This window comes from Emydura macquarii, unplaced genomic scaffold (genome assembly GCF_026122565.2).
Source record: "Emydura macquarii macquarii isolate MOO-44397 ecotype Brisbane River unplaced genomic scaffold, CSIRO-AGI_Emac_v2 contig_587, whole genome shotgun sequence".
Classification (NCBI taxonomy): domain Eukaryota; kingdom Metazoa; phylum Chordata; order Testudines; family Chelidae; genus Emydura; species Emydura macquarii.
In genome coordinates, this window is record NW_027130724.1 from 6,470,718 (window position 1) to 6,614,896 (window position 144,179).

At 42.7% G+C, this 144,179-nt stretch overlaps 1 protein-coding gene and 1 long non-coding RNA gene across 4 annotated transcripts; both read left to right on the plus strand.

Annotated features, from left to right (window-relative positions):
• The first annotated feature begins 5,074 nt into the window (after window positions 1-5,074).
• Window positions 5,075-19,225, plus strand: MRPL23 (mitochondrial ribosomal protein L23). 3 transcript variants are annotated; one of them, XM_067540597.1, is made up of 5 exons: window positions 5,075-5,149; window positions 6,392-6,514; window positions 9,172-9,254; window positions 11,547-11,620; window positions 18,888-19,225. In XM_067540597.1, the coding sequence occupies exons 1-5, from the start codon at window positions 5,121-5,123 to the stop codon at window positions 19,050-19,052; spliced, it is 474 nt and encodes a 157-aa protein (XP_067396698.1). In that variant the 5' UTR covers window positions 5,075-5,120; the 3' UTR covers window positions 19,053-19,225. The 3 variants fall into 3 exon arrangements, with proteins under 3 accessions (XP_067396698.1, XP_067396699.1, XP_067396697.1); XM_067540598.1 differs by having other exon boundaries at window positions 5,109-5,144; XM_067540596.1 differs by lacking the exon at window positions 5,075-5,149 and adding an exon at window positions 5,581-5,741.
• A 22,974-nt stretch (window positions 19,226-42,199) lies between these two features.
• Window positions 42,200-111,795, plus strand: LOC137147979 (uncharacterized). Its single transcript, XR_010918405.1, has 3 exons — window positions 42,200-42,283; window positions 98,894-98,951; window positions 111,691-111,795. It is a non-coding gene; the product is annotated as an uncharacterized lncRNA (long non-coding RNA).
• The last annotated feature ends 32,384 nt before the right edge of the window (window positions 111,796-144,179 follow it).

Consider the following 144,179-nt stretch of genomic DNA (forward strand, 5'->3'; position numbering starts at 1 on the left):
AGCCTCGTGAAACTCGAAGTGACAAGGATGCTGCATTAATTTGGGGAGCTGATAGTTAGGCATGCAGCTCCTACAGTGGAAAAGCCAGCATAATGGAGAATGAGATGAGTTTAAAGAAGACTGAGCTTACTAAAAGGTGAGGTAGGATATTCTCTGATAGACAATGATCCCTTGTCTCTCATGTAAAAGGTCAATTTTCAGAATAGACTATATTCTATTTTATATTGGTTGAGAGGTAAAATATTCACTGTATGTGTGTGAGTCACTGTGGAAGACTCTCTAATACATAAGGCTACTACTGCTGAACAAACCCACTGTGAATTGGGGCCTATATAACTATGGTAAATATACCATTCTGCTGTTGCCTTTTAACTCCTTCCCTGCTGCCTCGAGGGACATTGTTCCAAATGCAGCTTCTTTGGAAGCATCCATTCCAACCAACACAACGTTCGCTATCCGCTGTCACTGGCCACACAGATGTGCTTGCTCGGCACCTCTGCTATGCCAAAGAGCACCAAAGAGGTTAAACAGCTTGCAAGTGGTTTGATTCAAGAAGTAGCCTTATTAGTATATGTTTGGGATGGAAGGGTTAGGCCTATGCGATGCACAAGGAACCCATTGCTGCCACAATGCAGAGCCTAACCAGACTAACTTTCTCACTTGGAACGCACCTGGAAGCAGGCATGCATCTGTTTCACAGAAGGAAGGTGAGTAGATTGCATGATGGAATGCTATTCTGGATGCAAGAGGGTATTATTTGGTAATCATTTCCCCAGGGTGCTTTACAAGCCTTAGCTTGAGGATTGTATGGTGACTGCATCCACAGATCCCCCCCACTAAGACTGGGTTACTGGTACCCGTGAGAGTCAGAAGTCACAAATCATCTCTTTGCATGTGTTAAGCATTTTATAATTCTTTACACTCACCCTGCATTGTATGGGGGAATTCAGTCCCCTTTACCATGGCAAAGCAATTCTTTTATTCAGCCTTAGTTGTATTTAAATATTGTTCTGATCATTTTGTCTGGGAATAATTTCTAAAATTCTACTATCAGGTGACTAGGGCTTCTGGGCACTGTACTGGCACAGTGCTGTTTGAGGAAGTCCTTTCCCTTTCCAGAGATGCACCTGAACCCAAAATCCAGATGTGAATTTGGGAAATGTTCAGATCTGGAACTGAATCTGCACTCTACAGTTTGGGGTCCATCTCTGCTAGTTTCAGGCCTCCCCCAATCCCTTCACAAATCAATTTCCCCTGCTCCCTGGGCATACAATTCAGTAATGGGCAAAGCCTCTCACCCCTCCATGCCTATACTGCTTTTAAAAATCTGCTCCCCCCATGATGACCTCTTTCTTCAGAATGTGCTACATCTGCTCTGGAGCAGGTGCATCCAATTCACGGGCTATCTGATCACCCTGCTCTGCTGACACAAGGTTTAGAGCTTCTCAGCACAGTAGCAGCTAATTGGAAAGACAAAAGTTCAGAGGACTTTTTTTTTTTTTTGCAGCAGTCATACTGAGGTGTTTTTCTTCTTTCTGTACTACAGCAGCAAGAAAGCAGGAGTCAAGGGCAAAGTTGGAGGGCGCTGGAAGTAAAGAAACAGAAGGTGACTGCAGGCAGGATCATCCCCAGTGGCGTGGCTAAACATCGCTGGCCTCCCCCAATCCCTTCACAAATCAGTTTCACTCCCATGCTTGAGCAAAACACAAATTACAACACCAGCCTGGATTGCTTACTCCTTTTCTGAGGACCCCAGCAGCTTCTTGAACCAAAAGGAAGCAGGTCCCGGTGGAACAGAGATGACTCCCTGCTGGCACCTTTCCTGCTGCGTGTGTCCTTTGTTTTCCTGATACCAGCCCTACGCCCCCCTGTAGATTGCTGTGTATGAATCTCTGGATTTTGTAAATAAAGTGTGACGGATACCTCCTTCAATTATATATCTCATGACTGCTGTTTGGTTCCTTTATTCAATGCCAATAAATTATAATTGTATCCAACTTTGCAAAGGCTTCCAGGGGATGCCCAAAATGTATTGGATCAGATCCTCAGCTGATATCAATTAGCATAGCTCCATAGCTAAGGATCTGGCTCATTATTACTGATCTAGAACCCAAATCAAGCATCTGGGCCCCATTTTGCCAGGCACTATACATATCAATAATAAAAAAGACAGTCTCTTCCTTAGAGAGTTTACAACATACATGTCAGGCAGAATGTCACAGATGGATAAAGCTGACAAAGAGGGTGGGAGAAATTATAAAATCTGGAACGTGAAAAAACCTACAGAAACAATAGTAATCAGTACAGTATTTTTAAAAGGTGTAGTGCAACTAATATGGAGTGCAATTAATTAATATTATATGCAAGAGTCTATTAGGGCAATGAAAACCTAAATTTAAATCTAAAATCTAATATTAAAATCTGACAAGTTTGGGTGATTCAGCAAAGATGCTCTTTGAAGACAGGGAACACAAAAGCATTCAGGATAAAATGCATTTTGTAAAGTAAGGATTCAAAAAGTCAGAATTCTACTGGGTGTTTTATTTTCCCAGTGTTTGGTTCATCTTGATGAGGAATAGGACAACCAGAGATGTTGGCCAAAATTTTTATCCTTATATATTTCTAACTATCATTAACTTTTCAGAGTTTCTGGTGCTCCAAGTTAGATGAAATTTTAGGTACCCAAAAGGGATCAGAAATAGTAATGTTTTTTCACAAGGAGTTTTCAATAACAAATGAGGAAGGCTATTAAATTACACCTTTCTAACAAGAAATAATTCTAATAGATTCTCATCTCCTTTTTATTGTAGTAATAGGCAGAAACTCTATTGACAGCTGAAAGAGCACCTAGAATCATTGAAGAGTAGAGATGGAAAAGCCCTGCTAAATCATCCAATCCATCCCTGGGGTCCAATGCAGGAGTGTTCCCTATAGTACATTATCTAGTGTTTTATCCAGTTAAGTTTTAAATGTCCTAAATGATGGGTTTCCACCACTTCCCTTGGAAAACAATTTCATAAGCTAATCCTGAGCCTACAGTTTTGCTTTCTTAATTGTCTCCCAATACTCCACACCATACTCCTTTTTTCCACACTGTAATTCTTCTCGCATGATGTTTGCACCTTCAATTCTGTGTACAGTTCTGGCTATCCATATTCAAGAATGATGAATTACCAAACTGGCACAGTTGCAGAGAAGGGCAACTAGGATGATTTGAGGAATGAAGAGCCTATATTATGAGAGGAGACTAGAAGAGCTAGATTTGTTTAGCCTAGTAAAACAAAGGCTGAGAGGGGATATGATTGCTCCCTGTAAATACATCAGGGGACATAAAGGTTGTCACAACAACAAAGAAGATTTACAGCAGTCAGAGGAGTGAAGTTCTGGAGCAGCCTTCCAATGGTGGGGGTGCGGGGGGGGAGGGGGAAAACAACCTAACTAGTGCTAAAATGGAGCTTGATACATTTATGATCAGGATTACATGATGGGATTGCCTGCAATAGCAAAGGACCTGGAGTTGATAGCTTAGGAGGTCCCTTCCAGTCCTAAAATATCTGTGGATTTTACCATTTTGTCTTTTAATTGTTTCTTAGCCAAACTACACATGAAAAGACTTCAGTTGGAGCCGTTGCTAAATCTTTCCTCACAAGCCAGTCTCTGCCATTGGACTATTTTCCCCACATACATGTCACATACATTTTTCCAAGGTGAATCTTATTGTGTTATTTTCCTGCCCATGTTTCTGATCTGTCTAGGTCTTCTGTCCTCTAGGTATCTCTCTGTCCTCGCTGGGGTTTGCTTTAGTATCATTGTGAATTTCATTAATGTGCTGTTTACTTCCTTTTCAAGTAAGACATGATAGCTGTAGCGCCATAGAGTGAATGCTTTGTACATCAATGGGGTTTTTTTCCATCGATGGTGTTAATCCAATTCCTCAAGGGGCAGTAGCTTCTGTTGATCTAGCCGCATCTGCACAAGGTGATAGGTTTCAGGGCAAGAAATGTTTCAGTCCTAAGCGACGTAGCTAGGTAAATCTAATTTTTAATTGTAGACTAGTCCTAAAACTGGACCAAGGAACCATAGTTATCGTCCTTTTACTCAGTATTTTAATCACTATCCTTTGTTGAAGGTTTTGATCCTGTTTTTAGTCCTCATAATACTGCTCCTATATGAGACCATTTCTTTAATAAAATCTGAATATATATCATAGCTACTGCATGTACCTCACTCACTAACCAAACACACACAGGAAGCTGGAGGTCTGGAACTTTGGTGCCTTGGAAAACATAGGCAGAGACAGCAGATCCCGGCTAGTTTACATTTAATAGGACAAGATGTGAGTGATGATTCCCTGCACAAGAAACAAACAAGCCCATTTCACCAAGTTAACTCAGACTATGACAGCTCCATTCAAATGCCTGTAAGGCTGGACCTGAAGCGGGGCCACATCAAATGTTTTGACTCTGATTTGACTCCATCCTGAGATCTCAAATGGCTCCACCATTTACACCAGCTTGTCCACCCTCATTATTTGTCCGCGACTCTGGTGACAGTCAGTGTTTTTAATTTAAGCCCCAGCTCCTGGAGTCCCGAGAATCTCAGCTTCCATTTAAAATGAAAGGAGGCGCCTGGTCCTGGCAGTTGCAGAGCAAAGCGTGAAGATACCCCCAAAGTGTAACCTACAGGCTCAGAAAGCGGGCAGCTGCCCAGACAAATTTTGGGGCAATTTGGTGAGGGTGTTTTTTTGGGTGGGGGGCTGACTGCTGATTTTTGAAGGCTGGGGACTGCCTCACAGGAACAGGGACTGAGAAGCCCTGCTTTGGCTGGGGGGAGGAGGAGGCAGGCACCCTGAATCCCACCCCGCCTACGCCCCTGAGGCTGGAAGAGGCCCTAGCGCGCCCCCTACCCCGGCCCACCCTGCGCGTGTGCGCTGGCATGAAGCACTCGGGGTGCAATGAGGCCTCCCAGACGCCAGGGGGAGATAGCGCCGCCTCCGCCTGCAGGGAGTCGCCCGGGGAGACTCTCCTGGGCCGGGGCCGGGTCCCCCTTGCCGCTGCAGCTGGGGGGAGAGGGAGGGGGATGCGCGGCTGCGCAGTACGCATGCGCACGGCGGCGAGGCCATGGCCACCAGCCGGGCCCGGAAGGTTCTGTGAGTGCGCCGCCACCCCCCTCCCCCCCCGTGATTCACCCCCCCCAGCGCGAGCCGCGCTGCCCGAGCCGAGCCGAGCCGCGCCGCGCCGCGCCGCTCCGGCGGGGTGGGCGCCGCAGGGCCCGTGGCTGGCCACCGCCACCGCCGCCCTGGAGGCCGGGTTTCGACAGCCCTGGGAAGGGAAACCCGAGACCGAGTCCTGGCCGGGCTTTGGTCCGCCTCTGTCGGCAGCGCCGCCCGCCCGCCCGCCTGGGCGGCTGGGCCCGTGGCGTAGGCCGGGCTCCCGGCAGGAGTTTCAGCAGCTCCTGGCAGCGCCTCCACTCAGGGCCCGAGCGTCATTTTGTCGGGCTCGGTACAAACTTGTAGCACGGGCCCCCTCCCCCCCACACACACACACACACACACCCCACACACACAATCCCTCCCGACACACACACACACGTACAATCTCATGAGCCATGAAACACTTTTTTTCCCCGCATGGTCACGGGGGGGGGTTGCAGCCTGGGCTGGGCCCCTTTGGGCCTGGTAAAGTGTACCCTTCCCCCTCCTCCCCATGTGGGGGCCCTGCCGTCCCTGCAGTGAGAGCAAGGTCTGCTCGGTTCTCCCTTCAGGGGCACTTGGGTCTTTTTCTCTGCTCTCGATTTCTCCCTGGATCTGCTGTTTCTTTTCCTTCTTTTTGTTTTCTTTCCTCACCTTGCTTTCCCTGTTTTTCACACATGTTTTATACCGGTGCTTCCACCAGCTCTTCCGCCTCTTCTCAATCCGGTGTGCCATCTTTTGCTGCTGTTGCTCCTGTGACATGCCTTCTGCTATCATTGCTAAACCTCTCTAAACCTTCTGGCTCACACATTTGGTCTCTTGCCCTATTGAAAAGACATCTCTGAAACAATTTTGCATGCTGCTTTGAATAGTTGTGAAGAGTTGAGCCCTGATACTAATTTAAAGTAGTATGTCTGGTCTTGTTTGTTCCTTAGAAATATCACATGGTACTGAGTAAGGGTAGCCAAGAACATGATTTATTCTTTATATGTATTGCCTATTTCTTAAACTTAAAATTAAAAAACATGTATGTGGCAAAGGAATAAACCCATTTAAAGGATCATAGTTCTATGTCTGAGGTTTGTGTTCTCTGCCATGTGTACAGTATGTGATTTCACTCAGGGAGCAAAACAATTAAAAATAAGATTTTATAACACTGGTGTTTTATGAGTAACTTTGATTTTTTTTCCCCCCTTGTAGCTACCCCATCTACCAGCTGGGAAACCCCCAGCTGAGGATTTTCCGACCTAACTTCTTCATGACACTGGTGAGGCCTGGTGTGCCACAGCCAGAAGACACTGTACAGTTCCGCATCTCCATGCAGTAAGTGCAAGCAGAGAAACAACAGGCAAAGGGGTCATCTGCTTCTCAGTTTGAAAGCCTTCAGGGATAGCAATAGAAATAATGAGAAAAACTCTATTTTTGGAAATGTAGTCTAACTAGGTTTGAGGTCAGATTTTGTTGTTAGTTACAGAAGCCTTAGGCTGAAATCAGAATTTATTAAATCTCCCATGTTGTGAAACTTCACGCCAGCTGTTTGAGCATATAAGTCCATTGCCTGGATGCCATGTGCAGTCTGGACTATGAAAGTTACACAGGTACTGCTCAAGCATGCTCGTAGAACTATAAATAATATCTGGTATGTTGATAACACCTTTCATTGTGAAATGCATATGGTTTATTGGAATCGCTTCACCAAAATGCAGACACCTCTGGAGTGAAACATAGCAACGTTACGTTACAGTTTCAGATAGAATGTGTAGAATACTATATCTAATGAAACTTCGGGAATTTTAGGTAGGATCCTTAAGCTAACACCCCTGCACTTATTTAAAGCAGTAATTCTCAACCTTTCCAGACTACTGTACCCCTTTCAGGAGTCTGATTTGTCTTGCGTATCCCAAGCTTCACCTCACTTAAAAACTACTTACTTACAAAATCAGACATAAAAATAAAGTGTCACAGCATGCTAGTACTGAAAAATTGCTTACTTTCTCATTTTTACCATATAATTATAAAATAAATCAATAGGAATATAAGTACTGTACTTACATTTCAGTGTACAATATATAGAGCAATATAAACAAGACGTATGAAATTTTAGTTTGTACTGACTTCACTAGTGCTTTTTATGTAGCTTGTTATAAAACTAGGTAAGTATCTAGATGAATTGGTGTATCCCCTGGAAGACATCTACGTACTCCCAGGGGTACAGAGAACTACTGATTTAAAGGACATAATGTCTTTAATTATCACAGGTGTTCAGGAGCTTAGTTTTAAATCTCACCCAAAATACACCATCTTCAACAACGCAACGTCCCCTTACAACGTGTTTGGGAATAGTTCTGTACTGATTTGGAGGCAAGAAGTGATATCTGTTCAGTTATCGACACTGTTTATCTATATGATGGAGGAATCTCGGAGTTCTCTCCTGCAAATATTTAATTCACTTTGACCTTGCTTAGCATATGTGATCCGACAGGATCACAGCCTAAGGTGGCATGGCTGCAGATCCTGAAGCTGTTAACATATAGTGGTTGTGTGGTCCTGCATGTGAATCCACTTCGTGATAGTTCTGTCTTCCAAGCCAAGCTAAGGGTTTTATACTCTATTTTTTTTTATATTCTGAAATTAAGAGAGCAACTTAATTGCTCTCCACAACTGCTTCCCTTCACTCTAGAGAAAAACACACACTTCAAAAGATTCACTGTATACACCACTGCTTTTGGAACTCTGGTAGGCTGCTGAAGAACCTGTCTTGGATGACTATCTGTACTGATAAAGAAGATCCTAAAGAATCTGTTCCTTTGATTTCAAGACATAATCTCATTGGCTGAGACAAGATCATAGGATCTTGTTCAGTGAATTGCTTGCCAGCCAATAGCTTTTCAGTACCAATAGCTATTGAGCAGCAAGGAGGGCAGTACTGTTAAAAATTTGTTACATGACCCTATCTTCACAAAACTGATTGTCTGCCGATTTATATTTTAATATACTTACGTATTCTGTAGGAAGGGAATGTTGATTAGTAATCAGAACAGGAGTCTGGTGTTCAAGGTTCCAGTCCCATCTTTACCACTGACCTTAAAGCTTTCTTTGCCTCACTTTCTACAACTATAACTTGGATTTAGTACTTGCTGTCCATGTAGGGGTGTTGTGAGGCTTAATGTTTTTAAAGTGCTTTAAGATTATTTGAGGAAAGGTGCTATAGAGTAGCACATGTTAAGTATATAGCAATCTTTTACAGTGAGTCTCACTTAAATATAAAAAACATTTTGGTAGCAACAAGACTGTCCATTTCTATAGGTTTCCAGTGCATTCATAGTGACAGGCTTTGGGAGCAGTAACTGTAAAATACTGCCTGAGAACTAGAGAAGCTGAGTTTTATATATAGTAGGCTTTGGGCACAATATCACAGTTGAGGTAACAGGGACATCACTAGGCTGTTGTTTCTTAAACATGAGCTTTCCCTAGCTCTTCTTCCATGTGTTTAGGACACTTTCCATCTGTCCAAGGGAAGGGGCTTGGGAGAATGCATTGGTAGTAATGAGGTCCTAGACACATTTGTTCTGAGTCACTATTTTGTTCATCTGTCTAACTGGACGCAGCAAAGTCAGTAAGTCTGTAGAGGATCCTATAGAGATTAGAGACTTCTACAAAGAAACCAAATGAATTGTCCACTGGGATAGAGAGAGTGAGCCCATCACCCTCTTTGAATACAACTGGCATTTGAGTTATTGACTATTAAAACTACAGAGGATTAAACAACTATTCTTACTGCAGCCTGTGGTTGCTTATAGCACCATTGTGAGCTGTGGTGTTTGTATATTTGGGCCAGTAAAACTACTTTGGCCAAATGGACTTAAGCTGTATTTACTTTCAAGCATTGATAAACCTATAAATATTTGTTCTGTTTTGAATTTAGTTTAAACATTTACACTTTTCTTCCATCCTCTTCAAAATATTTGCTCTTTGCACAGGATGACGAGAGTGGATGTTAAGAATTATCTTGAAAAAATATACAATGTGCCAGTATCTGTTGTGAGGACCAGGATACAGTACGGTGAGTGCAGAGGCTAAGCTTTTCAGGAATCTTTAAAAAGTTGTTGTTTTCAACAAAGGATCTCTTCAGCCTACAACTGTTTTTATTTATTTTTTTTAAAAATCCCTAAGTGTTGATTCTCCAGTAACGTGTTTTGAGAGAATGGTGTGGTGAAACTTCACTCCCTTACCCCCCTGCTGCCCCATAGATCTCATCACAGTGGTGGAGACACCATCTTCTCCCAAGGAGCAACTCTCTCTGTATGCTCATTCAGTCCTGGGCTTTCCTAAACTCCTTTATCTGTGAACTTCAACCAGTCCCAGAAGAGACTGTCCTGTTCTGGGGAAAGCAGAATTTGGTCTTCATATTTGTTCAGTTCAGGACCTTTTCTTTTGTCCCTGAGCCCCAAGACCCTCCATGGTGTGAGGTAAAATCAGTATCTCTGTTTGCTCAGTCCTTGCCTTCTCTCATTGTATTTTACATCACATAACCTTCACACAATTTGGCAAGATCAACAGCCTCTGTTTGGTAGAGGCCTGAGAGTAAAATAGCAGGAGGGATTCTGTAGGTACACTGAGGTTTCGTTGGCAGGATCCTGGTAGAATTCTAGGGGTAGCCCAGGACTGGGAATAGCAGGAACATGCAGGTGAGGATTGAGATGCAATTACAACTATATGATGGGGAAAGCTTGCACAGCACCTGCATACAGTGTTCATATCTCTGGTTGGTACTGTTGGGTCCTCATTTTGCTGAGCATAAAATCCATCCCTTTTGAAGTTAGACACCCACCAACCCAAACCTTCATTCTTGTATAAAACTGATTTTTTTTAAAAAAGAGCCAACCTGCCCTCCCCCATATTTCTTAAAGTATTAAGAAATAGCGAAGGCCGAAAATAGTTGAGTTTAGCTAACAGCAGAAAATATAATTGTCATGGTTATTCTTCTGCCATGGCCCCTACATCCCAAAACCTTCATAGTCTGCTCTGATTAATGCCTGAGTCTGACCTGGTGCCAAACAGCCCTTGGATTAGGGGGCATAAAAGAGCCATAAAGCCGCATTTGCATCTGATGCCTACCTCCCTGGAGCTCTTTCAGTCATAGCTGAGATGCACTGTAGAGTAAGGGGTAGGATTTTTAAATGATCATTAGCTTGATTATCAAGCAGTAAGTAACTCAAATGTAACTTGTCCTGACCACCAGGTAAAATTGTGTTGGGTTGCTGGGTGTTTTTCTTAGCCTGCATCCTACATCTAGAGAGGAAGAACTGGCTGGATGTGTGTGTAAAGGACAGTAGTAGTGAGGAAATTTAAAAAAAAAAGGGTGGGGGGAGGCATTTTAAACAAAACAAGGTTATAGGAGAAATCTGAGGAGGAAGAGACTGGAGGGAAGTTAAAAGTTTCTAGAGAAAACATGAAGAAATATTACTAAAATTCCTTAAAGTTGATGTATGTATTTGTGTGTGTATGTGGAAAAAGAAGAGAACAAATAAAAGGGAGAGCAAATCTAGTATTTTCAATTTTTTATTTTATAAATAACTTTATGCTAACTTTATACACATTTACTTCTAAGCAGCTTCTAAAAATATTCATACCCAGCCTGGCCACCTCTTCCTTCCCTCCCCACCTTTCACTGTAAATCCTAGTCTCGCTGGTGGAGATGGTGGATATATGTGTGTTTGTGTGTTGGGAGGAAATGGAAGATAGAAAACAAAGGAGTGGAAAAGTGTCATTAGTTGGGGAGCATTTATGAAGGGAACATGGGATCCAGCATAGCCACTGTAGTTTGAAAAATTAAAAATTGCCAAACTGTTTGGATTTTGTAATTTCTTTAAAAACAGGACCAGTCAATTGTACTCCTGCACTAACACTACTGAGTGTGTAGTTTAGATGGGTAGTTCTGTGGAGCAGGGACACTGATCCTGTAGTCACATAATAAATGAATATTTTCTTTCTTGGGAATACTGGTTTCCCCAAGCTGTTGAAAGAGAAAGGATAACCTAGTGCTTAGGGCACTAGCCTGGAGCTTGAAAGACCTGGGTTCAAGTTCCTGCTCCACTACAGGCTTCCTTGTGTGACCTTTGGCAAGTGTACCTCAGTTCCCGGTCTCTAAAATGAGATAATAGTACCTACCGAGTGATAAATATGCTTTAATCATTGTGAGGTGCCCAGATTCTACGGTAATAGTATAAGTACTTAAGATAGAGTTCTTCTCCTTCCCTCCCCCAAAAAAATATCAAAACTCAAATCAAACCTTTCAGCTTGGGGAGCTTGTGACTCTTGGAAAGTAAAGGTGAGTCTCTCTTCACTTGAACAGGTGCAAACAACAAAAGGAACCACAAGAACCAGAAAGTGAAAATTCCGGATTACAAGGTTGCATACGTGCAGCTGGTGAGTAAACGTGTGTGTGTCGGGAGTGAGGAAAGGGGCTGTTAATCAACATAATTAGAAATAACGCCCAGTGAATCATACTTATTGTACGATTGGAAAAATACCATGAATGTTTGCACCATCAGGGTCCTTTTGTACTGTATATTTATGCATCTTTAGCCTTCCCTGTACTAATGGCATCTTCCCCTTCCACCCCTTTAGACTTCATGATGAGGTTGTCTGACTGAAAAGAATTTAGTTTAAAAAATACTTAGTTTTTAAATCTTTTTTTGTCTGAGGCCTGAATCTTAAGGTCCAGTCTGGTAGCATTGAGTATCAGTCTGCCAGTGAGTTTCATGCTGAACCTGTACTCTGCAAGTTGAAAGGTTCACCACTTATGTGGCTGATGGCTGAAATGTCTACTCAGTTAAAGAATAAAAAGGTGGAGTATTTTAATAAAACTCTTTGGATGTTGGAGTGGTTGGAAGAGTTTAAGGCACTGTCCTTGAAGGGTTTTCAGCCATGTCTAACAAGTCTGCTTTGTAGCTAAATTGGGTTCTAAAATGTTGGTGTCCCAGTGGAGATGGAGCCCAATATTTTGTATAATTGTGGTAGATTTTTTGTTTTGTTTTTTTAACAACCCAAGTATATTATAGTTCAGATCATTTCTTGGGATAACCTCTCTGATCTAAACCTTGTACTCACAAGAACTGTACAAGGACATTATTTAAATGGCAAAATCAAGCACTGGAAACAGGGAATGCCAGAATTGCTATTGCCTATGCAACCTTAATCCTACTCCATTGTGTATCCATCCTGTGCATTGAACGAAGCAAGTGTTCTGTGGGAAAAATAGCATACTATCATGTAATTAAAGACTGGATCGCAATGCATGCACACAGAGAACTGAATTAAGGTTGCATAGTCAACTGTAAATCTGGCATTTCCTAATGTTCTGGTGCTTGACTTTACAACCTTAAAAGTTGTGTGTTCTGTGTGTTCTGCTTCCCCTCCCCTCTAGGCTTCAGGCTCTTCCTGCCCTCTCCTATCTCTTTTAACCCCATCTTTGTGCATACTGTACCTCCTGGCTCCGAGGACTCTTTACTTTCATGTGTTCTCACTATATTTCTCCTCTTTGTGTCTTTTTTTAAATGACTAGTTTTGATCTGTCTCTTGCTCTGATGCCAGTTTTGCATTAGTGTTGATTGTATGACAGTGGGCTAGAGGCCCACTGTCAATTCTGAAACTAATGGTTTTGCCTTCATGAAGCCTCTTGGAGCCCATAATTAAAATAGAACTCTAATTGTAGTGTAGCAAAGCCCCTGCTAATTACTTCAAAATCCCTTTTTGACTAGAATCATTCTGCACCTGTAATGACTCCAAGCAAAGTCAAAAGTTTTTTGTTTCCCCATCATTTTTACCAGCTGTGTTTTCTCTAATCCAGTTTCAAGTTAAAACAGTGTAAGAGTGGAAGAAAATTGAAGGGGTTGGGAGTGTGTTGTGTTGGCCCTTTTACCAACCACTAGGTGGAAGCATTACTCTTTCTAGTGTGACTTCCTTCATTAGAAGTCTCTGATTTACTTGAATGAAACCTGGTTCATTTTAGAGACTATTCCTACTTGCCTGCTTCAGAGTACATCAGCTTCCACAGTATATGCACATACTAATGTACTGAAAGTGTTTTGAAAATGAAAGGTTATTAAGAATCGCATACAATATATCTGTCCAGTCTCTTACACATTCTTTCTCTTGGGAATTTGAAACTCTTGTCTTTTTCTTCAGGTTCTAACTTGTCAAATATGTTGTCAGTCCAGATATTACTATTCTCCCATTAAAAATTACCCTAAATCATCAAAGCTGGTTTAAAAAATGTCTCAAGTCATTCTAGATCCTTGTTCTTTCTCTTCTCCTCACACCTTCCAGAAGTGGGGGAAAAGGCTTCATGTTGTAGATTCATAGTTCTTAGCTTAAAAGGCAGTAGAACTCCATTCTGTTTTATTTTTCATAAAAACCACGTTATTTATCTTTGCAAAGAAGCTGCTGCAAATGTGGTATAACTTTTCTCTCTGCTTTGATAAAAAAAAGAACTGGCAAATTCTAGCTTTGATGAAAGGGAAGTGTGGATGCCATAAAAAGTCAGTGAGAGACTTGATGGCCAACATTGGGGAAACTTAAAAAAAAAATTCCTACCAGTGCTATCACTAGTTCTGCTAAACAGGTGGGAGCCCAAGTGTACACAAGGCTCTGGAATCCAGACCTGTTTTTACCTTCATTTTAATTAAACCTGCTTACAGAAAATCTACAAAGAACAGAGACAAAATATGTAAGGCAGTATCCTGTGTGCAGGTTTACAAACTGAGTCTCTGAACCAAAATGTATAGGTTATTACTTTATGCTTAGCCAAGCACATTTTGATAATTTCAGGTGCAGTTCTCCCTCTGGTTCCTTGCAGTTAACGTGAAAAAGATCAGTTTTTAACTTATTAAATCTTTGTCTCATTGAATAATGGAGCATTTTTATATAACCCATCAATGCATATCTTCTTAAGTTATATTTGCAAGACAGCACATAGAGCATAGGGATGTGAGAGACGACGATAGTATTGGAACATGGTTTTACCAATTTCCAGACTACATCATAAGAAATTTGACTGTTTTCTTTCTTTTTTTCCATTTAAAATTTCTCTTCCTTAAAAACTATATTTTCAAAAAATAGATTATTCTGCCTCCACTTAAATTTTTCTCAATATTCAGCTGTTCTAAGTTATACCCATGAATATGGGGGAAACTGCTGCCATAAGGGCAGTTAAAGTTGGTTTAAATGACTGACTTTGAAATTGTCACTAGCATAACTAACCTAAATGGCTTATTTACACTTCAGCAGTGCAAATGCAAGTTTTTTATCCTATAAAATAAAAATTGAAAGTTAACTATATTTTCTTCATTGACAGAATTGCACTGAAAACATTTATGGAAGATATATCTTTAAGTCCATTTTATACAAAATATGAAGAACTGATGTTGAAACTGCTGTGGACTGTTGGTTTTATGTGCATAAGCATGATTAGATCAAATTTCATTGACTATAGATGCACAACTGATCATAAAATATGATTAATGTAAATTTAAACTATAGTTTTGCAATTTAAATGTTTATTTTTGGGGTTATAATGTGTAAAAAGGGGAGCAGTCTTGTCTACACAGGGCTAGCACCTGTTCAGCTGTACAAGGGACGGCACCAGTGGCAGAGTTTTTGTAAATATTCCTACTTATACCTTGACTACAGTGCCTTAAAAGCATGTATTAAGTAGTTCATGTCACTTTAAAAACACTCCAGAGTTGACAGCAGTTTGTCAGGTTTCTTGCTATATCTGAGAAATATTGGAGAAAGTAAGATTCCCCATATGCTGCTATGTTTCAGATCGGATTTTAAAGTTGTCTCTTTATTCTGCTTGGCCTTATTCTTTATATTAATACTAGATGATATTACTATAGGACACAAGGAGAGTCATTCAGATATATAAGGGTATTAAACTGAGCTGCATGGCCACTGGCCCAAGTCCCACACTGTAGGAATCCAGCATTTTTTAGATGATATTATAAACATCACTCTACCCTAATTCTGAAGGACAGTAGTAAGTGTCTTAATTATCCAAATAGTCAAAAGAGTTTGCAGCTGTTTGCAAACTCAACATTTGTTGCATCATTCCTATAAAACAGTTTCTGTTCTGACCTTCCATTTCTAAATGGAAAGTCAGAGCAGGTATAACTAGTTTGTGCTGGACAAGCCTATTAAATGGATATTTCTGGCATGGTGCTCAGCAGTGAAATGGTTAACAGTGTTAACACTTAACTTTAAAGGCCTAATTATGATCACTTAACAGCCCATTAAGCTGAGTGGAGACAATTTGTACCTCTTGGTGTTGATATTTTTATCTGAAGACAGCCTTTAGTTCCACCCAGAAAATGATCTTCCTAACCAGAAGAGCTAGAAATTTAAACGAAAAATAGCATTTTCATCTTCAAAGGATTTAATAACATTTGAGGAATTAATCCTCACAATTGCCATTATGTAAATAAATTTTATTTTAGGGTAAACTGAAACAAAAGATTAGATTTGGGGACTTAATGGCTCCCTTTCTTTTTATCTAAACACTGGACCACGCACCTCTCTTGCATATAAATTTTGAATCTGTAGAAAACAATTACATTTGTGGGAAGACCCTGAATCCTTGCAATATGTAGATTTTTAGCACTGACAAGTTTTACTGTCCCAACAGCAGCAAAATACATTTCTAAAGCCCCCTTCATTCCGTGATCTCAAAGCGCTTTTTGAACATTAAATCTCACAGCACTCTTGTGAGTTGGGCATTATCTTCAATATACTAAAGGAGCAATATGGGGCACAGTGTGGTTAAGTGGCAAACAGCAAACTGTTGTGAGTACTAGGAATAGAACCCAAGAAACCTGCCTTCCAGCTGTATGTTCTAACAGTTGGCATTCCATCACATGAGAAACTAGAGGTGACATTCTGGCCCTATTGAAGTCAATGGTGATTTTGCTATTGACTTCTGTGAGGTTCAGGATTTCCCCTATGAATCTTTTTATCATATGGCTGTCAGTGGTTTACTTTATTACTTTAAAAATGGTAAACTTGTACATTTTATTTACAAACAGTAAAGCTCTAATGCCTTAGGTATACTGAATTTTAAATGTCTGAATATACGCTCTGCCCTTTACATAAACTGTCCCCTGGTATATGTTAAGTTTTGAAAAACCCCAGATATATGCTTTTGAGAACTAGCTACCAAGCATGCACAATAGTTATTTTTCATGCAGCTTTCATCACTCCAGAGTCTTACAGTGCAGTATTACAGCATAGTATTGTTACTTAGGATTTATAAACCTTCAGTTCTCAGGGTGTGTAATGTCCTGGCTGTTTCAAATCATGTCTGGCTGCCAGCCAAAATCAGAATTTCTTCACAAAACGAGCTGGGAAGAGCCAACTTGTCTACGCTGATTTTTGTTTATTAAAAGGCTCCAGATACAGACTGACTTAATCTGCTCAATATTTTACTTTCATCAACCTTGAAATGGGAACTCTGAGCACTTTGATAAACAGATAAAAGGTTTGTCTGGTTCCACTGTAGCCTCTCTGTATTCCCTTTTTGCAGTAAAAGCCATTTTGAAATGCTTAGTGAATCACAATGGATGTCACTAGTATGCTGAGGGGACTGTTTTCCTTCATTCTCCAATAATGGATGCATATCAGTATTGGAAACATACCAAAATGGCTATGCTACATCAGGAAAACACTCCTTTCTACACTGTTACCAGTATAACTTGTGCTTGAGTCCTGCCTACATGTTGGCCTGAATTGTTTTCAAATCAGTTAAACTGAAACGGTTTAATCCCCAGTGTGGATGAGGCTTTAGGACTGACCTTGTCTGTGCTACAGGTAACTCTGTGTCAGGATTTCTTTACAACATGATTGTCCCTTGACTTGGTTAAAGCATATTAATAGTGTGCAGTGTAGACAGGATCTTAGCCATAAGTCTGAAGTCTGCTAAAGCCTCGGACAGCCTTAGGCTGCAAGGGTGCTCACAACTGGTCCAGTCTTTGTATTTCCTAAGGGAAAGATGTAGCGGCTTTCGTGGTACTTTAAATGAGGAACTTACAGCAAAGGAGCTTCAGTACTCCATAGTTTCGGCACAATGTAGCGGTACTGATAAGGCCCATTTCTACATCATAGGCATAGAACAGCTGTGCTGTGCCCAGTCCTCTGATTTGTTTTGTAGTGTAATAGCCTCTTAGGACCCCAGGAAATGTATACTACAGAAATATCCTGGGAACCGCACTGCACTAGTTGAACTTGTTCTGGGTTCAAGCATGGATAAGCTCAACTGGGCAAATTGCAGCTTCCTTGCCTAATTTGGAGTTTAGATCATCTCTCACCTGTAAATTGCCATGCAGTGTATATGACTGAATAAAAAAATAATACAAGGACAACTGTTTTAGGTGACCTAGTTACTGTTCTTCTCAGACCCAGTTACATCACATTTCCCATTCTAAAATGAAGTGGAGATGGGAATGCAACAATGTTCTGGAAGCAGAGTTGAGCCTTGTTCTGATGTCAGTCTGAGTTTGGAATGTGATTATGTTCCCATCTGGAGATGTGTTGTAACTGGGCTCTGATGTGGTTACGTTTGTAGTGTAGATGGGTCTTTAACCATGTTTTACATCTGCACTCTAATTTGCAACATCAATTTCAGTTTATAGAGTGACAATAAATACATATAAAAACTCTGAGAAATATGCATTTATTTGTCAAATACTTTTAAAACAGCCCCAGTGTTATTTTTATAACATCTCTCTCTGTCATATTATTGTGCATGTTTAATTATGCAGCATTTCATACTGAAGTGAATGGATAGGGCTTGCATTGTTGATTTAAAGAGGTTGCGATTGGTACAAACAATACTCAGAAATAGAGATAATGTCAATGGGATAGAAGTTGTCACAGAATAATGGTTTCCTGCTGTTAGATAAAAGCTAGAGGCCAAGTGATGTTTATTTTCCATCCAAGCGGGAGACATTGATCCTATGATGGTGATATACTACGACAGCTTGTCTGTTAGGCAGAATGATTGATGTAGGTTTAATCACTTTTATCTCATGAACGTTGATACATTACAGTTTTTTTCCACTATTGTTGTTTTACATTCTATTCTTTGTTCCAGCCGTTGATGGACCCCTGCCATCCACTGTCCTGTGCTATCCCCCATAGTGACTACTGCTGAAATTGAACTGTAGCACTTCTCACTGTGATGGCTACATTTATATTCTAAATTAACCAGCCATAAACACAGACCATTTCCTAAGTGCTAAACAAAATAAATGGTCTTTACATGGTTCACTGAAGTTGGGACTCTGGCAGAACCGCTCCCTGCCAGTGGCCTTGATCTTATCTTAGGAGCTAATACAAACACTTCTTAGTTGATGCACTACCGTATAATATAAGAGATGGATCATCATCTCCTGAGCATTTATGCCTTACAGATAGTTGCCAACACCTGGATTTACACATAGAAGTGAATAGGAAACTGGTGCAGAGTATGAGCTCTTGGTGTGTGTAGGGACTTGTCCTGCTTGGGAGATGGGAAGTAACATTTTCCATTTCCAGCTGAAGCTTCCAGGTGGTCTTCAGTTGTAGCTGTAAGTATGTACATCACAGCTACCTCAGAGTGGAGGCTGGAATGCGTATCTGACCGTTTGTTTTCTTTCTTTAGGGTCAGGGACAAACTTTTCAGTTCCCAAACCTATTTCCAGAGAAAGAAGAAACCCCAGAACCTGGCTCTATTGAAGATATCCAGAAGCAATTTATGGAGAATGAGAAACAGAGGCAGAGGGCTGACCCCAGGCGAGGAGGAGTCACCGACTGGTTTGGACTTTGATGGAATAAGGCAGCTACCTTTCTTTAGGCCTCCCTGAAGGATTTTAATCAGCAGAACCTGTATCTTTCCCGATAATGACATAGGGTTTGTTTTCGAGCAGCCTATCTGGGCATAACTACAACAAAATGGCATAAAAGAGAAATAAAAATAAAAAGACAGCATTCCAGATCTGATGAAGGCTCCAGACCTCTTAAATGAACACTCACTGGCTGTTCTCTTTGGCTGGGAGAGCGTCACCCTCCTCCCTCCCCCACCTGGGTCCCACTTAGAGCCTACAACCCGACTCAGACCTCCTAATGGGACCTAACTACAAGTGTCAGGTTTGAGTTAGATCAGAAAACAACCTGGCCCTCTAGAGGTCAGCTCAGGTTGTCTCCAGTGACCTTCTCCTGCCTATGAGGTTGGTATGGCAACAGCTGCATGCTCCGCTCCTGGTGGCTTTTGCCATCTCACTGTGCTCTGTATGCGCTGCAGAGTGAATGTTCTGATGAGGCGCAGTGTCTCTCACTCCGCCGGAGCACAGCAGGTGGCAGAAGTGGTGCACGCAGCCACTGCCGTGCTGATCCCATGGGCAGGAAACAGTGGCAGTGCTGACTTAGGTTTGGGGTGAAAGGTTCGGGTTTGGGTTGAAAAAGGACTCAGCCCTCTCAGGTTCGGGTTGGGTGGGCTTGGGCCGAGTTCAGGTCCTGGTCAGGCTTAAAAATTAGACTTAAGCAGACCTTTACTCCCACTCCTTACCCACTGCCTCCTTTGGCAGGTCATTTGAGCACCAGTATCAGTAATGTCATTCTCCAGCATTAAGTGCAGTGTGCGTTGAATAGTTTGTATAAAGGATGAGCTGGGTGGATGCTGTACTGATGGGCCAATATAAGATGGACAGGGTGCTCTAGCTAATCAGTGAATTGGTTACATGGCCTTTACAGCATCAGCTCTCATCCTTGTCAAGTGGACTAATGCTTTGATCACAGGATTCTATGCTGTAGTTACTTCCAGTGACCTTTTCTCTTGGGGATGTAGCTGTGATCTAATTTCACTACTCCATTAATATTTAATACGTTGTGGTGTGGGGCTTTTAATGTTGGAGAAGGAGGCTATACAAGGTAGATACACATCTTTATACACGTTTATATAGTCCACAGAGACTTGCAGTGAATATGATTCTCCCTGCTTGCTGATACATGACATAAATAGTTGATTCTTAGGACAAGTGCACACTAGAAACTTCAGCTGGCCATAGCAGTGTTAGATAGGGGGATGCCTTTTTTAAATGAGAGCCCTATTCTGGCACAAGCCCTAGTGAAGATGTGGTTATATTGATATAAAATGCTTTTGCCAGAACTATACCAGCAAAAGCACTTTTTTGCTGCTATAACTGCATAAGAGGGTTTGCCAGCATAGTTACACCAGCAAAGTGTTTCTGGTGTAGACTAGGCCATATGTGCTGCTGTGTTCAGATTCCTCCATTATCATGTGTTCCTGCCTTTTCCCTTTGCTGTGGTGAGGATGTATCCTTTCCTTCTCTCCTGTTCGCCTGGTAATATGCTCTGCTTGTATGTCAAAAAGGGCGCTGCTTTTCAGCAGATAGAGTAAAGCAACTGTACTACTGTGGCCTTTGGAAAGGGAGCTACATCACCCTCACTGCTCTGGTTTCTCTCAGTGGGCCACTAGACATACAAATCTCCTCTCTGGCATGTGAGGGGTCAAATTTTCAGCTCAAGTCTCTCCTGCTATGTAGTTCTGCCACTTGAAGCACTTGGCTGGGCAGTGAATGAATTCTCCCCTTCAACACCCTTCTCCCTCTACCCAGCCACTCATTGAACTGCCTCCATCCAGACAGCTAGCAAGATGTTTACAAGAAGACAGCTGTTCCCCAGAGAGCCCATCCAAATAGGATTTTATGCACTCTGTCCTTCTCATTAGCTGCTTCTTTCCCCCTGTATGACATGCGACTCCTGTAGTTTGTTCTTTACAACTCCAGTGAACGCCCCTCCTCCTCCTCCTCGTACAACATCCAAGAGAGATTGAGAGTGCATCATGATATGCATAAGCCAGCCAGTGCTTAACTAGAGTGATGCTCTTGGGGAGAAGGAAATGGGGAGGGAGATTTTACTGTCACTGAACTGCTAACAGCTACAGTAGTAGATGTGGAAAAATACTGGGTCCCCCTGAATTAGTTTTTACCTCCAGCATATGTGACAAACCTAACCGTGCCAAAGATCTCTAGTGACACCTGAAACCTTGTGTAAGTCAGACGTTGGCCTACAATTTTAGCATAAAGAGGCTAAATTTCCATACCAGATGGTTTAAAGGGGCTATGCTCAGACTAGCACAACCCCAGTCTTAGACTGTAAGCTACTTGTGTCAGGGACTGTCCCTCACTGTGTGTTTGCACAGCTCCCAGTGCAATGTGGACCTGACCCTGATGGGGCTATCCACTTGCTATTGCAGCATGAATGCTAAATAATACATTTGAAAGCCAGCTGGTCTACCACACTAGGTAACTGTCTCCTCCTTCCTGTACCATCTCCCATGCTGCCAGCTGGCTTTGGGGGAAGCCGGCTGGGATTCTTTACTGTCTACTTCCTTGTCACTGCTCACTTGGCCTTTGGAAAAGAGCTGAGCAACTCTTCACTGTGAAGAGTACACTGTCAGGTAGGTCTGGCTAAGCTTTGGTTAACTGGGGTGGTTCTATATATATAATAACTAGACATCACAGCACCAGGCTTAGCCATGGGACTCTCACCATCCTCTCTGCCCTGCCCACTTCCTGGTTCTCTGTGTAGCTTAAGGCAGGATAGGACCCCAACACAAGTTAGAGTAGCTTGATGATGACTCTTGACTTGTACCAGGCCAAGATGAAGGTAGTGTGCTGCAGTCTGGAGCAAACCCTAGGCTGGGGCATTGGCAGGGTGGGGCCTGGAATTGGCTAAGCTAGTCCCTGGCTACCAAGGACTTCCCCTATGTAAGAGGACTCCCCAGCTGGCACAAATGGGAAGTCCCATGCTGAGGTCACAAAACCATGCTTATCCCACTACACCTCAATGTCCCACAGTGTGCTGGGTTGTCAGTAGTGATTCCTGGGAGGTCAGATACAGCCCTGCTGCCAGGAGGTTTACAGCTGTCTCTGATAGGTTAGAAGGATAGTAGTTGTACCTGAGAGGGCCAGTATTGAATGCAGAAGTTAATAATTTCTCCATGGAGTGAACCGATTACATGATAGAAGAGGTGCCTGGAAGAGGCAACATCATAACTTTCTGGAATGACGCACGAAGCCATATCCCATACTTGGCACAGAGAGTTCTGCAGCTGCCGACCTCCCTGACATATAGTGGAGATGCAGAATGGTTCCTTTCCCCTCTTGTCATGTACAGACCCCAGAATGGCGTAACATGTTGGAATGCAGAGTGAGGGAGTGTGTCAATTCCGTTGAGTAAGGGATTCTGTTTAGTGGCTGAGAGAGATGATCAGCTTCTTGTGAAAATACAAACAAAAACAATAGATCGCCGTCCCATTGCCACTTTATTTGAACTTGAATGACAAACAACCACAACCTGTAAAATAACTTCCTTGGTGATACGGCTTTAAAATAGCTTTGTACTACTTTCCTCTTGCTTGCTCAAAAGCTTTCTGTTAAAAGCTAATGATTGGTTGGCCCTACAGTGAGACAGGATTACACGGTTCTCCCCTAAAATAAAAAGCTCAGCCTAGAGTAACCACTTTGGCACGCTTATAACAGAAAGACCATTGAAATATCCCACACAGTTCAGCCTCGGGTTCACATTCCATTGTCTTGCGTTGCCATTTCAATTTATCAAGCTATAGAGTAATGCAGTGGGGGAAAAGACTAAGCAAAATAATGGTGTAAGAAAAAAAGTAAATATCACTTTGCACTGCTGAAATCTGTCCCATCAAAGCATTTTTACAACTATTTAAGCTTTGCCAAACCTCTGTGGCACAGGCGAGTATTATCCCTACTTTACCGATGAGGAAGCCGAGTCATTGAGGGCATGTCTACGCCGCAGCTGGACGCGTGCCTCCCATTCTGGGTAGACACGTGCTAACTGTGCTCAAACTAGTGCACTGAAAATAGCAGCATGCGTGTTGTGGCACAGATGGCAGCTTGGGCTAGCTACCCAAGCTGGGACTTGGGGGTCAGGTGTGCTTGTCCTCGGGTGGCTAGCCCGGGCTGCCACCTGTGCCACAATGTCCACGTTCCTCATTTTAGCTTGCTACTGGAGCAGAGCTAGTGCTCGTCTGTCTGCCTGGCTGGGCGGCTTGCTCCCAGCTGCAGTATAGACATATCTTCAGGGTTTGGTGAATTGCTTATGCATTAGGTGGCATAACTGGGCATGGAACTCATGGCTTCTGGCTCTCAGTCCTGTGACCATTAGACTATACTCCCAGTGGCAGACAGAGACGTGTGTAACTACTGGTCCCTGAGTTCTGAATAACTTGAGTGAATGAAACAGAGGAAAAAGTTTGCTTACATTCATCCAGAATGATTGTTGCTGTTGCAGGAGTTCTGCTATTGTCTGGGAGTTTTTTCCCAGTTGTATCTGAAGATGTAGCTGTTGAGGGAAAGTCATTTTATGGACTGGAGTTTCCACTATTGCGTCTTCAGCTGGAGTAGAGGAAATGACCTCCAGTGGCTAGTAATGGCTGGATACAGCAGGTCTGCTTTGCAGGTGAAACGGCAGCATCTATAGACATACCATAATATTGCTTTTGGGTGTGAGAGCAAAAAAAGTAAGGTCCTGTCCATACTACCTTATCCTGAAACAGTTTTCAAGGACTGACCGTAAACCATTTTAAAATAGTTGTCTGAAAATGGTTTTGTCCCATCTGTATTAGCTGACATTCCCATGTTTATAGAGTTTAAGACCAGAAGGGACTATTATGATTATCTAGCCTGACCTCCTGTGTAACAGGCCATAGTTTTCATCTCATAAGTCCTACACAGTGCCCAAATCTTGTGGTGGAATGTGCCTGAAATAGCTTTCAAGACAGGATCGAGCAAAGCAAACTTCCGTAAATAGGTAGTGCCTTAGCAATTGGATATTAAGTGGAGTTGTTTTGTTGCGTTGCTGACTTCTGAGTTGATCTTAAAGTGGCTGTGGGGTAGAAAATTGAGCATTGATATTTATTATCAAGGGAGGAGGGATAATTTTATAAATATATTTTCTTTCTTTAAATCCAAAGGTTTCTAAACAGTGAGACACTCTAACTGAATCATCCCCTATAGAAAGATTTATGGCTGTTTAGACAGCATACAACTCCTTGTGTATATTATAGCTTATAAAACGTGTGCTGCTACACTGAAGGCTGTTATGAACAGACCCATCTCCGAGAGTTTACAAGCTATCTTATAATAATTCACTGCACTGCCTGAGATTTTGGTGCACTAGGACTTGGCCCAAAATCAATTGTTTTCATTACAAAACATGACTGGTTACCAATCCTTGCTCTTCCTTTTCTGTCTTTAGCTGTTCTCAAATCCTAAGAGTTCAGAACAATTACAAGTTATTTAGGGTAGCATTTTCAAAAGTCACTAAGGCTCACTGAAAGCCAATGAGTTACACAAATGACCCAAAGTCTGGCAAACCTGCCGTTTTACAATGAGACTAAGGCCATGTGTGCACTACAAAATTAAGTCAACCTAGTTTATGTCAGCATACAGCCACCACAGTAATTATATCGCTTGTGTGTGTCTACACTTTCCTCCTTGTGTTGTTGGTGCGCATCCTTACCAGGAGTGCTTGTATTGATTGTGCTGTCAGTGTGGGGCATTGTGGGACGGCTCCTGAAAGCCAGTAGCAGTTGACGTAAGCAAGGCAGTGTCTACACTGACAGTGCATTGACCTAACTACATCAACCTTGACTCTACACTGCTCCTAGAGGTGGAGTTACTAAGCATAGCGGGGCAGTTACATTGGCGGGAGTGAAATTTAAATGGAGACACGTCCATAGTTAGGTTGACGTAAGCTGCCTTGTGTCAACCTTGCTCTGTAGTGTAGACTAGATCTAAAGAAGCTCAATCTATTTAGCTCACCAAAAAGAAAGTTAAGAGGTTTTCTGATCACAGTGTGTATATACCTACATGGGGAGGAGATTTCTGATAGCAGAGGGTTCTTTCATCTAGAAAAGACATAGTAAGATCCAATGGCCAGAAGTTGAAGCTAGACAAATTCAGACTAGAAATGACCTCTGTAGTGTAGGCAAGTATTATTTCTACTTTACAGTGCATAGCCATTAGAGCTGGGAAAGACCTATTTAGTCATATAGTTGATCGCCACATGTTGGGAGGGGTTACTGCTGCCTCTGCTCAGGCACATGTGCACACATGACAAGCCAAGTGAGCGGTGTGTCCCAACAGCTGCAGAAGGCTGGTCATCATACCCATTGACTCGAAACATCCTGTTTATCCTTGCAACAGGGAACAGTTGATTGAAAGATAAATACCAACAAATTCTGCAAGGAACAACATTCCCCCTCACTCCAAACTGGGCAAACAAACCTGAAAACAAATTAAAATAAACATGTTGATGGAGACATACATATTTTCACATAGTGCCCATACATGGCAGGGGGGCGGGGGGACGGACCATGTATATGCATGCATCCATGTGATGGGAAGGGGGCGATGGGAGTATATTCAGGCTGCCAAAAAGCTTTTTGCAAGGTCACCCTTGGGGCATGGCTCCTTTTTATTGAAAAATAAAACAGCCTGAAAAACGTCCTGAGTTGGCAACAAGATTTTTTTTCTTCCCCCTCTGTTTGTTTGTTGTTCATTTGTCGCTACAGGGGAGGTCTGTTTACTTTGTTAGAGAGAGTGAGGGACTCAGGAGACACTGCTTTGCATGCAAAGCTTTTATGGAAGGGGCTAGGAGAAGAGGAAGTTAGCAACTTTCCAATTCTTTTGAAACGGAGCTAAAAGATTCCAGGGGCTCTTTCTTTTGCTTGTTTGCTAAATACATATTGAGCCTGAGCCTGGTCCGTTTACGCAGACGGAACTGCCATTGAGTTCTTGGACTGGGTTGGGCCCACTGTCATGGCTCATGCATGCAACTTTCTATAAAGCTGATGCGAAAAGCTTAAGAATTGTGTAGTCTAGAAGCTGAGTTAAAGATCAGTTGCACCAGATTGCAATCTTTTCTGGCGTGTGCAATCTTCCTGGTTTTCAATGTGCGGGCTAGCAGCCCCCTAACCAACACTTTGAATTTAACTGGCCATGAAATTACAGGTGAGTTCATCTTTTCCTTCACCGATCAGTTCTCCATAAAAAGAAGCTAAATTCAGCATGTTGTTCAAGTGATTAAAGCAAGGGAGTAGGTGGCTGTATTCCTGCCTGCCCCTGTCTTGCTTGGCGACTTTTGGTGAGTCATTTAACCTCCCTGTGTCTCAGTTTTCCCATCTGAGGTCAGTACTACATACCGACCTCACACTGGGGCTGCGTGGCTTGATGTTTGCAAAGCAGGTTGAGATCATCTGACAAAAGGTACTGTGGAGATGCAAAGTAGTAGCGTCACTTTTGGTGAGCTGACATCTTGGAAGTCTCAGGTGGTTGTGTTAAACCATCTTGTTGGACGTTCCTTTCTTCTCTTGTCGTTTGCAGTGTTGTTGTAGCTATGTTGGTCCCATAATATAAGAGAGACAAGGCAGGTGAAGTAATATCTTTTATCCGACCAACTACCATCTCTTTCACCAACAGAAGTCCAATAAAAGATATTACCTCACCCGACTAGTCTTCCTTTCTTCTGGCACCCAAAGAATTAGAATATTAAGGACATAAGAATGGCCATACTGAGTCAAGGCCAAGGGTCCATCTAGCCCAATATCCTGTCTTCCGACAGTGGTCAATGCCTGATGCTTCAAAGGGAATGAACAGAACAGAGAATTATCAAGTGATCCACCCCTCCAGTTCCAGACCCAGTATCTGGCAGTCAAAGGCAGGGATACCCAGAGCACGGGGTTGCATGCCTGACCATCTTGGCTAAAAGCTATTGATGGACCTATCCTCCATGAACTTATCTAATTCTTTTTTGAACTCAGTCGTAGTTTTGGCCTTCACAACATCCCCTGGCAACGAGTTCCACAGGTTGACTTCATTTTGTGAAGAATACTTCCTTTGTTTGTTTTAAACTGTAGCCTATTAATTTCATTGGGTGACCTCTGGTTCTTGTGTTATGTGAAGGGTAAATAACACTTCCTCCACGCTATTTGTGATTTTATAGACCTCGATCATATCCCCTCTTAGTCTCTTTTCCAAGCTGAACAGTCTGAGTGTTTTTAATCTGTCCTCATATGGAAGCAGTTCCATATAGTTAATAATTTTGTTGCCCTTCTCTGTACCTTTTCCATTTCTAGTATGTCTTTTTTTTTTTTTTTTTTTTTTTTTGAGATGGGGCAACCAGAATTGAATTCTGAAGGTGGATTTGGGGAGGAGATAAAATAGGTTGGGTGAGGGATAATTTTCTTATCTTAACAAATGGAAGTATCCTAAGAGGTGAATTCTTCAATTTGGCTGGGTTTTTTTAGGGTCTGAGGTGGCTATATACATAATGCATGTGGCTAACTACAGAAAGACGGACCTCAAGGGATGGCTGACAAGTGGCCAGACAGTGAAGGAGGATGGCTGTATAGGAATAACTGTGCAATTCAGCTGTAATAGGTCCCAGTTCTATGCTTCAAAATGACGAATTGCCCTGCCAGATGCAGTTCCTCCATTTTTCTGTGATTTTATAGCTTTCTACTATGGATGACTGAGAGATGATGGGCAGCCAGATCAGTCACAATCAGTGACTCTCTTCCCCTGAACCTGTAGTTAGGCACAGGTACTTTCTTTGGTACAGTTATCCACAGTGGTCTATGGAAGACAGGGAAGTCTTTGAACTGCAGAGGGAGTTAGCTTCCTTTTCCTCCAGATTCCTTATTTTAACCAATAGGAGAATAATACAGAAATATTATAATGCAATTATATGCATGTCGGATGCACCCATGCCTGGGCTCCTCTGTGCATCTCAAAAAGAAAATAGCAGAATTAGAGGGCATGCAGAGATGTGAATAAGAATGACTATATACACTAAATGTTTCTCATACAAAGACTGGGATGGTTTACCTTAGAAAGGAGATGAATAAGAGGACCACACGATAAAAGTATAGACAATAGTGTATGCTATAGTTGGGGAACTTTTGTTCTCCGTGTTTCTAATACAAGTGTTCTGGGACATTCGATGAAAATAAAAGATGGCAAATTCAAAACTGAGACAAGGAAATTAGTACTCTTTCACACTATGCACCATTAGTCTCTGGAACTCATTGCCACAAGAAAACATTGAGTCCAAGAGCTTATCACGATTCAAAAAGGGATTAGACAGTTGTATGGATTACAAGAATAACCAGTCACAGAATGGTAAATATTAAACGAACAAGACTTCTGGGAGCAATGGAAATCCTCACACTCCATGGCACAAGGCAGTCTCTAGCTATTGGGGTTTAGGAGGGAACTTTCTCTGGGGGCAGGTTATCCCATCACTGCTGAGTGCAGGGTTCCTTGCACCTTCCTTTGAATCAGCTGGAACTGACCACTGTTTAGTGACAGAATACTGGCTAGATGGACCCCTGGTCTGAGCTAATATGGCAATCCTGATGTTCCTAGCAGTGTATTAAAAGAGTGGTCTTTCTAGTAATAATAATATCATTTCTAATAATTTGTTCCCAAACCCTTAAGGCTGGACACTAGCTTTTGCATTCTATGTTGTAAACACCATCACTTCCATTGAAAGAAAGGATGCTTTTGTGGGCTGATATTCAGGAGTTAAATTTCCAGCTCTGCTACAGATTTCCTGTGTGACCTTGGGCAAATCACTTAATTTCTCTCGTTGTCTCAGTTCACCATCTGTAAAATTGGAATTGCAATCCTTTACGCTCCATACTATAGCCTGAACATCTTATCCCTGGCAACATGCAGGTCAGCAGTGGACTTCTCAGTAAAATAGCTAATCACTTTTTCTTTGTATTTTCTACTGCTTTTAATAGCAATAACAAGCTCTGCATGGAGCATTTCTTGGCAGTAAACGACCAGCCGGGTGAAAGGCCCTTGTCTTGATTTCAGGCCTGTGGTGAAGATAGCGCAATAGGTCCCCAACTCCTCCAGCCACTCATTAGCTGCCAGGAAATTCCTGAGACAGCGCTCATTAGTGCATAAGTAATTCAAGGTTAATCAGCACCACTTCTCCAACTGCTTAATGCCATTGTAGTAATAAGGGACTTATACTCCCACGCGCCTTCGGTCATTTGTTTTCTGTTTAGACAAATGCTCTGTTTTTTTTGGCTTGCAAAGGGAAGTTATGAAGAGTCGTGTACTAGGCTCAGACTCCAGGGGTTCTGCAGTCAAAGGAGATGTGATTCTTCTCTGTACACATAGTGGGACTCTATAACACTGATAAATGTATGGCCTGCACCCCGCTCAAGCACATACACCAAAGTCAGCCCTGCCACTGCTGACGAAAAGCAACACAGGTCATGCAAAGGTGGTTTACGGCAACTAAGAAGCCAGATTTGGAATTTTAACAGGACAGTGCATTTGAATGTTTGAGGCAGCTTCAACCCCAAGTCACCTGTGGACTTTGGTCCACCACTAGTGCAATTCAAAAATTGTGAGCCAGGCCCCAGAAATCGTGAGGATTGGCTTAAAAATGAGCTTTAAAAGAAAAGAAAATATAAAAATGGGGTTCTTTTAAATTTGTGTTCTGGTTTTTGAGCTTTTAGGGTTCATATTTTCAAACTTTTCTCTGCGACCAGAAGGCCAAGAAACCTACTTTAAAAAATAAGGAAGCTGAGATACTAACATGCTGGGGCTTTGAGGAAAAACACCAAATATTCTCAGATTCTCAATAGAATCCTGAGTGATAGCAGCACCGGGGCGCTTTTTGATCACACTCCCCTGGAGAAGAGCTTTTCTGCATGGTAGGGAAAGCTGCTGGAAGTGGTGGCAGCTGGTAAGGATGGGTTATGTATGTGGCTTCCCCTCTCTGGTTAATTCTCCCATTTCCTTTCTTTTCTTGAACAGTCAGCCACAACGAAATCCTGTGTGGCAGCAGTTTCCTTTCTTTTCCTCCACCTCTCGGGCAGCACAACAGAGAAAGCAGCAGGGTGCAGGTGGGGAGAAGGGAAGGGTTTCCAGGCCCTTCAATACCGTTGTACCATAGGGTGCACTTGGGGGTGGGTGAGCCTGTTAGCATGAAGAGCAATCTATTGAAAGTATAGAGCAGGAGATTGGAGCATGCTCACTGGCTGCCTTCTCAGGCCTCTTTGTGGTTGAAGAAAATTTGCCCCAGAGTCTGAGCAGCCTCAGTACAGAGCCCTGCATCAAGCTCAAGAGCAGCAGCAGAGGCCCACACTGGGGAAGCTGAGGCAGAGAGAGTGAGGAGCTGGCCGGCCTGAGATTGCAAGGAAGCACTAGGTAGGCTGATCTGTCACAGGTGGAAATGAGTGAGGCAGAGCTTGTGGTCCAGGGAGGAGGGTGGAAGGATGAAACAGGGAGCGGGGGGGCTGTGACCTAGCGAAAGGGTGAGCAGGGAGGCGGGTGAGCGAGGGAGAGACTGACTGTTGAATGAGAGTGGTGCCTCTGCTAGCTCACTTGGGAGAGGAGCAGTGGTGAGAGAGACAGCAGAGGAGATCATGAGGAAGGGTCCCAGAATTCAGTTACTGGGGAGGGAGAATAGCTCCCAATTCCTTGGATGGCTGAGTGATTTTATCTGGGAGATCAAATATGATGATGTGTGTGTGTCAGGGCGTGGGGAGGGGAAGGGAAATGGGGTCAAGTTTGGGGACAGGGGGGTATAGTTAATCACCGTCCCTACTTTTTATTTTGAGCACCACTGGTTGGAAGTCAGGATGCTTGAAGGTCATCCCAGCCCTTACAATGAAACAGAGGGGGATCTTCTAAAGGATCCCAGAAGCACTGGATTCCCATAAACATGGGTGCACCCCAAAGCAGCAGCCATAAAATACAGTGCAATGGCCTGGTTTACATTTGTGTTTCATTCTCCTCCCATATGGGATCATTTCCCCTTTTCTTTATTTTTTTTAATAGTGCTTTTCCTAGTCATAATAATCAGCTTTTTTTTTTTTTTAACACAGCTGGCTTTGATTGGGTTCAGTCCTGCAGATGCTACTTGTGACTAAAGAAAGGAGCAAAAGTTCTCTTTGTTTTTTCTGAGAGAGGCAGGCTGATTTTTGGTTCTTTTTCCAGCGGGGGGAGGCAAAGTGGACCTCACCAGCAAACTCTTCATTAAAGATGCAGATCAGCCTTTTGTATATCTGGGCTCATTGGTCAAATTGTGGCTTGTTGGACAAATTCTCTTCCAAGTAGCACACCTGGAAAATATAATACACCAGTGACTCTGCAGCCCCCCCCCCCCCTTCCTTTAGTTTATAAAAATTGATTTCCAAAAGATCTAAACAAGAGTGACAGTCTGACTACCCATAGGGACCCTGTGTGTCCAGACTGTGGAAGCAGGTGGCAAGAGTGCATCTGTGTTGTGAAATACCAGAGATAATATAAAAGAGTAGAGGATGAATCAAATTTCTGTGTCTGTATTTGTATCACTGGCATTCGTCCTCAAGAAGCAGTAATCCCAGGCTGCCACCTCTCTGCCATCCAACTGCATACTTCACATAATATAGCCACAGGGTGATTGCATAATTAACCTGTGGAACTCACTGCCACGAAATACTGTTCAGGCCAAAATGTGCATATGAATAAAATCATCCACACCTACACTAGCAGGGATTCAAAATATTATAAGGGAAACTAACTGCCATGCTTCAGGGCATAAATCAAACACTGAATGCATGGGGATAGGAAAAAAACTTCCCTTATGGACAGGTTGTTCACTATGGGGTTTCTTGTATGTTCCTCTGAAGCAGCTGGTTCTAGTCACTGTCAGAGCTGGGCTGATCTGCTATGGCTATTCCTACATTCCAAGAATTATCTAGGAACATGAGACACAGTATCGTGCAAGGCTGAAAGAAAGTAAATGTTTACAGGGACAATGCACATTTCAGCTTGTTACATGTTCCTGTGCAATGAAAGACCAGAAATGAAAGTGTAATTAAAACAGGTCCCAAATCTTAATGTCTGTCTTGGTTTCCTCCTTAGTTTTGTTGGAAGGCTGCCTCTCTCAGACCCCAGGCTGAACAAGGGCTGCTGGGTCATTAAAGCCAGGCTCATCTCTTTCCAGTTATTCAAAGTGCATTGTCTTCCTGAGAACTGCAAAACCCTTCCAGCAAACAGGTTTATCGCTTGTGATAGATTCAGGTGCTTAACATTGCCCCTGGCGTGGAGGTCAGAGCCATGAAAATCTCACAGCCTAACCAGGAAAATCTTCACTACATTTCCTAGCGTTTCATTGTTAAGGGAATGGTGGTTCGTTTGATTTGAAGCAGGAAAAGTGATTTTTTTTAAACAAGGTTTCTTCCATGAATGGTATTGATTTTTGTTGTAGCTGCAGTTAGACCCCTTAGCGATAGGCACCTTGCAGATAACTACGGACTATATTGTCACAGCCCTTACTTGGCTGCCTAGGGGTTTAAGAACAAGTAAAGCCTCCTTGCTCTGCTGCTCAGATAGCAACTCTGGAATACCAGGCAGAATAGCTGACGGACTAACATACCCCTCCCCCTGAGCAAGGGGAAGCAGGGAGAGAATTGTGACACACCCCTCCCTCCCCCCCAGGGTGATGTCTGAGGCATGATGGGGATATTTGAGGATACTCCTGGGTCTGTGCAGATTGTGCACCAACCTGGGCTCAGGGCTGTGCTTAAACTTGCAACCTGGCCCTAATAGAGAACAAAACTTGTCATGTCTTGAAGCCGTGCTCTTGGCAAATAAGAGGCATCTTAAGGAATTGCTAACCCACACAGCAAACTGTTTAACGCTTATAGTGAGGAGGCCCTTGGTATGGTATCTAGCCTCCCTGATTTCTAACCAACGTTCCAGGGGCAGTGGCTCAACACTGATTCACAGAAAACAGCATCAGCTGCTGAATCAACAGCACCACTTCTCTAGTGGCCTCCCATTCACGTACTGATGATGTTTGTTTATTTTATTATATATTTTGATTTAAATAATAACTAAAAAGATGTCTATCCAATATCTTCGTGCCCTGACAGAGCATTAAAAATATAATGAAATCCCAGGAGCATTTTAAAATGATCAGTTCGACAGGAGGAGAGCAAGAAAGCCTTTCACTCCATTCCTCACCTTCGTTGCTATGGGAAGCATACCCTCAGCCTTCTCCAAAAACCCTATCAAACAGATTTGATCTGTTGCTTAGCTTAGAATGGTTAACAGGCTCTTGGCACAAAGTTTGTATGGCTTCAGGAGAGAGTGTGATTGTTTGTTTTTAAGGCATGATAACCTCTGCCTCTCATCTTTTATAACTGAGTTGTCTGAAGCATTCACCGTTGTCACAGAGAAGCAGTAGCTTTTTCATAGCTCACATTGCATATTTCTTCGATTTTGAAGTTTCCTGTAACCTTGGCTTGGAAAAATTTGGTTTGGTCTGAGAATTGCTAGTTTTACACTGAAGGCAAGTGACCATGTTTCTGCAAAGTCTGAAGAAAATGGGTCAATGTGTTTTGAGTCACAGGTCATAAAAATTCATGTGACTTGAAAATTTGACATTTGACTCATGTTTCTTTGTGTTCCTTTGGTTCAAAAACAAATTGTTACTACCCCTTCAAACTTTCCACTTAGTTCAATCTTCTTTATTGCTTGTGTGCTGGCTATAGTTGAAGAAAATATGATGCAACTAAGCAAATTATTAACAATTTTTGTTGTGTGTCATGTTGGGGTCCAATCCAGCTCCCACTGAACTACAGTAAATAGTAGTTCTGGGCCTGATCCTGTTCTCATTGAAGTCAATGGGCAGGTTTTTTCTCTAATTTGCTGATAATGTCAGTGGGAGCAGGATAGAGCAATATATGTATGTGAGAGGATATTTTTCTAGCTGAGAGCTGTCAGAGATTTGGCTAGAAAGCGATTGCCCTTTTAATCTTTCTCAGGTAGTAGGGATCTGTGTTTGTGGAGCAGAAAGAGCCAGGGTTCTAGTTCAAGTAGTTCATGCTTTCAAAATTCTTGGAGCTAATTCTCATTGACAATTAGAACATCCCCTGAAAAATGCGGATGTAATGGAGTACGTACTACTAGAGATTAAAAGATGTATTCACTTGTTCCTTTTTGAAACTTTTGCAAGTGTCTAATATTTTATGTCCCTCTAACTGCCAACGAAATCAGATTGTACCACACACAGTTTGCAGCATTAGGCAGATTTGGACACTGACTCACGCAAGAGGCAGTTTTCACTGACAAGAATTGTAAAACTGGTACAGAAATGGTCATTCTTTGAAAACTCAACCTGGTTCAATGAAGCAGATGGACATACTAACAGTTACTTAGACAGCCTGTCTTACAGCTGGGCACAAAGCCTTAATCCTTGAGGAGGTAGGAGACCCATGTCTTGGTCATTAGGACACGGCACCTTTTGTACCTGTTAGTTCAAATCTCTGAATTTAGTTAAGCCAAGTGTAAAAGGGGGATAATAACGTGTAACCACCTTTGTAAAGTTCTTTACATTACAAGTAATTTACATTAGGAGTGAAAGTGTGCTATGTTGAAGATGCTTAAGTTACTAAGCCGTATAGTGAATGTGTGTATCTTGTCTGTTGTGCACTGAATGAGGCTGGGCGCAACTGGAGCAGTTATTAGCTTGGTTAGTGCCACGAACCCTTTACATTTAATATGCTGGGGACCAACATGTTTTGTTCATTTAGAAAAAAAAAAATAAAACCTATGGACGAGATTCTCAGCTGTGTAAATTGGTGTCGCTCCTTTGTCGTCAATGGAAATTTGTTGATTTGCTGAGATTCTGGCTCCATTTTTTTTTTTAAGGGAGCAGGGGATGGGAAGCATTTCGGTATCAATTAAAAAAACCCAAAACCCTACACCTTTTTGCAAGGAAGGAGGAATTCTAGTCTCCCATCATTAGAATATATTACAATGCCTTCCCCTTGATCCAGGCCTCCCCAAGATACCTAGGTATAAAACATAATCCACTAGCATGGATTTATATAGAACATCAACTCCTATACCCCCATCCATGTCTTCCTGTTTAAGTTCCATATACTACATCAGTATTGATTAACCTAGTCTAATCGAGCAACAAAAGAAAAATGTCAAGCCATTGCTACATAACGATTCAGTACTATGGGGTAATTCAGCCCCATTAAATGCAGGCAAACCAATGGTGCCAAAGCAATTGATAGAAAAGATTGACGTTAGTGTTGTCACACCCATCGCACAGGGATACTTTTAAGACATTGTAGCAAAAATTTGGCCTCAGTTTTGGCAGCATCTACAAATTAACTGTAAAAACTGGCAATGCCACACATTTATTAGCCAATCAGTTTGGCCCCAATGCGGTAGCAGCCCTGGAGTCAACTAACTTATTTTATTTTTTAAAATGGACAGCATACCAGACCCACTGCATCAATATATACCTATTGGCATTCCACAGGAAAAAATATGGGGACCCTTCAACATAAATGGAGTCAGGATTCAAGGATCCCAGGGATAGTGGACCAAAAAATGAGCATAATATAGAAAAGGCATTAATTGGGATCTCCTCTTTTAACTAATTCACCAGCAGATTATTTTTCACATGACTTGGACATTTATGTTTCAAGTAAGTATTAAAAAACCGTATAGGTATTGGAGAGCTGGAGGGTTCCTTAGCTCTTTGTCATATGAAATGGAGCTGTTAAAAAAAAAAGTGCACTAATAACAAGGTCTTCTTTTTATACTGCCAAATGGTTTATATCGGTGTGCACCAACCAAAAGCTTACACTTAATGATTCATGGGAACATTAGTTTTGAATGGCCTTGTTGGCAGTGAAATTTTGCATTGTAGAACCTCAGAAATCACCTACATCTCCCAGCTTAAAAACTGGATTTGAGTGAAATGGCAGCTCTGGGAAGAGTACGTGCAAAAGAAGGGAAGAGATCTCTAAATGTAATGACAATTGGGGCCAGATCTTCAGCCGGCAATTAACTTCAATGGAGCTATGCTGATTTACACCAGCTGAGGAGCTGATCTGATGTCTTTATTTTTAGTTGGTTGATTGACCTAACAGAAGTGACAATGTATATAGGAAGCTGTATTGGTGGGCCAGGTGTAACGGTGCTGAAAACAGTTCTAGACTGATGTCATCATTGCAGGTGGACAACTTTCTCGCTCTCATGGTATTTTTTATGTCTGACCTGCTTTATCCACAGTGTCATCTTTCCCTTGTTTCCTGTGGCTTGTTGCATGTTTCTCTGGTTCTTTTTTCTCCAAGTGCTTTTACAACACAAAAGGAATGTTCAAATGTCAAACATTAGTGTAAAATCTGATGAACTTGGTTATCTTTTTTCTTACTTCATTGTAAACTCTATAGTGTTCTTCGTTTTCCTTTGTACAATAAAAATGTTTAATTGAAAAAGAAATCTTATAAAAACCCTGTCAGCCTAAAAACATGCAATTCCTTGATTTGTTGCTCTTATAAAGTTGTGTGCCTTCAGCCAGGACATAAAAGCTGATGTATCTCTTTTGAAGAGGCAGAAAAGATGAAAAATGAAGGAGTCTAGTCTCCCTCTGATGCACGTAGAGAGGGGAGCAGAAGGTTACAAGTGACGTCATTCCTTATCTATGACCTACCATTCCAGCTATTTTCTTTATTTTTAAGTAGACATACCATTTCATAATCTCAATAAAACAAGCTAGAGAGTGTGTTATGGAGTGATTACTTCATCTCTCTGTTGGCTGCAGTTACTGGAGCTTTGGCCATGTGCGTTGTAAGACCATGCACCAGTACAACCAGATTTATAACTATTGTATGCAAAAACAGGTGTAATGACACCCCGAGACTGGTGGGTTGTAGGTACTGAATCTGGGACCACCAGATCCAAAAGCATGAGTCTACAATGCTTGAGCTAAAAGACTAGCTGTGTTAAATTGAAGGCAATACTGGATTTATGAACTTCTTTATTTGGTCGAGCCATTCGGGCGGTAATGTCAGGGCAAAGACACACTTGGCCATTGAGTTATATAATCCCTTTAGCCAGGGAAGCTTGTCCTGAGCATCAGACGTTCACAGCAGTTTGAACCGCCACTTCTAACAACACCTCTTGATGGGTTCCACATGTAGGGATTGAACTACCGACCTCTGAGGCGGAGCACCTGGACCTCTACTGTTGAATGGAAGGGTACATCTTCATTGTTATATGGTTCATCCGCAACAGGGATAGTAAAGGGTGGAGATGACAAAGACACATTCTGGCCAGTGTGTTATTGCACAAGAGTGATCTGTGGTTCCAACATCACATTCCATCCAATCCTATCCATTTTACCATTTTGCTTGTGTTTCAGAAAATACCATCCATTTTAGAGTTACTTCAGAAAACACAGCACAATGGAGATAGGACAATGAGAACATCACCCAACTCTGCTGTTGTGGAAATCTAGCTCTTACCTTTTTGGTCTTTGGAGAAGAATACAGTGCAAAGCATCCCTAGTAACTTCCGAAGGTGGCTAAGAAAATCAAATGACAGTAGCTTGCTGGTGGCTGATGGTGTCTTTCTTTATCAGCATTCCCCACCACTGAGAATATTATCAGAATAAAAGAATCACTGCCCATTTTCAAAGGTTTCTAAAGGCCAGTGCCGTTACCTAGTAGACACCAGGTATCCGATAATGTACTGAAAACATTATGCCTTGTGCTTGTCTTTTAAAGGAAGGAATCGATTGGATCTCATTTCAGTTTGTTATGGAAGTGGAAGAGAAGTGTTTCTGAAGATTCAGAGATTGAGAGAGGCTGTATATTTGCAATAGCATGTGCATCAAATTAATTGAATCTGGATATGTATTACTAACCAGATTACTTGGTACTGAAGTACAGTTTACTGATCTGTGATTCTCAGATTACCCCCTACCATTTTCTTTAAAACAATAGGTACAATCTCTGCTATCCTCTATCCCAGTTGTAAAGTATCTGATTTTAATGATGATGTTTTTTTTTGTTAGCAGCTCAGCCACTTCATTTGTAACTCCTTCAGAGATCACGGTCGTATGCCACCTCGCTCTGTCGCCTTGTTCTTTTTAGTTACCAGTTTGTTTCAGCACCTCTTCTTTTGACACCTTGATCCCTGACAGTACTTCATCCTTATTACCTGAAAAAAAGTAAGGATCTCCCTAACATCTTTGGTGGTGGATAATGCAAAGGAATCATTTAGCTTCTCAGCACTGTTCTTAACTTGGTAGTCTAGCAGGCTTGCCTGATTCTTTTGCAGGTGTCCAGGCTTCTGCTATCCTTGCAGAATTTCTTATTATTTATTTGTATTGCTGCTTGTCCTTCAAAATCCCCCCTAGTCTTCCTACTTTCCTCCTTACATATTTCCTGCCATAGTTGATATTCCTTTGTATTGGCTTCAGTAGGACTGGATTTCCGATCTGAAAGATACCTCTTTGTCTCAAAACAGAAAAAGCCTCCTCAACCTTCCCATTTAGCTATACTGATTTACTTCTTGACTTCCTACCTCCCATTTTGTTTAGGATTAAGCGTACCAAGATGTTCACAAAAAGAATGAAGGCTTCCAACACATACCATAAATCTAAGAATTTATTTATTTTTTGCTTTATGCCCTTTATGACTTGCTTCCTCAATGTTCTGAAATCCTCCTTTCTAAAGATTCATGTCACCATGCTATTTTTTTGGTCTCTTTCCTTCCTTGAGGATGTTGAAGATAATCACGGCAGCACAGATTGCATTAAGGTTGACTGCTGTTTTGCATTTAAAGAAGAGATGCCACCTCTTTGTTATGTATGAAAAAATAGTTTATCTTCCCCAAATTTACAGCGCTTACTCTTTGAGTGTAGAATAAATTTTCAGAAGATTTCCAACTAAATCCGTGAATTTGTTTGAATGAAAATGAATTTAAAACCATAGTTTTTAATAAATATTATTAAATTTAAACTATAGTTATTTACAGTTAGATCTGTGGGGACTAGCCAGGAAGGGAAAAATATGAAAATAGTCTTTAAAAATTACTTTAATACTGGACTGCAAACACTAAAATGCCTTAATCATACAGTTATTGCCTGGAAGCACTGCAAGACAGAGTTAAGATAGTTTGGTCTTAAGTGTACATTTCCATACCTTTTCATATTTGGATTTCTTTGAAGTTTAACCTTAACTCTGATTTTCCTGGGTATATAATGCCAGTGTTTATGATAATCACCATGTAATATTTTCTGACCTTTAAATAACTGATATGCACTCTCAACCTTAATGCTATCTTAACATGGTTTTTACAAATAGTTATAAAATTTCACACTAAACTGCTGGTGAATCTGGCCCTATATTTCCAATTGACTTATAGGTTTAGAGGGTTGTTAGTGTTAGACTGGTGCTATGTCAATGCAGGAGGCAGAGCCCAGTGCTTGAGTCCCAATGTCTCTCTGCTTTAAGGGCTTTCCCAATGCTCCTGCCTGCGTTCCCCCAGCAGTACCGCCGCAATGCACAGTGGAACCAAAGCAGCAGCAGTGGCATGGGGAACCTTTAAAGTACTGATATGAAAACTAGCCTGCAGCAATGGAATCCTTTAAAAATGGGTGTAACAGGGTAGCTGGCTACTTAAATTGGGCCCAATGCTCCTGTTCCAGTCCAGGTGTGCTCTAGTCTTTCCCACATGCTCAGGGTCTGACTGATCATCATATTTAGATTTGGGAAGGAATTTCCCCCCGGGTCAGATTGGCAGAGACTGTGGGTTTTTTCTCCTTCCTCTGCAGAATGGGGCACAGGTCACTTGCAGGTTTAAACTAGTGTAAATGTTGGATTCTCTGTAACTTGAAGTCTTTAAATCATGCTTTGAGGTCTTTAGTAACTCAGTCATAGGTTATAGGTCTATTACACCAGTGGGTGGGTGAGGTTCTGTGGCCTGCACTGTGCAGGAGATCAGACTACATGATCATGATGGTTCCTTCTAACCTTAAAAACTATGTCTATTCGCTCTAAGGCCCCTTTACACCACCGTGGCAGTGTAAAGGGGCTTTGAAGTGGGTAGATTTTGCCAGACTGGTGCCAAGGGGCCTTAATATAAATGAAAATCAGGCTCTTGACTTTTTTAAAATAATTTATTATTATTTATTTGTATTATAGTTGCACGTAGGAGCCTCAGTCATGGATCAGGCCCCCGTTGTGCTAGGTACTGTACAAACAGAGAACAGAAAGAGAGACCCTTGCCCAAATATGTGTAACTATAGGGTTAAATTAGGGTGACCAGATGTCCTGATTTTATAGGGACAGTCCCGATATTCGGGGCTTTTTCCTATATAGGTGCCTTTTATCACCCACCTCCTATCCAGATTTTTCACACTTGCTATCTGTGCACCCTAGGTTAAATTGCAAATCTTAATGATGAGTGTTTCCTTCTGTTGTTTCCCTATCTCACTGCATCTCTTTCTCGCATTTACTCTTTTAAAAATTTTGTATTTTTGTGACCTAGAGGGGCTTTTTTTAGACGACAGCTTCCAGGATAATATAGTTTCCTAAAAAACCAGAACCCTGCTTCAGAAGGACACACACACACGCACACTCACAAGAGAAAGAAAATTCTATTGAAGGAAAAAGTAAACTTGGCTAGGTTCCCCTCAACACTTTCAGATGTCCGGTATTTTGTTATTCTTAGATGGTCTGTTATTGTCTTCCTCTCCAGTGCAATATGCCAGCAGCCATGTGTGTGTGAGTTGCCTATGCCGTATATTGAACTACATGCTAGTAGTGTGGCAGCATGGTCTAATGCAGTGTTTCTTAACCTGGGGGTTTAGAGGGGTCTCAAGTGCAGAGCTGGTATTGGGGGTGGCAAGAAAGGCAATTGCCTGGAGCCACAGGGGCGCCATGAAACTAAGTTACATGCCTCAGCCCCGTGGGGGTGGGACTCAGGCTTCAGGGGTACAGTAGTTTGGAAAGGTTAAGAACCACTGGTCTAATGGATACGGCACCAGCGTGAGCACCAGGAGATCTGGGTTGTGTTCCTGGTTCTACCACTGAACTGCTGTGTGACTTTGTGCAAGTCACTTCATATCTGTTTAGACTATAAGCACTTTGGGGAAAACACTGTACAGTCCTAAGCACAATGGGTCCCTCATCTTCACTGTGGCCTCTAGATGCGACAGAAATAATAATACAGGAGAACATAAAGCTCTACAGATCAACTTTATTTACATTCATAATAAATTGTATTTAATACTGCTCTTCCTACCTAGATTTTGGACTTCACACTTCCAATCAGAGGAGCTAAAATAACATAGCAGTCCCTGTGTTAAAATAATGGGCCATTTCCTCAGCTTGTATAAAATCAGCAAAGCCCTATTGAAGCCATGGTACGTTTGCCAACTTAAAATAACTGAGCATTTGATTAAATATTTACACATTCGATAAATCAGCAGCAGCTGATTTTTCATAGCACCTGTTAAAATGTAATCCTTAAATCCTTTATCAGAGACTCATAGAAAAGTAGGGCTAGCATGGACCTGAGGAGGCATTAAGTCCAGCCCATAGTGATGCAACTGTATTACTGTAACCTTAAGCACCCCTGTATTCACACCTTACACGCTACTGCAGCAATATTTGTCCAAAATATGCCTTGTAAGGTATCATTTAAAAACTAATAGCATTCTGGTGGTCATTAATATCATTGTAAGATGCATGTGTTAACTTTATATGTGAAGTTACAAATTCCCTCTGCATAATGTTACTAGAACAGGTTCAAGAAGATAGGCTAGCTTAGTTAGAGGTGATAAAGAAGGTCTTCCTGGACAAAGGAATGTGGGTTTATGTCAATTTACATATGTGCTGTAAACAAAGCTATCAATCAAACCAGCAGGGGTTGAGCCTGAACTCGAAAGGCAGAGAATTAACATGGCTCTTGTGTTCCTGGAGAGGCACTGGGAACTGAATCCCCAACAGGCCTTCCTAGCCTGAGAACACAGACAATTCTTTGGGAATATAATGGACAGAGAATGACTCCATCTTTATCTTTCACCTAAGACAACAAGGGAAACCAGCACCTTGTACTTCTGTGGAAGGTTCTGACTGAGAGACAATCAACCATGGTGGACCAAGAGTAATTGGTGAGTGAAACCATCTTAAACAAAGACTGTGCCTTGTTAGAACAAGCTTTAGCCGTTTAGATGTGTTTCCACTTTTACTTCTGTGTAGCCATCTCTTCCTTTATTTCTTTTATTTAGCATCACTTATCCTAAAATAACTTGTTTTATTTTAGTCTAAACCAACCCAATGCTGTGTTTGAATTGAAGTAATTTGTTAATGCCAGTTAATGTGGCAAGCTGCTGAGTATCGTCTCTTTAAAGGAGTAAATTAAACTTTATTATTTCTCTGAGTGGCCCAGGAGAGGGCTGGATACTTCAGGACTGATGGTTTGGGGAAAATTCGGGACAGGAAGTGTGCTGCGGTCATCTTGCCAAAACTGTAACCAAAACTGGTGGAAACCAGGGTGGGGCTATTGTGTTATGGCTGGCTGCTGGGTCAGAAGAAGTGCTGAACAAAGCTCCATAGCACACAGACGCTTATAATACTGCATGCTTGTCTGCTGGATGTTGCAGCTGGGCTATGAGCCACAGCAACAAAACATTTTAAGGGACACATGGGTGGTTTATGGGGCAGGCAGTGACACAACTCCTTACTGGTCTGGATTGCACCCCAATCACTTTGTTGCTTTATATTCAGTTTGTAATCCATTCTAACCCCAGATTCTTTTCAGCAGTACTATTGCTTAGCCAGTTGTTCCCGAAGTTGTAGTTGTGCATTTGATTTTTCCTTCATAAGTGTAGTACTTCACACTTGTTTTTGTTGAATTTTATCATATTGATTTCAGACCAGTTCTCAATTTGTCAGAGTCATTTTGAATTCTAATCCTGCCCTTCAAAGTGCTTGCAACCTCTCCCACCTTGGTGTCATCTGCAAATTTTATAAGCACACTCTTCACCCCATTATCTAAGTCACTAATAAAAATAGTGAATAGTACCAGATCCAGGACTGACCCTTGCGGGACCCTATCTAGACTACACTTCCCAAGTTGCTTATAAGAATGTCATCAGGGACTGTGTCAAAAGCCTTACTAAATCATGTCTACTGTTTCCCCTATATCCACTAGGCCAGTAGTCCTGTCAAAGAAGGAAATTAGGGTGACTTGGCATGATTTGTTCTTGACAAATCCACAATGGCTATTCCTTAAAACCCTATGATCCTCTAGGTGCTTACCAACTGATTGTTTAATAATTTGTTCCAGTATCTTTCCAGATATAAAAAATAGATTGACTGGTCTATAATTCCCTGGATTATACCACTGCAATTAAATTAATTAAACCACTGCAAATGATTATGTGGACACTTTAAAATCATTATAACCCTCATTTATATATACTCAGTTAGGAATAGGTTTAAACTAAACTGAAATCAGAGTGTCTACACAAGGTTTTGCACTGGTTTAACTAAATCTGTTTAAAAACTGATTTAAGTTAAATCAGTCCAACTCATTTGTGTTTACAAGGTCTGAGATATAGTTGGAAAAAGGGAGAATTGTTAATGTGAAAAAGATTTTTTGGATGAAATTTCAAAGGTTTCTGATTAGCTCTAGTCTGTTCTTCTTTTTCAGGAGATGACACTTCTGTGGTGGGAATTCAATAGGAAGAGAACTGGATTCTTTTTGGCATGTGTTTGTGTGCGTGTGTGTGAGAGAGAGAGTTAAAAGAATAGCTGTAATTTATTTGTCAGAGACACGAGGTTTTGCTTTCCCCACAGATGAGGAATACCAGATGGAGCTTATAGGGGTGTTCTCCAGTTAAACGAAGACAGAGTATTCTAGTCAGGGGAGGTGACCGGTTTTGGTATGCCTGGAATGCTGGTGGGAAGAGCCCTCTGTATGGATGCTGCACAACTCAGTCTGCTTTTATTTATTTATTCCTTTCATATTCTGTTTTTGTTGGTGTCGTTGTTGTCTGGATGTTCCTCTAGGCGTTTTGAGCATGGGCGGCACCCCTTCCTCTTCATGCCGAGATGATTTTCTCTGTCCAGCTGGGAGTGCAGAATATGCCTTCCTGCACTTTGAGTATTGAAGCTTGAAGAATTGAGTAACAGCAAGGGTTGGCATTTCATCCATTCCCCAGGAGACGAGCCACATTGCCACTGACATCCACTGAGTCTGGGGAGAGAGCCAACTCCCAGACTCATGTCCTGCATGGGCAATTTGGTGCTGCCATGCCTTCAGTCTGACTCCAGTTTGCTGCTGGATTTGTTGTATTCTATTTTTATTTGCCTACCCCAAAGAAGATGAGTCACTTGACGAAGCTGTTGAGTTTCCCCTGATCCATTATTACTGGTTTGCTTGGGACTCTTTCCACTAAGTTCAATGGGAATTCGATCAGGCTCTCAAACATCAGTGGCAATATTTAAAATGTGTGACTGGGCATAAGCTTGAGGAGGGGGGGGGGGTCTTTCCTTGTGTTTTTCACTTACATTTTATTAGAAAATTGTCTATAACTTTAAGACCATAGTCAGAACACTCCCAGTAACTCTGTACAGCAACCTACTCAATGCAGTGCGGGGACGAGGGGAAAGGATTGTGTTGTGGTAAGTGTGATGCTGGCAAGCCAGGTGCCACCTCATGCCATCGCCCTGAGGTTTCACTGGACACTGACAAATTCATAGCGGGAAACCAGTGTGGCTCACCTGTGTGTTAGCATTGTTAAAATAGATGTTGAGTTTATAAGAATGTATTTAGTGTTCAGACTTGATGAAATACTTACAGGATGCTTCGTGTATTGATCTCACTTACCATGTCTGTAGCCCATGGTATAAAGTTATACTGAATGTTTGCATTGTAAACTTCTGTAATTGTGTAACTCACCAAACAGGAAAGAAGCGTTAGTTAGTGTAAAGTGCTGGTCCTACCCACCAGAAGGCCGACTGAAACCAAATGAGTCATTGTGAATCATCAAAAGACGAAGATTTTGTTGATTGTCCCTGCTCCCTCATGAAGAAGAGATGGGAGCAGGCACTTGTTCCATCAGTTTGAACTCTCTGGGAAGGGAACAAACATGCCTTACTGGAAAGAATTGTATCACTATGCAGCTTGGAATTTGGAAAGGGCAATGTTTCAAAGCATAAGCAAGGGATGCCCAAGGAGCTTAGTTTGGGTGAGCTCTGAAGAGTATATAGAGCAGCTACTATCACCATTTGGAACCTAAGACTGTAACTCTTTTGTGTGTGTATGTTTATGTGCTTTAACCTTCTAAATAAGTCTTATTTCTTTTTCCTAGTTAATAAATCTTTAGTTAGTTGCTTACAGGATTGGCTACAAGTGTTGTGTTTGGTGATAGATCTAAGGTACAATTGACCTTTGGTAAGTGACTGGTCCTTTGGGTCTCGGAGTAACCCGGATATTTTTGAGATTTTTGGTGTAAGAGACCATCTATCATAAAGACAGGGTTGCCTGGGTGACAAGATAGACTGGAGTACCCAAGGAGGACTGTCTGTGACTCTGTGTTCAGGCTGTTGTAGTGCTTGATGATTTCATACTTGGTTGGTGAAATCTAATTATAGAACACACAGCCAGTTTTGGGTTTGCACCTTAGTTTACCCTGAAGTTGGCACCCATGTTTATGAGCCACATTAGACAGCTTGACAATGAGATCACAAAGTCAGGAGCCAGAAAACCTGTGTTTGATTCCCAGCCATAACACAGACTTGCTCTGTGACCTTGGGCTAGTCATGTAATCCCTCAGTGTCTTCCACATTGCCAGACAAAGCACTAAGGTTGAGGTTTACTGAAGTGACTGGTGATCTGTCTGGATGCCTCAATATTTGGATGCCCAACTTGAGACAGCTGAAAGTAGCCAATTTTCCAGAGGGTGGGGCCCATCACATTCTGAAAATCAGGCCCCTTTAAGCTGTTTAGGTTGAGCACCCCAAATCACTAGTCACTTTGAAAAGTGGCCTGGGTGTGTGTTCTTGTGCATACACTGAACAAAACCCTGTATCAACAAGATAGTCAGTAGAACAATTCATTGGGGGGGACTAGACCAGGTCCCAGTATCAGCCGAATCCAGTCCATAGCTAAGAGACAGACAAGAGGATACAACAAAGAGGTTCAAATTGTTTTCCACACATGGCTTACCTAGAGTGGTGTGAGCTCATTAGGTGTCACCGTGGATATGGTCATGTCACACAATGAGTAATTCTGAAACTGAGCTTGATTGAGGGTGTGCTTCCAAAAATGTATATTTATGGAGTCTGCAGGCTTTTGTATCGGCCACGTTGAGATTGTGGGCTTCTCTGTGAACTGAAATGTTTAGCACAACTGTTGGATGGCCACCTGCCAACAGGCTTGTAGCACATATTTACTGTAGAGCCTAATCCTGCAAATACTATCCATGCAGAGTGCTTGCATAGTGGTCAGTTAGGCTGCTCGGGTAGTGTGACTCTAAGAACCTCTCAGTGTCCATTGGCAGCGGGCCCACTATACTGTGACTTACATCAGGCCTGACACACTCGCTTTCCCCAACACTCTGTTGACATAATACGTTTCGGAAAGGTGTTAATGTAAGGTATCAGATGTAAACTGGTGATATACTGGTCCCAAAAATTGTTGCCTGATTTTATGGGTTGTGTTTAAAGAATTATATATATGTGCTGGAAATGCGGTCTTTAAATGTATCTTGGAAGCAGTCCAGAAATCGAACCTGCCCTAGACAAAGGAATGTGGATTCAGGAAACAGTTTAGTAAGCACACTAGGGACAGAGTCTGCACTTCCAGGAAGGCTTCCTGGTTGTGGACTTTGGGTTATTTAAGGGGAGCAAAAACACATTTTATTTATCCTTCTCTTAAGAGACAAAAGAGGCCAGAGGTCTTGGAATCTGTGAAAGGTGGATCCTTCAGCCAGGTAGGTTGAAGTCTCTGGGAACTGACTGTAGGTGAGAAATTGCCTGAGAGCAAGATTATAAACTGTTAAACTTTAGACACTAGAAAACCTATTTTATTTTATTTTGTTTTGTTTGTAATCATATCGGTCTCGTTTTTCTCTTGCTTATTATCACTTACATCTCTGTTCTTTATTAATAAATGTATTCTTGTTTCATTACAAAACCATCTCAGTGCTGCTTAGTAACGCCAAGTGTGACTCTTCAGCTAACCTAAAAGGCTAGGGTGTACGATGTCTCTTTTGGAGGCAGTGAATTTAATAATTTCTGTGAGTGTCACCACAAGAGGGACTGGACACTACAGAGGAACATCTCTGGGGAGCTCAGGAACTGGAGTTTACTGACTATTACCAGCCAGGCAAAGTTTTGACTGGCAGCGTCTCGAGGAGTGCTGGTCAGATTGGTGTGACAGCGAGCGGACACGCGGTCTAACCTCCAGCAAAGCTCACTCTTGCTGAGGCGGAGAGGTAAAATGGTAGTTTATGGTTCTGGGAATGTTTATGGTTCTCAGAATGTAACAGGTAGTAAGCGCTACAACCTGTGACAAGTGTTTGCAGGAGAGGCAGCATGGTCTAGTGGATAGGGCATGTGACTGGTCATTAGGAAACCTGTGTTCTAGTCCCAGCTCTCTATGGCTCTTTCCCCTGCTCCCGCTCTTTGTCTATCTTGTCTATTTAGACTGTAAATATCTTGGGGCAGGGACTGTCGGTCAGTAGATGTTTGAACAGCAAAATTGTAAAAGTGAGACAGTGGCCTTGGTGCCTCTGGGCACTACTGTAGTACAAATCCTCCTTCTCCTAGGCCCTTCATTGCAATGGATGGTGGAAAACAATCAGGAAAGATAAAAATAAATAAATCAGAAAAAAACAGATTCAAAAGAAGTTAATGGGGCCACTTCCACTGCTCGAGGCGATAGAAATCAGAGATAGGCATAAATGATGTATCTAAATGAAAAGTAAAACCGAGAGTGCACAAATGCTGAGGGGTGTGTGTGTGTGTGTTGCAAATACTAATCTAAGTGGCAAGGAACCACTTTCTTGCCCCTCCAAGTTACAGTGAAGCACAGTCAATCACTGTATGTTCTTGTATAGGGGAAGAATAGGTGATCTCCCTCTCCAAACTTAACGTAGCATCAACCTAGCAGTTCCACTGATAAACTAGGGAAGGAATGATTGATGAAGGCCAAATTTTTTAAAAGTGACTTCTAATTTTGGATATCTCCATTAGTTTCTGGATAGGCAACCAAAGATAGGTTTGCTCAGCATCTGTTGAGGTCAGTGAATCAGTCCCAAAGTATCTAAAGTTTGGAACAAAAAAACAGGCACGTACAACTGGAGGCTGTGTTTGAAAAAATCTGGCTGTTCAAACTCCATTGGCCTGGTTTTGAAGTCAGAAGGGACATCCAGTGAGAAAGTTGAGGTTTTTTTGTTTGATTTTGGCAGTGGATCTTAGTGCATGGGGTAGCCCTTTATCTCTCTTATCAGTGATGAGGAGTCAATCTAAGGATGAGGATGCATGCACACACAGCCAGAAGCAGAATTGAACCATATGTAGTAGACCTTGTTTCTAATCAAGTTCTCCCCAACCTCACACACACTTGCTAGGCTCCTGTCACAGTGCACAGATGTCCTCCACTGGTATTTTGGCTGATCAACAGATGTACATATTGTCAGCAGCCTCCACCTCCATGAAAAGTGGTTGCAGTTTGTCACCCTCCCTCTTGTCTGTGTCCTCTTTTGGCACCAGATTGAGACACCCTTCTGACATGCAGTATATTTTGATGAACAAATGTTTCCATCTTTTGGGGTGCAATTCTCCCTTGCACTGGCTCCTGAAAATGTTGTTGGAATACACACTTGTTGGTGGTCAATGGGGGTAAACCGGTGCCAGGCTTTATGATGGTGACCACCGCATTTGCTTTTGTTTGCAGTATTTCAAAGGCTTTTTATCACTGTTATCCGAAAAATCAGCAGCTCACTCAATACAGTATGTCAGACACAGGATAGTTGCAGCCCATTTCATAAAGACCAGATCAGACTGTTGAGCATTAAAGTAATCTTATTAACTCAGTAATCTGAAGTATTTTGGAATTTGGTGCAGTCTTTTTGTGGGTCTTTTCATTGCTTTTGGGGATGGAAATCTTGTGCAAATCCGTCTCTTGTTTGGCAAACAATTTATGCATAAACTATGTGCTTCAAGCTGCTCAGCTGTGAGGCATCTGAGACCAACATGGGTACCATACTGCTGTTGAGTCATGGTGGGAAGAGAGTAATGCTCATTGCTCACATCACAGCACCATGGAGAGGAATATTGACAGATGGTCCTTCATATCACGCCCTTATTCTGGCTTCAACACTGTTGTCTTTGCCACGCCAACCTTTGAATTGACAGATGTATTTGTGGGACGGTCTGGCTGAGGGTGTCTGTCTGTGTGCTGATTGCATGTGTGGCCTCTGAAAGGCTTTAGTACATTTGTTATTAGTATTTATTTGCTGTTTGTATTACTGTGGCCCCAAAGAACCCTAGTCATGACCATGACCCCCCTGTACTAGATGCTGTACAAATGCAGATCAATAACCCAAAAGATGGCCCTGGTGCCAAGAAGCTTTCAGTCTAAGTATAAGACGAGAGACAACAGATGGATACACACAAACGGGGGAGTGCAAGGAAACAATGACACAGTATTGCTCAGCATGATAGGCAGAGAGCTCAGAACACCAGCAGCCCAAGAATTGTCAAGTTTTTTGTGGGTATCTCGGCAAAGGAGGGTTTTGAAGGTGGATAATGAGGTAGCCTTATGGATGTTTATAGAGAGTGTTTCCCAAATGTGGGGCAGCATGGGAGAAAGCACTGAGGTGTTTGTTTGAAATTGTAACAAGTGGGTAATGGAGGCTGGCATCATGGGCCAATTGGAGGTGAATGTCAACAGCTTGATAGAGAATGAGGTTTGAATAGGTAGGGTGTTTGTAGGGGGGTAGGCCAGGAAGGGCCTTGAAAGTGAAGACAATCAGCTTATGTTTGGCATGATTGGGAAGGGGGAAACAGTGGAGGGATACAAAGAGAGGAATGACATGGTCAAAGCGACAGGCTAGCACATGATGTCCACATCATCATTTTGTCCTTTTGCAGATGACCATGTGAATTGCTTCGCTTGATGACGGACCTTACAATGGGGCTGCACTGTCATTCTTCAGGTGACATGGTGCACGTGGATGAAGACGGATATTCCTCAGTGTTGCGCAGCATGGATGGTTGCATAACTCTTTCTCTGGTCCTGTGTATTCTGCACTGCCTGTGGCTATTGCTATCTTCCATGGGTGTAATTTTTCTGAGGTGGATGGCTGAGGAGTCCGAGCTGTGTTTTCACGCGAATGAAATACTGGATGAAAAGTGACAGTATAAGTCCATTTACAAGCAGTAATGCATTGTATAAAGGTGTGAGCACAGGTCAGGAGAAGGGACCTGTTACAATGTGGAGCACAGTATATGAATGGTACAATGGCAGCTCCTTATTACAGTGTGGAACTGTGGAACTCAGTAAATAATAGTGGAGCAAAAAGCCTCCCTGTAGTACAGTGTACTATAAATGGTGGCGGAGTGAGCCTCTCTTACAGTCTGGAATGCAGTACGTAAACAGTGGAAACACAGATTTAAAGGAGAGCCCCTGTTAAAGGTTTAGTGGAAAGTGTTTATAAATGGTAGAAACATGGGGTCAGTGTAAGGCCCCTGTTCCAATTAGCAGGACAATGTATGTGCGAAGCCTGATATTTTAAATTCAGGTGCTGGAAGGAGAGCAGCCTATGTGCTATATGGAATCTGAGTGCCCTTTGGAGAAAACCCTCTTTGCATTTCTAAAGCTCGGTGCTACACAGATTGGAGATCACCCTTCTCCTGACTTTTGTAAACCTGGATGCTGTGCAGCAATTACCTTACTGGAATTTTCTAAAGCTGGGTGCTGCATAAATTGGAGATTTTTGTTGTATTTTGCAGACCTGCCCCCCCATTTGTGTAACATGTTGAGGGTAGAGTTAATGGGGAGTCACTCCTTTGCACTCTCTTTCTTCAGGCCCTCAAATTTCCCTCCCTTCTCTGTTAGCTAAGTCAACATACAGGGAATTGCAGATCTTAAACAGGAGGCATTTCTTAATCAAAACGACAACAACTTCCAGCAAACAGTTTCCTACTCAGCTTGAGTTCCAGCTCTAACTGTATTGTTTACTGGAGTCCATATCCTGTCTAGAACTCTATACAGCACCCAGACATCTAGTGGCTGAATAATATAAAGCAGGTAGATATAAAATTATAGACGATAAATCAGGGTACTGTAAGAACAGGACTTTGTGGGAAACAAATTAGGAATGCTACTGCAGCTCTATATTTCTTTTTCCTTTTCCTTCTCCTTTATTCTCTATCCATCTCCAAGGCCCCAAACTATTGGGTGAAGCTTGTCAGTAACCTTTGGTTCTGCTCTCCCACCTACCACCACTGCCTGTACTGCTACCATTTGCAAAATGGCACCCGCTGGATGATGCAGTGGCCTTTTACGGGCTTGAGATCTTGCAAACTGTTCTTGCAAGTTTTCAGCCATTTTAATATCTATCCCTGCTCCTTTGCTGCCAATTTGGGGTTTGGCCTGGATCCAAAACCAATATGGAGGGGCCATATCCAGCATTCCAAATTCAAAATTTATCAGTGTTTGCATCCAGAGTTTTGGGTTTGGGCCCACCTCTAAATTTTATATACAAAATCAAGGGTAACCTCTTTGTAAGGATCCTTTCTAGCAGATAGCCTTGCTGACCATTTCAAGAGAAATTTAGTCATAATGGAGCTCAGAAACAAAGAAAGCAGATAACTATTTACAGGGAAATTAGAAGATAACTTAGTCCCTGATTCACTTTGCTCTGGGAATCCTCATAGTCTCAAGTTTCTAATCCTGGCCTTGTTTTCCACTTCTTTCCCGCTCTCTTGAAGAGCCTTTTTGTCTTTAATTGCAACTATAAATAAATCATCATAGCCAGAAGGAGTATTTTCCAAGTCCACAACTCTACTGTCCAAACCCATCAGTTTCCAGGAATTTACTTCATTTTAACCAGAACTGGGGACAAAGAAGTGAAAACTGTATTCAGTCTTTTTATGTACCAGCTCCCGTCTCCGATCAATAATCTACCTAAGAGTATTTCTATCCTAGATCCAGATCTGCTCTGCTAGCTATAGCAGAGGTGAGCACATTGGCAATATCTTTGTTGGTCTGGATAGGTAGTTTAAAACGACCTTCCCATATCAAAATCAAGCTTCCTTGTAAGCATTTTCTAAAATCCAGGCGTCTGTCCCTGGTGCTTATATATTCAAAAACCAAAAAAAGTTGGGCAAGAGGGAGAGAGCTGTCATTTTAAATTCCATAAGCTTAGGCAAACACTTTCACCATGTGAGCACCCAGCACCCTCGTAACTTTGTAATCTCTTGTTTATGTGGGAAGAACTCAAAGCAAGGATCATAGGTAGCACATATTTTTAGACACTTTCCTGTTACAGTACCTGTTTAGGGTATTTATATGGTCCCTATCACTGTAGTTTTAGAGCTTCTCTCAATCTGTAATGTTTTTAGCTTCACAACATCCCTGTAAGGTAGGGAAGTGGTGTTATCCCCATTTTACAGATGGGAACTGGGCCCCAGCGAGACTGAATGACTTGACCAAGCCACACAGGAAATCTGCAGCAGAAGAGGGACTTGAACCTATGTTTCCCCAATTCCTGGGTAGTACCCCCACACCTGGACTATCCTTTCCCTCTATGAAGGTCATGTGACACACTGGGTCACAACAGGCGTCAGTTGGCCCTGATTCACTTAATGACATTTTCTAAGGAGAATTATATCTTCCTTATTGATTCAAGAAGGGTTTGTTGGGGGTTTTTTTGCTACTAATGGCACAAGCCACAGGTTTGGAGAAATTAAAGGCTTAGTGGATAGGGCACAAGAGTGGAATGAGGAGAGCTAGGTTCTATTCCTACTTCTGCTATAGACAAGCTGCAAGACCTTGGGTAAATTGCTTATTTTTGCCTCAAGACCCACCTCTGTCAAATGATAATAATGAACTTAAGCCTGGTTTACACACACATTGTGTACCAGGATACCTGCATCAGTCAGAGGTGTGTGTGTTCTTTACTGACAAAGATATGCCAGTTTACCACTGTAAGTTGCCATACAATAAAGGGAATAAACTACATACTGATATAGCTACATCTGCATTGTATTGCTTTAACTATGGTGATATAACAAGTCCTTTTTGTATATAGACAAGGCCTTATTCTCTTTGATAAAGGGCTTTGAGATCTATGGATGAAAAATGCCGTCTAAGTGTGATTTGTTTCATTATAATTCTTTATTTATCAATGGCCCATGTGTTATAGCGATGAATATTCTCAGGAATAGCTATCTTGTTGTTCAAAAATCGTTAAAAACAATTAAATGGAATTTTCATTTCTCAGTCATATTGAGAACTTATGTAAGTGCTCTACATTCTTCCAAAGTGCTGTACGAACAGGAACTAATTTAACCATTAATTCAACATTAATGTAAGGCCTCTGTCACAGCTGCAATTTTCAAAGGTGCCTAGGGGTTTTCCACTAAGGTAGCTTTGAAAATCTCAACTTAAGATTTCACCTGCTTCCTATTCCTTCCTCTTGACCTAAAGTCTTGGGGAGAGTGTGAGGGAGTCCTAGTCCTATTGAAGTCAGTTGGGATTTTGCCCTTGATTTTAATGAGGGCAGGATTTCACAGTTGATCCTCTATTTTGTAGCATCATAATTATTGTCTTTGTAGGCAGGAGCAGGTGGAAGGGATATGGCCTAGTTAGGGGTTGGTAGATGGAACTCAGGAGTACCTGAATTCTAATTTTGACTTGCTGTATGAGCTCAGGCAAGTCATGACATTTCACTATGTTTTGGTTTCCATGCCTATAATATGGGGATAGCAATAGTTACAATACCATCCTACCTCATCTGGGTGCAGTGAGGTTTTGTTAATGCATTTTGAAGATGTAAATTGTTATGGATAATTAATTGGGGCACCACAAAGACAGGGTTAGGATGTCAGGTTAGGAATAAGAAATGGGGGCAGATCAATTTTTATGAAATAAAAATATTATTAATGATATGGCTGATGTTTTCAAACTGTATAGAGGCCTCTGTACATTCTCATCACACACACATTCCCCAAATTGTGGGTGGACTGCAAAGACAGTCCAGTTTCTATGTGTTCATATTTTCTTTATGTAGTAGAAAGCTTTCTGTTGCTGGCCTACATTCCTCTATCAACCAAACTATCGATGTGTATATTGTATTAATCCTATCTTTTTATAACTAATCTGTATGATACAGGCAACAGACACAAATGGTGTATAAAACACACCCAGGGATCTGGGACTAAACCCCTTCTCCTTCAACCAGAGAAACACATGTAGCTACCACCAGAACTAATGGAGGACTCTTAAATGTTTTCAGTAGCAGGTCCCGTATTGTCTCTGTGTGCTTGCCACAAGAGGGTGACATGGTTCACTCGTTGTTACACACACAGCTATTACATGACACATTTCTGCTGTCATCTCTTATGTGGCATTTAGGGCTGGATCCTGAGACGCACTGAGGACTATCTCCAGCTCCCTTTGAATTCAGTGCAGTATGCACTTGCTCAGTGCCACCGAGGGTTGGTTCTATATTTTAAAGTTGCCAGGTCAGGGGCCTGTTGTTTGTATTTCTCTGCAAAGTGCCTTGCAGATCTATGGATCTTCAGTCTTATCCAACAAAGGATTTTGTCTGAGTCAGTTCTTAAAGTAAAGTAGAATAAAATTCTGCTGCAGTGTTTGCTGCAGAAGCAAATATATATGAAAAAACAGATTATTACTGCAAAAAAAATTTAAAAGAAGTATAAGGATTTTGCTAGGAAAAAAATAATGCTGATTGGAGAATGGAAATTATTTCCCATGAAAAACTTTGACTTTTTTTTTGCAGAATCTTTTTATGATGAAAAACAACCCTCACTCCCAAAAGATTTTTCCTTTAAAAAACAAATTCAAAAGTAACACATTTTCCATGAACAGTTTTTTGTCAGAATTTTTTTTTTTGACCCGCTCTCAGAAAGTCTGGTCTTGTGCTTCAGGCATTAACCTTGGACTAGGGGATGTAGGTTTCATTTCCAGCCCTGCTACAAACTTTTCCTGTGTGACCTTGGGTTAATTCTTAAGTCTGTCCTTGCCTCTGTTCCCCATCTATAAAGTGAGGACACTCTTTTTCTACCTCACAAAGCTATAAGTAGAAGAAATATAATCCAGGCCCCTGCCACCTACCCTGCAGCTAGCCCTTTGTGCTGTCTTGTAGGGAAATGCCCCATGCTTTGAGAAATGCTGTGTTAATGATGGCAAGGTGCTTGGATGCTGTGGTGATGCTAGGGCCATGTAAGTACTTAGACAGATAGGAAGTGCCTATGGGAATGAAGAACAAGGAAAAAGAAGTGCTAAACATATGTGACTTGCAGGAAGAAAAGATTTTCCAGAGCTCCTTGCCCCTGCACTCCCCAATGTTCCATGAAGCATTGGTACTTCTTTGAAGGCAAAAGAACTGTGACCCAATGCAGTGTTGGTTATTTTCGGAATTAGTTTCCATTTGCAGCAATTACTTTCTTTCCTTTCTATCCAAATATTTCTCTCTGCCTCAGGCCCTGGCTAGTTTTAGTCAGCTCTGGTTGCACAGGGCAGAGCTCCTTTCTATATGAGAAATATATAGATGACGTTCAGGTGCCTCTAATTCAGCTTTGACTGTTGCCCTTGTTAAAATGTTCCTTTATTTATTTATTTTAATTTTATTTTCCCCTCCTTACCCTCCTTTTTCTAAACAACCACTTGTATTATTCTTTTAATTGCCTTTAGATTTCCCTTGTGTATCTTTTCCGGAGTCCGCGTAGCCATAGGCAGAATACTCAGCACTTGGAGACTTGAACATGGTCTGCGGGCTCACTATTGACTCAACAGCGTGCTGTGTATGACTCAAAGATCCGTGGGGATTGGTGGGGGTGGGCTGAAAGCCTGGAGAATGGAAGGGGAGGGGGAGAGAGAAGGAAGGAGACACAAATATGCTGCTGTTATTGTGTCAGTGGTGCACCTTCTCTCAGTGGCAAAGAAGAAAACAACAGAGCGAAAGAGGGAGAATGAGAAGGAAATAAACAAAACAGGCTGTCCCGCCAGAGTTGGGGGTCAGTTGTGTCCTCCTCATGGCTCTGTGAGCATGGGCCATAACACGGCATTGCACAGGCATGATTTCATTTGTTTCCATAAGATTTCTTTCTCCCTCTCCCTTTCTTTGGCCTGTAATTGCGAAACGTATGAGCTCACCTCCTAGAAGTGGGAAATGAGAACCGCAAGAGGAAACGAGCTGGAAAGTATACATCGGACTGGGGAAAAAAAAACATAGATTAGGTGGAGGAGGAGATGTATTGAAAAGAAAAGTAACTCCTTTTGCTTCGGTGCCTCCCTCACAGCTCCAGGTCATGGCATCTTCTGTGATAATGCACATGAATAGGTGACACTGGTATCTTGGCAGCTCTGCTTTAAACTCTAACAGGCATGACAGTCTTGGTCAGGGGATAGTGGGAGTGCAGTTCTTGAAGATGTAGTGTGGATCACACATTGGGTCAGAATCTCAGCAGGTGTCAAGTGTTGCCAGGTGGGGAACTGACCTGGTGTTTCTTCTCTTTCTGTCCCTGTCACCCTGGTCAAACTATTCTGAAAAAATGTAAGGGTCAGCCTCCCTCTTATTTTCTTTGTATATTATGGTAGTGCCTAGAGGCCAGGGTCCCATTGTGCTAGGCACACTACAGACAGTTAACAAAGAGATAGTCCCTGCCCCCTGGGCTTTACAATCTAAGTACAAGACTGTAGACAACAAGTGGATACAACAAATGGATGAGGTATCTCAAGGAATCAGTGAGGCGATGCTGGGCCGTGTGATAGGCAGTGGTCCCAGCACATGAGCTGCCCAACCATTGTCAAGGTTTTTGTAGGAGAATGATTGCCTGAGTATCCAGTATCCACAGACCTTGATCATTGTGCCACTGGGCATTAGCAGTGTGTGTCATCATCCTCTGCCTCCCATGTCTCTACCTCTCTTTCTATTCTCTTACTTTCCTTTCCCTTCTTTTCAGGACCCTTCTATATCTTTTCCTTTTCCTGGCTGCTTTTTCTCTATCTTTATTTCAAGCAAACACTAACTGATGGAGACTAGAAAGAAACCTTGCCTATGGACAGGTTACTTCATATTTGGCCACTTGCAACTTCCTCAGAAGTAGCTGGCACTGGCCAAATTTGGAGACTGGATGATGATTAGATCTGATTTGGTCTGTTCAACTATAGGAATTCCTATGCTCCTCTCTTCTGGATCTCCTTTCATTCTCTTCCAGTTTTCCAGTATTTACCTCTTTCATCTCTTGTTCCCTTCTCTCTCGCCCTGCCTCAAGCCCATCTCCAATCTCCTTCTACTGCTTGTACTTATTTAGAGAGAACAGGACAGGTCTAATGTTGATTTTAGATCAGATTTGACTTTGGACCAAACAACCTCTTCCTCAACTGGTATGAATCAGTGTAACTCCTTTGAAGTCAATGATTTACTCTAGCTGAGGATGTGACCCATAAGGTTCTAGTCCAACCCAAATCTGAATCACTCAAACAAGGCACCACAGAAAGAAAAGAGGAAAGCAAAATGCAAATTAAAACTGGCTTCCAACAAATGTCTCCAGAAGCCCTGGGGATTGCTGGATACAGGTGATTAGTGATATAGTTCAGAAAGCAGAGTGCAGCCAGGGAATGGATGAATCTTGTTAGTTGATTGATTTATATTTGCAAAGTGTTATATAAATTCTAAGGATTGTTGTTGTTAACTGGAGGAATATGAGATTTTCTGAATTTCACAAGTTAGTTTCTAGATTTATAGGTTTCATGAAACTGGTTTGAATTCATGAACCCCCCCCCATCCCCTCATGATTTAGAACCTTATGTCCTTGTAATTTAAATTAATCTTTCCCTCCCCTCAGGGTGAGTCAATTTTTTATTTTTAGAAAAGATCTTCTAGCTAAAGGGAAGCCTGTGCAATGAATTAGGGCTAGAAATGCCACATTGGCACAAGTGGGTGCCCCATATATGTTGTACTGTATTTATTTTTCCATTGGATTTTTTCCCTCTCCCTTTCTCTGCACCTTTTTTTCCACACTTTTTTCTAAATGAAACACTAATCCTATAATATTCAAACCCACAATGTTTGAGTGGCCTCTAAATTAGGCAAAACAAGTTTGCCCAACCCTAGTACAAACTGGACTTATTTTCTAGTTCATACACACTCCATTCATTGGCACAGTCTGTTTGTCCTAAAAAAATATACTTCTGTCCTAGGCCCATCTCCTCATCATTCTGGTGCCCACCCTCATCCCCAACCTTAACCTCTTATACTCCTCTGACTTTCCGCTTACAATACAAACATGCTCTTCTCTCTCCCATCTCAACAAAACAAAGCACCCTTGACTCCAGTTGCCTCTCCAACGACCATCCTCCTCTCCTTTTCATCTCTAAACTCAGGGAATGTGGTGTTTACAAATGCTATCTGGAGTTCCCTCTCTTCCAATTCCATTGTAGACCATCTCCAACCTGGGTTCCACCCCTTGCTCTCCACTGAAACTGCTCTCATCAAAGTCTCCAATGACCTCCTCTTGGGCAAATCTCAGAACCAAGACTACTTCTGCAAGTAATTGTCCCTACAGGTACTCCACTTCAGGTGTATGCACGCCCCTGTACCTCTGGCTGGAGATTTTTGGTAGCAGCGTCCACATAGTCTGTGTCTGCACTCTGTATGCCCTCATGCTCTGATCTGAGGGTATATAAGGCAGGGTGAGCCTGCCACTCCTCCATTTCCTTCTCAATCGCCTGCGGCCTGAGATGGAGAGCAGCTGTGTCTGAGAGTTAGTGCACCTATGGGCCTAGCTAGCTATCCTCATCTTATTCATAAATTGCTATCTTTATTTTACATTTGAATTTACCTTGCACACTTGTTTTTTGCAGGAGGCTCCCCCCACTTCTTTATTTTTGTGGTTGGGGGCCGTCATGTCTCTTCTTCTCCCCCTCTGCTTAATCTCTCCCTTTGTTTGTCATCTTTTTCTTTCTTTTCTTGCTGGGTATTCCCCAAATCCCAGGTTTCACATCCTGCCAGACCTGCAGAAAGTCTTTTCCCCTCAACGATGGTCATTGTCTCCACTATCGGGGGACTTGGGGGAGAAGATTATCTATCGAGGTGCAAGATCTGCATCAGATTTGGGAGCAGATCTAGGAAGCTGAGGAGAATAGACTTAAGTTACTTGTCACAATGTGTTCTATGAGATGCTTCTCCAACTCTGAGCCTGACTACCTCCTTGTACACAGGAATCAGACAACCTGAGCACCCCTTCAACTTCCACGGCTCTGGCTTCATTGGGTAAGAATCTTGGGACAGTTCCAGAGACTAGCTCAAAGGCCTCAAAAAAGAAGAGACCTAAGTCCCTTGGTAAAGAGGCATAGAAGAAAAGAGGTAAATCACATCATAAATCTATCAGCAAGAAGACTTTGCATCCCAATATGGGTGCAGTCATGAGTCACAGACACTCTAGTTCTGAGCTTCCTGCACTGACTAAAAAGACATCTAGTGTTATCCACACTGAAAAGTCTCTTGGCACGTGGCCCCAACTGGTACCGACAGTGTACTTGGCTTGGAATTGGCCAGGCAAAAGGACTCTACTGGTACCAGCTCCCTCATACTTGCCCCTCCGGCAGGTCACAAACACAAGGAGCATTCCAATCACACTCCTTTGTCGTCTTTGGTACCTATGGCTTCAGCTATGGTCAACTTGGCTCTCCAATGTCCTACTTCCCTGGTACTGAGCAGATTCCCATTGCTGAGGGAGCTCCTAGTCTCTGAGGAGACTGGTTCCCCCTGCTGATGGTGTGACAGGAAACCTTGTGGGCTCATGCTCTCCTCTGTTACCGATGCACTCTGTGTTACCAACAAGATCAGCTCCCCTCACATCTTCTGACTCGAAGATTTCCATTCAGTGTTCCACCACCTACCATTCAGACACCCCTCCTCAGAAGTCTATTCTGAAAGAGGGTCATCAGGAAACAGACAAAACAGGCACTTGCAAGCCCCTCAACAGTCTTGTTATCACCAATACCTCATGAAAAGAATAAGCAGAGTCTCTGCAAATCCCTCTGGAAGATGTGTAGGAGGAGTCACAACATAGCCTGAGGGATATTCTTCATACAGCCTTCTTGGGCAGGGAAGCTCTGCCTATAAATGCTGCCTTGCTAGATCCAGCCAGCACAGTATGGCAAACACCAGTCACTGTTCCTTCCACTTGCAAAAGAGTGGACAAGAAATACTATGTGCCTCCAAAGGTACAGAATACCTATTCTCCCATCCTGTTCCAAATTCTTTAGTGGTTGATGCGGTGAATGAAAGAAACAAACAGCATCATTCCTAGACCACACCACATGATAAAGAACGTAAGTGACTGACCTTTTTGTGCACCAAAGTTATTCCTTGGTCTCTTTTCAGGGTAGCAAATTACCAAGCCCTAATTATTAAATAAGAATACACAAACTAAAAGAAATTCACTCATTTTATTGAATATCTTCCCAAAGAACAAAGAGACCAGTTCTAGGTACTCATCATTGATGGACAACTAGGGGCCAAGGCCCCATCACAGGCATCTTTGGATGTGGCAGCCACAGACTCTCGGTCTATGGCAACAGCCATAGTAATGCATCGTGGATCCTGTTTACAGTTCTCTGATGTCCATAGGGAAGTCCAGAACACGCATAGAAACGGATAGACAGGTCCAGGATCTTCTGTTTGAGGGTCCCAAGTTCTTCAGTGACATCATGGATGAATTCCTCCTGTCCTTAAATGACTCTAGAGCAATTTTCAGTCCTTGGGAATTTATACAACTGCAACCAAAAAAGATACATCAGATCACAAACACCCCAAAGGTCCAGCCTAGTCAAATTTCAAACATATCACAGGGCTATAGAATCATCTAGGAAAAGACCTAGGTTCCAAAGGAAATGACCATTGATCTCCATAGCTGTAGTTACCCAGCCACCAACCTCTAAAAAGTGGCCATTTTGGTATATTGGTCAAGAGTCACAAGTCATTCTGCCCTCTGTATCTTATGCTGCATCACCCTTCTATATCCTACCTCCCCACCTTAAGGGGACTAACTTTCCCATTTCAAGCAATCATGGTAATGAATCACATAGAGCAGATGGATGCCAGTAATTATCACATCAGAATATGCCATTCACTTCAGCTCCATCCCTCCCCACCACCCACCCTCTTTGTCACTCTTCAGGGACCCACCTCATGAAGATCTCCTAAGACAGGAAGTAAAATCTCTCCTGCAACTAGGTGTGGTAGAACCAGCTTCCCCTCCCTATATAGGGAAAGGTTTCTACTCCAGATACTTCCTGATGCCCAAGAAAAAGAGGGATGGATACTGATTTTGGACCTCAGCACATTTAATATATTCATCCAGACGCAGATGTTCAGGATGGTAACCTTAGCAGCAATTATATCATCTCTAGATCCAGGGGACTGGTTTATGGCCCTCAACCTCTAGGATGCATACTTTCACATAGCAATATGTCCAGCTCACAAGCACTCCCTATAGTTCATGGTTGGTCACAAATATTATCAATTTTGGATACTTCGATTCGGCCTCTTGACTGCCTTGAGAGGCTGCAGAAAGGTCCTTTCAGTGCTGGCTGTCCAACTGAGACAGGAGTGGCGGTCTACACAACTGCCTCTTCAAAGGCTGATCCTATGATGTATAATTGTCAGTCAAAAAGACCTGAGACCTCTTCAACAGACTGGGATTAAGACTCAATGCAGAAAATCCATTTTGATACCATTGTGTGGCATACAAGGGGCCACTCTGAACTCCCTAACCTCCAGGGCATTCCTACCACCAGACAGATTTGTCACAATATCCAATCTCATCTCCCAACTTCAGTTAAGTTCTTAAACAACTGCAAAAATGTGCCTGCAACTGTTGGGTCATATGTCAGCCTGCACATTCGTGACACTTCATGCCAGATTACGTTCCCAATGCCTTCAGGCCTGACTCAGGCTTGTCTATTTGCCAGCAAGCACAATCTAAAAAAGCTAATATCCATTCGCCTCAAATGTCCTCAAGTCCTTTGATTGGTGGAAGGATCCCCAAAAGACTTGCATGTCTTCACACTCATCCATCTCCCACAGAAACCATAACTACAGATGCCTCTCTGATAGAGTAGAGTGCCTGCCTTCAAAACCTTAAGGTACAGGGTCAGTGGATACCTCAAGAATCTGTCCTGTGCATCAATCTACTTGAGTTCAGAGCAGTTTGTTACCCGTGCAACTATTTTCTATGCATATTTAAAGGTGATCCAGTCAGGGCTCTGACAGACAATAGAGTGACCATATATTAATAAACTACCGCAGAGGAACAAGATCTCTATTCTTGTACACAGATGCAGTAAATGTTTGGAACTGGTGCATAACCAATCAGATTGACATTTCAGCTGCATGATACTGAGTCTGCAGAACATCATTGCTAACACTCTGACCAGACATTTTTCCCAAAACCACTAACGGGAACTGAGCAATCCAGTCCTATAGGAGATATTTTTCACCTGAGGCTTTCCAGAGAGAGATCTCTTCATGACAGCATCCAACAAGAAGTAATGCAAGTTCTGCATGGGGGTGGGGATGCGGGGACACACAGCTGCAGTTCTTTGAGGGATGCTTTCCTCATTCCATGGCCAGGATCCCTGCTGTATTCCTATCGCCTCCACACCATTGCTTCTCAAAGTCCTGAAAAAGATAAAACAGGACAAATCCAAAATCATCTTGGCCAAGAGAGGTATGTTTCCCAGACACTTTGGCCACCTCTTCACATGTCACTGGTAACAAACTTGCTGGCTCAAGACTCTCAGAAAACTATTTACCCCAATCTACCCACACTACATCTCAAGGCCTCGCTCCTGGATAGCTCTTGGGTGTAGGAATGGATTGGTCATTTAAAGTGCAGAACATAGGGTTGAACAGGAAACTATCAATGGGGAACACTTACTTTCTCAAATGGAAGTGATTCCACTACTGGTGCACCCAGCGTGGTTGTTTCCCTCTAATCTTCACAAAATAGAGATTTTAGATTACCTGCTAAATTTAAAGACTGTGGGTTTGTCACCAAGTTTCTTTGAAGTCCACTTCGCAGCTGTTACTACCTTCCACTTAAATGTTGCTGGTTCTCAGTGTTTGCATAGCCTATGACATTTAGCTTAATTAAAGGACTGGCCAACCTCTTTGCACACATTAGACAACCTATTCCATCGTGGGACCTTAATCTCATTCTCAATGCCCTGATGAGACCACCCTTCGAGCTCCTAGCTGAGTGTTGTCGCCTGCATTTATCCATGGAAACCTCTTTTCTTATAATTATTATGTCAGCTAGTAAAGCAGGAGAACTGGTAGCTCTTCTGTCAGATCCATCCTACACTAAGTTTTATTGGGACAAAATGACTCTTTGTCCAATCTTTGTTTTCTCTCCAAGATCTCTGATTTCTCCAGGACATGCTATACCCATCTTCTACCCTAGTCACACAACTCCCAGGAGGAAGCTAGTCTACACATTCTGGTTGTTGGAGGAACTAATGTTCTACCTAGAAAGAATTTAACCCTTCAAAGCTTCTCCTAAGCTCTTCATCTTCCTCACAGACAAAATGAGTGGAACCTCTCTTTCTATCCCATGACTATCCAAATGGGGCTCGGGATGCTTTTTGTCCTGCAGTGAACTCTCTAGAGTGTACCCTTCCTCTTAGTGACTGTCCATTCCACTAGGGCCCACCTCTCTTGCTTGGCTCATGAATCTCTCCATCAATGACAACTGTAAAGCTGCCACTTGGTCATCTGTTCCCAGCACTATGCCACAGTATATGTTCGCAGGTGTCATACAGCTTTTGGGACAGCTGTTCTCCAATCTGTACTAAACAGGACTCCTCAGAACCTGCACCCATAGTCTGGGCATTGCTTGGGAGTCGCCTGAAGTGGAGCACTGTAAGGACAATTATTTGAAAGAGAGATTACTTGTACAGCAAGGTGAATTCTTCAAGATGTTTTGTTACTAAGGGTTCTCCACAGTCTGCTCTCCTTCCCCTCTGCTTTGGAGTTCAACATTAAGCCAGATTTCACAGTGGAGCAGGAACTTGAGTGGCGGCAGTACTACACTGCCTTGGATCAGAGCATGAGGGTATGCGGAGTGCAGGTGTGGATCACATGGACACTGCTTCCAAACATCTCTGATCAAAGGAGCACTGGCATGTATGCACCAGAAAAGCACCCATAGGGACAAAATAACTCAAAGAACTCACGTTACTTCCAGATCTTCAGCTGATATAAGTAAATGTAGCACCATTGACTTCAATGCGAGTTTGTCCTACCCGGTCCCACTGTGGAGAAAGAGGCATGACTCAGAATTTGTTTGCTTAGCATTTTGGTTGGAATTCCTTTTTATGACTTGTTTCTCACAGCCTTAACCTCCACCCTCTCCTGGTCACAACCCTGCCCATCTTGTCCTTTCAGCTTGGTCACAAACGCATGGCTTGTCAGATGAGCACTCCCTTTGCCTGTAAAAGGCGGGCTGTTCCTCCTCCCCAACACACCTGCATGTGTCCGCTTCTTCCATCTCAATATCTTTTTTCTTTGCCTGGTTGTGTGCAAGTAGATCTGCTTTCCAGCTGAGGCCAAGGAATTTCCATGTCGCATGCGGCGAGAGGGTTTCCCCTGCATCCTCTGCTTCAACCCAGGCACTAGTTCATTTAGAAACAGCTCGACTGCTCTTGGAAATGGGCCTGTGTGAAATAATATTGTCTTTTCAAGGTCAGAAAAAGATGTTCTTTTATACAGTTGTAGACACACTCTTAAAAGAATTCCACAAAGCTGAGTCTGTTTCTCCCCTCCCTTTCCCCCCACCCTCCCACTAAAACACTGGAGAAATTCATCAGTGGAGTCTGATGGCACTGGAATATACAGCATGTACTGTGCCCCTTGGAATGCTGGCTGCAGTTGCCTTCCCTAAACAATACATGATTCTGTTGCTTTATCGTATTGTAACTTGTGAGTATTGTAGTTTGGTAGTGCTACTTTTACACTGGGAGAGAAGTGGGGAAAGGAGTGCAGATAGGGTTTGGAGTAGGAAGCATGTGGAGAGGAATTGTCTTTCCTGGATGATTAATAAGCACAATGAGGCAGTAGTTTTTGTGTTACTATCCCCTTCTTGCTATAAAGCCAGCTGCCCAGAGCAGGAAATGAAGCTGAGAGTGGCGTTACACAGAAGACCCACCCATTAGCACATGTGATGATGGCTGTTGGGTTGGTTTGATTTTTTCTCTTTGACATTTCTAATTCTTCAGCTGCGTCTCTCTGGTGGAGAGTAGAGGCAGAGAATCAATGCTGGTTTTACCCAATGTGAGGATTTGGTCCTTGTTACTGTATAACAAGAAGATTATCCCCCTCTTGTCTAGCAGCTGTTTGGTGGGAAAGTCATCAAGGTGGATGTACTGAAGGGACATAGCCTCATATTCAAAGAGAGCACACACTGAGACCTTCACTTTGTTCCCTGCTGGGTTCCTCTACTCACTAATGGTGAAACCCCTCTAGATGCACTCACTGATGACACACAGCTGTGGTACTCTAAAGACACATTCCTCTGCCTAGGGGGAATGCACGTGTGAATATTTGCACAAAGACTGTACAGAGATCTGTGCCATATAAATGTCCATTCACTGACACGAACCAAAAATACACACACGTGCACATACAACCTGTAGGCACATTTGACAGGACAGAAATGCACATACTAGTCTACAAACACTCTTATTGACATGCTCACAAACATACCCACATCCACATTTCCTGACAGAGGAGCACACTCACTCAGCCTTACTCACTGTTGGTAATATACACATTATTATAGTGGCTGACATTAAACACTAAGAAAAGTTTCCAGAGGGGTAGCCGTGTTAGTCTGTATACAGCAAAAACGAGAGTCCTGTAGCACTTTAAAGACTAACAAATTGAATTTCTGCAGGCATAAGCTTTCATGGGCTGCAACCCACTTCGTCAGGACTTTATAGGACTCTCGTTGTTTTTATTAAACACTATATACTTTTGGCTTATGTTTGCCTTAATGTTTTCTGTGTATTCACAGTATCTGAACTTCTCTTTCCTTTGTATAGAGAATACATAAGGAAATCTCTGAATACTTCAGTTGTGTGACTTAATCACAAAGAAACTGTTATCTTTTCTAAGCATGCCCACTATGCATTAAACTATTTTCTGTTTTGTTGTCTGCACCATTCAACTAAATATTTTGGTTGCTTTTTTGGTGGGCTCTGTGCACTGAACAGATGTTTTCGTTGAGTTGACTGCAATGACGCCTGGATCTTTTTCCTAAGTGGTTACAGTTCATTTAAAAACCATCAGTGATGGTTGTCATTGGTGATGTCATTGGTTAGAAGAACACAGCTGGCTGTAGTTCTTAATTCTATTGCCTGTCTGTGTCCTGTTATTTTTATTATGTTTAACATTTACTCACATATGGGGCCAGTTTTTCAAAGTGAGGTGGGCATGTGTATTTCCATGTGCCTGACAGAAGCATTTGAGCATAGAAATCTGTGTGCAAAAATCAGGTCTTTGTACTTACTTGGCCAATCTTGTGCAAATACCTGACTTTAATTCATACATCAGTTATCAGCGGGTGAGGTACATGCAAATATAGCATGCATTTGCATATCTCTGACTTTGAGAACTCAGACCACTGACTTACGGGGGAACTGTGCGTCTTTTTACAAAAGAGCAGTTTGTATCAAACGTTCCATAAGCCATGCCAAAGGGCATTCAGTACAATGTGCTTCTAAATGTCAAGCTAGATTTTTGCCATGAAAATCTTACTCCCACAATTGTGTGGCTATATTGAAGTACCAGGGAAAGCATGAATGTACTACAGGGGGAAAACTGGGGGCCCAATTGATTATAGACCTAATACTGTGCCCTAAAAATGGATGCCTGTTTTGAAAGTCAGGCCCCTATATGTCTATAATAATTCTTGTTTCTCATATCTATAGAGGCAGCCCCTCCCAGAGCACTGGCCACTCTTGGGAAGTAATGTCCCAGTACTGGTGATGTTACAGCAATGACAAAACCCTGCTGGGATGTTTTAGTTCTCTCTGTTTCCTTTGCATGGTTTTTGAAAACTTTAAAAATATTGTGAGCTACTCTTTGAGATGTGAAATAATATAAATAATGTGCAAAATCAAACAATATACTAAAACTGGCCATATATATGTGACCTGCGATAGCCTGGCTACTGACTCCAGCAAGATTCTGTAGTTAATGGGCTGTCATCAGTGGAGAGACATGCCTGGGTATTATACTTCAGTGGCAATAGCGTTTTGGGCTTGCTTTTGCTCCACTGAATTCAATGGGAGCAGGACAAAGTTCTTTGTTAGGGACGAACACCGTGAGTTCTACAGAATGGAACAAAGAGATATGGCTCCTTTAAGGGAGATGATCATATAAAATGGTGTGACTTTCCATGGATTGAACAGTTGTTTTTAACAGTTTGCTTTGAAATGTTATGGGATGGCAGCAGCCATCTTAAATCTGTGTCTTGGAGCCCTGTACCATAAATGCCCTGCTGTTCCGGAAAAAGCCACAGGAAGATTGGACTGTGCAAACAGAAAAGCCAAAGAGAAACCCAATGTGCCCAGTTTCCTAATACTAGGAGGATCTGGTGGATGAAACCAGTCTAACTGAACCATGCATATTTCCAAAGACTCCACCACCACGTAGTAAAAGTCAGAAGCTCCTTGGAGACAAAAGAAGCTTTGAAACATAGAGCTACATGCTGAGAGAGAAAGTTAAGATTGCCAGTAGCTCTGTGCAAGGAAAACCAACTGGGGTGCAGCTGGACAGAATCTGAGAGCAAAGGGAGATTGCTGGCCATGGCCGAGTGCTTGAGGGGCACCACTAACGTTACTAGGCCTGATCGTCAGCTGGTGTCAATTTGCCTATCCCTCCTGAAATGCTACCTAAGTCACATTCTACAGCTGGACAAGAACAAAAGCAGATGTCTCTTGATTCAGCCTTGCAGACTGGAGGTGATATTTTTTGCAGCCCTCCACAGAATAACTTGGCCACAAAATTGATGTGTGTTATCTTCATGAGTTACTAGCAAAGGCCACCGTTCCTGAAGCACAGTTCCTGAAAATAAGAGTCTGCCGAGTTCCTGAACTCATATGGTTACTGAACTCATATGGATTGATGGCTCATCTGGCTGCATTAATTAATCCCTTCATTATCTTCTAGGTCAAACCCAAAAGAGTAGCCAATCTTTTGAACTTAAGTCAGTGGAGCTATTGTCCATTGACACCAACTGAGGATCTGGCCCATTGATCTCAGAAGAAAGAGCACGACAGCAGCGGTAACAGGACGTATGGGGAGCATGGAACAGAACACGGAACACTTTGCAGACACAAATGCCATATTGGAGCCATGGATTATAACCACTCTGCTGAGCATGATGGGACTAGACAGTGCAGGAACCAAAACATATGTAAAGATTGTGCAAGTGCTGCAGTCACAGTATGTTCCAACACTGCTAGTGATGATGGAGAGATTTCTGTTTTGCAATAGAAACCAAGAAGAGTGGAAAATGCTTTTACAGTGCGTTTGATGCTGGCAGACACACTTTGAGACTAGCTGGTCTGCAGTCTTTGTAGTGAGGATATATACTGAAGTGCCTATTGTCTGAGCAGATCTCACTGCCAGAAGGCTGTGGAAATCGCAGCAAGGGAATTCTTAGTGTTGAATATCCATACAAAAAGGCACAATATTGCGTGGGAAATGTCAGTTACTCTAGGATGTTACTGATGTGGCCAGACAGGACGTCAAAAGTAGTATGCTTGTGTAAAGATCAAATAGGCTTGCAATATGCTATTGAGGAACCAACTGGTTGTGTCTGTATGCAGAAGAAAGTGGCTGCAGGAAAAGCCAGTACTGGCAAAAAAAGAAAAACAAACCAGCAATAAAAAAAGAGAGGCAAGAAGACAGGCCTCTATTTTCTGGAAGATTCTGCTGGATCAGGAAGAAAACAGAACAAGTTATCAGAAAATACATTGCACATCTCTACTATAACACTAGCTAATTTTTTCTAAGCTATTGAAACATACCTTGAGCCACTACCAAGGAGAAGTGAAATCAACAAGTAGTGGTAAAAGATACAGGACAGGCAGACCTTTTAAAAGCAGCACTAGCTCATATCTATGCTGCAAGGGCTGAATGAGTTTCACTGCTGAAAGAGGACAGCAAATATATGAAAGACATATCTTGCATGCTGGAGTTACGACTAGCAGTGTTTGGCCCTTCGGATGCTAAGATGGTTCATTGGATGAATCAGCAGAAACTCCAGGAATTTCAAATCCAGAACATGTGAATGAAGCATTCTCAAGCCTTTTCTGTTGTTGGAATAAACAGATGATCATTTATCAGCTTCCTTTTCCATATCAGTAACTGATTGATTGTGCTGGGACATCTGTTTCATGTACATCACATTGCAATGAAATTTCCAGTTCCATTGTACCAAAACCCAGACTTATTTCAATATAAATTAGAAGACTTCCTTATCATTTTAATTTGTAATACAGAGTGGCAAGGCCCATGCTTTAGAGCAGAATAATCCCCGGGCAAAGCCAAATTGGAGGATAGTTTTCTAGTTAATAATAGTCATGTTAATAGAACATTCTTTTTGGGAAGACATTACATCTTGGTAATCATTGTGACTATACATCAAATGATTAGTCTACCTTAAAATTATGCAGTGACAGCAGCCATCTTCCGTTTATGTCACAGTAGAGAGGCAACATAATTGTCTGCCACCTACCTACATACAGTTGGTGTGATTTATCTTTGAGAATCTTTGTTCCAGAATTAACAGAATGCTCCTGCTCCACACACCTTTGTCTGTCGACCATTTGGAAAGAGAGGTTTGCCATAGAACTGTGTATGCTTAGCAAATGAGAACTTACAGATACAATACCACAGGGAACAATGTGAACCATAAATTCATCGAAGCCAGAGCCACTATAACTTAATGCTGTGCTGAACAATGTTGAAGAAATGCTGTTAAATCTGTGCCATTGTGAGCTATCATGTTCCCAGCTAGTCTACTCCTACAGTTTGCTCAGCATGCTGACTTTCCAGGAGCTCTCTCCATGTTGGACCCAGCCACCTGTCTCCTGCCAGACCCCAGAGAGAAACAAGACTGGCTGACAAATACCATATGTTACAGGCTGGCTGAAGGAAGCCTAATTGTATTTTGTTTAGCTTGTCTATTTAACTGGTTCACTGTAACAAGGCTGTTTTTACATATATCACATCTGTAAATGGTTGAACTTTTCTTCTGTATGTGAACTGGTGGACATCAGATGCCCTTATTCTTTTGCCCTAGAAATGTAATATTCAGTCATCCCCAACTACACTGATGTGGATTGTGTGTGGTGGTGGGGGGGGTGAATAGGAATTTTAACAAAAGCACACCACCAACAAAAGTGATGAGAAACCCCCAGGCTAAAATTGTCCATTGTGCAAAGTACGGTCAGTTCTGTGCATGTGATGAGAATGTTTATACTGAACAGAAAAAAAAAAAACATTTGGTAGAGCATTCAAACTCAGGTTGCACAGAACTCTGGGTAATGAATATCTAAACACAGATTAAGTCTATCTAAAATGTTATCAAAACTAGAGTTGGGCTCAAGGCACAAAGTAGCTAGATGTGGATCTCTGTTACAACAACATAAATCCAGAGTAACTCCACTGAGGTCAGTGGACACGCTCCAGGTTAACACTGGCATAGCAGAGACCAGAATCTGGTTTTAGATCCAGATCTGGCCTCTTCGAAGGTTAAGAGCTGCTGTGCTCGTGCCAGCATGCCCCCAATGGGGAAAGACTCAGGAGACCTAGGTTCTATTGCCAGCTCTGCCAGGGACCCGCTGTGTCTCTTTGAGAAAGTCACTTCACCTTGTTCTGCCTCTGTTTCCCCTCCTGCTCTTTGTCTGTCTTATCTCTTTAGCGTATAAGTTGTTTGGCGCAGGGACTATCTCTAAATATATGTTTGTACAGAGCCTAGCACAATAAGGACCCAAACTAAGGGGGACCTTTAGGCGTTATCATAATGCATGTAGTAACAACTTTGGTTCAGCCAATCACAGACGGGGGCCAGCTACAAAATTTAGATTGGGATCGAAAATTTTCCAAAGTTAACTCTGGCCATACGTGTATGTATACATGCATACAATTTCTCAAGCATTCTGGGCAAACTTTCTGGGTAAGTTTCATGTTGGATAGGACAGCAGTTGAAGTGGAAATGTGCAGCAATTTGGCATTCAGCTGGTGAATTTGGCATTCAAAATCCATGGAACCTCACCGCCATGGGAGGAGCAGAAGAGGGGAGAGGTAACAAGAAAAGCATCTACCTGTCGGGTGTAAGATAAAGCTTATCCCTTTACTTCCCTCCTCCCTTGTTTACCTTACACCTTCCTATTAGTTGCCTTACTTGCTGCAACTCCTATTCTGCCCACTTGATGTTTAAAGTACTCATTTTTGCAGAGCCAGTGAATACTACATAAGTGCAAGTTACACCACTCGATACAATATTTGCACCCTTGCCTTCAGCTATTTGCTCTGTTACACACACACATACACACGTACATTCAGCTTTATATCTTTATCCTTTCACTTGTGTGTGCGTGCGCACACACACACACACACACACACACAGCATCACCCCCAAACAAATACTCCTTAACATAGGCATATGCTCATAGACTGACACTCACTCATATATCTATATCTTATCTGTCCATTGGAAGATTTTCTGTGTCTGCCATCATCGTGTACCAAAGTGCTGTACATACAGGAACATCTGTCTAATAGTATATACACACATCTTCTCTGACCAACACCCACTCATGTACACACTGCTCTTTTACCTGTACTTAGATGGACACCTGTATACTTCTCCTGGCATCTACTTACTCATCTGCTCATGTTGTTCCCACCCATTCTCTCTCTCTCTCTCTCTCTCTCTCTCTCTCTCTCTCACTTTCCTTCTGAGAGAAACACCTATTCACGCTACAGCTGGGAACAAGCTGCAAAATTCAAGATTCAGATTCTCTCTCCCACATCCACATACCATACACCCATCCTATCAAAGGTGGGGCGTTGGAAGCCAGGGTTTTGGCACAGGCCCATCTGTCCCATGCAGATATGTAAACTCACTCACACACGCATGTAGACATACCCACATGTCCAAACACAACATGCCCTGAAACTTCTTTAAAAATTACGACATGTTGCTTGGCCATCAGGCTAATGACGGCGTTCAGCATGCTGTTCTCCAGCTTTCCTTCCCCCACCTCTAATTCTACCCACACTAGACCACTTAAAATTAATGAAGGCCAGACGCAAGTGTGTAATCCCTACATTTTGCAGTAGGTTCTGGCGTGGTGCCGCCTTCTCCTCCATACCTCAGTACAGCTAATAACAACCAGAGGCTGCCTCCACACACTGGTGTAAAACCCACCTCAGCTGTGACGTCTCTGCAACCACAAAGGATTTCTTAGAGATCTGGAGTCTGACCATTATGCCCAGATTTCAGCCATGGAGTTCCAGGCTCTGGTTTCATCTCTCATCAGCATTGGAAGGGATGAACTCAGCGCAACAGAGCTGTCCAATGGCGACCAGGCTGGGAACTATGCTCAATTAGCCAGCCTTGGATTTTTAAGGGGGAAGGGATGAATTGGGTGGATGTTAGTGCTTTTAATAAGTGGCTGATAGCAGTAGCAAAAGCCATGCATGACATGGACAGGTGCTGTATGATCTTCCTCATCACAGCTCTGCCATCTGCTAAATCCCTTGCTATTCCAGTTTCTCCACGCAGCTCTCCACATATCCCAGCCAATGCATCTTAGTCTGGATCTGTATTAGCCTTGCATATGCACCAGGATCGTGATCTGCTGAACCATTCTCCCCTTTTCCCCCTCCACACACACAAATTTTGCTTTGCTTGTGAAATTCCTTTTCCTAGCAGAGGAATCCTCATCTCTGCTTGCCTCAGGCTCTTGGTAGATTGTTCTGGGGGTTCCCCAGGCATCTTAAGGTACCTGTGGTTTGGTGGAGTGGGGGTGGTTTAGGGGGGAGCAATTGAACTGCTTGAAGCTTATAACAGGTTTGTTGTATGTGGGGAGGCTGTTATAGGTTGCAGAATTGGGGTAGCTGATTTACATAGTGAGAGAGCCTTAAAAACAGGTTTTATTCTTAAAAAAACAACAAAACAAAAAAAAAAACCCTTTCTCATCTGTCAGTTGTGTTGTGTAACAACACATAGGTTTATCACATTTCAGTCACTTGTCCCAAATTGATGGTTTGTGTCACACATTGGCAGGGGTGTCCTCAAGTGAAAGGTGCTTGCTATAAGCAGGGTGGAGTATTATCATGTATTAGGCGTGGCTGGCCTGATGGCCTTGCAATGAGCAGATATCACTGTTCCTTGTCCTGCGACAACGCTCTATACAAGGCCTTATGTGGGAGCTGATCTGGAGTGTGTAATGAGCCATGCAGTTGTTTTACGCATTCCTTGGTCACCCTTTCCTTGAGCCGCAGGGCTCTATAAACTGGGCAGCTATATGGCTGCTGTGGTGATGGGTGGGATTTATGCAAAAAAAAAAAACCCAACCTTAATCTTCAACACAGTACTCTCTCTCTTTCTAACCCCCTCGCCCCTTCAAACATACCTGTGGGTAGAGGTAGTATTATTGGAACAGCCTATTTGACTGCTATAACATTTTCCACTTGTATTCCTTGACTTTTATTTCATGTTTTCCTTGGATCAGCACTTCTGAGACTGGCTAAGCTGCCTATGTTCAAATACTTTGAGCCAGTCTCACCTCATTGGCTTTACTGGATTTCCTCTCTAGAGGGCAGCAATGAGATGTGTCTGTAGATAATAGCTAGTATGAACTATGTTTCTCAACTTTGTCAGGCCTTCTTATTAATTAGCACTACACAAGACTGTTGGTGGTGTTTTGTAGGAGTTTTACCTGCAATCACGGTTCTTTAGTACTATATTAGGAAAAAAAGAATTTTAGCCACGGTGACTGCAGAAGTGGGGTAACAGTTCTGTTGTAAAGATCTTTTTTTTTTTTTCTTATCAGCAAGGGGCTGAAAAAAGAGAGTCTTTAAAAGAGTTCCAGAGCTGGCCTGTTGGCTAATCTCCTTCACATTTAACATAATTGCTGCCCACACCTATTGTCATAATGGCTACTTATCCAGAAGTTCTTCATTATCAGCCCAGAGTTTTGTTGTCTCAGTAGTGGGCAATTGAGAATGGAGAGTGAATCTTCTTAGAATTCACTATTATTGCTCCACATATCCACTGTTTCTCTTCTGGATTGCCTGGGATGGAGCCCCTGACTAACCTTAGCTCATACAAATGGGATCTGGCACAAAATCAACAACAGTACAGTTAAAATCTATGAAGAATGGATGAATATTCCCAAAGGGATTGGAAGGCAGAAGGATTCAGAGAGGGCCTCAGGAAGGTGGACCTTCTCCAAACAAAATATTAGGATCTGAAATGCAAAGAACCTGATAACATGTAGTCAAGGCCTTGTTTTATAAACCATTCTGATTCTGTGCATTGCCCATTGCCTGGTGTGGACTTAAACTGTTCCTCCTTGAGTTTCCCAAAAACCAAAAAAATAGAGGGACCAAGAAGAGGATTAATTACCATGCTGTAAACAGACCATTTCATTTAAATAGGAATGTGCTCAAAGATCACAGCATAGAAAGATAAATGGAAAAGGTAGCACCACTCATGGTTGGTTTGTCCCTTTTCTTTTAGAAGGGGTAGCTTGGTCCACAGAGAAGTAAAGTCAGACAATAACTTTATTTTAAAAAAATCTACTGAGAAGACATAAACAGCAGGCAGTTGGTGAAGAGAGTTCTCTTCTGATAGTCATACTGTATGTTACCAGCTCTCATGATTTTATTGCAAATCACATGATTTTATTCAAGCTCTAGCTCCTGGATTCATGTGATTGTGAGAATTTTAGGTATTTACTACTTTAAAGTAAGTTTCTCGCCTTTTTGGTTGCAGAGAAAAGTTTGAAATGGGAACCCTAAGGGCTGAAATCCAGAAGGAAACTAAAAAGAACCCCCCCAAATTTTTGTTTTTGGATTATACCTCATGAATTTTAAGCCAAAATCATGATTTTTTAGGGCCTGACCCATGATTTTGGAACACTTAGGATTTGCATTTTGGTGCTTTCCATCCTGAAAAAAATTACAAAGCATTTTACCAAGTGTGTGCGTGTTTTTGTGATTTTATATATAATTACAATAGCATTTAACAGTCACAAAAGATATCACAGCCCCATACTGCTGGGCATTGTCCATACACATAGTAAGGTACATACCTTCCTTGTAGAATTCATGATCTAAACAGACAACAAAGAGGGAGAGAAAAGGAATATTTTTATCCCCATTGCATCTCAGTTCCCCATCTTTAGAAAGTGACTAAGCGACTTACCCAGGGTCACATTAAAATTTGTGGCAGAACTGGGAATTGAAGCCAAAGTTACCAAACTGATATATAAACTAAGAAAGATTCACTTTGCTCTTCAATAACATACTCTGGGGTGGAAGTGGGTGAATGTTTAACAACCCACAGCAACACCTCATGTTAGTTTGAGACAGGAAGTGAAGAAAAATACTGGGTGAAACCGAGAGTCTGAGAATGGCACATACCCACCCAGAAAAACACTCACCACAAAGCCAAAAAGTATATTTTCTTGACCATTGTTGTTTTGCTTTTGAAACAATATGGCAACAACTTTCTAATATCCCAGTGCTTTTGTTTATCTAGATTTTTACTGGGGGAAAAAAAGGCAGAGGAGAAAAAGAAATGAGAGAAAAACAAGCCTCTCTCTTCCAACCAGAGAGTCATGCGTTTTGACTCAGTCTAATTATACAAATGATATTTTTATAACCTCTGTGAAGTCTGCCCGCTTTCATTGTGTGTCTCTCTCTCTTGTTTACTTTAGAGCAGCCGGGTAGCCAACCCTAAGTGACTTCGAAGGAAAACACAGTGGACCCTGGACTTTGCTAGATTCTGTTATTTTTTGGCATGTAAACAAGACTGTTTTCCTGGTTTCAGACCTCCCTCGCCTCCGTCCAGGTTGTCGTTCTAAGACATTTTTGCCCAGCCCTTGGTCATATTAGCAGCTTCCCAGGAGTCCTTAATATGTACAGAGTAGAACACAACACTTCAGGACTAGCTTCTCAGCTAGTGCAAATTGCCAGCGTTCCATTGAGGTTCTGGCCCCCTGTTTTCAACAGGGAGATGTGGCCCACTGAGCCTGCAGAAATCCCAGCACGTGGTTCTGTTCTGTTCCAGCCTCAGTGATGTTCACTACTTGCTGAGCCTTGTGTTCCCTGCACAGAGCACCTCTGTATTAAAGATGAGGACAGCTATGGGCTGCACTCTGCCCTCCCCATTCACAAGCTTCTTTGAGCCTTCTTAAAACTGTTGTCCACCCTCAGAATGGGGATTAGGCTTTAAAAGACAAGTCCAAAGACAAGCCCCATGGGTGTCACACACAGTGTATTTGCAGGATGGCCATGAGGAGGGTGGAAATTGGGAGGAAACTCTTGGCCCATGAAAATGAGTTATTTCATGGCCCATGGGTTATTTCATGGGAGATCAATGCTGTTCCACTGTTAAGTTTCCTAGGCACAAGAAATAGGGATTTTAAAAAGATATTCCTGATACTTAATGATTTTCACATTGCTGTTATGATAGCAAGTCCATTTGGATCCTCACTACAGAGGGGTATGTATGTGTGTATGTGGATGGGGGAAGCAGGGTCACTGCTCTTTGACTGTTGTTGGGTCTGTGGGGGGAAACAGGTGACTTTTATCCTTTGGGATCCTCAGCTGGCAGCTGCTCTGTGTAGCCACAGGAGGGCAGTGTCGCTCTACAGAAACGCTGTTGGGGAACCATCCATCTGGGGTGTAAATGATGCATCAGGAGGGAGATAAATTCACCAATATGGGTGACTAGCCCCTCTCCCCCTATGTCACAGTTCACTTGACAGTACTAAGACACAGGGGGTATGGGTGACTCTATGGTCAGATTGGGGGAGAGGAAGGGAGATGAGGCTGACTGAATCTCAACCCATTTCCCTGTAAAGAGGAGAAGGTCTTAGTTACTCCTGATTTGAGAGAGGGTACCTCGTGGTCATGGCCTAGCTGCAGAAAGAGAAGTCTTTCACAGGTGAATTGCAATTGGGATAGAGATCCTGCTTCAGGTTTTACATATATTCAGTAGGGCTCTATTCCTCTCTTGAGTTTAAGCCCATCTACTCCTCTGCAGAAGGACACGGGAACTCTCACACTAGGACAGAGTAGTGGTCCTTTTCTTGTGGTAGGGAACCTCCCCACTATAAGCTGCACCTGTTACATTAAAGGAAGGGGAAGCTGGTCAAGTCACCCTGCCAGTTATGCAGCTAGTGAGGGGGAAATTCCTTTGGCGCTCTGCCTGGCAATCAGTGTATGCATTAGCACATTACCCCTGACGGCCTCTGCTAGTTTTTATCCTCGTAAATTTAGATCAGCCTGATTTTCACCTAGCCTCCCTATTTGTTCCTGAAATTCCAGCTGTTGGAGGTGGGATTTCAAATCTCTTGTCCTGTGTTCGTATTCATCTAAAACCCTGCTTCTTTCTGAATCGTCTTACATTATTTTGCCTCAAGGATATTGTAAAGCACCGAGCTCCACAGTTCAACCACAGGGGCCATGGCCTGAGGGCGCTACAAATTATTTGTTTTACTCAGCCTTGTCAGTGGCTATGCCCTGGAGTGGAACTCAAGACACCTGCATTCTATTCCCAGCCCTTCTACTGACCTGCTGCCAGTCATGTCACTGCTTTGTGCCTCAGTTTCCCTTTGCCTATTTAGACTATAAGATCTTTGTGGCAAGAACTGTGTATACACAGTGCCTGACACAAAGGGGCCCTGATTTTGCTTAGGCCCTCTGAGCCCAATCTAAATAATTGGTCATTGCAGGTTCTCTTTGCCTCTGAAGATCTGCCCATTTTTAATGTTATTGAAAGCTATGATTTTTTGAGCTTATTCTCCTGCAACTCAACTGGGCATCTGACTCACTGTCTTTTGACCACCACGGCATGCTGAGCAAATCTCTGCACTGAGTTGGCCTCAGTCCTGCACAGATACTTCTTTCTGAATTCCTGCAGCTAATTCAGAATTCTGCCTGAATTCCGCCTGTGTGATTGGTTTAAATTGCTCCTTCAAATGTGCATAACATTGCACTACACTGGGGTTGTCCTCTCTCTCCTTTCTGGTCCACTTTGCAGAGGTGATCAGAATGTCTACAGAGTAATGGTCAATGAACGTGACGCTGACCTCCTACGAGAAGGGTTTCAGATCCAGTGTAGTGTGTTTGAACTTTTCCATCATATTTAAGCAACATTTGAGTGTGTGTGTTTGTGTGTGTAGTGGGATGTCATTCATATGCCATATGTTGCAATCAGTGGCATTTCATCTCACTCCACTGTTGGGTGAGGAGAGAGTAAGCTGGTGCTCTTATGGAGTAATAATGAAGACAGGAAGTGATCATGGCATGACGGAGGGGTTTAGCCAAGGCAGGATGAATTCTGGCAGTGTTTCAGACCAGGCTGAGGGACAAAGAGGAATGGAGAGGAAATGGTAAGCTAGGCTGAAAGGTCATGCCATGATTTCTAGATTTAGGAGTGAATTGAAGATGTCCAGTTAAAGAAGGTGGCAGCCCAGTCAGGGATGTGGAACAAAGAGGACTCTTGACCCAGCAGAAATCCTTGAGGAATTCAGAAGAGGGAAATTGTGGTGTAGCCAAGAGGTGACTGACTCAACACAGGCAGAGAGAGCGACGAGGAGAGGGGTGAAGGAATTCGTCAAGACAGAGAGGGGCCAACTTCAGAGCCCGTGTAAGTGGATGAAATTCCACTGCAGCCTTATAGCTAGAGCATGTACCACCAGAAACATCTGGACCAGATCCTCAGCTGCTGTAAATTGGTGTTGTGTCATTGACTTCAGTGGCGCCACACTGATACAGAGCAGTGAAGAAACTGGCCCTCTGCTTGGCTTCCTGCTGCCTCTGTCCTGCCTACTGGAGGGGCCTGCAGTGGTCTCCAGTTGAACTTGTGGAGGGTGAGGCAGAGGTTTTCCTGGCAAGTGAAAAAAAACACTATCTTCATCCTGCTTCATCTTCCCAGGATTTCCGACTGAAAAGGCACTGACTGATTCCATCTGGCAGGCTGACCATGCTTCAAAGACTGCAAATCCTGGGACTTTTTAAGTTACAAACAAAAACATGCATAACAAAAAAAGGAAAAAAAAAGAAGAGAAAAGGCCGTTCTCCCTGGGGAGAGTAACTCCACTCGATGAGAAGTCAAAAACAAGGCTCAGCTCTTGCTTCAACTGACTCCAGTACGTTTTCTGTTCCTTTTAAAACTAAACCAATACTACTGCCTCCTCTGCTTGACAATCGACAGTCTGCGTCAGCTCCCTTCTTCCTCGGCCTCTTTGTGTATGTGCGCGGGGAGAGGCTGCGAGGAAAGGGAAAAGCAGGAGAAGGAGGCAAGGACTGGCAATGACCTGCCACTGGTTGCCACTTCTTCTAACAAACAGGAGTGTTCTAGGCCTTGCGCACTGAAATTCTTCTGCCAGCATGGGCAAAGCACTGTCTGAGCCATGCATGAGCAGAGCACTGGCACTACGATTCACACTCCATCCTCCCAGCTTCTGAGTGCACGCTGAGCCACACACAACTGCACTGATACAAGGAGCCATGCTCTTAGTTGAGCCAGGCTAGAGTCTTAGAACGCTCAGTGCTACCTACTGTGAGGGTAGAGGTCCAATTCCCTTCTGTCCCCTCCCTCCCCATGGGCCGTTTTGAGCCATGGAACAAGCTAGAACAGGCTGTCCTACACTATGCCTGATTGGATCTGGCCCGGCTGGAGCCCAGCACATTCAGACCATACCTCCAGCCTCTCCCCTTTGCACTGAGGAGGAGTCAGAATAGCTCAGAGTTGGTTAGGCTGGCTTTTACCCAGCCCCGGGATGTTCGTGTGCAAGGGGAATCCTCAGTGAACCAGCTTTCCATTCCATGTGCACTGCCAGAGTGGTGCAAAGGGGCCAGGAACTTGCCCTCTATGTTGTGAAAGCCACTCGGCTAAATCTAGGATGTAAGCTCCCAGTCTCTCCGGCAGGGTGCATGCTCAGATCCAGGGCTCAGTAGCGCTAAGGCAGGAGGCGTACTGCGGGAGCTAAAGCCCCTCTAAAAGGGGCGATGAATGAATCAACATGTCCTCTGCAGTGAGCTTGCCCACTGTAGTAAGCTTCCACATCCCTGACTGGAAGGCAGATTTCGCCAACTGTCCCCCTGGTGCCATCCTGAGGGCTAGGTACAGGGGGAAGAGTGGGAGTACCAGACCATGGTCCTGCTCCCCCCACTCTCCCCTGCCTGGGTGAGCTGCCCAGTGCAGATGGAGAGTGTGCTACATTGTCTTTGAGTAGCTGCTGGGGGACTGAGTTTGGCTGAGTCACTCCACATTCCTCCTGGACACTGTCCCCTTTTTACCTCTTCTCTGGATGGATGGCATGTGTGGCCGAATCTAGCCATTTGACTGGGGATTCTTTGAGGGCAGGGATCTTTCCTCTGCCATGTTCATTACTGCACCCAACAGCGGCACTCAAAATGTATTAGTCCTTAATGAGGATCATAGCCATGCCAAATTTTCATGTCTTTCAACCATTGGAGCTATAGAGCCCCGTCTAAAAAAAAAGGATGCTTAAAGGGCCAGGTCCTCAACTGGTGTCGCTCCACTGACTTTGACAGAGCAACACTTATTTACACCAACTGAGGATCCGGCCCAGAATCTTTTATAAAGGGGAATGAGCAGCAGATGAGAAAATGGCATCTGTGATTCTTGGCTCAGGTTTTAACAGTAAATCAATCAACTCCCACTACAGACAACCTTGGAAAAATCTCAGCTTCAAAGGCAAATGTTCAGGCAGGTTACGGTGTGTGAAAACAGGAGGTTCTGAACTGAATCTGGTCAGCAACCTTAATTATAGTGGGTGCCACCAACCTGAGGTGAAGCAACACTTTGCATTTCTCTTACCCTTCCACAAGGAACTTAACCTTTTGTCAGCAGAGCACACTACACCCTGGTGCCATGTATTCTTTTCACAGAGGGGCAAACTGAGGCACAGCGAGGTGACTGTGGGTAGGGCTGTGACCTCCTTACTGAGGTGGAGTAGTATCTTCTGGCATGAGTGGCCCCAATGAAGTCAAATGCAACTGCTTGTGGAGGAAGGTATTACTCACCAGGAGTAAGGAGATCACAATCTGATCCTGAATGACTTTCACAGAGCAAGTAAATGGTAAAGCCAGGACTATAACTTGGGAGTCCGGACTCCCAGTCCCCTAGACAAGATTGTCTTGCTCCCTAACACAAATGACTTCAGTACCTATGTGAACAATGAGAGCAGTGAACACTACGCCATGAGCCACCTCTTTGCCATGCCCTCCCCATGCGCCAGATGGGAAATTTCATGTCCCATGTACATGCCACTCTGGCCCACACCCAGCCTGTACCACCTCACCCTGCTATCTAAAAAAATCACCGTGGAAACTAGGATTCCGATTCCTCTGAAACAAAACCAACCCCAGATCTTTCATTGACGTCGCAGATATGGCAAGTTGTCGAGTGCTTTCAGCAGGGCACCCTTGGGAATTGCCTCAATTGTTTTCCAGTAGGTAAAATTCCCTTCTGTACGTCAGTGAGCAAACTATGCAGAAAAAAATCTGCTGTGACTCAGAGCAGCAGTCCAAAGGCTGTGGTATAAGAAGGGGGGAGGGGGAGAATAGGAGGAGGGGTGTTGGTACAATAGACAATCCTATGTACCACTAAGCCACAGGCATGAGTTTTTGGAGCTGACAGCACCAGGAGCACAATGGAACCTTTATTAGTGTTTTCCAAGGTGGGAGGGTTCACAATAAAAAACAAAGTATCTGAGATATTATTATGGTCAAACACCTCATGTTGGAAGATGTGGCAAACGCTGCAGAGTACCTGGAGAATGCAGGCAGCACCTGCTAAACACTCAGCCACGATGCTGGGGGAAGATTATTCACACCAAGATTTATTCCTTTTAGCAGGGATTCCTTATCGATGACTAAGTGATCATGGGTCTGCCAAGTCTGTGGGTTTTCCCCCACAGACTACCATCATTTTGGCCCCTGCTACAGGGAAATCCCAACAATCTACATATCAGATTCTCGGCCTCAGGTAAGGTCCCTTTGTGCCGCTGCAGTGAAGCATAAGGCTCTTAAAACAGGCTTAAGGTAGCAGCTCAACTCCCCCTCTCATAAAGCAATTCTCAGCTTCTTCTTGAAGGTAACCAAGTTTCCTGTCTCAGAAATCTGGAGAAGGTATAGGGAAAGCTACTCCATGCCATTGTGAGGTAGGGGTGGTCTGGTGCAAGAAGGGGATTAGGCTAGATTGCATTGTGTTTCAGCAACCCTGACTAGCAAAGCAGCTCCTAGGTGCTCAGTGCATTCTGAAAATCTGGGCCTTCTAAGGTGTCCTTGGTCACTTGGGCCAATCTTGGCCATATATCTATAAAAACATCTTTATAGCCCCTTTCACGCCAGGTGCTTCACAAACTGCGTATATATTCTAACTATCTACTTCTTTTTCTATATCCAGTGATTGCTTACAACTAAAATGCATTCATCTCTGGGGTAGAATGTGGCAGGCGTTCCTCAAGTGCATGTCACACAGTGAGATGTAGGAGGTAAAGATTCGCTGCAGCTACAGGAGGAACTTGAAGTGGATCAAAACATCCCATCCTGACTTCCAGGGTCTGATTCTCTACAGCCTTGCCCCATGTGCTGTGACTCACACCTGTGCAAAGGGAGTGTGAAACTCCACCAGAGCAGAATGGCAGCATATTATACTCACTTTGCATACTGTACTCACTTTGTGTAAATGATGACACAGCGTTTGTCTGTCCTGTGAGCTGGAGGTGTAATTTCCATCTTGAGCAGACACACCCCATGTCTGATTGACCACACACACTAAAAATAGTGCATCTGGGGTGGCACAAACAGTGGGAAGGGTTAGTGGCCTGAAGTACTGTACCTACCCCTCCGTACATACTCAGGCAGGGCCCCTCCAAACGCTCTTGCCATTGCAACTACCTCTATTTTAGTGCAGTAGCTCAATCAGAGCTAGCATAGCAGATATGTCTCCTTGAGCTGGGGATTATACCCCCAGCTCAAATGGTAGGTGTGCCCACAGTGTAAGGCAGTGGATAATCAGGCCTCTAATCTTACGGGCCTGTTTGTCCTCTCACTTGCACTTCTGTAAATCAGGAGCAACTCCACTGCCCAGAAGAATTGGACACAATGACTGTATCCACAAAAGACCAGGGTCTCAGTTTTACTGAGCCCATTAAAGATAGTTCTAGGGATAGCATTTTCCGTCACTGGGGACTGAATTAGTTTTCACACGTGTGTCCTGGTTTGCAGTAACCTAGCATGCCTCGGAAATGAGATTTTCTCCCCTTAATGCAAACCATAAATGTGATGTACCCTCTTGCTAATGGTTTATTATTGTTTGTTTGAATAGGTGTTTTGTAGAGTCACATACCATGTGCCCAGAGTCATCTTTAGTCATGGAGGAGCTAAAATCTAACAAAATACTGTGGTAAAGTGACATCAAGTGGGAAACGCAAGACATCCAAGGAATCCACAGTTAAGGGGGAAACTCACCTTACTCCTAGCACATCAGGGTAAGCGAAGGACAGTGATGCAGTGGTAACACTGTTAAAGACAGTTCTTCAATGTTACTTGAACATATTTGGAGAGAATTTAATTTTCTTTGGATTATTGTTTATTTTTACACAACAACGAAACAAAGCTCCTTTTTTCTCTCCATGCCCTGAGATACATACTTTTTGCATCTCTGGGTTTTAAATATTTGAAAAATATATTACTATTGATCTGAAACCCTGTCTCGTAATTTAATGTGGATTGGTTCAGAAATTGGAGTCTGCAGAATGTTAACATCAGAGAGGTGTGAATCCTGCAGAGTAGAAAGATTCGTTGAAAATGGTTTGGAAAGTAGTTTTCCATGAATATTTTTCCTTATAATTTAAACCAGGTTCATTAGTGGTTTTTCCCTCCAAGGATCAGTCCTTTAAAAGACCAAAAGCAAACAAAAAGTTAAGCATATTTTCTAACTAAAAGAGAAGCCTGAGCTATTTACTAAGAATGGAAGAGCATCTCTAAATCCATATTGACATAGTGGGTCCCCTATATATTGTAGGTGGAACTGGAAGCAGCACCTGTAGTTCATGTTGCCTGATGCTTCCTATTACAAGACCCATTTGTTTATAATTTTGCCCAACTTTAACCATTTGTACTGACATTTTCCATGGGTGTCTGCCTCATTCTCAATTTTTTGTGAAAGTTTCAGCAAAAAATGGTTCAGCCTATCGGAGACTGAGATTAGGGAAAAATACATTGTTTTATCCGTGTTAAAAATTCCTGTAGCCACTTGATTGAGAAGCTCTAGTGCCTCCATCCTGTGGAGCAGGGACTTGACATTTGGTGGTGGTGGGGGGCGGTGTCATTCTGATGTCAGGAATGCGCCTTTTGCTGCTCCTGTGAAAAATTACCCACAGCTGGCCAAGTTATAAGTTTGCATATACTTAGCAGAGACTTGTTAGGGTTTGGCAGGTAGATTCTCCAAAGAGTCAATCTGCACGCTCCATCCCCTCATAGCTCCTTTGTGCTGACTGCACTGAGCATATTTGTGATGGGACGGGCTCCCCACACTGACACTGAAGGGGTTGAATTAGGCCAGCTGGACCCAATCAGCCAATTAAGCAGCAAACAGGGAAGAGATTTAGGCTATGAGGGGGATGCTAACTGGAAGCAAGCTCACCTGTGGGGGAACAGGCATGACTTATGTGAAGCCAAGAGACTGGCAACAGAAAGAGGGCTGCAGGGTGAAGAGTGGAAGTCACTCTCCCTGAGGGAGGGAGGACTAGGAATCCCTCAGACCTAGAAGCCTTGTTGTGTGGGTGGTACACCTCATCACAGGTGCCGGGTGGCATATGCTGGGAAGCGGAGAAAGATTGTATAGCTGCTAGTTAGGTCCCACGTTAGTGACCCTGACTATAAAATGTGGTGATACGGCCCATGGCCAGAGTCAATGGAGCAGCCCTTTCAGTCAGGGCAGCATGGCCTAGTAGCCACAATCAAAGTCACCCACCTCTGGGTGAATGTGGCCTATTGGGGAAGAGGGGCACCAGCTAGGGGTGTGTGGTACCTAGCTCAGGCCCTTCTTGCTCCTCCAAACCCTAGCCCAGGCAGTCGTGGGGGTACTCACCACATCATCCATGGGGATCCTCCCAAAACACACTGACTGGTTCCCTAATTCCTCCACCATAGCAACGTTTAAGTCCTCTGGGCTACGTCCTACCATCTTCTGTGGCAATGATCCACAATTCCCCAGGGCCTCCAGGGTCCCTAGCCGGTGCAAATCTTGGCGACTTGGTCCCTTCTCTAGGTTTGTCCGACAGCCTGGAATGCGTCTGGGGCTCTGTGTGCATTAGCTCTGAGCCTGCAGCAGCTCCCTGGAGAGAGCCAGCAGTCTGCATCCTCCCCCTTCAGCAGCCAGCCTAGACTGAGCTGGGTTGTTCCTTTTATACCTGGTCTCCAGGCTGAGCATGCCCAGCCGAGGTGGAGGGGCATGGCCTTCTCAGCCTGCAGCGTGCAGTTAGCCCTCTCTGGGCCAGGGCGGGGTTGGTACACCCCATCACAAGCCCCTAGGAGAGAGGGGTCTGACTAGAACGGGTGGAAGCAAGGCAGGAAGTAGTCCAGGGGCGAGAGAGTAAGGTTAGAGAAGCTGCAGATCTTGACTGCTTAGTAAAGGGCCCTGGACTGGAACCCAGAGTAGAGAGTGGGCCTGGGTTCCCCTAACAACCACTGCAGGGTGGTACTGCTTGGGGCAGCGAGCTAGAAGACTGCCTGGGTCACTGCAGGAGTGACAGGGTCAGGGCAGCAGGTGTAAGGACTGCCTGGTGCCGCTTGAGCAGAAAGACTTTGAAGGACTCTACTCTGAAAGGGGAAACCACTTAGTGACCTAGCTGGAAGATTTGGTCATGAAGATGAAGCAGCAGCTCCTGGGTCAAAAGAGAGAGAGAGTGATGGAGTGCAACTGCAGGAATGGGTATCTGCCTGGCAGAGCTAATCACCAGAAGGGGGTGCTGTCGAGTGGTGAGTAAAGCACCCTGTCACAATACTCCATCCTGGGGCTGCAGGAGCTTAGCAATACTTTCCATGTAATAGATGCTCTCAGTAGCTGTTAGACTGAGACTAGAGAGGTTGTCTGTCTGCCCTACTGGTGCCCAGGAAGCATGGAAGAGACACAGCCAGACTGAAATGCAGAAAAGAAGAGCTGTACCTGCTGGGGGATGCAGCAGAGGGTGAAGACTGGAGTTGGGGGAAGCCAGAAACTGGGAGCCAGTGGGATGGGGGAAAACTGAGATTGGAAGAGGAGCTGGGTGGATGGGACTGAGAAATGGAGGGGGAGCGAATGGGAGATGACTGGGACTGGCAGGGAAAAGAGCCTGGTTAGTAGCAGATTGGGATGAGAAGCCTCGGGAGGGAGACTAGAACGTGGAGGGGGAGACCAGAGGTGGAGCCAGAGACTGGGGAAGACCCATGCTGTTCAAGTGAGTTAAAATATCAAGCACAATGTGTACATTTGCCACTATTTAACAGAAAGATATGTGGTAAAATAGGTTCGGGGGTTGCCTTGAACTACATATGATGAATAGCCTGTCATCCATCTATATATCTACTGGGACCCATCTACTCCATCTTGCCAATCATGACTGAGTCTTTAAATTGAGATTGGATCTTTGTCTAAAAAATAACCCACCATATACTCAGCTGGTGTAAATCAGTTTAGTACCACTGAAATCAACTGAATATCATCAGTTTACAGTAGCTGAGGATCTGGCTTATGGTCTTCTAGTTCATCCACAAGTTATTCATCTCAATAACATTCACTAAGGCTCAAGGTTCAGCTTAACTTTAAACATGTGCTTAAGTGCTTTGATGAACTAGGGGGCCTTAGATAGCAGGAAAAATAGTTCCTTCCATGGCAGGAGTTTCTGCATGGGAATTCTATGGTCTCTGTATGGAGGAGGTCTGACTTGATGATCCTAGTGGTCCTTTTGGACTCAGTCTGTGACTCGATTTTTCTCTTCGTCAGGTATTGCATTTCAAACCCAGGCCTATTTTGCATGTGCTTCTTGGACAACATCCCCTCTCTAAGCTCTTTCTGTTCCATGATCCTTCTGGCAGATATTCTGTCCTCATTACTCACACTGACACATTTTGTAACATGCAGAGCTAACCTTCGAGAGCTAGCTTTCGAATTTTCCTTAACTGTAAAAGAAAGGACAATACACCCCTCCACCCACATTTAAAAAAAAACAAACTTGTTTCTGGTCCCATTGGATGAAAACCCCAAGATGGGAAACTGAAGATAAACATAGCGGAGCTTTTCAGAAATTTTTTTTGAAGTTCCAACTCACGCTGCTCTCCAGTTTTGCTATCATAAAAGGGTGGGGGAGGGGGAATCAAAAGCCCCTACATTGCAATAGCAAGGCAGCGTTCGTATACCTAAAACCCCAAAGGGTCTGAAAATTCCTGCACCAAGTTCCCAATTTCAGAAGTGTAGTACAATAAAACACTGTGTTTTGTTTAAAATATGGCAACTCAACTTGGGTCTTCTGTTTCAACAGAGGGTTTCACAATGGTGGTAAAGAGAGACAGCTAAAGGATTTAGTTATTTTGTGCATCCATTCCTATTCCTCTTTGACACTCTTGGAGTCAAATCCACTCACTTCTATCTATTGTAACATTTGTATTTTGATTAAAAGTTCATCTGTCTTTAAAAAAAAACCACCACTTTACTCAGGCAGGATGCTTGTATTTTTTTAAAGGAGATTTAGACCATATTGTTTGGCATCCAATATATGGATGATGGCAATACTAACCACACAGTAGCCTGCAAGGAGAAAATCAGGTATTGTTCACGGGGCCCTATAATGGATTATGACTTCTTTTGGATTATGGCTTTTTAAAGGGATAGTGTCAAATATTTTTTGCAGGGACTTTGTCAACTAATGGAATAAATAGAATTTTGAGCATATTGACAAACCAACAGTCTGACTTGGCTCTGCTTCTCTCTGTGGAGTTATATTATTGGTTTATTTAAGTATCTGGATGACCTCTAGGTAGTGTGGAAAAATGTTTATGAAACTAAAAAGTATCACCAACATTCACACAAGTTTGTCTTGTCCAAAAAGGTGAACCATAAATGACTTCTTTTTTTACTGTCTTGTTTTAAAGCTTTCAGTCATCCAATCAAAGAGCAGGAATAATACCCTGTGACTACAGCGACAAATCACACACTATGAATAACAAATAGTTAAAGTGAACAGCTTGCAAGCACCTCATAGGTTGCAAATGATTTGTCCAGTCCAGCAGTCCCAGCATCTCTGTAAAGGCTGTCTCCATATTTAAAGGAATTAAGCATCAAAATGCTATGGAATTTCTAACTTCCCTAACTCCCACAGATGCCTTTGAAAATCCTCATCGGAAATTACAGCTCCATCTGGACAAATCAGGATTGGTTTGTGAATAATTTGCAAGGAGAATAAAAAGGGCTAAATTCCCAGTAAATATTATTTATAATGACTAACCCAGCCAGCTCTGCATTTTATACACAAATCATTTGACTGTCTATTGATTATATTACCCTTTTGGGAGCTGTTTAAAAAAAATCCTTGTCTTATTTTATTTGATAAAACTTAATGTTTTTTCTTGTATCCTTAATGGAGATTGTTCCATTTCTTCCAGCATTTATTTTTATCCCTATTACCAGTGGCCCCACCTGAGATTTAGACATTGTTTTAGGGACATGAACGTTCTGCAGTAATCCAGGCTGAACAAAGGGCTGTTCAGACCTCCAAGTACATCCCACTTGCAAGCGCCAGTGTGATGGGGTCTCTCCCCTACACAGCTGGTGAAAGGCTTAATGTGTACCTGAGATGCCAGTGAACCCACCTGGTTGTACCTAGGGTGGGCCAGGTCTAATAATGATGGACCTAGCTGGGGAGGGGCTGGTGGCACTGTAAGCAGAGGAAGTTTGGCTTTGCTGCAAGGAGGAGTGATACAATCATGGTCCAGGTATTGAAAAGACCTGCACGGTACCAGAAGACTCTTGCAGGGTGAGAAGAAGTCCAGAGAGGTGGCAGCAAGAAGTCTGGTGCAGTGAACCTTGACTTTCCCAAGGTCCTTGAAAAGAAGATATGGACTACTGAAAGTCCTGAGAAAAGGATGTGTGGACATTGTGCCAGAGACTGGGATGTGGGCAACTGTGCATAGTAGTTGGAGCAGGAGTTAGCAGCCAGGAATCCGAGTCCAGGATCAGAGCTGGGTTACCGGGACTCAGTGACACAAGGCTGGGAGCAAGCAGGAACTACTGCAGCAGTGGGCAAATGCTTTAAACAACTGTCAAACTGCAGCTGCTGGGCTTAAAAGCTGGGCTGCTGATTCTTCAGGCAGGGTAGCCATTTAGGCAGCTTACTGCAGGCCAGCTGTGCTCCTTAGGTTGCCTGGCAACTAGCTCTGCTACAGGCTGGGAGTGCTGAGGCACTGACTGAGCCCTGAAGTGAAGGTGGCAGACCGGATAGAGGGACCGGATGCTTGTTCTTGCTGGACTCTCTGTTACGCCTGAAGGGATGCAAGCGAACGTGACCTAGTGGAAAGGTTGAGTCAGGAGACGAGGCAGATAGCTCCAGAGCTGGAGCAGGGGCAGGGGCTGCTGGAAGAGGAGAGCCTGCTATGTCATGTCATGTCATGTCATGTCATGTCCAGCAGTGAGGAGCCATGCGTAGTGGTCAGTTGACTCTCTCTTACAGCAAATTACAGTCATCCTGCTCTGTTTGGTAATATTAACTGGCTGATTGTAGGAGTGGCACACAAAATCCTGGTGGGGATTTTCAAATGTGTCTCGCTCCTGTGGTGAAGGTCCATGGGAGTTGGGCATTAAAATCCCTTGAAATCCCAGTCTTAGATAAATACTGGTTATTGGCATCTTTTAGCTTTAGGGGGACAGAGTAATGAGGTTTTAAAATGAGATATTTAAGTCCTGATTCTGGGCTGTCCGAGCCATGCTCTGCCCAGCTTGGGGGAAGGGAGGGCAAAAGTAACTTCATGCCCCTTTTACCTGCCCCTCAAACCCAGAGTCTGGCCGGTGGACTGGCTCAATCCCCAGAATCAATCAGAGCAGCCTGCTACTTACCGCTGGCTACCCATGGCTCCAAGGGGCTATTCTGTCAGTTGGGGATCACAGGCGCAGAGAGAGATCCCAGCCACAGCCTTTTTCCTCTGGGCATGCCCTCCTGCTTCACGTGCTAGGATGGAACGTAGCTTAGGAGTCAGGACAGTGACATTGTGGCATTTGGGATTCTCCACAAGCCTGTTAAGATGGCCTTTGGGCTGCTTTGTGCTACCAGAGTGATGCAAAGTAGCCATAGCAGAGCCTGGGATCTAGGCTTTTGAATGCAGACAGCAGAGCTCAATAGAAGCAAACTCTTTCTGAGGCACTGTTGGCATTTGGGGCCTAAAATATTTAATTGTGTCTTCTTCACTTTGAATAAAGTACCTTGGGCATAACGGGCCAGATTCTGCTCTACACCAAGTGTAAATCTGGAGTGACTCCTCTCATTTCAGTGGAGCTACTCCAGATTACCTGGTATAGAGAGGCCAGATTCTGCTCTCCATAGGACATATTCATCAGCGGTGCACTTGGCTTAACTACTGTAAATTAGGCATTGTAAATATGCAAGTGCCAGGAGAATGCATCTTGCCTGCTCTTCTTACCCTTTGTGATATATCAGAGGTGGGGGCTGCTGAAGATAGGGTGTGGTAAATGTAAATGCAGGTGCAGCTACTGGTTTTGATCATGACTGTCGTGGTGTAAATACATGCAGAGACATTTGAATTAAGTCGCCTTTACCTCTGTTTAGAGAGTTTTGCCAGTGTTCAGGAACAACCAAAGCTGAGAGTCTCAGTCCTCCCCCCTCTTTCTGAATGCTGGGACCTGGCAGGTTATATTGCCTGCCGCCACCCTTTCAGAAAAGCGTATGGAATTTATTAGGGAGGCATCCGAGGAGCATTGTCATTAGCTCTCACAACAACATCATGAACCTCACAATATTTGGTGGTTTTCCCAAAGCCCCAGTTCTCAGAGTTATGTGATGATTTTTTTTTAAGTAAACTTTTAGCCCTCAAGAATGCAGAGAAAAGCTTGAAAGCATGAAGCCTAAAGGCACAAAAACCATAAGACGAAGAGAAAGAATCTTCTTTGGCTGAAAAATCATGAGAGATTTAAAAAAAAAAAAATCCAAGATGTTTTTGGAGCTTCTCTCCTGATTTGTGGATGCTTGGTATAGGCAGTAATTCTATGGAAATGACCCTAAAATCCTGTGGAAGTAGATGCTTTCCACAGGCAATTAAAAAAAGAATTTCGTAGCAGGGATATAATTCTCAATTACATTTGATAGGCAGGTTCCAAAGATGCCTAGGAAGATAATTTTCTATTTCGTCCTGTAGAGCATGCCATAGGGGACTCTCTGCTGTGGTCCTATTAAATTATTAGTGTCACTTGTTTTTCACTCGTTCTTGTAAAGAGCCAACCACCGCCTTCTGTTTGGGCATCCAGTAGGCTTTAAAAACCAGAACAAAGAAAACAAACAAGCTAGGAGATGAAAGTCAGGGAAGGCCCCCTCTTTCCGTGTTTCCGTGTGTGTGCACGGCAGGGGGCCTGAAGGGGAAAATAGCCCTTTCCATAGTGCTGCGGTGCTTGTCCCACAGGAAGCAAGGCAGTTTGCAGGACAGAGGGCTTTGTTTGTGTCAGAGAGATAAGCTGTCCCTCTCCTTGTTTAGAAGCACTGGGGTGGGCCGAGAAGGCGCAAAGGGTTGGAGGGAAGCGGTCTGTACAGGGGGTCTCTCGTGACTCCTGTGTACCTTGCTGGCCAGATTCTCCAAATGTCCAGAGTCCCTCTACCTCCATCCCCACTCCTTTGTCTCACTACAGCCCCCACACTGTTCCTGACTCTGGGTAAAATATGCTGTACCAGTCACAGCTGGGGCCTGGATTCCCAAATCCAGTTTTACAGCCCCACACCTAGAGCAGGAAGACTGAGAATCAGGTTTATCTATTCTATTTCAGGCACATGAACACTTTTGGTTGGGGGGAGGGGCGATTACAGTCTGGCTTGTCTATGGTTTACTGCATTGTTCTCCTCTGCTGCTATACTGAGGGGATCTGGTGGGGTATGTTTAGGGGACCCTCTCCCATCTGATGACTCCCTTGGACAAGGAGCTACTTCTGTGCTCTCAGCTAAGCAAGAAGAAGCAGCTCCCCCAAAAAGACTGCTAATTAATTCTTTCTAGCACCATGCAGCTGACAAGATCTTCTGACTTTCAATCTTGTTTCAAGGCTGCACTACACATTTCCGTCCAGAGAGAAAAACCAAGATAGCCTTATGTTGCCACTGCCATCCAGGCTCCTGTACCTATTCACTTTCTCAAATCAGATGGGCTGGGAGCACTGCCTTACCCTGCCAGGTGTGCCCCACTATCTGCTATTCACCGTGGGGATTGCTCTCACATGGTGTTTAATGCCACCTGCCTGCTCATTCGGTCCCTTCAACCTGCTGTCATAACTGCTCTCCTTGTTCACATGCCTTCCCATGTTGTTGATATATGTTATAGGCCATTCCATGCCCATCACACTTACTGAGTTGCACCAGCTCTATATCTAGTGTAATCTATGTTTGCTGACACTGCTGAATGCCTCTTATAATTACATCCTTCTTGGGTGTCTGGCTGTAAAATCACAGAATGACTTTAAGAGTGTGAAGAACTAAGAGATTCTCTTAGTAAAAACCTTGAGATTGCCATCTGATAGGGCATAAATTGTGGCAAGGAGATCTGTGTGGGAGGCAAAGAGCTGGATCTACCTTGGGGTTCCCAAAAGCTTTGGATCCAACTGGTTGGATGATTTGAACCAAACCTGCGACTTTGAGTTCACCTGTTGCTATTTATCCCAATGAGACATGGATGGAATTATTTCCTTGCATCTCACTTCAGCCCCTTTTGTAATTCTCTGTATAAGAGGTACTGTTTCCTACCAGCTTCTTATGGTTGTGATGTATTAGGTGTTGAATAGCAATCAGTCTGTTTAAAACTCAGAAATCAAGACAATGTCCTGTTTCATCACTCCTTTATGCCTTTTTCACATCAGTGTGGCACTGCTGGATGTCATGTGGGGCACAAAACTGGTGTAATGGAAGGCAGCTCAGGCCCAATGCACGTAGAATACTGGAGTTCATCTAGAATGTTCGTAGAGAGGAAAGTGGCAGGATCATGCAGTTGCAAACGCGTGTAGACTTGCAAATCTTCCCGTTTTCAGTACCTCACACGTTGCCATTGAAATACTGGAAGAGTAAGGTTCTTCCACAGCAGCATGAAATTCATCTCCAGCAGCCGAGAAAACAATCTGTCTTGTTTACAGACTAGCAAGGGATTTGTGTATGCACGTGTCTGACTAAATGCTGGCTAATGTATCTGTTTGACTATTTAGAGGGTCTAGTTTTGTACAAGATGTTTTTTAGACATGATTCTGCTTTTTATTAGAACAAACTGGCAGTGAAAGAGATGGGGATGATGTGTTACTAGGGTGAGGGAGGAGAGAGCTAGTGGTAATTCCTTCTTTAATGAAAACCAGCTTCTATATAAAGAGAACATACCCGGACAAACCTTTCTGCTTTCTGAAGAGGATTTTGCAGATCTCTCCCCTTGGATCAAACACCAAACATTACTGAGACCATGTTTTAAGACTTTTTGTTTCCAGGTAACTAGTTTCATTCTCCCCAACAGGGAGCAATACTAGGGAGAATGTAATCAGCCACAATTTGCTAGCCTGTCCTCCAAGGGAGATAGGGACAGGTTTATTATTTTAGTATTTATTGGTGCACTTTTCTGGTTGTGAAGTTTCAGAGGATAGCGAGGTAGGTATCGTTGGGCACATACCTTGCAAGCTTCTGCCACAGTTACCACCACTGACCTCAGTCATACACAGCTTCATAGTTTTTTGGGGGTTGTGTGTGTGTGTGTGTGTGTGTGTGTATTTATGGCCAGAAGCAGCCATTATAGTCTTCTAGTCTGACCTGTGCCACACAGTCCACATGCTAACAGGTGGCCTCTGGAGCAACTCTGCCCAGCTGTATGAAATGTAAGGCTTTTGAAATCTAAGCTTAGATCACCGACTCCTTTCATGTGGGACCACAAGCTGAATGGCAAGTACACAGTGCAACACTAATGTAAAGGGAGACTTAATCTACAGCACAAAGCCCTGGAACTCAAGGATGTCCGCCCCATATGTTGGTGAGAGGAGGGAGTCTGAGACAAATCAAGGGCAGGAGACATTTGCTCCCAATACTAGTATCTGTGAAGTACCCTGAGAAATAGCTGATGCAGAAAGGTGAATTGTTACTTCTTTCCCAGCAGGTGTCTGCTTTCTCTCTTCACAACCCCATCTCTCTGTTCTTTTTTTTTTTTCTCCCCTTTACCTCCTAGTGCTACTCCCTCCTCCCCATGTTGGGGGAGCCTGTTGCAGTATAGGAGAGAGGATCTGGTGCAGTGTCTGTACCTCTTCTCCCTTCTGCAAGCTTGGACCTGCACCAGGGGTAACCAGGGCAGTTGGGGGGCATGGCGGGGGGAGAGACAGAAAATGGCTGGGCCCAGGAGGCGTTAAGTGGAGATGAGCAGCAACAGAAGGTCATGTTTTAGGGGAGGGAGAAGGAAGCCTTTTCATTTCAACTTACCAAACACCCCGCAGGATTGGTTGGAAAAGGTGGGGAGACAGCCCCAGGGAAGAAAAAATTGTCTGGTGGGGTGGGGACAGGATCTGTTTCCCATCCCCCGGTGGAGGCACCAATGTGGGGCACAATGAGGCTGTTGAGGAGCCTGGACTAAGGATCAGGTATGGGTCTCCAGGCTCAGTTGTTGGATGAGCCTAGGGGGTGTGTGCCTTTCCCCGTTGAGGAAGCGGAGAGCATAGAAAAGGAGGCTCTGAGGAGGAACACGCTGGAACTTTGAGAGCTGAGGGGTATGCAAAGGTAGAAAGCCCCAATGGGGCTGGGAAGAGGAGAGGGGGAAAGGGAAGATGTCTGTCGGCAAGTCCCTGAGGAGGGTGCTTGTCCAGCTGGACATCTCATTTTATTATTTGCTTCATTGGAAAATCAGGGTTAATGGTGCAAACAGGAGTAGCACAAATGGGAACAGCATGTTCCATGGAGAGAGAGTTTTCCAAACCTGACAACTGCCCAAGAGGCATCACAGGGATGGAGCCTCTGCAGGGCTGAGAGCCAGTCAGGTAACGGCTGAGTGGAGAGACAGGAGGTCAAGCAGGCAAGAGACAGCGTGGTTCACTTGTCACATGTCTTGAAAACAGTGCACATAATGGAGGGGAAAAGGTGATGTGACAGCATGAGGTTGGGTGCCTCCGAGGGGAAAAAAATGTGACTCTGCTCTGGGGAGAGCACATGGGGATGAAACACAAGGGGAAGTTTGCCTCCAGCAGCTACTCTCCAAAAAGCAGCTGTTTTGGAAGGGAAAATGGCCCTAATCCAGGAAAGCACTTAAGCACATGCTTAACTTTAAGCACATGAGTAATCTCATTGAAGTCAATGGGGTCAACTCACATGCTGAAGCTGAGCATGTCTTTAAGTGCTTTGGAGGATCAGGGTCATAAACTTACTAAGAGATCCTACTCCCAATAAAGGTCTTTCTCTCCAATTCTCATGACTGCCCACTGCCCAGGCTTCTCCTGAGCAGCCGATCACTCTCTGAGATGGGATACTAGATGGCTCATTGGTCTGATCTGGTATGGTAATTCCTATGCTCTTTGCCCTATAAACATCCCCCAGAGCACAGCCAGGTGGCACATGCCACCTCACATGTATCTTATTAGCTATGAAATATGAATAGCATTATGTTAAGAACTATCAAACCAATTTGGTGTCTCCAGCCCTGACCAAGGATCCGCCAGAGTTACCAAGACTTGGTCTTTTCCATGACAGCTGTATGGAAAAAAAAAACCCCCATGTATATATAACGGTATACAAGCAAATGTTCTGAAATGGAGGTGGGGCCCCTGTCAGAATTATTAACAGCAGCTGAAGTTTTAAATATACTGAGGCAAAAGCAAAAATATCAGCTGGGATCTCAGCCCTGGTTTGGTCATGAACAGAACGCATCAGAAATGTTCAGGGAATGAACGAGGCCCAGTGGAGGGAAGTTAAGGCTTCTGTGGCTGTTCCCTCCCACCTAGAGCTCTACCAGAGCGAGAAAAACCCTGCTAGGAAAATTAGAGCAGCAGGGGAAACAAGTGTTATCACCCCTCTCTGTCCGAGGAGTGGCTAGACAGCCAAACATCAAACAGCAATGCATCAAGGAGCTTAGGGAGCTTGTTATAAAGGCCAGTAGGGGACTCAGTAGGGATTTCAGAATATAATATATATGGTTGTTGTTGATCGTTGGGACCAGCATGTCTGAGTCTGAACATCAGGCCAGATCTTCAGCTGGTGTAAATTGGCTTATCTGTGACATTGATAAAGCTCTGCTGTTACATACCTGCTGAGAATCTGACCCATTGTCTGTAGGATCCTAAGTGACTTAGGTGGGGGAAAGAGCACCTGGGTGCAGGTGATACAGGAACAAGGTAGAGAGCAAGTTGAAGAGAAGTGCTTTACATGTAGCTTATCCAGGCACAATGCAGTGGTTTCCGTGAGAAGCTTTGCTCACAACGGAGAGTAATCTACCATATCTGAAGCGGATTGTCATAGAGGAGTGGTGGACTTGGGTTCAGGCAATGGCCACATGCGGTAGGATTACTTAGGTGTAGCTGGCTTATGTGCAAGAGAGTGGAGCAGAGGGACTGTAGAGGAAAAAGAAAATGGCTTACTTCTGGCCCCTCCCCTACACCTACACACAACAATTTGTTTCCAGTGAATAAGGTGCTGGTAAAAACTGCAGATATAACAGCCCTGGGGAGTAAAGTTCCCTTTAATGATGGTGCATGGACAGTAGCAGTGTGAACTTTCCTGCATTGTGGGAGGGGAGAGGGGAGTCCAGTCTCTCTCTCTCTTTCGTCCTTGACCTCTGGGCTAAGATGGGGAACATTGGTGCCAACTGGGATGGCACTTATTTTGTACAACCGCCAGAGGTTCAGTGGGAGTAAACTCTCCTAAAATCCATCTTTCCTTGAGACAGAGGCTGCAACGGGTATAGAACATAGCTCCTCACTTGCTCCTTGTAAAAGGAAGGTGAGTCAGATGCACCCATTCTCTGTGATCAGTGCTAGCTGTGACAGGCCCCCATAGCCAACAGCGTTTGTACAGAAACACCCTCATAGCCTGAGTACTTGAGCTTCTCACTCTCTGCCTCTTGCCTGGTAGCTAGAATTGTCCAAGTTGGTTTAGCTTGCAGTCTTTAGGGCTAGCCAGGATCAGGTGAGGGAAATCTTCTTCCTTGAGGAGGTCCCTTGATAGCTACCTTTACAGAACAATGTAAGACCACTCAGTTATCAAGCATATATATGGCCCTATCTAGGCTGAATGGGAACTGGATTGCTATCAACTTATTTCACATACCGACTGCCCAAATATCTGTCAGATGCTAGTGGCTCGCAATCAACTACCACCCTATACCAGAGTGAGACCTACAAGCCAAAATTCCTGTATCCCATCACCAGTCCTTGAACCATTTAGTGCCTCTTCTCCCCATATTCTACAGAAATATTTCAAGGCCAACCTTTAGTTTGAGTTTGGAAGCATTTGCGATGTTGGGATTGAAAATGGAAGCCTTAATGAGAAGTCCTGAAGATGGACGCTAAATAGCATGGCCCTGTAAATCTTGGCTTTGAATACCACAGACTGAAATGGGTTGCCTGAAGAATATAAACCCTACATGGTCTGAATAGCAGAAGCAACAGTGTAAGGGTAACCCCAGTTTGGACAGGAGAGTGACTCATTTTTCCAGAAGAGACAACACTGTTGTTTAATCACTGTTCCTTTGAAGGGAAAAATGGAGAAAACATCCCATAGCCAGAGTTATGATTAACCATCTAATTGTTCTGCTGGTATGTTTGCTTAAGGGTTTTCCTTTGCTCTGTGTACACTAAGAAATAGTTTCTCTCTTACAGTCATTGCACCCAGATGATAGTCATTAACAACACAGCCAACTGAGCAGTTGTGTATTCCTGGTCCTAACACTTTTTATCCCTGTTTTGTTCTTCAGTACTGGGGAAAGAACAACAGTCCTGGAGACTGAAGCCCTCTCCTTCTTCACACAGCAGGTAAAGTACAAGCTGCAGCAGCTGTCCTTCTGCATTGCCCTGCTAGCATGCCTCAGCCTTCAACTTTGAAGGAGCACCTCCAGGAGTGAATAGTTCCATGGAGATATCCATTCAGTCCTGAGAATCTGAGTTTGTTAATAAGGGTGGCAGTTAATGCCAAGTGTGATGCTGGCAGAATTTGTCTGCTAGGAACAGAATGGAAATCACCAGCTCATTAGGTCACCGAATAGCCATCAGATGGTAATGACTGGCAGATCTAGGAATAGAACCCAGGTCTCCTGAGTCCCAGGCAAGTGCCTTATCCAATCTTAAAATATATACTAGTAGACATTCTTTTTGTTTTGTTTTTTTCCACCTCAGTGTAGTCATGTAGGTTCTAAGGGTTTATCTACACAGCAAAAATATCTGCAGCAGTGACTCCCGGACTCTAGCTCTGGCTGCAGAAGTAAAAACAGCAGTATAGACATTGGAGCCTATGCTCTGAAACCCACTGAAGAGCTTTGAGCCCAACCCAAACATCTGCACTGCTGTCTTTAGCCCCACAGCTTGAGCCCTGTGAGCCCAGGTCAACTGATCCGGGCTCTGAGACTTGCTGCTGCAGGGTTTTTTGGCAGTGTAGACATATGCCCTTAGGGTAAGGGAACTACTTAATTCAGCCAAGGTCGCTATCACCCACAGGTTGCGATGGACATTAGAGTTGACCTGCTTGACAGACAATGGACTTGGAAGAGCAGCCGTCAGCATTTCCAAAATTGTTAGTGTTTTTTAAAATGATAAATCTGAAGGAAGCTGGTGATTTAAGAAGGGGTCACTCTTCCTTTTGAGTTAGTGGGGACCAATGTCCCATCATGCTGTTGCAAGAGGTCACATCTTTTAGATAAAATAGCAAACAAAGATCCTGATCATGAGGGGTGGTTAAAGGTTCCAGGACATTCAGGTAAGAATAGGGCTTAAATCCCCGTGTACTGACCAGATAAGAATTTGGCTATTTACATTCTGCTCACTTAAAAGCTGCCATTTCAGTTGGATACAGTATTCTTCTTCACTTCCTGCCCAAAACTTTTGGATAGCGTTTCTGTACATTCAATCAATGATAGCGTCTGCCTAGAGGAAGCTGCTCTTAACTAATGGAAAAAGGGATCCCTATATTATAACCTTCAGGTAGATCACATTGAAACTGGGGATGGCTGAACTAATTGGGAGTTGAGGATTTTGAGCCTTTCAGACTTATTTTTGAGTGCAGAATGGTTCACAAAACTAGTTGGAGCTCATGGACTTTATACAGCACCAGCACGAGCTTGAGCTGTGAACTTGAGATCTGGATCCAAACTTCCCCAAAGTTTGAGTGCATCAGATCTGAAAATCCCACCCCCTATGTACAGTGTAATTAGAGCAAAGCTACTTCTCATACACTTTTTAACTATCATGTAGTTAATGCAACGGATTTTGTTGTAAGCACATGTATTGCAGCAAAAGGCAGTGAGTGGGAAGAATATGGTTTTGGCTAATGTTTTACATTAATGTTTTGGCTTGCCCATTGGTGCCCCTCATCCCATCCCCCCCATCCAAATGTCCCCTGACTCAGTTTCAGCTAAATCTGAAATTTGGCTGTCTCTGATCTGCATGTCTTTAAGGGGCACACTGAAATAAGTTCTACAAAAGGGCTATTATTATTTAGTACTGTTTGTCCTGAAGTAGCATCTAGAGGCCCCAGTGAGTGATCAGGGCCCTGTTTCACTAAGCATTGTACACACACATAATGAGAAAATGGCCCTTGCCCCACAGTTTTATAGTCCAAATATATAATGAGACAACAGGTGGATACAACAAACAGATGGGCTGAGCACAAACTAATAATGAAATTATTAAGATTTGTATATTAAGCAGTGGCCTTGGCACATCAGCTGCATAGTCACTGGGAACTTACATTGGAAAAATCCACAGCCCTGAGAGACGTTGCTATGTCAAACTAACCCCTATGTAGACAGTGCTACATTGACAGAAGAATTCTTCTGTCGAACTCGCTACTGCCTCTTGGGTAGATGGATTACCTATGCCAATGGGAGAACCCCACTGTGGGTGTAGGTAGTGTCTACGCTGATCCGCTACAGCGATACTGCTGCAGCTGTGCTGCTATAGAAACTTAAGTGTAGACATTCCCTTAAGTGTTTTGTAGGAATCACCTCAGAGGTGGATAAGCAGAAACATTTTTATATTTAATTTATTCAGTGCCAAAATTACTAAATTTATTCTATATTCAAATTTGCTACAGCTCAGCTATAATACAAAGGTGTAACTACAGTGTCATGATGGGGTAGCTACAGCATATTCCAAGTGGAACACAAACTCAACCATGCTGAAATATTAGCCAGAAAAGGTATTTTGATCTCAGGATATCTGATCAAAAGCTGACTGAAGTGAATGAGAATCTTGCTCTTGATTTACACAGTCAAAGGATGTTCAAATGGGTTCAGAATTAGGAAAAACAAGTTTGCCCATCCCTACTGTAATTTGAATATGTATTTAAAATTCTGTGAATAAACCCCATTTAGGTAATTTATATAACATACATCTGTTTGCATGTTCACATTTTTATTATGTGAAATCAGGCTAATTATGCTGTGTCTCTCTAGCATATGGTGCATGTTACAGTGGACTGATCAGAATATGGTCAACATATTTACAGCATATCTAATACTGGCAGTCTTTCTGAGTCCATTTGTAACCTTTTATTTTCTGCTATTGCAAATACTGTGGTTTTCTTTTCACTGGTGATTGTCAGTCCACTTCCTAAAAAGGCCTCATTTGTCTTATAGATCTTTTTATTATCTTTATATCTGACTGATTGGTCCTACAGATTGAACAGTTTTCTTACCCTAGAGGAGGTCCCTCCAGAACAGGTTGGAGGAATTTTAGTGGAACTGAATCAGAAAGCATGCACTGCAGCTGCCCCTGCTGTGGATAAATGGAGAATGTCAAAGCTGTCAGTTTGGCACTCTTCATCAGCATGAAATTCATTTAAACTAAAATGATGTTGGTGGGGAGCAGGGGCTTAAAAAGTACCTAGTAAAGGCGGCTTGTTTAATTTTGCAGAATTTATTGGTGATTCTGATTTGAGTAAAATCCAGGCTTCACTCACTACCTTTGTGTGAAGGGATGGCCAAGTGGGGTCTTGGAACACTCGACCCCAGTCGGCTAACAGTTAGATTCATTCTGGCTTTGGACTTTTCCCCCTGGTGAACTCAAACGATTACAAAACTGTTTCCAGTAGGTTCACACTTTTAAGACCAGTGTTGCTCTGACAGCTGCCTTGGATGGGATTGAACCTAGGACCTGTGCATCTGAAAAAAAAACAAGTCTTCTAAATTGAAGATAGTAACAGACTCATTCATCCTCTTAGGTCAGCAACTAGAGGGAGACAAAGACATAGCTGGCCATTATGTTACATTGTAACAGAGGCTCTGGCTGTCCTCCAACTTTGTTTTGTGTATGTGAATATGCTGGTGCTTTTACATGTGTACTTATCTTTATGACTTGTGCATGTTTGTGTGCATAAATCTCTGTGTGAATGCATGTACCTGCTACTACAAGTGTGTGTTGTTAATGTAAGTGCACTCCTGCCTTGTGCTTTTGCACTTGCTGTGTGTACATCTCTGGGTTGCATGTGCATGTTTGTGTGTGTCCCTGTAGATGTGTACAGGAGTAACTTCACAGTGGGCAAAGGAAAACCCTTACAGCAGTGTCACATCCATGTGAGGAAATACTTGAGCTCCTTTTCAAACTGAATATTTCAGGCGGCCAAACTCAGAGTGGGGGATCCTGGTGCTGGTGCCAAACTTTTGGTTTTCTCTAAATCATTTTGAAGGGCCTCCCTTTGCTGGCTATAAAACCTTCACTTGAAATGCAGTTACCCTAATGTAGAGAAGAGAATAGGCACGAACTTTGCAATATCAGGAGAGAAGCAGGGAAATCTTCCCCATGCTCCTTCTTCATTTCGAATGGTGGTACATTATATATAGCTTAACCAGCAGATTAAAGGGGAGAGATTTGGGCCAGATCCTCATCTAGTGTAAATCTGTGTAGCCCTATTGATATCAACAGAGCTATGCCAATAGACACCAGCTAGCCCCTAATAATAGGTGTCTGTATAAGGAGAGAAATCTTAGATAGCATAGTTCACATCTTTTTGAGTCAATGGAGCGATTCTGATTTACACCAGCTGGGGATCTGGCCCTCTGTGCTTTAAATTAATTGGAACATTTTAGCAAACAGTATTTCTATTGAATGCTTGGCTGGAAATGTAACTGTCTTCTTTCCTTTTGTTAAACTTCCTTTCCCTTCCTTCAATTCATACTTTCTTTTCTCACTTTTGTAGATCTTTGCGTATCATTTCCTCTGCTTTCAGCATTTGGTATTCCTTCCATCCTTCTCTCTCTCTTTCTTCATCCCCTTTATTACCCTTCTTTCTTGCCATGTTCCATTCTCTCCTCTCGTCCTGTTCTAACCTATCACCTCAAGCTCTCCGCTCACTCCAACACATTTGCCAGTGCCCTAGGGTGAGTTGAATGGCACTCCTGAATATCCGATTTTATTTATGGGTTATTTAAAAAAGGAAAACCTCAGTAACCCTCAACTGTGTTGGTTCGGAGCCATGACGTCTGGCATAGTGAGACTTTGTAATTATGATTATCGCCATCCTCCTTCCCCATCTTCCCTCTTGTTGTTTTATACTCACTTGTGGTGTCTTGTCTTAAATAAAACGGTGAGCCCTTAGGGCTGGTGCTGTGCCTTCCTGTGTGTTTGTACAGTGCCTGGGATAGGGGGTCCCGATCCCTGATTTGGGGGCCTTGGGTGCTACAGCAATATAAACAAAGATTGCACATCTGCCTGCCCCTCCTGATACACCCAGTCCAGTCACACCAATGCATCCGCTCTGCTCCGGTGGAGGCAGGGATGGGACTCAGTGCTGGCAGCCGGGTTTGAGGAATCTTGGGAGTTGGAGAGAGATGCTGTTCTTCATTTCAGGAGCCAGGTATTGTGCCCTTTCCTTTTTCCAGCAGGAGGCTGAGGGCAGGTGGGTGTTGGTGAAGGGCTGGGGCTGATACCATTAGTTTCTTCATGCCCTTCATTTGGGAGAGTCAAGAGCTGGGAATGATTGTCTTCCTCTCTGTGAGCAGGGGAATTTCTTTTCCCTTCAGCCTGTCTAGATGATGGAGAGAGTAGTGAATGGTGGTGCACATGAGTAACAATCAGCGGGGTAGCACTGTCTTCATGGTACCTCTGAGTGTGCTTTCTGCTCCACACTTAGCAGTCTTCAATGGGAGGGAGGAAAGGCTGGCTGTAGAGTGCATTCATCCAAGAGTTCATGGGGACTGAGAAGCAGATCAGCTCTGAAGCCCAGGTAAACAAATAGCCCCCCCCCCCATTATTGCCTGGTTGCCCTCAATAGCTGTGGACGGGTGTCCACATCACCCAAACCAACACCAGAATTGTAAGTAACTGGTAGAGAAGCTCAGGACTGAATGGGAGCTAGAGGTTGTACCTCCATGACAGGGTTAAGGCATTTCGGTTGGAACTCTCTGAGTAGCCAGCAGTGCTATGGTTCCCTTTGGACCTATTCTACAAGTAAGTAGAAAGCTCTGGTCTCCTGGAATGTTGGTTTGGTACCATTCACCGTCACTAAATTCAATATTTTGCGGGGTGGTGGAAATATATATATGGAGTAGCTCAGCTTGCTTTCATAGGGCCAGAAGAGCAGTGGCAGTAGAAGATATCTCTTTTCAATGCATTATTGAACACCCCACTTTATGTAGCCTGTCTGTTGCTTACAATTATCCTGCAAACCACAACTCTATTTATTATTTTCCATCTCCTGTTTCATGTTGTATGTGTTAGAATCAGAGAAGCTGGATAAAGAAACCCTCTCTTAAAGCCAGGCACCCTACTGTGGCTGCTGCTACTCTAAGGAGAACTTGGATTTCAAGGAGAATTCATGTCTGCAAGATCCAGGCAGAGACCCTAGGGTGAAATCTGACTGTGCTTGTCTACATCCACCTTTAGAATATTAGGAAGTGTAATTCCCCAGCAGTGCAGCTTTCCGAGGGGTAGTAACAGTGGAACACATGAAGTGTAGAGAGGGCTCAGGTGGTCTCACCTTCTTGGCCTCTAACCCTAATCTGTGCCTGGTGAGATGACACAGCAGTAAAAATGGTGTAAATTACTGTTTCTAATTTTCCTAGTGTGCCCAAGGCCCTTGTGAATTGCTGCCATACACATGAAGGTAGGAAAGCTTTAATCCCATGTTTTAGATCCACCCCCTATTCAGGGCAGCACTTAAACATGGACTTGTCTTTAAATATGTGCCGAATTCCCATGGTCTGAACAATATGACAGGTAGCAGGGTAGAACAGAGAAAGCACAGAGTGATGTTACAAGCCCTGCTGCTCCACTGATACCCATGCACTCTGTCCCAGACAGGGAGAGGACAGTTTCATGTCTGTGTGTGTTGACTGAATCCTTTAGCTGTCTTCTTGGACTGCAATTTAGTGCCATCTGTCCACCAGAAAGTGGACTGACACTAGAGATTCATTTCACATAGACTTTCAAACAGCATCAGTTATACTAATATCATTGGGTCACTATTGGTTTCTCAGGGATTTGAATGAATAACCCAGGAGTAAAAGCCTCTCTATTCTGCTGCTAATTTTATAAGATATTCAGATCTCTACAATCTGTTGTTCAAAAAGTCCAGATATTTATCTCTCTATCTTCGGGTTTTGTACTGCCACTCCTTGTATAGTATTTGAGCATCTTCAATCTCAAATAGTTTGGAAGTAGTTGAAGTCCCTGGTAGATTTCATGGAGTCTCTGGTTCTTCTTGCATTTCAAGTAGTGGAGAGATCTGCTTGGGGTGCGGAGGTGGTGCTTGATATTAATATCATTCTGGTTTTAGTGGAACTGCTTTACTTAATAGGAAGATTAAAGGAGAGTACGTTTGTTCTTAAAGTAACTGGTGTGTGTGTGACACCCATGAAAGGGTTAAACACCTTTCAGTATTTGCTTCTTGTCTGATCTTTGGACCATTAATAAATCAGTTAGAATCATTCTGGATAATCTGAGGTCATGCTTTTCTCTCTTGTTTCACTGGCTGAGTATGTTCTCAGTCATTGTCTGTTTCTTATGTGCATATCTCTGGGCTGCCACCAACACTTTCAAGCATAGTGCCTAAAAATCAAGCACCTAAATCTATTTTTAGATACCTACATCAAAGTTGATTGGAAGATGTGGACACTCAGGATCTCTGATTAGGTCCACCCCTATTCAGGCCAGCACTTAAACATGGGTTTAACTTTATGTACTGAATTCCCATGGTCTGAATAATAGAACAGGTACAATTCATGGCAGACTCAGATCCCTTAATGTGGATTTAGCTACCTATCCTGAGGCACCCAAATTTGAAAATGTCAGTCTATTATTCCTAGCAAAACAGAAACATCACCTTTGTGACCTAATATGGGGCACATGGTAGAGTGCCATAGGCATTGAGCAGATGGAGGAGGATCTAAGGACATTCTCTCTCCTAGGAAATTGTTCTCATAACGAGATTCAAAATAATACATTTCTTTGTTACTTTGTCATCTGATTTCTTTTTCGTTTGACCTGATTTTAAAAAAATGTTAAGTCTAGAGTCCATCTGTGCGTGGGAGAGGGGTGAGTGGGAGGCAAGTTTGTCAAATCCCCTGTAGTTTGAGTCACTATTGAGCACAGACAAAATTTCTCTTTTGGCTCATTTTTGGAAACCGCCGACTCTGAGGAGATGGACCTCAAGTCATCTTGTTATTTTTGTTTTTAGTTTGCCTTTGGGGTTTGGAGGTTTCTTCATGATCAGGCTTCAGAGTTAAGGTCTGAGCCTTGGCACCAAACTTGTCGATTGTGGGCCAGATTCTCCTCTGACTTAACCCAGTTTCACAACTGTGTCGCTCTACTGACTTCAGTAGAGTTACTTCCAATTTACACCAGTGTGAAGGAAGAATCATGCTCATTCTGTGCCAGATTATGAACCCTTTACTTAATCTAGTGAGCCCTTACTTAAACTTACTTACTAATCATATTAATAACTATTCACGAATGTGCTTAAGTTGTATTAATTGGGCCCTATGTATTTCTGATTCTATAGAGTCCAGTGGCTGGAACCCCAGGTGTGTGGGGGAGGAAAGGGGTGGCGGTTCAAACTACATCCTCAATAGGAGTAAAATTGCTTCTCCTTGGATCTTGTCTCATATTTTCCTCTCAGGTGAGAACTCTATCTTCTATATGATATTCTGCTCTCCTCTCACGTGGATCTTAAAAGCAAATTTTGCTGTTGATATTACACATCAGCTCCTACAAACCTGAATCCTCCTTTGCATTGCTGATTTGAAGGCAATGGAAGAGTACAACTTGCCGAGAGATACTAAAACCATTGTGCAAAGTTTTGACTATTCCTTCTCACTCATGGAAGCCTACAATATGGAGAGATGAGGGGGGAGAGATGTATCTTATAAAACATCTCTTCTCTTTGGCTTAGATTATAACAACAAAGTGTCTGAGTCACCACACGGTACATTGATACGAAGCAACTGCCTGCAGGAAAACCAAAGCCATGCATTTTTCTGCAAAATGAGGGAGAAAAAAATCATCCCGTTTATTTTCATTCTTTTGGCTAGTCTAATTTGCTTCTATTTCTCATTAACCTTTAGAAAATAAAGCTAGCTTTCCTGAGGGAAAATAACCCCCATCATGGATAGCCTTCAACATCCAAATTTGGCTGGAGGTCTACATCATGTGGCTTCTTAGTCTGCTGTTATGAGCCTTGCTTCTGGCCTGAAAGAACCTGGATTAAAATCCCATTGAAGCTATTGTTGAGACTGTGAAAATTATAGCACATGTAAGGCCTGATCCAAAGCTCCTCGAGGTCAACAGAAAGATGGGTCTAGGCCATGAATTAGCCCTTCTGTGATTAATGTGGTTTAAAGACTTGAACAGAAATAAGGTCTGATGTATTGTACAGTGTTTAGGGAAACTACCTTTCAGTTAAGGAAGCTTGGCTTAACGTTCATCCTTTACCACTGCTTTATGGTTCTCTGTCCTACCAGTACTAAGTCAATGCTTTGTAAAACAATATGGGCTACTTCCGAATAGTGTATGAAAGGTGTTCTCTAAAACAAAACTGTGTTCTAACATTCAGGGCCAGATCTTTGGCTCGTGTTAAGCAGCACAGCTCTATTGACATCAATGGAGATATGCTGATTTACACCAGCTGAGGATCTGATGCTTGGGGAAATTCTTCCCCATTCCAAGAGGCCGCATGAGGCCCTAGACATGATTTAAGTTACACTTTTAAAGCCCTCTTCATACTTTATCCTAATTGGATTTGTGATTTAGTCACCCGTTTAAGGGAAGTAAAAAGTTGCCTTTGTGATTTTAGTGGCATGTTCCCCACGTTCTGCTGTTGCAATGAGTGTTGAGCAGATACCATGCTTTGTTCTGAGCTGCATGCAAGCAGTCATGTTCAATGCATTAATTAACAACTTTATTGAATCTACAAACATGAACAATACAACAGATGCTATTACTATTTATTGTCACCAGATGGCAAACTTTATATGTGTTAACTTTATACAGGGTTTGATACCCATCGTGCATTTTATATAAAACTCTTATTCTCCATCAAGGGAGCGTGGTGCCCTGGTAGTCTGGAAAATGAATGCAGGCATAACATTGCAAATAAAATGATCTATAACTACTGTCAGAATAGGTTAGCATTTTAAAGTGATATAGTTCCTTGAGTGATGGAGAAGGGTGGTACTCCCCCAGTGTCTGTCTCCATACCAAGCTTTACCCCCTTGAGTTAAAATTATGAGCTCAAAATTTGATGGCCCATTCTATAATGGGCTCCGCTGGATTGGTTCCTCCTCAGTGTGGTTCAGAAATGAACAGGGACAAACAAAGGCATAGGCACTATGAAAATGCACCTAAGGACCCAGCTTCCAACAAGTTAGTGTGGTCAGAAGCTAAGCTTGGATAGGCCTCCCAGTACCGCCTGTGAAATAGGCAAATGTCCTCACTCTCATTTTACACAGGAAGTAACCAAGCTGTAATCAATAACAAATCCATGTTAGACCCTTAGCATGATACCCAATCCTCTAGATCACAGTTCCACCCAGATGCTTAGGCCTACACTTTCAGACATGTCAATATATTGGGTGTCCAACTTGAGACACCACAGACTTGAATCACTGTTGCCCTGAACTTTGTGCAGTCATTTAGAGCAGGGCAAAATAGGTGGGAAATGATACTGATTTCATCTGGCAGGGTTTTATCTATGCCCACTTTGCATTGGTGTCAATGGCATGAGGAGCAATGGAGAGCCGTGCCCATTGCAAGCACATCCACTAGGTCAACTCAATCTGAACCAAACCTTTATGAAGATTTGGAAAAGTTTGAGCAACTTTTATAAAGTTTATTATTATTTGTTGTAATTATCACTGATCTTACCAATGCCTGGCTCTGGCCAGGTCCATATTTAGAAATTCTAAAACATGGTACAGACAGCTGGTCTTGCAACCTCCCTTTCCTCCCAAAAGTAGCAGTGTTGTCCAGTGGGTAGGCTGGGAGTCCGAAGACCTGGGTTCTAAGTCAGGCTCTGCCACTGATTTGCATTGTGACCTTGGACAAGTCACTTCCCCTCTCAGTGCCTCAGCTTACCCTCCCACCCTTTGTTTCTTGTCTTGTCTATTTTTCCTGTAATTTTTTCCAGATGGGGGTTGCCTGTTACCATGTGTGTGAGCAGCTAGGTGCTCCTGAAGTACAAATAAATAATACTAATAAGTTTCAGCACCCAAAACTTTCTGAGGTTCAGCCAAATATAGCAGTGTGGCTAAATCCCTTGCAAGTCTGAAAGTTTAGCAATGCTGTTTCCTCGGCATTCACAGCCATTGTTTAGATTTGCTTTGTGTGGGTGAGAAGAGGGTGGGGTTTGGTGGGAGCAGTTGTTGGAGCACTTTAAAGGGCACATCAACCTCCACTATATATGATTCGTGCTGGTGTGAAACCTAGCAGAATTCTGGAAGGGTGACCGAAAGCACAGAACGGCCTGGTCCTTTTAAGGTTCACTCCCTGTTGTAATTCTTCCAAATTAATTTCCTGCGAGGTCCACCTATAGCTATCCATAAAGAAGGGCTTATTAGTCCTAGTAAAGATGGATGATCCAGGATTTTAACCACTCCCTCCTGCTTCCCTGTGCTGGGATGACTCAGTCTTCTCCACTGAGCTTGAGGTCAGCATGACCTGGAAAGATCCTATTTCTGAACCTATTTAGCAAGACCTTTTCTGTAAGGTGAAAATTGAATTATAGCCAGCCTGAGTTCCAGTCCACACGGGGGGCTCAGATCACTGAATGCAAGTTTGGCTGGTCAATGGTAATCGTCTACTCTCAGTCCCATGATGTGGGTAGGCAGAACCGTTTTTAAAAGCTATAGAAAGTCACCTGTTTGTGACCCTAACACGATTTGGTTTCAGGCATGTTGGCAGGCCGTAACATGTGAGAAACTGGTTTAATCTGGAACTCATTAAGTGGATTTTAAGCACAGTTCCTGAAGTCTATGGAAAGGCCAGTGTAGATGGAGTCTAAATGACATCATCTGAGATGGGGGTCAGAAAGTGGGTTTGAACCCAACCCTGCACTGTGGTTTCTCGTTTGTTTCCATGGACATCCAGGAGACTAGCCTGTGGTTACCTCTACACTATAAACCAGGGGTGTAATTCCCCAGTGTGCGTAGATGTACTTGCGAGAGCTTGATGAGAGCTAGTGTGGGTATGTGTATGCAATCAGAGAATCACACCCCTAGCTTGAGAGGTAGATATAACCACACTGACTGCTGTTTCCAGACCCCGTGCCTTCCTTTCGTCCTTCCTGCAAGAGGTAAACAGCTGAGCTTTGCCAATTCAATTAAAAACACACATAGACACATTACATAAGAAAAGAAGAATGTGGCCCCCTGAAGCCTAGCCCTGTAATCTAATCTGCTGTCTGGTGGACCCCCAAAGATGATGCTCAAATTCTTTGCGGGAGGTTTCATCCCTCCTCTCTCTCTCTGTGTCTCTCCACACACACTCCTCTCTGTTTTTCTTTCCTTCTTGGCTTCCTCTAGCTGTATTGTTTTAAATTGGTGGCTGGGCTGTCTGCCAGTTTAAATTTCATCTGCCTCTCTCCTCCTCCTCTTCTCCCCACTTCCCCCACCCCATCCACAGAAGTGATACTGTTTACTTTCTCTGCTGCTTTCTCAATGTCTTAGTACACACTGCAAGGGATATAATCACCAGCTGTGGAGAGCTTTCTGAAACTTTAACTTATTCCTCAATGCCCCAGGGCTGGCGATCAGAAATTAAAAAAATATAATAAAACAATGCTGTCTTTAAAGAAAAAAAAAATGCATTTTTCACATATCGGTCTGGAGCTTGAACAATAATGCCTGTTTTCCCCTCATTTGCAATTTTGAGGCTTTTTTGGTTTTGGTGTTTAGCCTTATTTACTTCTTGAAGATGAGGAGGAAGAGTTCAATGTGGAAGTGTCAGATTCTGAAGGGTGCATTGTCTCCTCGACAAAGCGTTAGCAACAATGCGGAGATGAAAGATTAGAGGATAAAAGTGTTTGCCAGAATTTCTTCTTCTTCTTTTCTTTTTTGTCTCTCCCTTTTAGGGTGGAGGTGAAAGAAAGGTCAAACTGTGCCCATTGACCTTTGCCCTCTGACTTCGGTGAACTGAAGGAAAGCCTTTGAAGTTGTGAAGTGCCCATGAAAAAAAGAAAACCAAACAAGTTGCTGGCTTTTCCCTCTCTCCATCTGAACCGGCAGCTGCTTAATGGAAGGTGACAGTGCTATGGCGGGCTGGATGGGGGACCCCATGCATTGTTCCCCCCACCCTTACCTCAGCATGGAGTTAATTGGCACTGTAAAAAGCCCACACACTCAGAGAGAGGGGAGGGGGAATGGAGGAGGCATATGAGAAAACAATCTTCATCCCCCTTGAGTGTCACTCGCTATGGCACTATGTTTCCATAATGGTCCAGTGAATACACTGTGCCTGTCAAGGCTAACATGAGATTTTATGGGAGAGTCACCACACACAGGGAGTGGGTGAAAGGTGGTAAGTGGAGATGGGGGAAGATTTAGTGTCATGGTAGCTACAGCTGGAAAAGACCTGTTTAGATGAAAGATCCCCCAAAGGTTTGAGAGGATGAGGCAGCTGTTACACTGGTTGCTGCTGTCACATGCATGACCCCTGCTGGCAGTTTGGGGAAAGACAGATTTATTTTTTTAAGACACCCATCCTCCTTTTCACCTCCCTATTATAATATGCTCTGATACAAGACTATAGGACTGTGACTCTTAACATACAATAAACTTTATCATTATTACTAGAATTATAGGCAAAATGATTTGGCAAAATAAACACCCCCTTCTCTCAGTATTTTGCCCATCCCTAGAACTGAACCCAAACCAAACTTCATCATGTTTGAAATGATTATTTAATATATATTGTGGTAGAACCAAGAGGCCTCAACCTGAGCATGTCTTTATTGTGCTAGGTGCTGTACAAACATCTAATAAGAGACAGTTATTGTTCCAAAATTCTTACAATCTCAGATGCAACAAGTAGATGTAAGAAATATATGGGAGGGCAGGGTAACAGTCATACAGACACTTTTTTGCATAGCTAGTGTATGTGCACAGTCATAGCATAGCTATGTGCAATTTGTAGGTACTGAAGTTATTTAGTGTGGTTGTTTGTGGCAGTATTCTCAGCTCCCCTCTTGCCTAGTCAGTTTCATCTGGTTCTGTAGACATCAAAGTAAGAATCTTGTGGTGGGATTTGGTGGAGACAGGGGTGGTTTTATGTACTGGTTTATGGTGGGTATTCCACACGTGCAAGATGAAGATATTTCCCTCCCACACACATGTGTGCATGCACACACACACACTCAACACACAATCTTCCACTCGGGAAAGGAAACAGGGCAAGCCCCAGCATGACCTCACACTAACCTCTTTTGCTGTTTTCTTGCAGGAGGAAGGAGTCTTAGCAGCTTGCTATTTCTCTCTAGGTTTCTTAGAGGTCAGTGACAAATGTTTCACATCTGATGTCCATCGTTGCTGGTGGGCAGCTGGACTGCTCTACCTTCCAAGTGGTGGACAGCTGGTCCCATTTATAACAAATATATGACACACAGGAGTGCTGGTAAGAGACTGGTCTTTATTTCCTAGCCTTGGTCAATTGACATGAATCAGGGTAATAGATGTTTAATATCCCTTGCATTAGGTCAGTCTCCTTTGACTCCTGAGATGGCTGTTATGTTTAAACAATAATGAAATGCAAATAAAACATAATGGCCACTAAAGATGACAACCAGATATGAAAACTGTCAATTATTAATCCCCACTAATAGGAATATCTAGGGTGGAGGCCAGGCCAGACAATCAGAATTCCCACCTCTTATTGGGCATTGGTCAATAGCTACTAACTGTGAATTTCATTGGTTTTCTATTCACGCAGTCTTGTATTCTCCAAACATCACCTTCTGCAATGGCTTGCTTGGGTGCTGAAGTGAGTCTGCTATCTGGAGCCTATGTGTGCTGCTTCTGATGTTTATCATTGTCAATGACTGTATATCTGTGTGTTACTTCTGCCAGTGCCCAAGCACCATTGGTAGCATTCTAGATGTCCTCAAGAGATAGAGACTATATCATGCTTGCTTATAGGTTGATGTCTTCTGTTCTTCACATAGGACTGACCCTCATGCTGATTGTGACACTTATAAGCTTAGTGCTATTACTTTGGCAGGTGACTAGTCACTTTCTGTGTGGAATCTAAAATTCTTTCTTTCTGACATATAGTTTGAGTTTTGTGCTAATCCTAATTTAACTATGCATAGTAAGGCCCTGGTGCGGTGTACTTGATACATCAAATGAAATTGCTGCATTGAGCCACTCGTGAGCTTACCTGCTGTTAAATCATCTGGAATCCATTAGCAAACAAACTGTGATTTACAGCGCTGTATCTTACTACTTGATGTATTTTGCAACAGCGCAATTTAGAAAGCGAGCTAACAAACCCAAACCTGAGCGTTAGTCCCCTAATAAGGGACAACTCTTCCCATTTAATTCAAAGAGATTTGCACCAGCCTTGGACTGAGAGCAATAAAGAATTGCATGTAGATTCAGTGGTTTTTGCAATCCTTTTCCTGTATTTAGTACAGTTTTCACACTTGAACATGTTGGATGAAATGCTGGCCCCAATGAAGTCAATTTGAGATTTGTCACTGGCTTCAGTGGAGCCAGAATTTCACTCCTCATCTCCAGTGGAGGGATTTATACATGTGCTGAATAGGACTTCTCAGGCTCTGTTCGTACACATCTCAATGCCCACACAGGCATTGTTGGGTTATATTTAGCATTTCTGGCCTCATGATAATATGACACAATGTCCATTATACAGAACCATATTCTGTGCCACAGTTTCATCTCTGTAGCCCCAATAAGTTTTTATGCTTGCAGATTACTGAGCTATTTTCTGATGTCAATCTACCTATAATACTAATGAATAATTATTGTATTTTATGGCAGTAGCACCTAGAAATCCTAGTACTTCCAAAACTGAAAATGTCTTTGTTAGAAGCCTAGACATGACCTCTGATTTATTTGATGGCTTTATACAAATCTTTTGGATTAATATCCATATGTAACTTGTTTGGTTTTTTCCCATTGACCAGACCATTAATTTCATCTGTATGTAACATCTAGTTTTACCATTCCATCAAGTTAGCTTTTGCTTTCTCTCTTAGTGCTAAAGTAACTTCATGTGGTAGATGTATTTTTAGTGGCAGACTGGGTTCTAAAATTATGTGATCTGTTATATTCTTAATGCATTCTACCCTCTTACACACATCTCATCAAATTCCTTGAGAATATCATTTGCAACCTGCTCAGTAATCAAGTCATGTACCCATTTGATCATTATAATTTGCCAACTGCTCTTTGGACCAAACACTCATGAGAGCTTCCTATTCCACTATTTCCAAGTCTGCTGAATCAACAGGAAAAACCATTGTCATTTTGCCTTATGGAAAAAGTGAATGGAACAAGTTTAGTTGTCAGTTTTAACATTGGATGATCTCACTGTGATTATGTTGCACTCATATCAAAGCTCTTCTTTGAAAATTCACTTTTTGTCTGTTTATTCTTAGTGTCTCAAACTGGCCAGTTGTAGAACTTTGTTTCTTACGTTTATTAAGAGATCCAACAAAGAACTCTGTCTGTCTCATCATAATCTGAGCCTTGCCATCCATCTGTAGGTTGATTAATACATTTTTCTTTTGCATTACTTTGCAGTTTGTACAGAGAGCAACATACTTGTGCAAAATAGTTAATTTTAATGAATGCACAGCACAGCATCCCCTGTGGTTTGCACCTTTGTGTTGCATTATGAGTTGAGCTGGAAAGTTATTTGTTGGCTGAAAATGCAGTTTCAAGTCATCATAAATTTGCAAATTTGGGTTGAATTTGACACATACTTTCAGCTGAAAAAATGGGAATTTTTTAGACATTTTCTAAACAAAACTATTTGACTGTTTGTTTAAAAAAATAGGTAAATTTACCGAACTGCATCCTCCCTCCCAAAAAAGGGTAAAAAAAAAAAAAAATCTGAAAATGAAATACTGTGTTCAACCTGAAACTATGTTGTTGATTTTTTTTTTGTTTCATTGAGAAAAAACAAATTGTCATTTCATGTTGACCCCAAATTAGCTTTTTCTGCAGATTTTTCGGTACAGCCACTGAACCAAAGAATCACTTATTTGTTCAACTCTAGTTACAAATGCCTCCACAGTAATTGCAGGAGGATCTGGTCTTTGCTGTATGTTTACTCATGTATTCTGACTTTGTGCCTTGGTATGCATTTTTAATTTGCTGTACTTCATTCTCTCATTGCTTGCTGATATTTTTATTTGGGAAGCAGTTTTCACTAGCCCTGCAAATAGACACTGTTCATTGTAGAGTCAAGTCCATTCCCTGTAGTCCCTTTCCTTTGACCTGCTTTTCAGTTATACTGCAAATAACTTGGTCTCTGATTAGTCCGTGTATTGAGTGTTCAAATTCATATGATAGAAGCCATGTGGCCAAATGGGTAGAGTACTGTGGTGGAGCTCAAGAGACTTGCATTTTATTCCTAGCTCTGCTCCTAGCCTGTTGAGTGACCTAGGGAAGTCAGTTCATCTCTCTCTGCCTCAATTTTCCCATTTGCAAAAAGGGGATGTTGATAATCACCTTCTTTGTGAAGTGCTTTGAGATCTACTGATGAGAAGTGCTATATAAAAGCTATTATTATTTATTATTAGCTTTACTTGATAGGTCTGTAACAATGATCGATAGTCTCACTTGGTAGCTCTTTTCTTATAAAGAAAGTGTGCTTTTCCCAAGTGATGTTCTTGCACGGATCAAAGTACTTTTGAATTACTTTGTCTAGCAGTCTGTTGGTCCCCCTCATTTTCCCATTGGAAGGTACTGTAGATTTCCAATGGCTTAATGCCTGGCTTATGAAGCAGTGTAGGGGATTTAACCCCCTTGGTTTCTCTTCAATAGCACTTGCTTCCAGAAAAATAAGGAAATGCAGCAAGCCTCCCCATTCAGTTCTCTGCCAGGCATAGGGATTCAGGTGGCTTAGTTGGCATCATTTTTGTCAGAATTTAGTTTGCCATGTAATAAACATGTGACAAACAGGAGTGATATAAAAGATGGGTCATTATTTCTGCCCCTGCCCCATCACATGACATTTAACAGGGTTATAAAAGTTAACACCCCAGTCACATGACAGGGGTCAGGCTCTACTTGCTCCAATGGATATCATTATAGCATTCTCTCTCTATGAGCTGTATGGGGCTTTTAGAGGGCTGCTGACAAGACCTTTTCCACAACAGCTTCTTCAGGAAGCTGACAGATAAACGTATCCAACCCTACCCCACCTGAAGTCTCTTTGCTTTTGTCTTTGGTACCCACAAATTCCTTTGCTAGATCCTTTTGCTCTGGTGAACTATATAGGAAAAAAATCCAAACTCATTTGAATAAGCCCTGTTCCAATCTGCCCAGCCAATCAGAATATCATGTCTGGTTATGGCAGACTTGATACTGAGACATGACTGAGTGATATTTGTCTTACAAAATTGTTGAATAGGCATTTCTATAGTGCTCATCACAGCATTTTAGTTTCTCTGTCACAATATTATCAGAATCCAGTATCAGGCCAGGAGACCTCATGACCTGGGAGCTCTTTCTGAGTACACATGAAGAAGGAGAGAGTCACTACTTCCCCAAGCTAATGAACATCCATCCATCCTTATATGCTATCCACCTATTTCCAGGCTGGCCTCACCACACTGCCTTACTGATCTAGTGAATATCACTACATCGTAGTGCACGACATTATCCCCAAACTCTGCAGATGGAACCCAAAGCCAAAATATGGTTTCTACCCTGCCTTAGGCTTTCTCCTGTGTGGATTAGCCTGAAATCACTGACATTCTCCAGCCCTCGGCAAGCTGAGTTATTAAGGAGCAGATTTCTTCTTTCTTTTGCTACTAAAAAATATTTAGCATAAAACCAGTTTGTTGGCGGACATTCTCCATAGACATTTATGATCACAGTAAAAGGAGCAGTGTGTATTTCAGCATGTAACGCTGGAATTACTGCCTGCACATTAATGCACCAGAGAGAGGCGTGAGCCCAGGGGGAAGAGAGAAAGGAGACTTTTTTTTTTTTTTTTTTTTTTAAGTCTGCTACATTGTTTTCAACCCTGTTACATTTAAAGACAGGGTTTGGGATCAGGCCAAAGTCTATCAGATCACAATGTGGTCAGTTTGTTCTCTTCTGAAGTTAGGTTTTTATTTTAGGGACTCATTGAAGGGAGCTTTACTGTACACATAGATAGCATTGGGAGACAAAACAGTGGTGCCAGTGCTGTGACCCTGTGATATGCCACTCATTCATCTATTGAGAACTGTGCTTAATCTTCCTTTCTAGGCATGATCTCAAGTAGGGTGAGGGCCAGGACGCACTGTTACGGGGACATACACGCACTCCAATGAGCTATCAAGGATTATTCCTGGAGTGTGTAGAGACAAGCTCTAACATGCCTTCATAATAATGCTGACTATTTAAAGCTTCTGAGGGCTGGGAGATCATATGGCAGAGGGCCAGGTGCATGAAAATGGGGCACTTTCTGATGCTGTGAATGTGCTATGGAAAGGGAGTAGGGAGTGTGTGTATGTGTATGTTGGGGGAGAGAGGGGGTCAAGTAGAGGATCGAGTAGACCGAAAGTAGAGGATCATTATAATAATACTAAGCATTTATATAGTGCTTTCATGTTCAAAGCACTGCATGCACATTGACTGAAGAGTTTAAGGCATCAGTGCAGGAGAGACTGGAATTCACTGCATATGATAAGCAGGGGAGATTTTCATATGGGCTGATCTTTTCAGTGCACTACACAAGTGACGGATAAAACTGGGAGCATCCCTCCACCCTGCCATTTCCCTGCGGTAGAGAGCACTAGAAATAGAGTGCAGGCTGCACTCAAGTACTGACATGGTGGTGAATATTATACCAGAATAGGATGCACTGTCGTGCTTTGCTAGCGGCAGAGTGGACGCCCTTTATTGTTTGCCTGGTGCACAAAGTGCCAGAGGGCTACAGAAGAAAATGGGCATGGCTGTGATAAGTAGAGGGGCAGCCTGGGGAAATGTGGCTGTGCTGCATCTTCCCTCTTGCCCTAATCAAGCTGCAACAGCATGTAGGTGCAACTTACAGCTGCCCCAAGCACCGCTATTGTCCTGGTGTTGCCCTGGGACAGTGCGAGTAAGGTGAAGACTGAGATTTGTCAGCAGCTGTGACCCCAGTGACCCTGGTTGGGGCAGTGTTGATGTGGACCAGAGATACAGGGGCACAAATAACGGGAGCTCATCTCTCAGGGCTCCTGAGTGATATAGCAAGAATTACAGGAAGCTCGGATGCCTCTGGCACCAAGTAACAGCCCCAGTGGAGAAGAATGAACTAAGATCAACATCAGGTGCTCAACTACTTCAGGGATGGGTGCTGTCATTAAATAGGTTGCTAGATCTGTGGGATCCTTTCCTGCCCAGTAATAACAGGTGCTGGATCTGTGGGCATCCTTAGCAGCAGAGTCCCTCTCCCCCATACACTGGAGTTTTGGCTCTGGCAATGTATCTAGTATAGGTTACTAGCGGGCCCTGCTTGTCTGCATCTTCTCAGCTCAAAATACTCCAGTAGCTCTCGGTGCGGCCTGCATTCACTGATGCATTTGCAGCAGTTTCTTCCACACATGCCTGGCCCTGAATGGTCATGGTGCCTTTTGAGGACTGACCATGGCGCCCCGACCTCTCTGCTCACTGTTGCGGGGTACATCATGGTGCATTCTGTGTGCCTCCTTCCCATCAGACACAGGTGGGGGGATGGGGACCAGGGTACAATCTTACTCCCGCTAACTTTTTTAAAAGATGACTAATGAAAATCTGACAGGAGACTGGTGAAATCTGATTGGTTGTCTTCATGGTCCCACTTCCTCCAGAAAGGTGGTGCCCCACTTACCCAGCTCCTCAGAGAGAGAGAGACCTTTTAATTCTATCCTCCTTCTCTAGAGCCTGATCCCAATACTGCTGCCGTGTCAGCTGTGGAGGTGACATGGCCACGTGTGGGTTACTCCTCCTTTGCAATGCCATCGTCTTAGCCATCTCTTGAGGATACAAATCACGCCAAACTGTGACATGCGCAGTAAAGGAGATGTAGGTTAGATATTAGGAAAAGCTTTCTAACTATAAGGATAGTTAAGTACTGGAATAGGCTTCCAAGGGAGGTTGTGGAATCCCTGTCATTGGAGATTTTAAAGAACAGGTTAGACAGACACCTGTCAGGGATGGTCTAGGTTGACTTGTCCTGTCTCAGCACAGAGGGATGGACTAGATGACCTCTCCTGGTCCCTTCCAGCCCTACATTTCTATGATTATGATCTTTGTTGGCATGACAAGCTGTACAGGGACAGGAATTTCTAGGCTCTGTCAGTGGTGGTTACAATACACCAAGTATGTGCCCGAGACACAGCTTCATGTTGCATCTAGGGCTTTCTTCCCCCGTGTCTGCCGAGTTTTATTTATGTATCATCACTGCTTCCTGATTCCATGCCAAGCTGCTCCTTGGCACTTTGCTATCTCTGCTGCTTCTTTCTGTTGTCCTGGAGTTACAAACATTCTGCTCTTCCTTGCTTTTAGATAGAAAGTGCTTTCCTGGATCCTGGCAGTTTGAGGGAATCTCTGTTGCACTCCTAAGTATCTTGCAGGGCAAGGAAGAAAATCTCTCGGTTTCAATCCCATTTGTGTCACAACCATTCTTCTCTGGGCTTAGTGGCTCCTGTTCTATTTCAAGTCTGTGATTGCTGTTTATATATATGGGGAGGGTCTGCATACATCTTGTGTGTATTACTGTGGTAAGGCAATTTGCTGCTATACCAGTAATTAGATATTTGAAGGGCATCCCTCCACCCCTTACCCCAAATCCTTCAGTGTCAATATCTATCTGTACTGTGTGGAAACCTCACAAAAATGCCTTTCTTTCACAAGCAAACTTGGCCCAGGATGAAAATGTCAACCCAGAGAATCAAAGTGACTCACTCTACACACACATGTAGAGACCATTTTCCATGCAGCACGATTAGCTTGTTGAAAATCCATGTTATGTAACCATTGGTCATGAATCACTGGGATTACTGCTTGGAGCTGGCTGAGGAAGGCTTAGGCTGTGAAACCGATTCATGTAATTATCTGTAATGACACTAATAGAGAACATATTAATAATGGGAGGCGACGTGTTCTTTCCATTCATATTGCCTTGATTAGTCCAACAGGCATCCTACCGTTTTGCTCATTTTTTTGGCAGCCTTATTTATTATCTACTGCTTCTGTGGGGGAAGTGAATTGGAGTCTGCCATGTAAAGGAGGTACTAATCATACTGGCTAGGGTCAGTCAAAGCGTGGATGAAGGGTTTCCTAGCATTCTAGTCTTTCTCTCACTCTGCCTCCATCTTCTGTTTTTCTCGCTTTCTCTTCTTTGTTCTTTCCTTTTTCTATGCCTATGTCCTCTTCCTTAATCCCTGGTTCTGCTTCTCTTTCCTTCTTGTCTGATCCTCCCCCCCGCCCCCACATTTCCCATCCCTCTATTAGCTTTGCTTCTCTTCTTCCTCTTCATCAGTCCTCCCCTTTTCTCCTGCAGAGACACTAGGCTTTCTGGACCAGTTTCTTCTTTGGACAACCAAAGGCATGTGCTCGTTTCCTGTAAACGTTTAGGTATCGTGTAATGAAACAGTGTTAATTTATTAGCACTTTTTCAGTGACTGGTCAGTGTATTCTTCTTACATTTGTGTCTTCTGGGAAGCCTTTATTTTTTTTTTAATTGGTGTTTCCTCCTGCCAATAGTTTGCTTCAGAGGACTGCCCAATCTTACTATGAATTATTTGGTATGAGTCAAAGATAATTCATCTTCTGAAAGAGTAGTCATTCTTGAGGTATGCACCTTGGGCCCAATCCTGCTCCCATTGAGGCCAATGGAAAAATTCTCACTGACTTCGTTTGGAGCAGGATTGGGCCCGGGCTTGCTTCCATACTTAATTACTCTTCTCTGTCCACATTCTGTGTAGGGAGAACCTTGATACTGCGGATGGCTGGTTAGATTAGACTTCTGTGTGCATTCCCCATGGGGTGTTACTGGACATAAGGCTTGCCCCTCTTGTACGTACAGCTCTGTTCAGTAGCCACTTCCCCACTTCCTTCTCACTAATTCAGTGAAACCACTCAGAGGTGCTTCCCCTCACTGAGTTCAGAGTGGGTTCCTGATTGCAATTCATTGGGCTGACTTCCTGGCACCAGGCTGGTCAAACAGCCATTGGAAGATGAGGACTGTATCAGTTTGGCCAACCTCAGGTGTTCCAGAATCATGAGTCAGGCCTCAATAAATACATACATGGCTTTAAAACCATGAGATTATTTTTAAAATACTATATTAGGGACTCTTTTCACTCGCCTTCTGGTTTGTGAACTTTTGAGATGCACTCAGGTTATGTTTTCAAACTTTTTTCTGCAACCACAAGGGCTTGATAACTTCTTTTGGGGTTTTTTTTGTTTTTGTTTTTTGTAAATGAAAGAGGAGGTTCACATAAGCATTTGATTCCTGCAGCTGGAGCTTTAGGGAGAACATTCCATATCATGATACTGGTAACAAAATTGTGAGAAATGGAAGCACTGTGCAATTTCATGGAGACTAGGTGAGGAACCATCTGCTAACAGAATCCCTCCTATCCCATGTTCTGTGTATGAGATGTCAACTTGGAAGGGTCTAATACTGCCCTGATTTACACCCCAATCTATCCCAATTTGAGTTGAACCAGATTCCATGGATGGAATTCAGGGTAGAATCTGGCCCTTCATGTATAAATCAATTAAATCTCACAGGGTGGTTCAAAATACAAAGAAAGTGATTGCATTCTATTAAATCCTATAGGACTGATAATTGAAGCAGGAGATAGAAAAGAAGATAGTCCTACATACAGTTGTTTATTGAATGCACATGCCTCATGTAATGCCAAATACATTAAACTACTAAACTACATTGGGAGGGGGTGTTGAGGAAGGCTGGATCAGAACAACCCATATCCACATGTTCATAGATTCATAGACTTTAAGGTCAGAATGGACCACCATGATCATCTAGTCTGACCTTCTGCATATTGAAGGTATGGAATCTTGCCCACCCACTCCTCTATTAGACCCATAACCTCTAGCGGAGTTACTGAAATCCTCAAATCATGATTTAAAGACGTCAAATTACAGAGACTCTGCCATATACACTAGTTTAAACCTGCCAGTGACCCACATCCCATACTGCAGAGGAAGATGAAAATTCCCCAGGCTTGACCCCTCTCTCTACAGTGGACTAATCCAAAGGGTCATGCTAGAAGTATTTATAAGCATGTTTTGCATAAAATTTTGAAAAATGTTTGTTTTCTCAACAAATGGTAATAAAAATTTGTAATTTTCCAATTTTAAAGCAAAAAGCAAAGCAAAAACTGGGGGGGAAAAACTCAACATTTTCAGTTTTCATAACTAAATATGAAATCTATTTTGTTTTTGGATTTTTAGGCTTTGAGTTTTTTTCCTCCCCTTTGTTCCCTTTTCCCCCTATTCCCTCCTTTTTCTCATTTTTCCATAGAATAAGGTGGATGGGAGGAAAAGGGAGAGAAAGGAAAAGGGAAGGAAAGAAGGGGAAAACCCCCAATAACTGAAAAACTGAAACCTGAAAAAACATTATATTTTCAGTTTCTGTGGATTTTTTGAAAACTTGAAGAATTTTGGAAAAGAAAATGAAAAATTTAATGGAATAATTTGTATTTGAAAAAGGCTGTTGTTCCCTAAAAAAGAAAGTTTGAACAAAAAGTTTTGATGAACTCTATTCTTATCTGAGCACTTCCACAAACATGGTGCGTGGAGGCAGTTTCAAAAGCTGGCTCTGGATCCAAATTTTGGCTCCATTCCTTCTCTAAAATGTAAACATAGACACACACACACACACACAGCAGAAGGAGGCTGATTGGGATGTTCCCCTTCCTCTGCCTCCTTGTGATATATTTGAACTTAAATGAGTAACTGGAAGTGTGACTAAGATCTTTGTCTGGAAGGCAGCTTGTCTCTCAGGGCTATTCTAGCTTCCGTCTCCACCACAAATAGTTAGCTACATACAGTTCACCACATTTCTTCAGAAGGAATTTTTTTGGAAGAACTTAACCTGGTTTTCCAGGAATCTCCTCTCTCTTTGTCTTGGAAGGAAAGTCTAAGTAACGTTCTTCCCCTCCTCAGCCTTACAGCACATTACCGGGATCCTGATGAAAGGTCAGCCCAATGATTCAACATTCAAGTACCAAAGAAAACAAAGAGTTTGCTTTATGACTAGGCCACCTTTAGGCAATAGGGCCTCTTTCATACAGTGGTTGGTCCTGGCGTCTCTGCACTATCACTTTGATTCAGATATGGAGAACTAAACTTACTTTTTATGGGTCTAGCCGAATAGTCTAGAGCCAGCACACTGGGCTGCCATGCAGGAGATCTAAGTTCAGGAACTGAGCTCATCTTGCTGGAGGAAGTATGCAAGGCCAGTGTGCAGATATGTGCATGACTGATCAGATCAGCTGATCCTGAAAGGCCCTATACTCTTGTGGTCCCAAATAACAGGAGTGCCCTTTCATCTCTATTGGTTCATGGCCTCCCAGAGAGCAGTTTAGGAGCTGCATGGTTTTGACTGATCCACGCCACATTTATGAAATAACTATATTGAATGCCACATCTTTCATTCACATGGATCCGAAAGCACTTCAGAAACATTGCTAACAGACTCTACTAATTATAGACTGTATGAATCATGCCCTAGCCCCACTCAAATACAGTCACCTCTGGGATACAATGTGGCTATTTTTTTCCCCCTTCATTTTTGTTAAATTGTTTGAGTTTTCAGTTGACAAAAACAAACAAAAAATTTGGTTTCCAGTTTTTCCACAAAATCTGACAGTTTTCAACAGAGGTTGATTTTTTTTTTCCCATGAAAATTTCTGTTATGTTGAAAAGCAAATTTTCAACCTGCTCTTAGAGTCCCATGCATGCAAACAATCACTACTTCCTTCTGTAAAAACCTGTTAGGAACATTTCCCCCCCAATGGTATTTGAAAAATAGTGAAACATTTCTTGTGGGGAAAAGAAAATCCATGAAAAATGTTTAAATTTCTACAAAAGTTCATCCAGCTATGCACAATACTAAATTTTGGTGGGATGGTGACACTGCTGTGCTGAAAACAAGAAGTAACATAAGGGTGATATGGACAGTTCATTCCACAGAATGGATATGGATTTACTCTGACCCTTATGGAAAAATCCTATAGAATCAAACAGAAAATGATAGTTTTCAGTAGGTGTTTTGAACCATCCTTTGGAGTAGAGTTTTAGATCCCTGATGTAGATATCTACAGGATGGTTCAAAAAACAATCTTCAGAAAGCATCTCATTCACCATTAAATTCTGACTAGTTTTGATTGACCCTTGTTGGTTTCTTCCTTATGAGATTTTTATTATATAACTTTTCCATAAGGGGAGAGCCCAAGTAGGAGTCTTGGAACCCTAGTTTTTGGAGGCAGTTCTTTGTTCCAGTCTTGAGAAATCAGTTTCCAGATGTGGACCATGCTGGCCTTTTCTCTTGGCCAGGAATGAAAGAGGGGAAATAAAATGATGAATGAAATAATGCAAATAATAAAATAGTAATGGTCAGAAATCTCCTTTGTTCACCATGACTGACTCAGCCAAGGGCAGCAGCAGGAGTGCCTGCTGTGAGTCTGATCTAATGTCAACAGCAATAGGGATGCAGTGAGGTATTTTTGGTGGATGGGATTGGGTTGGGGGGATGGATGTGCAGGAAGTAAATTTACTAAATAACTGCTTTTGGATAGGAGGCTTAGATCCAGATTCTCTCCTATGGTCTGGCCTCTGTGGACTGCTCTGGAATGACAAAGCATCTCCCCAGCTGAGGATTCTCCCATCAAGGGAGAGTCCACAGCTGGCAAAGCTGGCTCCAGTGCCAACTCCCTAAAGCACAGGGAGCGTGGCGGGGAGGGCCATAGCCAGCGGTGTAGAATACAGCAGCTCTGAAGAACTGCTCTCAGAATCAGGGAGCTGCAACCCTTGTGATCTCAGCTGCATTGAGCGGATACTGAGCAGAGAATCCAGGCTTTAATGTCTTGTCATGTCCTTTCTTCTCCTCTTTTTGCCTTGTTAATTCTGGGGTTTCTGCAGGACAGGACTGAAGTGTGTTTGGCAAAGCTGCGTGGACAGTAACAACAGGATCAAGATGCAGTGATACAGTGCATGCTATAGAGCTTGCTTAGACTAGGTCCAGTTCTAGGCAGTGTCATCATTCCCTTTCTGCTACAGGCATCTGATGCACTCCAATAGAAAAGGAAGAGGACAACAAATTTGGTATGTTACTAGATATCCATTCGGGGATCTTTGGTTAGGGTGAATTCTGAGGTGATGGGCTAAGGGGGTAGGTTGTGTGTATAATTCTTCTGCGTGCAGTCAAACATTTCTATATAGAATATTGACCCTACAGTAGAACAGGTGCCTTCAAAAAAGTGTTGTTTTCCACTGGACAGTCAGCTTGATTCTGGGACGGAGATGGAAGGAAGAGGTTGGGGGATCTTAGCACAGCTTACACTAAATGTTTCTTTTCTATCCCACATCACTGTTTTCAAGCTGCAGACACATCTGGAAGTAACCGCAAACATGTGTAGAATGGCTTTGGAGGAGGGGAGATAGGAGTCAGAGGCTGGAGAGGGTGGAATCCCTGTCATGACAGTATAGGCTGGAAAAACCCAGAGACAAACTGGAGGTAGAACTAAACCTCTAATGAGCAGATGGGAAATCTCCATTCATTCCCAACTGGAGCAGTTGGAACATTATTCTTGAGTATAATATACATGTATGAAAGTACTAACATGACTTGCTTTGGTGGTTATAATGTGATTTGCACCCCCTACTTAGATGATAGATGAGATGCAAGGCCCAAGCAGGGTAGGGCTGGATATCCAAAATAATTCTCACTGTCTCTTTACAGCAGTGGTGCTGACTAAGATACTCAATGTGGCATAGGAGTCAAATACATCTGTGTTACCCATACTGGATACTTAAGGTCATGGTTTCAACTGAAGTGCTGCTCTGAGCACCTTTCTCTGTCTCTAAGTAAAGTAATAAAGATAGCTGGATGTAATGGCCAGGGCACAGGCAGCAAAGTCAGTAATTTGCCACTGACACTGGCCCAGTGGACGAGTCGAGACTAGTTACCAAGGCGAGTCAGGAGAGGAGGGGTACCGGTGTCAAGCTGGGCTGGGGTCGAAGGCAGGAGTCAGGAGCAAAACAGGGCAAAAGACAAGGTCTATAGCATTAGCAAGCCAGAGCCTGCATTGTTGCTCAGACAGCTTCCTGGGCCAACTTCCTTGTTTAAAAAGTTGCTGTAGTGAAGACCAATGAGCTGGTCACAGGGTTCTCTCACTCTTCCTGCAGTGCCTAACCCTCAGTAATTGTTGGATGCTGCTTCATCTGTGGAAGTGTCTGTTGCCCAATATCCCACAACCCTGTGGATCCTTACCCCAGATCAGAGAGACGAAGAGGTATCAGTTAACCTTGATCTGTAAAGTTTTTCTTTAATCTTTTGTAGCTGTGGATTTCCAATGGCAGAAACAAATTAATTAATGGGCCAGATTGTCAATCTATTTACTTTTCTATAGGTTCTATACTGCTGCCCATCACTGTAGCACTGAGTACCTTCCACATAAAGACAATAGTGATGGCGATGTTCCTAGTAGATTTCACGGAGTCTTTGGTCCTTCTCCCACCGTGGGGTAGGGTTTTTAGTTTTAATTGTTTTAGATTTTGCTTACTTTGTTTGTTTATTCGTTTAGATTGATTTGTTTCAGATTTGGGGGGGATAGGTTGGGTTTATTTGGATAGAAGAGAATAACATTGTTATTATTCTTACGGCAGATAGGCTTTTTCAAAGAGGAAGGCTTTCTAGCATTTCCTAATAATCTTCAGATCAGAGAGGACAATGAAATGAGGTGATAAATGAGATCGAGAAAGAGATCATTATCATGTGACTTTAGAGGGTCAAATTCTGCTCTCAGACACACACTTCTGCACAACTTCCAGTGATATGAGTGAGAGTTGCATGTACTGAAGACAAAATTTATCTGTAAGCATTTACATATAAATAGTAGGGATGTTCCTTTGGATTTGATATCTCAGTGTTTGGAGAAACCTGAAAGAACCTGAGTTTCTTGGGATCTAAACGTGTAGTTTTTAGTGTTTTCTTTTTTCTTTTGACCTTATAGAGCCACAAGTGGAGTCAAAATAGCAAAAGAACTGGGCTTCTCATGAGATTTCCTCCATCCAGAGACTGAAGTCCCTTGGGAAGTCCAGTTCTGGCATATTTTTTTTGCCTTTCCAGATGATTCTTGGAGGTACTAAAAGTCTGTGAAAAACATAACCAGAAATGCAAATAAGCAGAAAGCAATACAGATACATACACCTAGGTCCCATCTACGTGGGTAGGGTGAGACTTGCAAAAACACCTACGAGAAGTTAGTAGGGAGCTAGGTACTAAATTCCCCAGACAGTTTTGAAAATCTTAGCCCTAATAAATAATGATATACCTTGTCACAGACTAGATGACCCATCAAGGAGAATTGGGCCCTTCTAATCTGTGACTGATTCATAGATTCAAGGGCTAGAAGGGGCTGTTGTGATTATCTAGTCTGACCTCATGTATAGCACAGGTCACAGAACTTCCCCGAAATAATTCCTAGAGCAGATCTTTTAGAAAAACATCCAATCTTGATTTAAAAATTGTCAGTGATGGAGAATCCACCATGACCCCTGGTGAATTGTTACAAAGGTTAATTATTTTCGCTGTTAAAAAATTACCTCTTATTTCCAGTCTCAATTTGTCTGGCTTCAACTTCTAGCCATTGAATTCCGTTATACCTTTTTCTGCTAGATAGAAGAGCCCTCACTAAATATTTGTTCCCTATGTAGGTACTTATAAACAATAATCCAGTCAGCTCTTAACTTTCTCTATGTTAAGCTAAACAGATGGAGTTCCTTGACTCTAGCACTATAAGACATGTTTTCTAATCCTTTAATCATTCTCATGCCTCTTCTCTGAACCCTCTCCAATTTATCAATATCCTTCTTGAATTGTGGATACCAGAACTGGACACACTATTCCAGCAATGGTCACACCAGTGCCAAATATAGAGGTAAAACAACCTCTCTACTCATACTTGAAATTTTGCTGTTTATGCATCCAAGGATAGACCACAGCGTCACACTGGGAGCTCATATTCAGAGCCTGTGCTCTTTTTTGCTTGATGAGTACATTTACATTTAACCATATTAAAACACATATTGTTTGTTTGTGCCTAGTTTACCAAGTGAACCAGATTGCTCTGAATCAGTGACCTGTCCTCATTATTTACCACTGTCCCAATTTTTGTGTAACTTTATCAGTGATCATTTTATGTTTTCTTCCGGGTCATTGATAAAAATGTTAAATAGTGGAGGGCCAAGAACTGATCCCATGGGACTCCGTTGGAAACAGACCTGCTCAATATTGATTTCCTATTTACAGTTACATTTTGAGACCTATCAATTAGTCAATTTTTAATCTATTTAATGTGTGCCCTGTTAATTTTATTTTGTTCTAATTGTTTAATCAAAATGTCATGCAGTACCAAGTCAAATGCCTTATAGAAGTCTGAGTATATTATATCAACACCATTACCTTTGTCCGTGCAACTTGTAATATGATCAAAATAAGGTATCACATTAGTTTGACAAGATCTATTTTCCATAAACGTATCTTATCTTATCGTCATTAATTGTGTCCTGTATCAGAGACTCTATTTTTTTGCCCAGGATCAACACCAGACTGACAGGCCTATAATCACCCAGGTCATTCTGTTTACCCTATTTCAAAATTGGTACAACATTAGCTTTTTTCCAGTATTTTGGAACTTCTCCAATGCTCCAAGACTTGATAAAAATCAACATTAATAGTCCAGCAATCTCCTCAGCCAGCTCTTTTAAAACTCTTAGATGCAAGTTATCTAGATCTGTTAATTTTAAAAACGTCTAACTTCAATAGTTTGTGCTTAACATTCTCCAGGGATACTAGTAGGATGGAAAGAGAGTTATCATTACCATATGATGTGACTATGTCATCTGCTTTTTCCCTCAGGTACAGAGCAGAAATATTTATTGAACACTTCTGCCTTTTCTGCATTATGAATAATTCTACCATTTCCGTCTAGTAATGGACTAATACCATTGTTAGGATTCTGTCTGTTCCTAATATATTTTTAAAAACTCCTTCTTATTGTCCTTAACTCTACTGCCCTAGGTGTTTCCTTGTTCCCCTTAGCTTCCTTTATCAATTTTCTACAGTTCCTTACTTCTGATTTATATTCCTTACTAGCAACTTCCCCTTTCTTCCATTTGTTATAAAATATTTATTTTTTACAGTGTCTTTACTTCCCCTGTGAACCAGGTCAGTTTTTTAACTAATACAGCCTTCTTCCTCAAGTGTGGTTTTTTGGGCATCTAGTAACATGTTCTTAAATTATTCCCAATTGTCATTCACTTTTTTTCTGATTAAATTCTTTCTCCTGGATAATTGGCTCATAACTGTTTTCAGGTTTGTGAAATTGGTCTTATTAAAGCATCAAGTATATATATTACTGGTTTGGACTTTGTTCTGCTAGCACATTATAAATGTGATCAAGTCATGATCATTTGTACCTAAGCTACTGTTAATTTTTAGTTCTGTGAGCAATTCTTCTTGATTTCTTAGGACAAGTGCTAATATAGAATTCCTCCATGTTGGCTGTAACACTTTTTGAATTAGGAAATTGTCATCTGTTATGTTTAGAAATTCCAAGGATATGTTAGTTTGATACTATGAGACCTCCAGTGTATGTCACTCCAATTGAAGTTCTCTAAGATCATGCAGCTTTTTTTCCTATACATTGTAGATAGGTGCATAAAGAAGAGGCCACCCTGTTCCCTAATGTGATTTGGTGATCTGTAGCAAACACCAACTAGTACCTGATCTTGTGCTTTTTCTTTTAGGGCATTGGTCCATAAGCATTCAAGATCATTTTCTTGTGAGTTATCAGTGACTCGGAAACAGTTAATGCCATTTTTGACATAAAGAACAACTTCCCATCCCCTTTTGCCCATTCAGTCATTCCTAAATAGCTTATAACCATTGATTTTAACATTCCAGTAGTATGAATCATCCCGCCAAGTTTCAGTAATACCAACTAGATCGAGCAATTCCAGTTCCTCTTGTTTGTAACCCAGGTTCCTAGCATTGGTGTGTAGGCAATTCAAGAATTTATTCTCTTCATGTCCTTTGGTTCCTTGATTAATTTTGTTCTCAACATCTTATTTTGTGCTGGGTGCTCATATTAGCCCTCTTTTTACTTCCCCTTGTGCTATTAGTTTAACCCCTCCTGATTACTCTAGCTGGCCTGTTCCCGAAAAGATTGGTCCCCTTCATACTGAGTTGGAGCACATCCAAACTTACAGTCCCCTCTCCCGATAGAAGATGGACCAATTGTTCCATAAAATCCAAATCTTCCACCCTCCACCATTTATCTAGCCAACTATTCACTTCCAGAATCTTCTGCCTTCTGTCTTCCCTTGCTTGTGGGACTGATCAGCTACCTCCCCTCTGAGGCTTATCAGGTAACTGCAAAAACTAGCAAGTGGCTCAGTTGGAAAGGAGAGCTGTAGGATGGAAGTTGGTTCCTGTGTCTGACTGTAGAGCAGAGGGGAGAGATGTGAGGAGAAATCTTTCTGGGCCTCTGCAGAGACCTCAACTCAGGGGGAAAGACAGGGTTTATATGTGGAACTTTTCTATTATGTCTGAAGAATAAACTGTGAGAATAGCTGTTCTTGTAAGACTTTCACCATATGGTACTGCATCCAGAAAACCAGTCCCTGTTAGAGATGGTTCTGGATATGATTCTTAACTCAAATTCACCTCTGTAAAGGCTTCAGTTTGAAATCTGGCAAACTTTAGATTCAGTTGTGTCATACTGTCTGGAATGGTTCACAATCGTGAGTGCCAACCTCAGGGTAAACTGTCAGAAAATAGGGCAGACACCCCAAACTGGTGGTAAGTTCGATAATTAGATGTCACCAACCCAGTAACAAATGTGAACTCTTGAAGCTCTATAGCAGTCTTACTATGGAGTCATAGACTGTGCCCTTGGGCACGCCAATCTATCTTGTCACCCAGGCAAGCTGGATTTAGTCATTGTTGCCATATGCCAAAGATTCAGGTTACTTCCAGTCCCAAGAGACCAGTCACTTACCCCAGGTCAGTTTGTACCTCAGATCTCACACCAAAGACAATGCTTGCACCCAATCCTATAGTAAACTAACTAAGGATTTATTAACTAGGAAAAAGAAATGAGAGAGTTATTTACAGTTAAAGCAGGCAGCATAAATACACAAATAAGTTACAGTCTATTGTTTTAAGAAGTGACAGAGATGTAGCAATCTATCAATTCAAAATGTCTTTCAGGGTGGACCCAGGGCAACTCTGGGAACCTCTGGTTCAGTTTAGTGTCCCTGTCACTATTAGAATCCAAATACCAAAAGAGAGAGAGAAATTCTTTCTTGTGTCCATGTTTTATCCCCTTCTTCCAGCAATCAAGCTGTTGGATGGGTTTTCTTGCAGGTAACACCTTCATGGGTGTGAAAGGGCCATTGGCCAAGACTTTGTATCCTGATGTTCCACAATGACCCATTTAGTTTGGAAAGCCCTTCTTGATGGGCAGGGGAACCCTTCCTCCTGCCTGGGTTCACAAGTTCAGAGCAGGCATTTTTACAGTTATAAAGTAAAACTTACATATTATAGCAGCCTGGGATACAGACATTACAAGTAAGATTAATGCATGTAGCAACCTGTGACATTTTATAGAGTCTAAACACATCCTTACAAGGCTAACACCTATCTTGAAGAATACTAACATACAGGTGAGCTGGTCTGGTTTCCAGCTATGAATTTGTCAGTGCTCAGCTGACACCTACAGCCTTGGCAAGATCTAGCATCTGTTCTATCAGTGTCACAGGGTATTAATTTCAAGACTCCATACTTAGGAGGGTCCAAGCTTTGGGGTTTTGTTTTGATTTAGGGAGAGAGAGGAAGTTTGAGATCCCAACTCCAGGAGTCAGATCCCAGCTTTTGGTTTGAGCTCATCTCTAGCTACTGTGTAAATAGCAATCATGGTTTTAAATGGAACAGTTATTTTCTGGACTGTTTCTGATTCAGTAAAAAGATCATGGCCAGCAGACTGGCCAAGTCCATCATTTAAACAGTCACCTCTCAGGAGCCTGACACCAGCAGGCATCCCTGACATGCTATTTTAAACTAAACATTAAAGGCACTCCACCCTTTGAACCTTGGCTGGAAGGTCTGTAGTTCTCATCAGCTGATGATCAGAGACTACAGAGCACAGAACTAATTAGTAGAGTCTACTCTGGACTTCTTCCTACACATTCCCACAGCCAGGGCTCAAAACAGCATCCTGACTGTCTATAGGCAGCAGTGATGAGTCAAGCTTATAACGTGAGTCAAGCAAATGCCTTCCCCACAGCGTGGACTGAGTCAAATGTGCTGAGTTCACTTCAGCTGGAAGGTATTCTGTGCAAACTGCTTCTCCCCGTGGAGAATTCCCTGCTTCCAGAAGGCCAGAACAAGGTCTGTGCTTCACTTGAGTTCTTCTTCAACCCAATTTTGAGGACTTAAATAGCAAATATTCCTCATGCTGGCTCTCTGCCCATGGGTAAATTATACCCAGCATTAACATTCAGCATGCTTGGCTCAACAAGATTGGCATAGCTTTCTCTAGAGTAGCAGAAGAGGAGCCAAGGCTTGGAGCACATAAATACCTTGGTAATAGGGACCATAATCTATATTTGGAATTAGGATCAGGGTGATTGCCAGAAGTGGGAATACAGGGATGTTTTGCTGGGATTTTCAAAAGTGCCTAAGGGAATTAGGCACTGAAATCCATTGGGAATTGAGTGCCTAACTTCTTTAGGGGTCCTTTGAAAATCCTAGCCTTAAATGTCAGCAATGCAACATTTGAGGAAATGTTTATATCACTGTCAGCAAATCATGCTGGGAAACTTACCTGGGTGGGGAAGACAACAAAGAAAAATTAGAAGTAAGCGGTAGGTAGCTGAACAGAGATGTACTGCATGGCTATCCAAGGAGTTATAGCTAAAGAGTAATAGGATGCAAATGAGCAAAAGGAAGTGTAGGTTACCAAGAACTATTTCTTGAGAGTGAAATTTATCAGAATGGAGAAGTGCTGTCCCCTGGGCCATTTAAAACCTGGCTGAACAAAGGATATACTGTAGAGAGCAATCCTGTTCAGTCAGGGGGCTGGACTTTAAGAGCCAATAGGCCTTTTCCAACTTTGACTTCTGTAGTTCTAGTTCACTCTAAAATGGAAGAGCAAGAAAGGATAAATACGAAAGGCCCACGAAGATGTCCGTGAAGAGGAGAGACGGTGACTGAAACCTGGCACCAATATTTAAAATGGGACACAGGGAACAACCAGGAAACTTCAGGCCTTTAAGTCTGACGTCTGTCTCGGACAGATTGCTGATGGACTGCCTAGGGCAGTGTTTCTTAACCTGGGGTTTTAGAGGGGTCGCAAGTGCAGAGCTGGTATTGGGGGTGGCAAGAAAGGCAATTGCCTGGAGCCACAGGGGCGCCATGAAACTAAGTTACATGCCTCAGCCCCGTGGGGGTGGGACTCAGGCTTCAGGGGTACAGTAGTTTGGAAAGGTTAAGAACCACTGGCCTAGGGATTAAAACGGGAAAATATAATGGATGGCAAACACCATGCTGGTAGGTGAATGGACCTGGTTGCTGTCTGTGGCATGGTCTGCATCCACCCATAGAAATCGCTAAGGGCTTGTCTGATACTAAGGGTTTTTCTATCTGTGTATTACAAAGATTCAATCCCTCAATGGAGATGAGCTGAATCAATTTGAAAATTTCAGTTCTTTGAGATCCAAGGGAGACCAACCTCATTCAAACAGGTTCAAGGCTAACTAGTCAAACTCCACTTCACACTTGGGCAGCACATCTACACTGAGGGTTTGCGCTGGCTTAGCTACATCAGTGCAGTGGCACCAGTGCACAAATTCCTACCAAAAACAAACCTGAAGCTTGCTGAAATGAGGGTCAGGGGAAAGATTTTATAAGAAGCCAGTGAGGATACTTTAAAAACACACTAAGGACTGACTTTTGCATAAACAGCTACTAAGCCTGTCTGCTTTCCTCTTGACTGTGGCTTTGTGAGCTCACTAAATATGCCAGTTATCCAAGCTGTTACTTAGAAATCCATGTGGCACTTTAAATGAAGTTTCTTAAATTCCTATTGAAGTAAGAATTTAACAAGACTACACCAGCGGTGGTATTAAATTTATTTCCTGAACCTCTGTAATGAAGAGATAAATCTCAGGATGCATGTTTTTAATAACCATTTGTTACTGAACATGCAATAATAGACTTCTTCTCAAGAGCTAAGAGAAGAAGAGTAGTTTTATGGTAGCTTAAAAATATAATTTTTTATTAAAACACTTACTGAGGATTATTAATTAAGTAATAGACACATATCTATTGGGTCATAATCCTAAGTATTTTTAAATAAGCAGTGTGTATTATTTAAAGTTACAATAAATTGATATTTGAGCCCAGTACCACCTTTGGCTACATTCATATGACCCTACTGGAGCTTGATAAGTGTAAATGAGAGGAGGGCTTAGATTTTATTATTGCAAACATATAGATTCATAGAGAACTCTGACCACAAAGTGACTCAAACCTTTCAACTTCTGATTCAGTACTAGACACTTTATCCATTCAGCCATGTGGTCCCTTACAAATTTTGTATCTGCTATAAGGATTTATTTGGGGTTTGAATCAGGGACTCCTTGTATCCTAAGTGAGAATGATATTCTTAGATCAACAACCCCTTTGTCAATATATATATATATGCATATATTTGAAAATGTACTAGCTATCTAATGGCAGCATGTTGTACCACTCCTCCTCTGTACATATCCCACTGTTTTTCTGTACCTCCCTCAATTTCCCTTGATCTCTCCCCCCATTTCCCTTGTTGTTTCAAAGCATTGAAACAAAGCTTTAACTCTGCATATATGAGGTTTGCCTCCCTTGAACCTCACTGAATTGAAATCCTCTCCCAAAAAGTGACTTGGTTGGGTGCCAGCCCTGAGCTGTCACTAAGGGGTGCTGGCAGCATGTGCTTTCACAATTTATTAGACCCCCCTTGAACCTGGGATCCCTGACTTCAGTTTTTGTTCATCTGGCTGTGTATGAGGGCAGGAGGATAGAAAGAGCGGTATGCTACTCCCCCCCAGCGCTACAGCTGGCAATGAAAGAAGATTCCTGAGTATTACTGTATAAAGGTTCCTGTGAGATTTACAAATTCAGATCATTTTTCTTGTGTTTAACAGTAGGAAAAGATTTTTTTACCCTTCTCTTGTTAAGCCACCTTATTGGTCACTGCAAACCCCAGTGTGGTAAAAGCAGGGGGGGAAGTGGAATTTAAACTTTTTGTTTTCCTTCCCAGGCATGTGCTCTACTCTATCTCACATGACTCTTATTAGCAAGTGGCACGGATCTTTTGCTTGTCCTAGGCAGACAGATGAGTTGGGGTTGTTTTAGGAAAATTTGTGGCCCCCCGTCATTCAGGGCCACCATATCTGCTCCCCTATGCCTGAGCTTGCTCCTGCACTCAGGATGTAGAATCCATTTCCAAATTCTGCTCTACTGCATGCTGCCTACTATGCCTTCAATACGTGTACATACTTTCTTTGTCTTCCTCACAGAAGGGGAAGGACATGCCCTCCCACCCTGTCTCCTCACACTGCCTTATGCTTTATCCTGTCTGTGAACTCTTAACCTTGATACCTCTCTGTATACAGCTCCCCTCCCTTTTCCAGCTCCAAGGCTGTCTCATGTTTCTTGGAATCTGGCAGCCCAAGAGTTCTTGTTGATTGGTATAAACAATCTTAAAGGTCACATTTTTCCCCCCTGCAGAGGCCGGAGTGGGGGGGGAGGCGTCTCTCAAATTAACGACCACAACGATGTAAACATGGGAGCCAAAAGGAGCTATTCGCCAGCCAGACAAACTCTGCCAAAGAAGCCCCTTTGGGCTTTCTTAGGAAACAAACTGTGAGCACAAGATGTGGCTTGCTTTTGAGCTCCCTGGGAAGGAGAAGAAAGGTCAAGGGTGCCAGGGGGACTGATAATCACTCACTGTTTGAATGCTGATCTCTGATTTGAGCAGGGATAGTTGTGCCAGTATTGTGGTTGGCCATTCTGCTAAACTGGAGGAGAATGCAGAAGAGCAACAGTTCTGGCTGTTAGCAAAGGGACAGGAGGTCTGGAAGGTGTAAACCAGTGGAGAGCTGTTAGAAATTTATTCAGCCAGTCCATGAGTCTGATGCAGTTCCTACAGCAGTCAATGGAAAGGCTCCCTTTGACTTCACTGAGAAACTGGGTCATGCTCAATGTGAAGGAGAGACCTCATGGAAAACAAATATAATGCAAGCCTAGGTGCAAGGTCACCTCTTCAGTGGTCATATCTGCTCATTATCTGAGCCATAGGTCCAGGATTCTGAGCGTGGTCTCGTACTACTTGTGAGTTGTGATCGGTTCTCCTCTGATGTGATCCAGAATGCTTTGCTGTGGCTCTCACACTGCTTCAAAGTGAGGGCTGGGTGAATAGCGGCTTGTAGTGCAACCTCCTGGCACCCGAGTTAAACCAGATGTAAAAGGTTTCAGCAAATCTGGTTAGTGACAAATAGGGAATCGGTGGAGGCTTGTGACTCGCCCCGTCTTCCCCTGATAAAAACAGTTGGCCCCTTGTGAGTCATGACTCACAGGCTGAGACCCATTGACTTACACTCCTAAACTGATACTTTTCCTTCCCAGGTGATGGTGGGGTCAGCGAGCCCATACCAAACGCAGAGAGTTCTTGACTAAGCACGTGGTCATGTGGATGGCATTGGGTAGGGACTGTTGGAGAGAGGAAGGCTCAAAGCAGCCTGTGGGTGCTGGGGTGTGTGAGCAAGCTTCAGGTAAACAGGAAAGACAGTGTAAATGTTGGAGGAGTGAGAAATGAGGGAAGGGGGTGGTGCTGATGAAATGAGGAAGGCTGAAGGGCAAGGAAAGGGAACTCCTTGAAAATCCTGCACTAATGTTGAAGAAACTAGCACCTAGTGGCCCAAACTGAGATCAGGGATCCATTGTACTAGGTGCAGCATATACACATAGTAAGAGACACTCCCTGGCTATTCCTATGACAGGACAGACAAAGGGTGGGAGGGGAAACTGAGACACAGAGTGGTTAAAATCTCTTGCCTAGTATCACACACTAAGTCAGTGGTGGAAGTAGGATTAGATCCCAGGTCTCGTGAATCCCAGGCCTGTGCTATGTTCACTGGGCCATATTGCCTCTCAGTTGCTTTTATGAGAACACCTAAAAGGCTTTGTGAACCCAAGGTGGCCAGTTTAATTTTAGGGAAGCTCAGATTAGCTTCTGAAATTAATTAATGTTTGAAGGGTTAGATGCTAAATATTTTTATTCATGTCTAAACCAAAGGATCACATTTTTTGACATTCACTCCATCCCTTCCCAAAACAGGTTGTTTTTGCCTCCCATGGAAAAAATGATTTGAGCAGAAACCATGTTTACAAGCTGAAATCAGCAAGGATATTGCATGAAAAGGGAAGGAAGGAGGGTGTGTTACGTCCTCATATACATTCCTCAGCAAGGTATGAGCCCAGAATTTTACTTTGCATAGCTATTGTGTCTGCTTTGCCAATGTGTTGTGGGCTGTTACAAGCAAACAGATAGCAAACACCATTCCTGTTCTCCAGTGCTGAGTGGCAGAGGAATGAGATCACTAGATCTAGGGGTCTCTTGCTGATACATCACCTTTGTTTAAATGCTGAACACATTCCAGTTCATAACAGAAAATGCTCTTGAAAGGTACTGTAGGTTTGTGGTGTACGTTTGAGTTGAGTGCTTCTTAATGTGACAACATTTAAAACCAGGCAAAACTCATCTAGTTTCAGGTCTTATTTTGAGGTCAGGATTGGTAAAACTTCAGTGAGGTTCAGAAAACATTAGTAAAGGACCAGCAAAGAACTGTCAGGCTCTAAACATCAGCTGACAGCAGGAAAATAAAAAGTGGTTTCTTTTAATAGTCCAGTCTCAGAGGCAAACTTCTACTGCTGCTTACTTAAAATAAGTCATATTTTGATCTAATACTTTTAAGAAGAATGATACAATTTTTAAAAGCACCAAAGTGACGTACCAGCCTAAGTCCTGTTTTCCAAAGTGACTTAGGCACTTAGCAGCCTATGTCTCATTGACATTTTGGCACCTAACTTTTAAAAAAACCATAGGCATGTAACTGCCCTTTTGGGTGTCTAAATACCTTTGAAAATCTGACCCGAGTTGCCCAAGTCATTTTTGAAAATGAGACTTAGGCCTTAGTGTCATTTAAGCCATTTTGAGAACGTTACCCAGTATCAGCTTTAGCCAAGATCTTCAACAGTGACGAGTGCCTTGGGTGGGCCTGGCTATAGGCAGATAGGTGCTCAGCACTTTCAGAAGATCAGGCCCCTTTAAGCTGTCTCCTCAAATCTCTAGTTACTACTGAAAGTCTTGACCTTGTTGGAAAGAAGACCAAAGCCATTGTTGTATGGCAAGCTAGTTAGGCTTGAAACATCAGTGTTCTGGGCCTTCTTTCACTGGATATGTATGGACTTTTTATTGAGAAACCAAAACATTTTAGTAAAAAAAAAAAGGAACAATTTTCCCCTTTTGAGGTTTCCAATGAAAAAATCTAAATTGTATGAGGAAAACAGACACAGTCTATGGACATTTTCATTTTGTCAAAAATTCGATTTTCCCTTCCAAAAAGGTTTTGATGGAAGATTTTCAACCAGCCCTAATGCTGAGCCTTATTCTTTTCTTGCTTACATTGCTTTAATTCCATTAACTTCAGTTGAATTGCTCCAGATTGATATGGTGTGAGATCAGAATCGGGCCTGTTTTCTCTTAAGTCCCAGCTCCTCTGTATTGACTTTTCTGCCTGAGTGCTACGGGAAACAATTTGGAGGCGCCTGCACACATATTTGTATAATAGTTGTCACGCTAAGGCGGGAAGTGTGGATCCACAGGATACAGAAGTAAGGCAGCCCACTTCCCCATTTAATGGGTTCTCTTTTTCATAAACTGTCCCTCCCCTGTGTCCTGACAGGACTTGGGTCAGACTCCAAATTCCATTCTGTTCCTCTGCTTCCTGCCCTTTCACCCATGACCAAAATGATAAAATACCATTCCTAGGGCTTTGTGGAACTGATTGCTACATTATATTTTTAAAAATAAAAAATATTGTTATGGAGCTGGTATTTGACTTGTTTTTATTCTTTGATAATTCAGGTGGGGAATTTTTATGGGGCCTAATTGTGTTGGGCACCCAACTTCTATAGAATTTCAGTGCCTAACTCCATTAGACTCCTTTGAAAATCACAGCTTCAGTCCTTAGTGAGATGTTTTGTTGAAAGGTCATTGCTTGGACTAAGAGCTTGGTCCAGAGCTGCAAAATTAAGACTAGTATGAACTTCCTCAAAAGAATGGGGCTGTTGAGATATGAGGTTTTGGTTTGACCTGTTAAGACTGAAAAGTTTAGACCTCTAACTTAATAGGGAAAAAGAAGAAACTTCCTCTAAGGAGAAGTTATCCCTGCTGCAATTATTCTTGCATCTTTTTCTGAAGCATCTGGTATTGACCACTGTAGGAGATAGTATATTGGACTAGATGGATCTCTAGTTTGATCCACTATGGCAGTTCCTAAATTCTTATTTTCCATACAGAACATGTGTGCTTGGACATTGAGCTTAGTTTGGGCCTAATAGGAAAAGTTGTCTTGTGCGATATCACTGTCTAGTTTGTAGCAATCTTTGACATTGCCTCAGTAAATGTATACAAAGTTGAACCCTATGTGATTTTTCAGTTCTCCAGCAAAATCACACAGTTTACAGTGAAAGAAGGTTTGGAAAATCAGAAGAGAAGGTCAGAGTCCTGTTATTTTGTTACTACCTAGTTAGGTTAGAAATATAAAATGATTGGTCAAGCAATGACTAAGCCAGGAAATTTATGATCCTCATAACAATCTTCAGTCAGCCACACTGTACATCCTGTATATTTCATGACATGCATCCAACAACATAAATATTAATAGATTAATGTTGACATTTAGGGCCTGATCCAATTTCCATTAAAGTCAACGGAAAGACTCCCATTGTCTTCAATGGAAGATGCATCATGACCTTAAAAAAGGAACATTGGAATAGATAATTCAGAATATGTGCAGAATAGCTCAACTGTTGTTATTATGAGAATCATAACTTCTCCACTTCCTGACTTTTTAGCATTTCAGTTTGTAACCTTAATGTTCTATTTTTTTCAAAAACAGGAAGAATTCAGGGCTAGATCAGGCTTAAGGCAGTTAGCAGCTTCACCAATTGAGCTTGTAAATCCTTGAATTGAAATGAGTGGGCTTGCATTGTTCATGAACTGTGCTGGCTTCATGAATTTGGTAGCCCCATAGTTTGCTTTTGTGGTAATTATAAGCTCTGCAGAGGAAATTCTCCCTCCTGCTGAGGTTATAAACGCTGCAGGAGCATAAGGTATTGCAGAGAGGGCCAGCTATTGTCAATTGGCTCAACTGACTCGAGTCAGGGTGTAACCCAGAACCAGCTCGATCAACTGAGGATTTAGCACAGGATTCATTTTGGCACTGAACCCTCTTTATAAAGAAAATTTTGTACATCCGAATCTTTCTCTACTAAGCTTGGAAAGATTAGATTTTTATCGATAAATGTTGATTTCACTGTGGACACCAAAACCAATTAAAAATTTTTACCATCAATGTTAATTAGGGTTTCCAACACTCCAGGATTGTCCTGGTGTTACCAGGAATTTAAGATTAATCTTTAATTAAAAAGACTATGTCATGTGATGAAACCTCCAGGAATACATCCAGCCAAAATTGGCAATCCGAATGATCCAAATTTACAGATAGGCAAAGTAAAAAAAAAAAATGCTGCTTGAGAACTTCTTAGAGTTTTATTTAAGGCTATCTACTTTGTGTTTTTCAACATGATGTTGACAATTTGTGTCTTAGTGGTTATAAAGCTTTAACTTTTTGAATCTCAAGGTCTAATGTTATTGAAAAAAAGGTTTAAACCCCATAATTTTGTTCAAATATGAAAATTTACATAGATAAAATAAAAAAGTGCTTAAAAATAAACATTTAAGCAGCTTTGATGATCTCAGTCCACAGTGGTAATTTATGACTAGATCCTACCAAGTGTAGCACACCACCTAGAAATTGCTGAGCCCCCTCATCTCTTAAAGCAGTTGCTCTCAACCTTTCCAGACAACTGTACCCCTTTCAGGAATTGGATTTGTCTTGTGTACCCTCAAGTTTCACCTCACTTAAAAACTAATTGCTTACACAATCAGACATAAAAATACGAAAGTGTCACAGCACACTATTACTGAAAAATTGCTTACTTTCTCATTTTTACCATATAATTATTAAATAAATCAACTGGAATATAAACATTATACTTACATTTCAGTGTATCATATATAGCTGTATAAACAAGTCATTGTATGAAATTTTAGTACTGACTTCACTAGTGCTTTTTATGTAGCCTGTTGTAAAATTAGGTAAATATCTAAATGAGCTGATGTACGCCCTGGAAGACCTCTGCATACCCCCAGAAGTATGCATGCCCCTGGTTAAGAGACCTAAAGGGGTAGTGTGATAATTAGGACATTTGCTCACAATATCATCAAAAGTTACATGTTACACAAAGGAAACCAAAAGCCAGATTTTCAAAGGAGCTCAGGGCTAGATAGTCAAGAGCTTAGCACCCAGAATTAAGGCCAACTTTTCAAAAGAGCCCAGCTTCCTTTTAGGCACCTAAATAAGGCTCAGATTTTCATGGGGTCAGCTCCCACCATGCTCAGCATGTTGGGCCAGATGTGAGTTCAGCATCTACCATGCACCCAACACGCTGAGCTCTTTTGAAAACCTGGCCTCATGTTTTGGTAATCTGATATACTATGGGTCACTGTGTTCAAGAGTCAAAATCACATGGCAAATTGCATCACAAGTCAAGTGCACAATGGGCAGAGGGAGGATTACCAATGAATGGAGGATTCTGTTTCTTTCCCCTGCTACTGCTACTCATATATCTTTCATTTCCTTTACTCTGTTTTTTTATTCTGTTTCATTTCCTTTACTCTGGGCATCTGTTCTTGGCCCTACACTATTTAACAACTTTAACAATGACTTGGAAGATATAAAAAAATCATCATCGATAAAATTTGCAGAGGACACAAAAATTAGCTGAGTGGTAAATAAGGAAAGGGACAGGGCATTAATACAGAGTGATCTAGGTTGCTTTGTAAAACTGGGTGCAAGCATACAAGAGTCATTTTCATACAGGTAAATGTACATGTATACATCTAAGAACAAAGAATTTGGACCATTTCTACATGGTTGGGGACTCTATCCTGGGAAGCAGTGTTTCTGAAAAAGTTTGGGGACTTGTGGTGGAACATGAGCTCCCACTGTGACACTGTGACCAAAATGGCTAATGCAGTCTTGGGATGCATAAAAAAAGGGAATCTTGAGTAGGAGCAGAGAGGTTATTTTACCTCTGTATTTGGCACTGGTACAACTGCTGCTGGAATACTGTGTCTAGATCTGGTGTCCACAGAGCAGAAGGATGTTCAAAAATTGGAAAGGATTCAGAGAAGAGCCATGAGAATGATTAAATTATTAGAAAACATGTCTTATGGTGCTAGACACAAGGAGCTCAATCCATTTAGCTTAACAAAGAAAAGGGTAAGGCGTGACTTGATTACAGTCTATAAGTACCTACATGGGTAACAAATATTTAACAAAGGGCTTTTCAGTCCAGCAGAAAAAGGTAAAACATAATCCAAGATGGACAAATTCAGACTGGAAATAAGGAATAACCTTTTTAACAGTGAGAGTAATTAACCATTGGAACAATTTACCAAGGGTCATAGTGGATTCTTCATCACTGACCATTTTTAAATCAAGATTGGATGTTTTTCTAAAAGATCTGCTATAGGAATTATTTTGGGGATGTTAAGACTAGACGAATACAATGGTCCCTTCTGGCCTTCCAATCTATGAATGGCTTTCCATTAAATTCAGTAGCCACAAAAGCAATAAAACAAAGACAGCTCCCCTTTAGTAAAACCTGAAGCAGCTGTTTATGATCAGTCCTGCTTGGAGCTTTGAA

What these genes read in the sequence shown, in the direction of transcription:
- MRPL23 (XM_067540596.1), top strand. Translation starts at nt 5,608, where the DNA reads ATGAAACACTTTTTTTCCCCGCATGGTCACGGGGGGGGGTTGCAGCCT. An exon ending in GTCCCTGCAGTGAGAGCAAG is followed by an intron (nt 5,742 to 6,391) that starts GTCTGCTCGGTT and finishes CCCCCCTTGTAG; the next exon opens with CTACCCCATCTACCAGCTGG. An exon ending in GAGGACCAGGATACAGTACG is followed by an intron (nt 9,255 to 11,546) that starts GTGAGTGCAGAG and finishes TCACTTGAACAG; the next exon opens with GTGCAAACAACAAAAGGAAC.